Here is a 144,179-nt window from a genome sequence, read left to right on the forward strand (position 1 = left end):
TCACTGTGCATTAATATATCGAACTTCACTGATAAAAGTACTTGGGTGGATACAAGAACCATTCCACCGATATTTAATAAACTTCATGAAAGATTTCAACACGTTTTTTTTATGTGTGACGCGCCCCTCTTCGTATCATATTATGCCTAGGGCCAGTCTCGCAAATAAAAAAGTAGTTTTTTTATTTTACTGAAAACGAGAGTTGTTCAGATGTTCTCTTTGTGTTCAACGACAGTAGCCCCTTCTTTGCATATATGATGTGAGTATTCTGTAAAGAAATAGCTGAAATTTGTTTTGGCGTGCTCTATTGAAAACATTTATCAAACCATTATTATCGTGATAATAAGACGAACGTCAATTGTTGTAATTCTGTGGCCAGCAGACATGCCAAGGCACTAGCATGCCGGCGGAGGTATGCTTCAATGTAGTGAAACATCCACAGTGGCACAGAAATGCTGCTGCGTTCTGCAGCGGAAATCTTAACCGTCACGCACAACTGAACCTGCACCTAGAGAATGTGGCCATGTAAGGTTCTTGCATGTCGCTGCCTGTGTAGCCGTCACTCGAATTAGACGCACAAGATTTCTGTTACGATGGACATATTATTAGCGCCCCACAAATTTACCTAACCATTATAAGGGTGGAAGAATTCTTTCCTAGAGGAAGTCATCTTATAAGACGAAAAAGAAAGCTACCTGTGAATTCACTGAATATATTAAGCTGCATCTTCTACTTCACGGCGCATGTATGTTAAGAGTATACGTTGTTGGGCTAGTTGGTTCATAATCTTCAAAATTGGCTAGCGCGAAAATGGACAAGGACTGAGACAAGGACTGTACATCAGTGTTCCTTCTCAGTCCTTGTCCATTTTCGCGCTAGCCAATTTTGAAGCGCATGTATGTATTTATAAGTTCAAAGCCGTTGTCAAACGTGCCTAGTTGCTTCTTTCAAGAATGCGGTTATCCTGTGGGCTGAAATCACTCTAAACATTTACACAAGCGGCATTGAAAGATACAAGCCTGTAGGATGAACACGTCTGTGACCGAAATTTACAACTAAAAAGAAGCTCCGGCCCCGAGCTCACTTTCCTCAAACTGATTTCTCTTTGCCCTTTCTGCCGTGCATGTTCACTGGGCGCATAGTTTATTATGCGCAAGCGAAAGCTGTCCCTCGCACTTTGATGAGGTATAACGAAAGGTTCTTTAATGCCGCCCTGCTACATCACAGGCGGGTGTCGCCGTAAGCCGCTCTTAACACTTTCGCATACATAATAAGGTAACTACAACAAATGATTGAAGCGGCATATGAGCATTCACCAGTCGTACATTTAGGTGCGACGCACCTTACCGTCTCGGGCTGTCGGCGTCTCCTGTCGTCTTAGCCCGTCACGGTAAAATAAGCGGTAAGTAAGAGGGTACTTTAGCTCAGGAGAAGCTGGCTAGAACGCACCCTCGCGCGTGAGAGACAACGCCACGTGCGCTTCAGTCGTCGGCGCGGACGGACGCTCCTTCAGCTCTCCCCGAGTTTTTCAATGTTTTTCAAGGCATCGTCTGCCTTCTCATTTATATTTATGCCTTCCGTACGCACTTTTGAGTGCAGCCCCTCCCGGGGCTCCGTAAGAGGTGACCTAACTTATTCCATCACCCTTTCACTTTTTTCTTCCCTCTATGCTTACCTTCTCGCAACAATGTTTGCTCACTCTTCTGTCTCCTTCCTTCTTCGCCTCCCCCACCACGTCGCGTGATGGACATCGCCTCAGCTGAACTAGCCTCTGGGTCAACTCTGAGCGCTAGCTCGAAGCGGTCCTGAGCCTTCGAGCTCCTCCTCAGAGAAGCAAGGAACCTCATCAGAGATGAAGAGGAGAAAAAACCACTTTCACCTCGGCGACGCCCGCGTCGAGCAAGAACAAGCCCCGCGAAGCTGCGCAAACGTACCCGTCGTGCGGCGACTACACCGAGCCCCATGAACCCTTTTCCGACTTTCCCAACATGCCCTGGTCCCTTCACATCACCGGGAGCATCAGCACAGCCTGCGGAGAATTCAGCCTCGGCCATCTTGCCTTCGCCTGACTCACAAGGCCGCCATATTTTGCTGGAGCAAAGCTCGCAAACCCACCCTGCACCTGCAGACCTTGAAGGGAAAAGGACCCACTTCTCGGAAATAGCTTCGCCAACGCACCTTCCCTGTGCTGGCGGCATTCCTGAAACGTGCACCGAACGCTCATCGCCATCGTCCACTGCAGCTTCCGAGGAAAACACCCCCTCTACCTCTACGTCGGGCTCCCCCACTGACCTCACGCCAGAACAAAAGGAGGAACCCTTGATCCCGACTGCTCCAACCGACCCCCTTCCCACTCACCCGCCTCTTTCTTCTGAGAACAAGAAAGAAGGGCTCCCCGTTGAGGAAAGGGAAAAAGACGGGTCAGCTGGTGCGCCCTAGCTGCGTACTAGGAACCGTCCCAGCTGATGGGTTCCCGGCCCTGGCTCCGATAGACCCATCGGGCGACACCCCCTTGTGCCGTCCGCTGGTTCCGACCATCTCACGGCAGCCCAAGCCCCCCAGACTGCCATCTCGTCTGCTCCTTCAGGGTGCGCAGCGTCCAAGCCTGCACAGGCAGTGCGAAACTCCGTGCCGCAATACGACACAGTTGTCTACCGCCCTGTAGGCAGACAGACCACCAAGAGGCGATCTCTCCCTTCTTGGCTACGCTTGAGGGCGTAGAGCGTGTCCGAGTGAACTTCCGCAGGAATGTTGCTGCTGTTCATGTCCCTGCTGGAGCCGCTATTGACCCCCTCCTCACAATCGCGGAAATCTGTGGTGTTGCGGTTCGTGCCCGGCAGGCTTCGAACAACACGTGCAGTGGGATAATCTACAACGTTGATCCCGCCCTCGATGAACTGGAAATCCGAAACAACATTTCGTCCAGTCAGCCAGTTCTCTAATGTTCCCGTGCGAGCCCAAACATCGTTGTGCGCTTCGCCGGCACAAAGGCACCGCTGGACGTAGAGCTATTCAAGCAACGTCGCGGCGTTCGCGCACGACGCCCGAGCCCAACCCAATGTGACCACTGTGGCCGATACGGTCACATTGGCGTCACATGCACTCATGAACCACGTTGTGTACGTTGCGGTGGTCCCCAGCCCCGTGCCAGGTGCGCAGCCGAGACTCCCAAATCTTTTTACGGCGGCGGCCCCCATCCAGCCACTGAACCACGCTGCCCCCGATGGCAAGAGGAGCGTCGACTCCTCGAGGTGCGCGCTGAGGCGGCTCTGCCCATATCGCGAAGCGAGGCGCTCGCCATTGCGCGCGGTAAGCACTCTAACTTCCGCTCACCTCCTGAGTCGTGTACTGTTCGGGAAGGCCTCTCCTATGCGGTGGCCTCTGGCGGACCCTCTGCGACACGCACTCAGCCTGCACCTGGCGTCCCTACGCCTCCCGGCATGTGCACCAGTGACAAGCAGGACTCCATCATCGCCGTCCTAGCAGCGGCACTAAAATCTGCTATGGACTTCCTGCCTACCGGCTGTCCCGTCCGCCCGCTCTGCGCTGCAGCGCTGGCCACTCACCTGGCCCTCATCGGTGATGACGAGTGTTAAACCTGAGCGAAGGCCACGCATACTGCAGTGGAACTGCTGCTCCCTGCGTCGCTGTCAAGTGTTTCGCTTTTTGACAGTTTGCGAACTTCATGCATTTCGAAGAAAAGGTCCGAGCAAGAGGCTCTTCCGATGCGCCTTTCACAGATCTATAGAGACTCGTTAGGAACGGTGTTTTGTTTCTAACATCACAGCACAAAATTGGGAGCATCGAAATAAACTCACCCAGTCGTGCATGGTTCACGGGGCAGTGCCCGCAGTAGGAACACCAGGCAACTTGATGAGGCACGCGTGGTTCCCCTGGCTGGTGCCTGTACGCGAGCAATCTGATGCACTCACACTCACATCGCACTCACACGTGCCATCATAACTGCACGCTCCTCTCTGAATGCCTTTGACGTCGGTCGAGGTGTATGTACATCCCACGCAGCAGGGCCTGATAGGCACTGCCGAAACGTTGAAGCACGCCAAGACGATCGCGGGACCGAATTCTCAACGAAAACACAGAGACCACGCAAGGAGCGGGCGGAAAAGAGACGGACACCGCTCGAATCGCATGGGAGAGAGAACTGTAGGGGAATAAGTCAGCAGCGTTAGCAGAGAGAGAACGCGATCAAAGGTGAAAACTTCCTTCGCACGTTGAGTTTGTAGACGATCGGCCAAGGTCAGGGAGGCGCTGGCTGTATCTTGAGTTACCGGCCGCATTCGGCGCCAACACAGGAAACACTACACGACGTCAACGTGGACTTCGAGCCTTGAGCACGCTCGCTCGGCGCTGTTGACATATGTTTCCCTCTCGCTTCTCGCCGCGGCGTCGATCTCAACTTCCCGCATAAAACAACCGGCCCTGTATAAGCGTTGCGTCCGCTCGAGACATTTTCGCGTCAATAAACACCGGGCTCCACATAAGCGTTGCGTCCGCTCGCGGCCGCATATAGCGGGCCCAGCCCGTCACCGCAGAATTTGTCACGCTTAATGGCGATTTAAGGGCCGCTTATATAGAGTACCTAGTGGTGGAATAAAAATGGGCCGTTTATGTGCCGGACGTTATACGGAACTTGAATAAGAGTGTAGCTGCTCATCATATATAAGACTTCGTTGGCCCGATTCGTGACACGGTAATATGTCGATGAGGAGGTCAACAAGTGCTATAGCAAGGAGGAGGAGGAATAAACTTTATTAAGAAGCATCAATGGAACAAATAAATGAATGAATATAACCTTTATTGAAATAAAAGGACGACTCTTGGTCACTGTTGGGGATAAGGTGGGAAAAGGGTAAGGGGAATAACGGGTGATGAGCATGTTCACGTCACGCCTTCGCACGAGTCAGTCGACCTCTCCTAGACCACTCGAAACAAGCCACTTTGACTACCGTATGTTGCGCTTGAAGAAATAAAGCATTTCGTGGTTCTGTTTACGTTCCCATTTACGCAAAGCTATAGATATGCTGGACACATCGAAGCGCGCGTGCACCGATAGAATGCACTGGAACAGTTCGTGCCTTCCGTTCAATCATGTGTATGTTGAGCTGTAAAAAGCAATACCGCCGTAAGTGGTGGCGAAGCTTCCATAGAAGCCCATACGTTCAGAAAATGGCTGCTCATCAGCTGCTCATGGGGCTTAGCGTCATCTGTGTGAGGAGGGAACACTTACGGCGGAAGAAAAAATAAACTGGATGTGCCGCAATATCCGGTAAAAACGTGACGTCATTTTGTTGGCACTAGCGTGAAATTTGACCTCAGAATAGTTTTACTAGGCCCCTGATCGCTAAGGACTCGGGTTACGGCGAGCCGGCAAGCCCATGGCGAGCATTGGCCCAAGCCAATGCTAGCTAAACTAATATCGACTCGTGACTAAACAGCGGTGTTTAAGTGTACCGCCGTTAATTCGCCTTGGTTTTCCCAGCAAGCCTTATACTTGGAGCTTTTATTCTGCATTCATGTCATCTTCCACAGCGTGAATAAAGTAGGAAGCAGCGTACCTCTCATGTTTGTAGCGTTGCTTATTTGCTTCGCACATGCGCTGGGGACATGCAATGCGCAAAAGCGCATTGCATGTGTGCTTCAGTTCTAACGAGAAGAAATGACGCCTGGTCACGCCAAAATTATGATATTTCAGTTTTGTTCAATGGTCACAATAGCGAAATTTTATCACACCCTACACAATGAGCAACAAATGTAATAAGTACAAGAAGTGCGTGCACAATCCGTGCACTATGTTTTGCCTTATGTTCCGATAAATTAACCTTACGTGTAACGTATCAATGCATGCGAATTGTAGCGTGACAGATTACTTAGCAATCGGCTCACCGATAACAGGAAATATAGTAGGCATCGCGTGTTCACGAAGGAAACCAGACAGTGGGAATACTGATCCTTGGAACACTACATCCTTACCGCGAGTACCTAGGAAAGCATTCGGCGTTAAATGTTGGCCGCGCCGTGCCGTTGCCCGTTGAACACCGTAACCAACACGTTAACCAACAATGAAACACACCTCGTAACTTCACGCACAGCAAAAATCAAATTCTCACCACAATAATTCGCAGAAGGCATGCAAATGCGAAACACCAGGACACATGAGGGGGCGTGTCGTCGCAGAGGAACTTACGAGCGCGCCTTTCCATGCACCGCAAGGGCTGCACTGAACAACAATGACGTGCACCTCTTTTGAGGGGGCACCAAGGAACACATTTTTCGTATTATATAAACACTGTCATACATTCTTGGCACCTACACCTACATATTATTGCATAACCTACATAACATTGCATAATATTGCATAACCTACATAACCTAACCTACAGAATATTGCATTATGTAGGTGCATAATTGCACCTACATAATACTGTTCTGAAAAAAAATGTAATTTGTAAAACATAAAAAGTGCTGTAACCTTGAATAAAACTTGGTTTCTTGCTATTAGTGTTTGTTCCCTCCAAACATAGTCGCGCTTCAATCGCAGCACCCATAACTCCCCTTGCTGGTGTTCTTGGCAATAGGTTTTGAACCGCTTGTCGCCCGAAGCCCCGCGACCTATTTGCATGGACCTTGGCAATACGATGAGAAATCTCAGACATCAGGAAAGCCGACGTCAATCATCGCTGTTGCTGCTTCGCTGCGCGCGCGCGTTCTTCTCGGACAGTGGGCTTGTTCACTTGATTAAACTGCGCACTCCTGATAACGGTGGTGATAAACAAGTGCCGCTTCGACAGTATTTATTTACCAGAGCACGCAAAGTGCCATCGTCGCAGCTTAACGGCTGAGGGGTTACACGGCTGTGTTAAAGAAAGCGGGTTGGATTCCATGGCCCCGTTGGCTGTATGCATTTCGAAGAGGCCCATTGGAAACAACAGAAAAAGAATGAAACACCCGTGAAATTAGGTTTAGATGCATGCTAAAAAAACCACATGTTCACGATTAATCTAGGGTAAGACACCATAACATGCGTAATAATCATGTTGCACACTTTGCCCCTAAAAGCTCGAAATTTTTGAAGCCTTGTCACCACATTGTGACATTTTCTGTTTTCTTCTCTACCTATAAGAGTAACTTTTGTAGTACTTTGTATTTTCCTTCCAGTCCCCAAGTCGGTTCTCCTGCGTATTGTTTACTGAATATTTTCACGCTACATTATTAGAAAATAACGTTCAAGACCAAAGTGCATCCGCCGCGATCAGGAATTGAACCCGTGTCCTTGTTTCTACCACGCAGCGCCACGCAATAACCGCAATGCCACCGCGGCGAGTCTGTAGTGAAAAAGGATGCCCCTGTTTGTTTGTTTGTTTTTTTTTCGCGAAGAGAACTCGCTTTCAAGATAACGGAAAACGGGGCGAATTTGTAAAACGAGGTGGGAGGCAGAAAACACAGGACGGGCGCTTTTCCTGGGTTTTACGGCCTTTGGCTAAGCACTGTTACTGGCGATTCTTTTTTGCTTGTTTCTTGCCTCATTCAGTTGCTTTGAGTAGAGCCTTTCCCGAGTTAGAATAAATCGTTAGGCTTACTGACACATTGCATCGTCATGTGGTCCTACAATGAAAGACACTATGCAGAAGCGTTTCAGCTCACCTAATTGCGCCAGCTCTTCTCGCCAGCGTTGTTCTTGTGCACTTCCCGCACGCCAGTCCCAGTTAGCTCACATACGCAGTCCTCCGGAATTCCGACATCTCTGTCCACCAATGCGCACGACACCTTTTTCTGCGCAATCGAATGATTTCAAGCCGTACATGCACATCGCGTGTTCCGCTGTAGTCACTTTCCCGTAAGGGATGCCAGTCGCGATGGCGGGATCAGTTCGCGTAGGCATAACGTTTTTACCTCTCGCTCTCGACCACGTGATCGTCGTCGATTCAGCGATGCGGTATAGGGGACGCTTACGTCAAGCTGAAAGAAACGCGCCTAGCCCGCGTATCCGGCTGTGATTTGCCCCTCGATCTTATGCAACCGCTTTCGAGTTGGGCAGAAAAAAAATGCCGGTCACGGCGGCCGCATTTTCATGGGCGTACCTGAAACTAGTACCTGAACCTTACTTACATCTAAGCGTATTTAGTAACTATTCCTGAGTTCCCACCCCCTCTCCAACGATGTGCATTATGACCATATCTTCAGCAAATAAAACTCGATAATTTACATTTTTTTTTGTCTTTTGTTAGGTTGGCTTTCTGGTGAGCCGATGCGTCTATCCGTTCGTCTGATTGCAGAACTTATTGTAAATGTAGGTTCCGACGAAACCTAACATTTTCCTGGGCGTTGAACAATAACTAACACTGAGGACTTCGATTTGTTCTGCCCCCGTGCAGCAAATACAGGTGGCAGGCTTCTACCGACACTCACGGTGCTCCTCAAGAGGAAGCCTTACAAAGCGGGTTTTAGTAAATCCCACTGGTTTAAGAGAACGGGGACCAGACGGCCAATGGTAATGTGTGGTGTTCTTGTGTACCGCGTTTACTGGAATTCTGCCGTGATTGCTCTGCACTAGCTAAGGTTAACTAATGCTGCCGAGGCGATGACCAATGTTCGCTTGTCTTGGCAGATGTTGAGCCAATGGTGGGTTAGAGTGTAGCATAAATGTTGCTAACCTTTGTATATGTTGTCTAAATATTACTAAATAATGGCTGTAATAGTTCACATGCTCTCATTTTGCCTATCAGTTCTTGTAACACCAACATTAAATCAGAACATTAAAAGCAAAAATTGCGTCTATCTTACTATGTGTCCGAGTGCATGTGTTCTTGCATATAATAAGGAACAGCCTGGGACAAGAACCCGTGCTCCGCGTCTGCGTTTCGTTTTATTGCTACCCACGTAGCAATAAAAATTCATCGCATCCTAACGAATTCGTTCGCAGCTTTAGACCTTGTTATATAGCCATCAATCTTACACTCGCTGGCCGCAAGAACTACCAAAATTATTCTCTTGATTTTAATTTCTTACGAATACACGAATATCTGCGGTACTTCTCATTTCTCATTTCAGCTATTGCCTTATAATATTGAATAAAAATATTCGAGTATTCCTCTAAGCCCAAACAGGAACTACAATATCAGTGCGTCCTTAAGTCAACTAGAGTAATTAACGGAATGAATAATGAGCGAACTAAATCGACGGCGAAGACATCCACGGCTAGTTTCCCCAGCAGGTATGTTTAGAATTTCTTCTCTCTCTTCACCCTATTGTAAGTTTGTTTTCAGAAAATACACTCAGTATGTGCAGGTTGTACTTTGAACGGCAAGGGACGTCCGTGGAATGAAAAATGTTTCTTATGACCGGCATTCTTGACGGCCTTCTGCAGACAATCCCACCGTGATTTATTGTTCATCTTGAAGTCAGAGCCCCATATATCACCGCAGAATCAATAGCACAGTTCATTACTTTCGCATTCCAACTATGCCACTGTTTGTCCAGTGGATTCCGCATCCACTCCATTTGACGACAAATTCGCCCCATGGCCAAATCACTTCGAGGACCAAGTTCCATTTATATCATGATTTTTTAGAGGTAGCGTGCGCTGTACGCTATATTAATAGTCCCATATTGCACTCTGAACACATTATAGAGATATGAAGCTTCAAGAAGGCACCATGATGGCGTCCTCTTTGTGGATGTCCCTCTGCTTCTTGCTGTTTCTTTCAACTCTGTGCAACAGCGTTAAGTTCGACGTCTGTGAAGAAAAAACAGGTGAGAATACGCCACGAGCCCCATTTGAGCGGCCTTTTCTGCTGCCGCATCCGACCAATAAACTAGGAGACCCTTTTGTCATTGGTGGTCAAGCTGTAGTTTATCATATGAAATTTGTACCAGTCCTTTATCGTGTGCGCCAATCTACGACTAGAAGTATTTCATGCCTGATACGGCTTCTCGAACAGCACACTTCAAGTTACTTCGCCCAATCCAAACAATGTGCTAAATGCACATGCGAAATGAGGCTAGTGTACGTAGATGTAGAATAATACTAGTTGTTTTACGTCCGAAAATAATGATATCACTGAGAGGCGTCGTAGTGAAGGGTTCCGAAAATTTCGACCACCTGGGGTTACTTAACGTGCACCTAAATCTAAGCACACGGGCCTGGAGCTTTTTGTTTCCATTGAAATGCGGCCCCCGTTGCCAGGTTTGGATCCCGCGACCTTCGGATCATCAGTCAAGCACTATAACCGCAAGGCCACAGCGATGGTTAAACGTGTCAGCACACACACGACAAGTGCGGTTACGGCGTTCGGCTGCCGACACGAAATTCGAGGGTTCGGTCCCGAACGCGGCGACCGCCTTTCAATGGAGGTAACATGCTAGAGGCAGTGTAGTTAGGTTTAACTGCATGTTAAAGAACCCCAGGCGATCGGAAATTTCCGGATCTCTCCACTACGGCGTCTCTCCTAATCATGTCGTGGCTTTGGGAAGTAAAACCCCATGAATTATTCTGAGCACGAGAAGTGAGCGGTAGCTTGTGCTAAACAAGATTGTATTTGTTCTTGGGCTGTCTTGCATTGCTTGCACAAAGCGAGGCACCAGGCTGAGCCACAGTTTTCGGCTCAGCGACCGATGTAATGCTTGCAAAAAATGCATATCAGTAAAACTCGAGGCATGGCATGAAGTGTACGGCTGCCTCAAAAGGTTTGGCAACACAACACGCAGTGGAGCACGGGAAAAGCGTACCATGACACATGCCTGAAAAGTGGGGCTTGATATGCACGGTTCATGCGTTTTTACCTCACCGTATCTGTCGTGCCTGTGGATGTACGGATACAGAGCTGCTTCGAAGGCTGCGAAACTTTAGGTTTTTATGGCCATAATGGACAACAAAACAGTGGTTTACGGGTTCCCACTCGGGGCTGCAGCATTCTCCAGCTCTCCAGGAAGGAAGGAGGAAAAGGAAGGAAAGCCAGGAAGGTCAACGAGACGCGTGTCTGATTTGCTACTCTATGCTGGGGGAAGGGTGATTGAGGGAGGGAAAGAAATAGATAAAGAGATAGTGAAAAGGGAAAACAATACACGCGAGCTTAAAGAACACAGCTGCGTTCCATAGTACTCGACCCGGGAGCTCAGGCATATACGTTCCACTGTAGATATTCGTGTCATGGTGCCTACTGAAGGCTTGCAAGTACTGGACATAGAACATCCAGTACCTGTTGTACGGACTGAGCGTAAGGAGATTTCAGCTTGTCGACGAACACGCGCAGTGTGTCCAACAGTGACTGAAGAACTATATTGGTTGGTTTGTCTTCTTTAGGCAACTGGTTAGTCGGTAATTCAGTGCGTGTTGTTGCCGATGTGCAGTGTGAATCTGCATGTCGTTGCGACTTCGGGAAAGTAGGCCAAGCTGCATCAGTCGTGTCCATGCCTTCCTTGTTGTCCTGGCTTGCACCGGCCGTCGCCAATCCGTGTGACCGTGGCTTCAGCAATGGAGACCAAGTGGAATCCCCAGCAACCATGCGTTTTAATGCTGTTCGTTTCGTACTGGCCGCGAAGGGTCCGGGTGACAAGGGAGTTGGTGAAGCAGGGCGTTCAAGGGGCGCTGCAGATGCGCGAGCAATGGTTTTCTTGGATGAACTTCGGCGCCAATTTCGCCGCTTTCTGACGGTTTCGGCAGCCCCGCGATGCGATGTATGGTTCCTTGTCATTTGTTTCAATACAACAATTTCCCTTTTCAATTTTGGGCACTCTTTTGAGGAAGCTTCGTGAGGTTCATTACAATTTGAACTCTTGAGAACATTGGCTACACAAGCGTCCGCAGAATGGGTTTCAGCGCAGCGAGAACATACTCGCTCAGTTGTGCATACGCCTCTAACGTGACCTAGTTTCATGCAGTTGTGGCATTGCTGTGGCTTCGGCACAAAAGGCCTTACAGGATGTCGGAAGTGGCCCACCTTTACATAAGAAGGTAAAGAATTGCCTTTAATACTTATTTTCACGCAGCGTGAGGTACCTAAACGAGCAGCCTTTGCGATAACGCTAGCTTCATTAGCTGGCTTGACAAGGGTGTACAAGTCGGAGCTGGGAATGACAGCGTCCATGTCGTAGATGACGCCGGTGATGACGTTGGATCCCACAGGGATGTAGGAGCGGACGTTGATTCCATCCAGCTCTGTGACGTTGCGTAGTACGTTCAGGGCGGCAGCTCTCCAGCCCTCCCAAAGTATCTTAGAGGGTGCCTAGTATGCCCCATAGGATTGTTCAGTCTGACCCTGTAACTTCATTGTTTAAAGTACCGGGCTAGGCTCATGCAGGTCTTTGACAATCTTGACGACTGAAGACCCATGATGTTGCATTCCAAGAACAGTTTACTCCCCTCATTTACCACAGGAAAGCCGGGGACCAAAGGCAGGCTCTTGTGAGGCGCACGTCATCGCTTAATTATCATTTTTCCTTCATTTCGAACCTTTCTTCGGACTAACGGCGGGAGAAGGGAGAGCACTGAGGTAAAACTCCCCCCCTCCCCTTATGAATCACCCTGCGCACGCCCACGCCTGTGGCACCGTGACGCCGTGTTGTTAAGTGTAATTAGCAATCGGGTGTATGCTCTAACTCGCACTGCCGACAAAATCGTGCATTTTACTTCCTGCAGCTTCAGAACATGCTGTTATCACTGCTGCAATGTCTATCCTATCAGGCGAAACTGCGTCGTTTTGTTTTTTTTTTGTTTTTTTAGACGATTATCAAGCATTGTATGAATAAGTACGCTTATGAGTTTTGCTTTGTATTTCTTTTCTTTCTTACAGGCATAGTGCAGAAGGCGAAGGCAACGCAACTCGCTGCGAAGCTGGTCGACAAGTGTGCCCTTCCCATTGTTTCGAAGTATAAGTTTTCTACGAAGATGATCCAGCGGGTATGGGACACGGAGAGCCCGATTTTCCGGGTGTACAGTGTTTTATATTGTCAAACTGCCGGATTTTAGTCTTGACGTTGTGCTTACGTATTGCTCGAGAACCAACACTTTTCCACCGTCGTAACAACACATTCTTTTCACGCCACCTCCTGGCAGAGCAGGACGTGCAAACTGGGAAATGTGCAGTGTTTACTTAGGTCAGTTTTGAACAGACCTGTAAATTTCATATTATTATTTTGGTCTTCCTTTGAAGAGACAACGTAGAGATCACCACGATGTTTGCTTGGTGGCGACAGCACGCCTCTAGTAAGCTGTAGCTCGCAGGTTCGGCGACTGCATTAGAAATCAAAGCCAGCCAAAGCTAAGGGCACGTTAGAAAAGCTGTTGTGATATTGAAGGTTACGGGATATTTATCCAGCAGCAGAAATAAACTATAGTATGGCGTAGGAGTACGACACAATCCCACTTCAGCAGAGCACCGCGAACACCGAACCCAACTCGAAATGAAGCGTTGCCTATATAGAGGACACTTGAGAGATGGGCGCTAAATGAACTGCTGTTTCTTACTTCTGACGCTATGAAACACGCATGACAAACGATCGTCGCTTCTATACGACAAGATACTTCGTTATACTACAATAAATTGCATCTTCTTGCGCTGGCGTGAAACAATGATTATCTTCTCTTTACTGATCTCTTTCGCACAGGCGGCCTCCAAAATGTGCGTCGTCTTTCGATTCTGCTTTCACAAGTACATTCCGTTGAAGAAGTCTAAGGTAGGTGTGTTTTATTGCGTCAGGTGTAATGCCGAGAATTGTATTGCATACGTGCTACCTGAAGTTTGACTAAACTGACACAAACAACTGGCTTGGAGTATACAGCCTGCTCTGTAGTATCTCTAAAACCGTGCCGGAGAAAAACCGCTGTGAAACTGTATCCTCGTAATGAGGCGGTATTTAATATTATCACGGGGCCTGTGATGTCGATGAAGGCAGCAGTCGGCGTGACCAAAACGAAACTCTTTATTTGGCCGAACTTGTGGCCGGGAAACGGAAAGTGAAATTACAGCAATACACACTCTACACTGATAGCGGCGAACACAGCGTCGGCGATTGATGTAACTGATCATGGCTGAGACGCGCCGTCTTTTATACATCACACATGGAACTTTCCACTCTTATCACGGGTGGTCGTGCAAGCTCTGGAAAAATCTACCCTGTTCGCGTCCTGCGCGCAATCTTAACAGAGTGATCTACTACAATCGCGAAGCTTCTCAAACGCTGCTGCGCGGTCAACGTCGAGCGTTGCTAACCGTCCTTGCGGCCAAACCCGAATACGTCCAAAGAAAACAAGATGCGGATGTGGCAATATTGACAGCGTTACACAAGCAAGGCCACGCGTGTCATTTTCTTATCTGGGAATTTCACCCTCTCTCTGCTACTTTTTTTTACTGGGTAATAATGGCTGGTCTTTGCATAATGAGTTAGTGAAGGGGTTTAGTTTCTACAGCGCGACTGGACGCGGACGGAGAAGGAACACGCAAACACACACACAGTGCTGACTTTCAACTGGAATGTTTATTTAAGCATGAACAACCAACTAGCCCACCAACGCACTTTAGTGAAGGGGATCGTTCTTACGGTGGAGATACCAAAAATGGGTAGATCTGGAGGCAGTTGTATCCACGGCAGCATTTATCGCATAGGTACTGCGGTGAGGAATTCCAAGCTTTGCTCTTTTTCTTGGCATATATGTGATAATACATACTGCAAAGGATTTTTCGTGGACAATAATGACCGAATGACATTTAGAGGTCTACATAACCTTCATGCACACACTGTTTCTCAAGACGCAACCGTCTGGACTGGAAAAAAGATTGATCGTCATAAATCTGCAGACATAGATCAAAGAACCTCAATCAAAGAGACATAGATCAAACAGTCTAAGCAACATTGAAAAACGCTTCTGCTCGGACAAATTCCAACCAAAAAGCTAACTGCCTGCGAATGTCATCGAGATTACTACAGCTGATAACCAGTATTCCAACGGTAAAAGAAGGCCAATTATCAGAAGGTGAAGCTGATATCAGGTTCCAAAAAACTGCAAACATTGGCAGTTGTTGGTTTTAGTTCAATTAAGTTAAAGAATAGGTCTGCATGATTGATGTACTCTGTACTTGCCATTGCTTATTCAGTGGATAATCATGCTCACATGACCTGGACATTTTTATACGCACGCGCATTTATATTATTATTAATATTATTATTATTATTATTATTATTATTATTATTATTATTATTATTATTATTATTATTATTATTATTATTATACCGGTTCAAAAATATTTATGACCCGCATCAGTAAGGCAGGAGCACCTTTACAGCCGTTACATATTGCCGCGGCTTTTGTGCACACATATTCTCTACAGGGACCTGACGCCTACCGGGAGGAGGTGTACGAGTGTATCGCCAAAATGGCATCGGTATTTACTGTCGTCCTAAATCCTGTGAGTATTCATGGTAGCTTCAGTATAATTGTTGCAAACGCTTTTCAGCACTCTACTATGGCAATATTTTTACAGTTCTTGTTTCTCACGAAGTTGTAGCTATAACGTTACGTCGTAAAATGAATACGACTGCATAAGACTTCGCTCGTCCTGTCTATTTCTTCTGCTTGTGTTCCGTCCTCCGCAGAGCTCTCGTTAAACTTCAACGACTCTATGGCTTATCATGTGATCAATTTGACCAGTTTATCATGTGATCAGCTTATCATGTGTGACACAGTGACGTTAGTAAAAATCTGAACTCTGTATGATTTCCTGACTCACTTTGTTTCGCTTCTTAGGACTGGATAGACACGAAGAATCTTGAAGATCCGCGAGGCCTTTACTACGATGGCGTTGTAAGTGGAAGCGTAACGTCGCGAAAGCTGATGCAGTTTATTTGTTAACGGATGCTTGAATTTGCCCTTCCTGAAGATTACGATAAAGAATTATTACAGCTAATGAAAAAGTGTCACACAGGCTGTTCATGGACGTAATACTTATATTCACGTGCAACCGCCATAGTAAAATTATTGAACAAGGGTTGAATATTCGGAGAGTTAAGGCACTTACCTTACCATTATGAGTATTAATCATAGTACAACTCAATATTAGTGATTCTACACATTCTAAGGATGTTTATAATCCATCTGTTATAAAAACAGAGGCATTATGCGCCTCACGAGAGGGTCCCATGCCGAAAAGCCTGCGTTTCTATAAAAAGCCACTAAAGTGAAAAATTTGGAGCCATCCGCACGTCTTGGGGTTCATAGTAGAACTCCGGGGGGGGGGGGGGGGTGAACAGACCATTACTTGTGCACATCAAAGTTTTTGCATCCAGCTTACAGAGTTTGTTTGTTAAAAAGTTTTGCTTGCGCAGGTCTAGAAAGCGCTCTACGTGCTTTCAATGATATTCGTGAGACTAAATTCTTAAGATAATGGATTTCTAGGGGTTAAATAGGGCTGAGCAGAGATACTCGGAAAAGTATTCCAGAATACAGATATCGAAATACGTGGACCGGAAGCCTAAAATACAAATACTGAGATACAATCGCCTTAAACGTAACGGGATATTTCGGAGATACTTTTGCAATATGACGAAAAAAGTATTCCGGAATACAGATACAGCAATACAGATACTAGAATACTTCTTTTTTTTATTTCAAGGATGCTCGCACTCCGCAAAGGACATTTATAAGTGCAGCATAATGGTGTAAATAAAGTTGCAGTGCATTGAAACGTTCAGTTTATTTATTACAACACCCTCAGCGCCATTAAGACATCACAGAGAGGGGGGCGGCTTACGAAGTACATAAATAGTAATAATGACATAATTACACATATCAATCGCAATAAAAAAGTACAGGCATTGGGCACCGAAATCGACATGCTTGGTGACAATTAAATGAGCTATGCTGGAAATAGCATAGTTTAAGCAAATCGCTCGAGTAACTAATGAACACCAGTGAATTAAGAAAAAGTATGAATTTACTTTGCACATAAGATCTGCTTTGCTGAGTAGGTTCCTGTGTGAGCATCTCAAATAGGCTGTCTTCCAAACAGCGTCGATTCGGCCTCAGCACAAGACTCGTGAAAGAAAAAGTCTATCTAGCGCTGCAGACGGGCACGAATTCGTGTTAGAGTGAATAAATACCGCATTCATAGCCGGATAGCCCTGGAGCGCGGCGACATTTCTTCTCGGGCCATCTAGATACCGAAACACTTCCTCCCTCACGTGCGTTGTTGTGACCGCTCAGAAGTCCATGTCGGTCCCCACCTTGGGAATCCTCAGCCGTCTGGCCCGGTCGGCGCCGGATCAGATGGCTGAGGATTCCGCTGCCCATATAGGCCGGTCATAATCACATACGTGCAATGGAGCCCAATATGTCGAAATTGCACAATCCGAAAACTGGCTTCCTAAAATCACGTTCTTTGGGGTGAGAGGGTGTAAACCCTCCCAAGTCGCTCATACAAGCTCTCTACACAGACGTGCAAACAGGGACACTTGCTCAGAGCGCCACATCAGAAACTACAGCAAGCACTAGTCGCCTAGGCCGAAAGGGTCACTCTTCAATAAAGGTGTCACCACCACCGACGCCACCAGCACCCATTTAAGCAAGCCGCAACAGGCAAAGTCGCCTCCGGCAGTGGGTGAGCCTTGTTCCACAAAAGACCATTTCACGCTTGTGATCACTTAGGAAGGCAACCTGTCACGCTGGAGAGGTGGCTGAAACCGCGACCAAGATAGCCATCGTCTAGTCACTTCCACCGCGACTATGGGAACTGCTTTTAGAAGTGCCGCCGCTTTGAGAACTGAACGCACACGAAGCATTGCAAAGCCTTGTTTCAAGGCGGTATCCGCGCGGGGGGTCACGAAGTAATGGCTGGCCTCCCGAAAAAAACTAGGCGAGCTGCACTGGCCTTGAGAGACATCGACTTTCGTCGGCAGAGGCCGACAACACTGCCTCCGCGATTCTGCCGTCTGTTGCGTCTGTTGGGCCATTCGGTGCTTGAGCGGAAACCATCGCCGCCCTTTCTGTCGGCGACAGGCAGCGCGCCTTTGCTTGTCTTGGCACAAAAACAAATGAAAACACAAACCGTCATACCCCCTTGGAAACACGCGTGAACTCATTTCCGAGAAAAAGAAAATGTAACGAGATACCCCTGTCCTGCATTGTATCGCGATGCAAGTGATACATCGTAAAAGTATTTCACTACTGAGGTACAAATCTATTTTTCAAAAGTATCTCGATACAGGAAATACAGATACTCCAAAAGTATCTCTGAAATACTATCGCGATACAAGAGTATCGCGATACTCTTGTATCGCGATACTGCCCAGCCCTGGTTTAATACACCGAACCTGTATAACGTCTAAAAAGACTTGCAGTACTTGAGTGGCTCGTCTTGAAATTTGAATGACGATCTTACCAAAAATGACAATCTGCTTTTCGATGACGTCTTAATCATTCACTAAACTGGGGCAGTGACATATTGAGGCAGCAGTGCTTTCACTTAAATAGTCTACAATAAATCAACAACTATTACAATATATTGTACAACGTACTTGCATCAGAAAATTTTAATGCTGCTTCAATTTTAAGCCAATAGCTATTGACCAAAACCATCGCCATGAATTCTCAATGCATAATGAACATTGAAAAATCAATCCACAACGATTGAACCCCTTCTTATTTAACAGAATTTCGACGAAATTTCGGTCACCAATTTTCAATAAGCGTCAAGAATGAGCGCAATGATACTTCAACATAATGACAATAACTCTTCAATACAATATGTCAATATTGGGCTATGTTTCAATAATTTCTCAAGATTTTTTGCAAGGAACACGTACCACAGGTGTAGAGCGTAACCGGAGTGTAACGCGTAACCTGGGTTTCGCCAACAGAAACGGCGCTGGCCTCAGCTCAAATGATGTAGGTACAGGCGGGTTTCATTCACGTGATACATTAGGTATACTAGGATTTGCACACATTTGAGTAGTTATGTTGACGGTTTCGTTGTAGCTGCGCATTTGTGTGTTTCTGTAGACGCATAAACTGCCTTTCACTAAAGGTAAAGATAGTAAACCATGATTAGAAAACTCATAGCAATTCCTCTTTCAGAACTGCACGAGGAAGCACAGCATCTTTTCTGAAGATTCTGCCATCGCCCTCGCTGGAATAAAATGGGTCCGGGACACTTTGTTTTAGGAAAGGGTAAATAAATAAAATTATACGCCTTCATTATTATACTGGATCGTTTCTGCTCATCACACTTGATTCAAGAGTATTCCGGGCGGCATTTTGCATGCTGATTCTAAGCTGCCTGCCAGCTACAACAGTAATCTTTTAAACTTTTAGTAATGCACGCACACACACATGTGAGTGTGTGTGTGTGTGTGCCAGGGGTTTTAAAAAAGTGGTGAGCCGCAGCTGGGTGAAAGCAACGAGACATTGAGACATGGCCTCCAGTCACGTGGTAACTCTTAGAGTATTGTTATATTGCGCCTAATTAATTAACAGAGCTCAGTTCCGCAAACACCTTCTCATTAACTCTAGCACGAAGTGCGTTTTGTTACGCTGTAGAGGGAATTTAGAAACGTAAGATCGAATTTCTTATGGCAACATAAATGGTGTATCCTGAATTATTCCTGCATTTAAATAAAACTCGCGAAATATAAAATATACAGCACGTGACAGCGCTAATGCATTGTCGTATTGCAGTGCCGTCAACGGTGCCTCGAACGAAAAAACTGCGTGCGCGGACCGTCTCATAGCGTGGGGACGCGGCCCTATGCGCATCGGCTTCACAGTAAATCAGCTATTTTCCACAGCGGCACGCGGAAGAGATGAGTTGCCGTCTTTGATAAGGCGAACGCCGCGCCCGTTGTTCCTTTCCGAACCTCGACCCAGACTGTAAAAACTTATGAGCAGAAACGCATACCAGCGAAATGAAAAATACTTCTTATGACCCAGATATATTACTTTTCTCCGCAGACAATCTCACTGTACTCCTTAATCATCCAATAATCATTTATTGCGCGAGATGTCACCAAACAATCCACAGCATGGTTTCTTATTTGACTTCCCAGCGACACCTCTGTTTGTGCAGCGGCTTCACCATGCTTTTATTCGAAGGTAATGCAGGTCTAAGTGAAACCGCCCCAGTTACTTTTTTTTTATTGATGGCATGTTCCGTATGCAGTCTCCATAGTAGCTCTTACCTATCTGAACGCTTGAATAAAATTCCAATCTTCAAGAAGGGCCCTTGGCAACCTTCGCTCTGTACCGGTCCCTCTGCGTATTGCTGTTTTTTCTAGTCATGTGCAACAGCCTTCCGTTCGACGTGTATGAAGAAACAACAGGTAAGAGTAGGCCACAAGGCACTCATTGCGATGCATGCGCACTATATCACATGGACCGCCGGTTCTTGTACTTCAATCTTAAATTATCGTATCGTTATAGGTACTGTATAGCCTCTATTGATCCAGTAGCAGCACTATACTACAGTTCCTGATAAGTTTTTGAAGTGATCCCGCCAATCGTCCTTTTTTGTTTACGAAGAGAAATAAGTGCAATTAGGCGGCTACAAAGGTAAGGCAGACAAGGTCGTCTTTGTGTCCGGGTTCGTTTGCGCTAATTTTATTTAGTTAATTCCAGGACCAGCTATTCCAACAGTCTGACCTAATCAACCAATCGTCAACAATATGCGCCCTACGCAAACGCTGAATGAGAGAGAGAAGCACGACGAAACATTTCCTAGAAAGCGAGAAACAGCGTGCACCACAGGACAGTAGGACCTAGCGGGACCAAGCAACTGACTTACAACCAAGCACTGATTGGTCCGTCTCTGTCCTGTCGTCCTGTGGTACGCGCTTGTTCTCGTTTTCTAAGCACATGTACCAACTGGCCCAAATAAGCACTGTAGTACGAAACGATTGTTCTCTGCTGCTAGCATTGTTCAAAACACCAGCGTTCTTAGAGCGCGTACACGTGGAGCAGGAGTATGGCCAGAAATCTTTTTCGGACGGTTGGGCGGAGGGGTCAACCATACTTTATGTATATTCTCACGTGCGTTTGTATGTGAGCGTGCAATATACACATGCAAGATGAAAACACTGCGGGAATGGGACTACTGACCCCCCCCCCTTGGCTACGCCATTGCGGCGGAGTGGTGTTCTTGCAGAGAGGAATGGTCCGCCCACGCGGTCATCACAGTGATATATGCTTTCATTCACGGTATAAAGAAAGCGCGTCACAGTTCACCTACGTGACAGGTCAGCGCAGCAAACAACTCGCCTTGCGCGGCCCAGCATCACTTTTGTATAAGCACAATTCCACTGCTCTACGGTTCGCGCGGTAACGAACTGGGCTCCAGATGTCATCAGCGCCGGCTGCCAGATTGGTCGTGTCACTCTATATATTGCCACACCCACTTCTTGTCTTGTTTTGATGTATTCGGGTTTGACCGGCAGGGACGGTTATCAACGCTCGACGCTGTCCGCGAAGTAGTGTTCTAGAAGCGTCGCGATTTTAGTAGATCGGTTTGTTAAGATTGCGCCCCGCACGCGAATGTTCCAGCTTTGTCTAGAGATAACGCCGCCACCAGCGATATTGCTGGAAAGTTCGATAGCGCCTGTATAAAAGCCGACGCGCGTGACCGCTTGTCAGTTGATCGACGGACGACGCCCTGTTCGCCGCTATCATTGTACAGCGTGTATTGCTGTAGTTCTAGTTCTCATTTTCCCGGCCACAAGTTCGGCCCAAATAAACAGTTTCATTCTGCAAACGCCGACTGCTGTCTTCGTCGACGTCACGACCACGTGACATCTGGTGGAGGTGCTGCTTCATGATCCGGACGCCACCGCGGAGCGCTGACCCAAGCCCAAGCCGCGAAGAAGACGACTCTAAGGTCAACCCGGATCCTCGAACCAGCCGCCGGCAGAAGGGACTACAACCAGAGTACGGGCTCCTTCCCGAAAACGCCAGGCAGCCGAAGACCGTCACATCTACCGCCGAGACGATGACAGACCAACTGCCACCTACAACGGTAGTAATGCAACAGCCAAGGGAGCCACCAACTTTCCGTGGATCGTCTTTTGAAGACCCGGAGAGCTGGCTGGAGACGTACGAGCGTGTCGCCGCATTCAACCACTGGGACACTGAAGAGAAGCTGCGCCACGTCTACTTCTCCTTAGAAGACGCCGCGAAGACGTGGTTCGAGAACCATGAATCGAGCCTTCAATCCTGGGACCTCTTTCGGACGACGTTCCTCAATACCTTCGCGAGCATCGTCCGCAAGGAAAAGGCCGCTGCTTTGCTGGAGACCCGGGTGCAGCTGCCAAACGAAAACGTCACCATCTTCACGGAAGAGATGACTCGACTTTTCCGTCAGGCCGACGCTGCGATGGCGGAAGACAAAAAAGTTCGCCTGCTCATGCGGGGTGTCAAACAAGAACTTTTCGCGGGACTTGTCCGCAAACCCGCCCACGACGGTCGCCGAATTCCTCACCGAGGCTACGACTATTGAAAAGACATTGGACATGCGGACGAAACAGTACAACCGCTCTCCGCTGTCTGCAACCTATTCCGAAGTGCACTCACTAGCCACCGACGACTTGCGCGAAACCATCCGAGCGATCGTGCGGGAGGAGTTGCGCAAGCTGTTACCTTCGCCGCAGCCTCAAGTGGATTCCATCGCAGACATTGTCCGCGAGGAAATCAAAGAGTCACTGGGTGTTCCTCAGCCGGCACCGCCGCAGCTTCAAGCAATGAGTTATGCTGCTGCAGCCCGACGCAACGCGCCCCCTCCTCGCCCGCGTCATGACGCCGCGCCGCCCCAGCAGTTCCGCCGCCAGGCACCACCGCCGCCACCACCGACGCCATACCACCCGCCAACCGGCCAGCGATACACGCCGAGGAAGACCGACGTTTGGCGCGCCCCCCGACCATCGTCCACTCTGCTACCACTGCGGAGAAGCTGGCCACACCTACCGCCGCTGCCAGTATCGACGGATGGGACTGCGTGGGTTCGCCATCGACGCGCCGCGTCCACAGCAGGGTGAACGACCACGTGACATCGCCGACTATCTGGCAGGAGCGCATTGGACCCCCCGAGGACCTTCCCGATCGCCGTCGCCAGGCCGCTACGCCTCTCCCCAACGCCGCCAGTACACTGGCCCGTTCCGGGGCCGGTCGCCTAGCCCGTATCCGGAAAACAAAGGGCAGCAACCGATGGAGGTGCGGTTGCTGTACGACGAAATATCGAAGATCCTCCGCCGCCGACGACGACGCCACGACGAAACCTTGAAGACCCGACGCGAACCAGACAGAGCCCTGACGACGAAGCCTCGCGGACCGAAGTGGACCTGACAACGCAACGGGGAAGCAGCGGAACAAACCGACGTAGCCGTGACCCGACGCCACGACCTGATGCAATGCAAGACGACGAACTAGCGACCTCGACGTCCTTATCGACTGCCACAACATCACAGCTCTCGTCGACACCGGAGCCGACTATTCTGTCATCAGTGGACCGTTCGCCGCGAAGCTGAAGAAGGTTAAGACCGCTTGGGAAGGCCCCGAAATCCGCACCGCTGGAGGCCATCTGATAACGCCGCTTGGTGTCTGCACGGCGAGAGTCACCATCAATAACCGGACTTATCCTGCGAGCTTTGTAATCCTACAAAACTGCTCCAGGCATGCAATACTTGGAATGGACTTCCTAAGTGAACACGGCGCCGTCATCGACCTGAGGTCCGAGTCGATAACACTAACCTCAGATAAAGCGCTCCCGCCCCGCGTGACGCCAGGGAACCATGCATTGAATGTGATAGAAGAGCAGGTGACCATTCCGCCGCGTTCCAGCGTCCTTATTTCCGTCGGCACCGAAAACGCTGAAGACATCGAAGGTGTCATCGAGAGCGATCAGCGTTTGCTGCTAGGTCGTGACATTTGCGTCGCAAGGGGCATTGCTCGGTTGCATGAAGGAAAAGGAAGCGTGATGCTAACGAACTTCAGCCAGGAATACAGACACCTGAGCAGGGGCACGACGATTGCATACATCGAAGAAATCTCGGCCGTCAGCGATGCGTTTGCATTTTCGGATTCTGACGAAGCTACGACGACGATCCCTGAGCCACCCTTCGACGTAAACCCAAGTCGTCCCGCTCGCCAACAGCAACAGCTTCGACGCCTTCTGCAGGAATACAGGGACTGTTTCTCGTCGTCATCGCGGATCCGACAAACGCCCCTTGCTAAGCACCGCATCATAACAGAAGAAAATGCTCGACCACTCCGTCAGAGTCCCTACCGGGTTTCGACGCGGGAACGGGAGGCCGTTAAGAAACAAGTCGATGAAATGCTACACGACGACATCATCCAGCCGTTCAACAGCCCGTGGGCGTCTCCCGTGGTGTTAGTGAAGAAGAAGGATGAGACCCTACGTTTCTGCGTCGATTATCGTCGCCTGAACAAAATCACAAAGAAGGATGAGTACCCTCTCCCACGGATAGACGACACCCTGGATCGACTCCACAACGCGAATTACTTTTCGTCGATGGACCTCAAGACCGGCTACTGGCAAATTGAAGTCGACGAGAGAGACCGAGAAAAGACCGCCTTTATAACACCGGACGGCCTGTTCGAGTTAAGGTCATGCCTTTCGGTCTTTGCTCGGCACCTGCGACTTTCCAACGAGTCATGGATACTGTATTAGCTGGCTTGAAGTGGCAGACTTGCCTTGTTTACTTGGACGACGTCGTTGTGTATTCCTCGAACTTCGACGAACACCTCCAGCGACTTCAATCCGTACTTCAAGCAATCAAGAAACTCCGGGCTCACCCTGAAGCCAGAAAAGTGCCGCTTCGCGTACGAGGAGCTCTTGTTTTTGGGTCACGTGATCAGCAAGACTGGAGTGCTCCCAGACCCGCAGAAAACAGCTGCCATCGCCGCTTTCCCGCCACCCACCGACAAGAAGGCCGTGCGCCGATTTCTCGGCTTGTGCGCCTATTACAGACGCTTTGTCAAAGACTTTTCACGTATCGCCGAGCCACTAACGCAGCTCACCAAGACCGACGTCGAATTCAGGTGGCAAACAGCGCAAGTCGACGCATTTCATGAACTGAAACGACGCCTGCAGACACCTCCGATACTTGCGCATTTCGACGAATACGCCGATACGGAGATTCACACCGATGCAAGCAGCATAGGACTCGGCGCCGTCATTGTGCAGCGGACGGGCGGACTGGAAAGGGTTATCAGTTATGCTAGCCGGTCGCTGTCTAAAGCAGAGGTGAACTATTCCACAACAGAAAAGGAGTGCCTCGCCATCATCTGGGCTACGTCAAAGTTTCGCCCCTACCTCTACGGCAGGCCCTTCAAAGTTGTGAGCGACCATCACGCCTTGTGTTGGCTAGCTAACTTGAAGGACCCTTCAGGTCGCCTCGCACGGTGGAGCCTAAGACTTCAACAATTTGACGTTACTGTCGTGTACAAGTCCGGAAGGAAACACTCCGACGCCGACTGCTTGTCTCGTGCCCCCGTCGACCCACCAACGCCCGACGACCAGGATGATGACAGCTTCTTGGGAGCCATAAGTACCGAAGACTTCGCCGAACGACAGCGAGCCGACCCGGAACTGAAGGGTCTAGTGGAATACCTGGAGGGCAGGACCATCGTTGTCCCAAAAGTATTCAGGCGAGGATTGGCATCATTTTCCATGAAAAACAACGTCCTCGTAAAGAAGAACTTCACTCCGGCCCGAGCCAGCTACCTTATCGTTGTACCTTCGGGACTGCGACCAGAAATTTTGCATGCCCTGCACGACGACCCAACGGCTGGACACCTCGGATTTTCCCGAACGCTCGCACGAGTACAAGAAAAGTACTACTGGCCGCGCCTTGCCGCCGACGTCACTCGCTACGTAAGGACGTGCCGAGACTGTCAGCGACGGAAGACACCGCCCACAAGACCAGCAGGCTTCCTTCAGCCGATCGAGCCTCCTCGGCGACCATTCCAGCAGATCGGGATGGACCTCCTGGGGCCGTTCCCAACGTCGACTTGCGGAAATAAATGGATCGTCGTGGCTACCGACTACCTCACCCGCTACGCCGAAACAAAAGCCCTGCCCAAAGGCAGTGCCGCTGAGGTAGCCAAGTTCTTCGTTGAGAACATCGTCCTTCGACACGGCGCCCCAGAGGTTCTCATCACCGACAGAGGTACGGCGTTCACGGCTGACCTGACTCAGGCGATCTTGGAATACAGCCACACAAGCCACCGCCGCACCACCGCGTACCACCCACAGACCAACGGCCTCACCGAGCGTCTAAATAAGACCATCGCCGACATGCTGGCCATGTACGTCGACGTCGAACACAAGACGTGGGACGCCATCCTTCCGTACGTGACCTTCGCGTACAACACGGCCGTACAGGAAACGACGCAGATGACGCCATACAAGTTGGTCTACGGACGGAGCCCGGCAACGACGCTCGACGCCATGCTACCAAACGTGACCGACGAGGAAAACATCGACGTGACCACGTACCTACAGCGCGCCGAAGAAGCACGACAGCTCGCCCGCCTACGGATCAAGAACCAGCAGACGACTGACAGCCGCCGCTACAACCTTCGCCGACGCCACATGGAATACCAACCCGGTGACCGTGTATGGGTATGGACGCCAATACGCCGACGAGGACTTAGTGAGAAGCTTCCTCGACGATACTTCGGACCGTACAGGGTACTTCGACGCCTCGGCGCACTCGACTATGAGGTTGTCCCTGACGGCATTACGAACTCTCAGCGGCGCCGTGCGCGACCTGAAGTCGTCCATGTCGTGCGCCTTAAGCCGTTTTTTGCGCGTTAGCGAGCCTGGGGACTCTACTTTTTTTTCCTTTGTTATTGTAATTTATTTGTGTATGCACTTGTTTTTTTTTTCTCTTCTATGTTCTTTCACAAGCATCGGGACGATGCTATTCAGAGGGGGGCAATGCCACGCCCACTTCTTGTCTTGTTTTGATGTATTCGGGTTTGACCGGCAGGGACGGTTATCAACGCTCGACGCTGTCCGCGAAGTAGTGTTCTAGAAGCGTAGCGATTGTAGTAGATCGGTTTGTTAAGATTGCGCCCCGCACGCGAATGTTCCAGCTTTGTCTAGAGATAACGCCGCCACCAGCGATATTGCTGGAAAGTTCGATAGCGCCTGTATAAAAGCCGACGCGCGTGACCGCTTGTCAGTTGATCGACGGACGACGCCCTGTTCGCCGCTATCATTGTACAGCGTGTATTGCTGTAGTTCTAGTTCTCATTTTCCCGGCCACAAGTTCGGCCCAAATAAACAGTTTCATTCTGCAAACGCCGACTGCTGTCTTCGTCGACGTCACGACCACGTGACAATATTCTCGATGAGAAGCGCCTGCCGTAACAACTACCAGCGTGCACATTTAATCCAGTCCAGGGTAAAGTGCTGGCGACAGCAAAAAAAAGTAGACGGAATAAAAACTCACAAGGTCGCTGATGCATTCGGGTAAGACGACTCGAAGGCGAATGCCATCTCTTTTTTTTCTTCTCAATCTCCCCCTTCCGAAAGCTTTCTGCACCTAACGTGGTTTTGCAGGGCCTCCAGGATCGGAGGCATTGCAAGTTTCTGCACCTCACATGGTTGTGCCCTGCTTCCTGGATCGGCTTACCTTTGAAAAAGCGACGATGTCATGAGATGACGTCGTCATGTGACATCACGGTGACATCACGAACGTTCTCGATCTGTGACGCCATGATGACGTTACATGATGATGTCATCACGCGATGATGATTTTTTGCTTCACTCGTGTTGATGGTCCATTTTCGCGTCTGATGAGGCATCTAGGGTTAAAAAGTGAGGAGCCACTCCATTCTTTGAGGTTGGATGATCACCGTACCTCTTTAGCAGACGACACAGAGACGACAAAGAATTTCCAACAATGCTATGAACACATTTATAATTCTGCTAGAAATTGTATGAACAATCCAGGCGCATTTTCGCAAATTGATACCATCACCCCGCGCGTAACACGTTCCATGTGCGAGCGAAACCTGGCGAAAGCTCAGGTCGCGATGAAATGTGCCGGCCAGCTCCGTCGCGTGAAGGAGCGTGAAAGGGTACCGGTAGGGTGGCTGCGTCACTCGGGCAGAAACCCCGAACTTTGATCAAAAGGGCGCGCTCGCGTGAAGTATCTCGACTGAGACATGTAGACGCAACATAGATTTGCATGCGCTGGGCCCTTAACGCTTACTTCGCGTTTAAGCGACAGATCTAGGTCGATGGACAGACAGCATAAAGCCGTTTCGCTCCTGGAGCGGCCGTACTGGCTTATTCCAGCATTTTGTATAGTTACGCTAGATCGAATACTAGTGCAGTTAGCCGCTAGACTTGTTTCGTATACCATTCCAAATGGTTGTTATCGCATTCATTGATTCGCCCTTGTAGAGAAACTTACTTTTTTGTTTCGCTCGGCTTTGGACGATGCGGAGACGGTGTGTTCTTTCTAACGTTCGTCAGTTTCTTGACCGGCACCCGAAAAGGCGCATCGCGCGACCACCAAAATGCATCTTTGGTATCAAATTTTCGCAAAGCTGGCATTTTCCCGAAGTGTGCAATTCAAAATGTCGCCTTTACGTCTTCCCCTGCACACGGCTTTCACTCTACCACCATGAAAGTCATGAAGCCTTCACGGAAGGCGCTCCCTTTTACACATTTTTTTGCACCACCGGTATAACGCATTCATATGGTTCATATTGATATTTACTTTCTGCAAGTAGGCCTTAGTATCCAGTGTAGACGACTGTTTAAACTCGCATAGCGTGGGGCCCTGGTTCAAATCAAAATCTAGCTTGAAAATTTATTTTCTTTCACTAATGGGACTTACGGTTTGGCGCACAAGAAAAATATATGGAAACCTAGACATATGCAGCTTAACAGTAAAGGATCTAGCTTCCAGACTATAGCATGTACTTTACACAGGGCATCACTAATAGTACATACGTGACTGAGATGGTCACGTGGGTTGAGCGGTTCCCTCTGCAAGATCAGACCTGCATACGTGGCCATCAAAAGAGATTAATGAATGTTGGCCTGCGTTAATTGACGATATGCTTGTACATTTCACCTGTAATGGAATGCACGCTTTGATTGATATAGCAGATAAGTCGGCTCAATTTAGATAGTGCATATTAGAGTGCCTAGTACTCTAAGTTGTCTATTTTTTTTCTAAACGCACCCTTTTAATCGCAATATGCTGATAATTACAGTGCAATAACATTCGGGGCATGTTACTGCTGTCCTAGAGTAGCGTTCACAGCGCTCTCAATCGTCCACAGTTTCTCTAAACACACAACACCTTGGCGTCGACATTAACTTAGCCTTTCCGATGATACTGAGCTTTTCATTCAAAAACAATCATATTACTTGTTGAATAATTCTAATCACTATAATTATATCCTAACTTTCTTACAGGAGTAGTACAGAAGGCAAAGGCTGCTCAGCTTGCTGCGAAGCTGGTGGAGAAATGCGCTCTTTCTATCGCATCGAAATACAAGTTTTCTGCGAAGTTGGTGCACCGGGTGTTGTACTCTCAGGGCGTATTTAAGTTGGCCCACACACGCATTTATGTAGCAATATTCCTTAGGAAAAATGGCTTGACTCGCCCTTTTAAGTAGCCACATCTCTTTTCAAAACCAAGCAAATGTACTCTGGCAGTTCGAAAGTGGTCCAGCGGGCATCGCGTGCTGAGGGCAATGTTTCATGTCACCAGCGCATTAACATCGCAAGAATATAAAACTGACGGACACTTTATAAATTCCAAAGTGTGTTCGGCGAAAGCCTGTGGCCATTCGACTGACTATGCCTTGGTATCGGGGGAATCATCATTCTTGGCTGTTGCGCGTTCACGGACGGACGCCGCTGCCGCGTCGCGGAACAATTGCGCAACGCGCGTTGGAATTCCAACGCGCGTTGCTCCAACAATTCAACAATTCCAACGCGCTCCTTAAGGAGCAACGTACAGGCACGGCCGCTACATAAAAAAGCGGCCGTGGTACAGCTGTTGCTATGCGCCGCTGTGCCATCAGGTGACTGCTGAGAGTTTGAGGAGGAGAGGCCACAGCTGGCATAATTCCAGGGCACGAACGGACGGATGGACGGACGAACGGACGCCGCGAGTATGAGACTTTAAAGGATTTCGCCTTAAAAATTACACCATTTCCCGCTAAAGGCAACCATGCGGCAATGCGAAGCCGGAGCACTTGCACAATCGCGTTCCGTTGACGTTCGTTGGGCATGCTACCGACCTCGCGTCGTGGAACGCGAAGAGGAACGCTACGCGCGTCTTGTCTTCCCTCTAGCCTGGCCGGTAATTCACACAGGGCGAGCGGGGAACGTGGTCGACAGGCGTGCGTGAGGGGGGCAGCGTAGGAGAGGAGAGAGAGGGGGGGGACGCGCATGCGCTAGCGCTCATCGCGGCGTTGCGCAGGAGAGAATTTCGGCATGTCTATACTCGCGGACAACTTTTCTTGGCAATGAAGGGAAGGCTAGAGAGCCGAGCTACGCGTGTGTTACCGCTGAAGATTATAGTCCCACACTTGCGTCCGTGTTTTCTGCGTGAGAATAAAAAAAGACAGCATTACTTCATTTTCTACGAGGCACTGTTTGAAAAGAGGGTTAGCGCGCACCAAGGAGATATTTATATTTGTTTTGCGTTAAGCGGTGTCATTTCGCGTTTTTGCACCTGTGAAAACGTCACACCTTTTAAGTGCACCTCACAGTCAAAATGGCGTTTTCGTCTTTAGGTGGGCGCTCGTCACCCTCCTGCTTTTCCGACGACACGCCGTGGGAGCTTGTGACGCATTTCACTAACAAATGGCTGTGTAAGCCTGTGACGGCCGCTCGAATAATCAAATGGCCGTCAAAGGAGGTACGGAAGGTTCACAAACCAAAAATAAATTCGAAACGCCGCCGAACTGGACTACTTCGCGGAGCGCTACATGTGCAGTAGCTCCGCCCCCGTAGCCTTTCCTTCATTGCCAAGAAAAATTGTCCGCGAGTGTAGCCCGCGCTCTTGGTTCAGACTAAAAGCGCATATTCGAAACTTTCTGCCGTATTTCTGATAACAAGATGGCTTTCTCGCCTTCACAAATGTTGTAAGGTACAATCGTGCTCAGTATGAGCTATACCGCGGGAGAGCATGGCCAAACGCACTGCAAGGTTGTACAGTGGCGCCCATCGTGAAATGTTTTCGCGTTATCAGGGGAGGTACTGGCTGTTCCTGCGAGTGCGCATCGCCTCCACTTGCTTTCACGCTCGCCCGCGTTATGCCCTGGCTTATTATCAGGTTCGAAAATGATAAGTGCCGCCGTGGCTTGACGCCCAAACTTCGAACTTTTTCTTCAATAAAGCAAAATAACTGGAAAGAAGTTCCTTCAAATAAAAGAGGGCGAAAGCAAACAAGTGGGAGCGATGCGTCCTTGTAGGAACAGCCAAACTCTCTACCGATAACTGGAAAATACCGCATGATCGCGCCACTGTACAACCTTGCAGTAGGCTTGGCCACGCGCTCGTATGGTGTAGCTCACACTGAGCTGGATAGTACGTCGTTAGACGTTTGCAAGACTCTTCAAAGAGCAATGAAGGAAAGAATATGACTTTTAAGGGCTCGTTTTTCTTTGTTAGGCACATTAATAATGAGAACTAATAGACAATAATGCCAAGGAAAATATAGGGGATGTTATTTGTAGTAATTAGGATATAAATGTGAAGAAAGTAAAGTGAACCAAAAGATAACTTGCCGCCGGCAGGGACCGAACGTGCGACCTTCGAATAACGCGTCCGATGCTCTACCACTCAGCTACGGCGGCGGTCATCCCTCCGTCCACTTTAGGTTTAAATGCACATATATACCCCATAAATGTGGACGGGGGGATGACCGCCGCCGTAGCTCAGTGGTAGAGCATCGGACTCGTTATTCGAAGGTAGCAGGTTCGGTTCCTGCCGGCAGCAAGTTACCTTTTTGTCCACTTTACTTTCTTCACATTTCTATCCTAATTACTACAAATAACATCCCCTATACTTTCCTTGGCAATATTGTCTGTTAGTTTACAAAGAGCAATATATTATGTCATGCATCGGTAACGAGACTCCTTTGTGGTGTCCCTGTTAGCAGCAGGTGCAGTTTACTATAACTAGGAGAAATAAGAAAGCAGACCTTCCAACACGTTTAGAGCAAGCAACGCCGCTATTATTAAAAATATTTAGGATACCAAAGGTTCAATATTGCCACGTGCGTGCTACGAGAAAGACGACAGCGCAAAGGCGCATACGCTTTATACAGGAGACAGAAAGAAGAACTCGCTGGCGCGCGGTATTAAAAAGACCGACCCGCTGCTCTTCTCTCGATGTGTGCTTTACGACCTCTGTCTTCACGTCGCGACACTATATTGATAGCTTTGTCTCGGTAACCACCTGCATTGCAGTTCTCATCTCGGCTTCATCAACTGCAATGCAACTTTAATTTTTGCCCGTAAGAATATCTACGGCCGCAGAGCTTCTTGTTCTGCGACATTCTACACAAGACGTCCTGCAAGAGCAATCGCGCAGACAAGTTTTATTATGCAAGTCAAAGATCGCCATCCAGAGTTCGCAGGTTGCCCAACGCAACAGTAGTCATGAAGAAACTATGCTGTAGAGGACAAATAATTACCATCAATATTGTACTAAAGGACAACCTCTAAGATTTCAGTCGCTGCTGGAACTTACCGCTCTCACTGGTTTTCCCGATCCCCCATAAAATTTTTCCGAATTGTTTGACCACAGTTTCAAGAAGTGACACTGCACGAGTGCCTCCTTTCATGGCTCATAAGTCAACAGACAGCTGTAAATAATTTCCTAATTCTCTAGCGTCCCGCCTAGCTAAATTCGAACCTTATGTGCTGTTGCAATTACGATCCCAAATGTTCCGCTCTAATGGACCGTAAATATTATTTTTGGGCGGGGTTTTCACTCGCAAACTATTTGCGCTTCGCAATGTTTCTTCGGGAATTGAAGGAACCAGAGAAGAAGTTCTGTGCAGATGTTCTCGTTATGACATACAGCATCATCATCTCACGGCGGCATCACACCCACTTAATAAAGACCGTTTTGGGAAGCCATGATTATGGTAACATTCTGCGATTCTGCGTCTTTGACGCAAAAGCAATGCAGGCGTTTCAAGTGTATAAGTAGTAGACAAGTTTCTGTGACCACGTCCAGACCTAATGTGCACCTTGAAATGCGGGTTGAACTATACCTCTCGATGTATCTCTTATATTTCTTTTTCAGTAGCCTCATCACTTCGCCTCATTGTAGAGTAACAGATCACATGGTACTGCTTAATCGCCCTGGATTTTCTTCTCTCTCTGTTGAGACAAAACTGGTAAATGTTTGATGCACAACTTCATCTGTGTATATTCATTGTTGCCGGATATGGGGGAAAAAATCATCAAGCCGTGCACGACAGGATAACAGGCAAAACATATAACCGTCGTTGTAGAGGTATAGGTGACAACTGCCACTGCATTGGTTGTTGCCTGTTTGGAGCCGTCTACAGGGAAGGGCACTACATGTAATAATTTTTTTCTGATCAGGTGCGACAAAGTAGGCTTCGCAATAGTGCAGTACATTACGAAAAGAAAACGCTTTTTCAATCAATCTTTTCAACATAGGTAGCCTGCAAAGAGCGCACCACATTCCGTTTCTGCTTTCACATGTACGGGCCCCTAAAGGAGTCTCAGGTACGTAAATATAATATTAATGTCTGGGGTTTAACGTCCCAAAACCACGATATGATTATGAGAGACGCCGTAGTGGAGGGCTTCGAAATTTTCGACCACCCGGGGTTCCTTAACGTGCACTTAAATCTAAGTACACGGGCCTCAAACATTTTCGCCTCCATCGAAAATGCAGCCGCCGCGGCCGGGATTCGATCCCGCGACCTTCGGGTCAGCAGTCGAGTGCCATTACCACTAGACCACCGTGGCGGGTCAGGTACGTAAATGACCTTCCATTAAGTGAATTACTGAGAGGAGCAATGAAACCTAGTGCACAGAATTATGAGCTCACATGATCTCAACTGATCATCGAGACATGTGATACATTAATTTTACCCGCAAATTCCTTCGAGAGCCTACGTACCACTTCAGTATTTCCATATTACTCGACATCTGATGAACTTAGCAACAAATGTAGAAATCGCGCGTGCTCGAACTGCAGGTACGTGGGCCTTCAGCGCTCTATCCGTTTGCTTCCTTCTGTTGTGTCATCCGTACGCTGTTTGTAAAATTTAGCTATGTACCAATTCGCGTAAGCATACACTTTGGCTAACTATCAGAGTAGAAATAATTCTTTTAGTAGAATAATTTTTTGTAGCAATAGTTCTTGGTCTTTTCTGCATAAACCGTCAGCCAATATCACATGCAAATGTCTTACAGGCAGTGCCCTTATTATAATCTTTTTTCTACTATAGCGCAAGTTATCAAACACCACTATTTAAATCAGGACATTTAACACAGCTTCTGTGCAACCATATGTTCTACAGGGCTCGGACGCCTACTGTAAGGCGGTGTATCATTGCCTAGCCCAAATGACGCCATTGTCCACTGCAGGCCTGAACCCTGTAAGTATTTGTAGTAGTCATAACCCAATTACCGAAGAATAACATCTACCTCAGGTTTCTGGTTTCTCGGAAACTGATGGCCAATCATGCCGTCGTAATATAGGTTGATGTACTACACCATGCCGCCTGTTTTTTTTTTTTTTTCGATGCGATCAGGCCTTTACAAAACAGGACTTTCATTAAGTGCCTGTGTTGCTTCGTTTACCTTTGCAGCAGTGGATGGATACGAAGAACAGTGAAGATCCTAAAGGCTTCTTTTACGATAGCGTGGTAAGTCGAAAGCCTGTTTCTAAAAAGTTCCCTCAATACGTATACCCAGAAAATGACGAAGTGACTTTTTTTTTAGATAGATACTATGAACTGTGAATTACTGAAAAGTTTCGAGCAAATATTTTACTGCACTTTCATATTTAAACAGGCCGCATATCTTACACGCGGTGATATTTGCGGTACCATTTCATTTGTCTCAGTTTCAGACGTCGCTGAAATACACTATTCACTACGCTTATCTTATGATTTACCTGTGTCTTAGGCGTTTACGTTTCACTGAGCCACAAGTTTGGTAATCGAAAAAGCTGTAACGATATGCTTCGTCCAATAAAATGTCAGGTTCTTCTCTGTCTTCTGTACCTCTGTCTGGTTCACAGAGGTAGCATTTCTCTGTGACGTTACATCTTGGTTATCGCGATAGCGACAACCCTTAGCTAGCATCACAGAACTGTATTCTGCATAAAGGAACCTTCACTGCGGTTAGCCAAATCGATATACAATTTGCCCTATTTATAAGTTATAATGTGACATTATTCGAGCATTCCATAACACCCGCCAGACTTCACAGCGTAGAAACATGCAAAAAGAAAGCAACGAATATTTACCTTCCACACACTTTGCTCCCGTCCTTTGGTCGTCGGCAACGATAAATTCGCTAGAACTTATGCGTGATAAAGAAGGGAATTCGTTCCTGGAAACGTAGCCGGAGGAGTAGCGTACCCAAGAAGGTTCTAACGCCTTACTAAGCTTATTGCTAAGTCCTAACGTATTTAATTGCACAGTACACAATACAGGACGAAAGAAGAGGAGGCACACACGGACAGCGCTGAAAGGTCTCCCCTGTACTAGTAATTACAGACAACAGAACTGACAGTACAATTCAATACGTTATGAATCAAGAACATTTAGCCCGGCTGTCAGTTCTGTTGTCTGCAATTTTCAGTACGTGCGGGTGGCGGGCACCTTTCAGCGCTGTGCATGTGTGTTTCCTCGTCTTTCTTCCTGTATTGTGGGCTCTACAATTCAATACGTCATTAATCAAGACTAACTCGCCCGGCTGTCAGTTCTGTTATTGCCGAGCGTTCTTGTTTTTTTTTTGCCCATAGTGCCTCATTATCACTAGTGTTACTTTATATTTCAGAAATGCGCGAGCACGCACAACATTTTTACCGAAGATCCCTGCAGTCGCCCTGTATGTAATAAAGTGGGTGCGGGACAGGTTGTTCTAGACACGGTCTTCTAGAATTTGCGAGCCCTTCCATTCGGTGAAGATGGGCCACCAGCGAAGCTGTTCAGCGCACGACACAGAGATGATGCAGAGTTTCGACCATAGTCGGTCACACAGCCCGCCACTAAATGAGAAATTTATTTCCAGAAAGTCGCTTCTGAATTGAGCTTATGGTAATTTAAAGTTTTCCATTTCAGCAGCATGGTACTTGAGCCTTTTTGTGGCAATCTCCTTTTCGCGACACACGCCAGGTTGCCGGGCTTACCCCAGGAGCTTGGCGTTTTGTACACGACCTTAATAGGGTCGTTTATCAAGTTACGGTAATATCCTTAGGGTAATAGGGTAGGCTATTACCGTGCCACGCCTATTTTATCGCTCGCCGTGCCTTTGCCCCTTTTAAATCTATTGAAGGAACACCAACACCACAAATGTCTTTTCTTTTTCAAAATTACTATGGAGTTGTCACGCCTCGTTGTTTCCCTTCAGCCTGCGCAGGGGAAACAACGCCTAAAGCAAGCAAAGCGAGGGAGAAGGGGATAACGGTACGGTAATAACGGTACGGTACGTGTGGAAGCCGAAACGTTATTTTATTATATTTTTGACACCTCCTTGGTCGGCGTCATGCCTTTTTCTTTCTACAATCCCGTAGCTTTCCCTTCATGGTCAAGGAAAGTGGCTCGCGAGTATAGGAAACGTGCATTGAGCCGGTGGTGCCGCGGTTCGGGAGTGAAAGAAAGCGACTCGCATGCTCCGTCCAGCAGCCGACCTATCAGCGACGCCGTGTCAATTTGCTACCGGTGCTTTGCACTGTGGCTTATGAATGGCTGTGCTGTAATAACTACCCACCTGTGTCCTGTGTCCTTTCTGAGTCTTCGTATATTTTGCGCTTGTTTCATCATGAACTACCCACCTGGAACAAAGTTTTCTTTTTCTCAGTTTTCCGTCATGCTTCAGAGACCAGCAAAAACGATGTGTTCACAGCGTACCCTGGGTGAAGCCACGAATTCCGGCCATGTTCATTAAGTACTGTCGGCCGCAAAAGATCGCGGGATCTGCAGCGCGTGGCGAAGCGACGGAAAACTGCAATGCTGCGTCACCAACCGTGACGCGGCGGGTGTTGAGGCTTGAGACAATGTGCCTTTGCCGGATCTGATCGTGGAGGCCGCGGCTTATAGCCTGAACACCAGCCGCGTCACGGTATGTGACGCAGCAATGCAGTTCTCCGTCACTCCGCCACGCGCTGCAGATCCCGCAAACTTTTACGGCCGACAGTACATGTTGTAGCTAGTTCAGGTGAGTTGACGCTCCAGGGAAATTAACTGATATTTTAACACCGAAGCTGTTTTAGCTATCGGTAACTTGTGCTCCGTTCTCAAAATCTCCACAGGAAGGTATGCGCCACAGGAACTGGGCAAGCCCGACTACCGAGTACAGCAGCTGCGAGCGTTAAACAAAAAACTCTGCTAGGGCAAGTGAAATAAGTGAAAGAGAGAGATAGAAAGAAAGACAAAGAGGAAATAGAGAGATGAAATGAGACAGAAAGAAAGGGGTAGAAAGAAAGAGAATAACAGAGAGAAACATAGAAAATAAAGACGTAAAAAGACAGAAAGACAAATAAAGACAGAGAAAGAAAGACAGACATAGAAAGAAACACACACGAAAAACAGGTAGAAGAAACAAATAGCAAGAAAAAAAGAGAAAAGAAGAGAGAAATAAGAGAAATAAATAGATAGAAGGAACAAGGAAGTGCACTCAATCTGCGCTCTTCCTTCAGGCTACGCACCACTAGCGCGAAGCTGAGATAATTTTTTTTACTGCGCTGACGTGACCGAGTGGCGGCCGGCAAATTGATCTCGAGTCGTCACTCTACATTTTGTTAGCGAAAAGCCATCTACGGATCCAGCGATTCTCCCTCGTACGATACTGCTGTCCTTTCACCGCATCGCCGTTCGTCGAGTGGCGGGAACAGTAAAGATGAAACCCCGGATGAGTGGCCAAATGGGTCGGGGACCACGATAATTTTAACATTTATTCGCCCTGTAAAAGCCTTTTCCCATTAATAGCACTGCGCGTGCAGGCGAAGCCGCGCCACGCCATTCTATTGTGCTAAGTGACGGCTAAGACATCGCGTGCAAAGCTGACGCGTTCAAGCACTGGCAACGTCCGGAAACGGAGCTCAACTACAGCGGAGAAAATTTCGTGCACCTGCTACGGCATTACTAATTGCTATATGTATGGTTCGGCGATTGTACGTTTTACTTGCGTCCGTCGCAATGGGTTGCGTAAGACTTTTAGGATCACACTACAGTAGACTTCGGGCAAAAATGTCAACCTTTACTCAGCAATAAGCAGGCACCGCGACAAGAAAGGATGCATGCAAGCATTGATGGTGACGGCGTATGCTTCCAGGTTTACGCTTGCCTGCCCCGCGAATCACCCTTTCAAAACGCTCTGTCGTAAGTAATTGCTTTCTGTCGCATCAGAAAAATGATCGATTCTGTATAATTGATATCCTCTCTCTTCGTCTGAGACCCTACGAGAATCCTGATTCGTTAAATTTTATCAAACCTGCCACCTTCGTGCACACGCACTTACATACAACGCGGGCGTAGCAGACGGAGAGACAATTCGTAGCACGCGGCTGGAAACCGAAGTGGCCGTTCGTGGCATTCGCGACACGCAGGCGCTAGAGTCATTGGAAACCAATGACTCTAGCTGACGCAGTGGACTGTTGCGCCAACTATATAGGTGCGCCCCGCCACGGTCGTCTAGTGGTTATGGCACTCGACTGCTGATTCGAAGGCTGCGGGATCGAATTCCGGCCGCGGCGGCTGCATTTTCGATGGAGGCGAAAAGGTTTGAGGCCCGTGCACTTAGATTTAGGTGCACCTTAAAGAACCCCAGGTGGCAGAAATTTCCGGAGCCCTCCACTACGGCGTCTCTCATAATCATATCGTGGTTTTGCGACGTTAAACCCCAGATATTATTATTATTAGCTATATAGGTGCGGCACGTTTTCTGTTGTTTGGGTAACTTTCACTGCCATATATTCGCGAATGCAAAAAGAAGTCGAATGCAATTGCGAGTTGTAGTAGTGCGCACGTTGTGTCCGCAATGGCGCTGCGTACCCAAGAAAGCCTTACTTCGCCCAGTGCGCATGAGCAGAAGTTTCGCGCATGCGCTGTGTGCAGGACGTGGCGTTCCTACGCGCGTAACGTACGCAGGACTAAAACTCCCTGAGAAAGCGCCCCGCTTCAACGCACATCGCCGAGAACGGTCGTACATCCACGAAAACCTGTCTATGCTCTCCTCGACCAAGCAGACGCACAAAAAAAGAGGACACTTGTACAGGTATTGTGCATTTGACGAAGTATAGTCTTTGCAGCTACAATATTCCAATGCCCTTTGCGGTGTTATTGCGTGATTTGGAAGAGAATACAATAATTAACCTGCGCTTCTGATGAGTTTCTTGTTTATATTGTCATCTACATGAGTTTCTTGCTGTTCGAAGGGCTAATGTTTAAAGGGCCCCTCACCAGGTTTGACAATTTTGAGCTAACGAGCGCAATGCATACACTGGGCGTTCACGATCACGTCTGCCAAAATTTGCAACGCTACGCGCCGCGGAAATGGGTCAAATTTCAAGGTGAACGCTGCTTGCCCTTCCTCTCGCGGGCGCGCGCTTTAGAGAATGAGGGGATGACGTACATGAGAAAATGGCCCTACGTAGATGGTAGTGCTGAGACGTCGCTCCTCTACGTAGACGACTGTGCTCTGACGTCGCCAACAGTAGCACGTGACACTGCGATAATTATTTGACGCGACATGTGTAGTTTGTGTAATTTGTTGCTTGAATAGATTAATAAAACTTGAGAGAAATAATGAGACACACAAAGGGAATGTGTGCGTCTCTTTCTTTTTTTTTTCGTGAATTGCAGCGAGATGCGGGGCTAGTGTGCCTCCCTTTTCCATGCGTTCGTGTCCCCGTGGTTAGCGCATCGCGCAGACGCCAGCCCTGGAAACGAAAGTAATGTTCTGGCGCGTTCGAGCACTCATTATGCTCATTTATTCCACCGCGTCCAAGTAAACGTTAATGCGGCACGGGCTCATGATACCGCCACTCTCGTGCCCGTACAAATGTCTCAACTTTCATGCCCGTCCCACAGAAACAGGCAGTACACCACAGAGAACGCCGACAAAACGCCCACGGCCGCTACATAAAAAAAAAAGGTAGCGGCCGTGCAACGCCGCTCGCGTGCTCGGGCTGGCTCGGCACGTCATGCGCACGTGACCATGCATGCGCATGACGTGTTCATGCGTATGTGTCAAGTGAAGATGGCAGGGAAGGGATTTGGCTTGCTAAGGCTACACGGGGCGAGTGGCAAGGGTTTGAAACTCGCCTCCTCTCATCATGGTTTCGTGCCGCTACATATTATTGTTTTTCTCAGCTCGTAATGAACCGATTTGAAAAATTCTTGCGGTGTACTGCTCCTCATTTGGCATGCAACAACTTCCAGCGTCTAACTAAAATTTGCTACGTGGCCTGGTGAGGGGCCCTTTAAGCAGTGCCAACTTCTTGAGTAGTACACTGTCATGTATATTATAGCAATGACGTGTTCATTACACGATAGTGATGTTTGACGTGGCACAAAACTGTGCCGATGTGTATGCAACCATGATTACCGAAATGTCATCGGGTTCTAGTATATGGACATAGCGTAAATAAACATTTTCCAAACAGTACACTCGAGCTCAAAATTCTGACGCTGGAACCGCATTACATAACCGAGGTATCCACGATTTCCAACAGCTGTACTATACCTCATACTTCACTACGCATGAACCCCTCGTCACCTCGATCACGACCGAATCCAATAACAAGTCATGACCAGCTGCTGGTGCTCACTGACCACGGTGATGATGACCTTGTTCAAGAACTGTCAAGAACTTCTTCCACACATGCACACGGGTTCGTGAAACGTGCGTGGGTTCTCCATCATAAGGGACAAGTATAAATAATACATATCAGCTTACCGCTTCTGGTGTTGGTAATACCCACGTTGCCGTTGGCAGCGTTACCCAACTGTAAGCTGGTTATATATATATATATATATATATATATATATATATATATATATATATATATATATATATATATATATGTATATATATGTGCGTATAAAATTTATACAAATCTTTATTTTCATTTTATAACGTTTCTCTCAGTAAAAAAAATGTCGCCCGCGTCTTCCCACGGGGGGAACTCGAGTAAATGCGTCGCAGAGTGGTGGGGGTATCGCGTGAATGTTGCGTAATTGGGTTTCGCAGAAGCGTCGCGCTGCCCGAGTGACGGATCCGCTGCTCGACTTTCACGAACGGTTGCTGCTTCTCGAGCACGACGTTCAGGATACACAGCCCGTCGTTGAGTTTTCGCAGCTGCTTCTCGTTCCCCGAGTGCAGGATCCGCAGCCCGTCGTTGCCGTCTCACAGCAGCTTCTCGTGCACGAAGTTCCGGGTCCGCAGCTCGCTTCAAACGCTTGCGTTCAGCGTCGTATGCTCGTCTTTTTGCAGCCTTGTCTTCTGCGGTGCTTGCTGTTGTTGACGCCGACGACGGTGAGGGTGGTGTAACGTTGCCTTCAACGAGTGGTGGGACGCTGATTGAAGGTACCGTTGCTTCCATCGCATCTACTCGAGTCAAGCAAAGCGTCAAGTCAAGCGAAAGCCAAGTAAAGACGCCCGACAGAATTCCGAACGCGCGCTCCGCCGCTTATATACACACCGCCCGCGTTCGATCGAGAGGAGGAAGGCACGGAGAGGAGGGAGGGAGGGAGGAAGGGAGGGAAAGGAGAGGCCTGCTGCCGGTACGAGACGAGCCGAGCATGCGAGGGAGGGAGAGGAGAGGCTTGCTGCCGGCACGAGACGAGCCGAGCATGCGCATTGAGGTGTGGACGGCGGCCGACGCCGCAGGTGCGACTAAGAAATGCTGCTCATTTAAAAAAAATTACGCCACAGTCACCTTCCTGCCTCATGCTTCGCATAACATCGACTCCCACGGTACGTGGGGTCTGCCGAATTTTTCTGCCACGCAATATTAGATGCGTTAAAGCGCCCCTAACCACCTCACGTTCAAAGACGAGAGAATGCTTTCTTTCTCGCCTTCGCTACCCTTCCTACAGGCGATATCTCCTCCTCACAACCTATTTCTTAAAAGCACGGGTACAATGGCAGCACTAAGCGTAGAGCCTATCGGGAATTCGCGCTTCTCGGCTAGACACTGTTACCTCCGCTTGCGCAGTCGAAAACAAACATCAAGGGAAATCAGTTGATCGCCCATGGCAGTCATGCGAGACAAGGAAAGACAACTGGGTCACTGCATCGCAAAGCAGGGTAGGAGACAACTTAGAACTGATATTTCGCGTATATATACCAATCGAGAGTAGTTACCGTAGTCACGTCACGTGAATCACCGTTCTTGCGTCACTAAGTGCGCCAGAAAGATGAGAAACGCCAGAAGAGAATAATCCGCTCATTTTTGTGCATTCAGAGACTGGTGAAGGACCCTTAAAGGGGACTTCTCCCAGTACATGACATTCTTATAGCGTTTTTTACTAAGCACTTTCAAGCACTGGCGTGGCTCCGCGGTAGAACACTTGCTTGCCACGCAGAAGGCCTGGGCTCGATTGTCAGTCTCGCCGAAGATTTTCAATCTGCATCTGTCTCAAATTTTTGCTCACAACCAAAGACGCCGACACCGGCATTTGTGCGAAACGAACTCTTTAGCGTTATCGCGTTGATGCATCGTCTTAGAAGAAAGAAGGATGGTTTTCGCCGTCCAGTTGTCTTACGCAATTGCATAAGGGAGCCTGTGAGTGTTTGCGGCCGTGGCTGCTGCCTCGCCAAACAGATCCATGTTGGAAGTAATGTTTACCATGTGTGCCCAATCGAAAATTCTCACCAGCACCATTCAACACAGCAGTCACATTCTTAACCATTTGGCAACCACCGCACGCATACTGATTTCCTGCCTATGCCAGATATATTTGCTTTCACGAAGCTTTTCATCACATTCGTGGGAAGGGCTGTGCCATCAAGTAGTCGTGCATCGAAGTGGTCGCTCAGGCATGCCAAGGATCGAGAGCTGACAGTCGCCGCTAGAGCGCAAAATGCGGAGCTGAAATGCACATGGGTGTCGAGAAGGCATTGCGATGGGCGAATGTGAGCATTGGGTGAAAGACGAAAAAGCTGTTCCCTTTCTGCAGATTTTCATAGGGCGTGAATAATCGCTGGCACTTACACTTACTTCAGTTGAGTTTCCAAAGCACGAAAAGTAGACCTTTTCATCATTTCTCCTTCAACACCGAACCTTCATTTGTTCATCATAACGATGGCTCATTCTCATTCTTCGAACAAGTTTTCTGTCCCAGCGCATACGCAGCGGCTACCAAAGCAGCAATAGTGCAAGAATCTGTAGTCTAATGGAAGCAATGAATATTTTGCCAATAGGGTATGCGCTGAAAGCATCCTCTGCAAGCTTCGTCAGGAGCTCTTTGTCGAGATTAATATTATTAAACATTTCTTAGCGAACTTCTGCAACTTTGAACGTATCTATCTATCTATCTATCTATCTATCTATCTATCTATCTATCTATCTATCTATCTATCTATCTATCTATCTATCTATCTATCTATCTATCTATCTATCTATCTATCTATCTATCCGTCCGTCCGTCCGTCTGTCTGTCTGTCTGTCTAGCCGCCTACGACTTTGAGCTCTCCTGGCCGTTTCGATAATGGGATGTATACCAAAATTGGTATGACATAACATGACCATACGACGAACCTAACTGACAGGTCATAACATGAAAATCGTGACATGCATGTCATGAACAGCCTGATTTACGTTCCACGGTTTTGGGGCTGTTGCGGCCATTTAGTTAATTTGATATATACCAAAATTGGTATGGCAATAGTGTAGACGAACTCAAGTCACAGGTCGTAATGTGCATATCAGAAACGCATGTCACCTACAGCATGATTTACATTACATGGTCTCGGGGCGCTCGTGGCCATTTAAATGAATGGATACACACCAAAACTGGTATGATGAGACATTTTTGTATGGCGAACATAACTGACGCATGGTGACATGAAAATCGTGACCTGCATGTCATATACGACATGATTTAACATGCTACGCTCATGGTGCCCTCGCCCCCATTTCGCTCGCTTGATACGCACAAAAATTGGTGTTACGCGACGAAACTATATGGTGAAATTAAATCAGAGGTGGTAACGTGAAAATCATGACATCCAAGTTGTGTACGACATGATTTACATGCTACACTCACGGTTCCCTCGCGGCTCTTTCGCTTGTTTGATATACACCAGAATTGGTATTGCGCGAAGAGACTCCACGGTGAAGGTAAATGAGAGGTGGTAACATGAAAATCATGACATGCATGTCATGTACGACATGCTTACATGCCACACTTATGGCGCCCTCGCGGCCATTTTGCTCGCTTGATATGCACCAAAATTGGTCTTGCGCGACGAGACTGTATGATGAAGGTAAATCAGAGGTGGTAACGGGAAAATCATGACATGCAAGTTGTGTACGACATGATTTATATGCCACGCTCATGGCGCACTCGCGGCCGTTTAGCTCGCTTTATATATACCGGTATTGCGTGACGAGACTGCATGATGAACGTAAATGAGAGGTGGTAACGGGAAAATCATGGTATGCAAGTCGTGTACGACATGATTTACATGCCACACTTATGGTTCCCTCGCGGCCATTTTGCTTGATATACACCAAAACTGGTGTTGCGTGACGAGACTGTATGATAAAGGTGAATCAGGAGTGGTAACGGGAAAATCATGACATGCAAGTCGTGTACGACATAATTTATATACTACGCTCATTGTGCCCTCGCGGCCATTTCGCTCTTTGATATGTACCAAAATTGGTATTGCGTGACGAGACTGTATGCTGAAGGTAAATAAGAGGTGGTAACTTGAAAAACATGACATGCATGTCATGTACGACATGATTTACATGCCCACTCATGGCACACTCGCGGCCGTTTAGCTGGCTTTACATACACCAAAATTGGCATTGCGCGACTGCACGACGAACGTAAATGAGAGGGCGCTACACGAAGACCATGACTTCCATGTCATGTATGGCATGATTTATACGTCACCCTCATGGTGCACTCGTGGCGTTTCACCTTCTTGATATACACCAAAACTGGTATTGTGCGATGTGACTGTGTGACGAACATAAATGACAGGTGGCAAGTTCAAAATCATGACACCCATGTCATGTACAACATCAATTATATGACAGGCTCATGGTGCACTCGCGGCCGTTTAGCTAGCTTGATAAACACCAATATTAGTATTGCGCAATGCGAGTGTATGGCGAACATAAATAAGAGGCGGTAACATGAATATCATGACATGGATGTCATGTCCGACATGATATACAAAAATTATACATGACTCTGTCACTGTGAGCTTCCGGCCGTTTTGTTAACTAGATATATAACAATACTGGTATGGCATGACACTACTTGCGTGATGAACATAACTGAAACGTCATGCATTGTATATTCCAGGATACACGTTTCATTAGCATGGCATATACTGGATTGCACATGCATGCATGCATGTCAAACATGCGATATATATTGAACTAGAGGACATCGCATGAATGACTTCACTTGTCTCAAAGACAAACAAGGGGATGTAGCAGCTCCTGCCGGCTGCGTCGCATTCCATCGATTCCCACAGTGCGTGGGATCTGCCGTATATTTTTTCCTAGTATATGCTTATTTCCAATGAGTTCATTCGAAAAGTGAAGGCCTCTGCAATATACGAAACAAATATCTTGAAATGACAAATGCTCCTTATGACCCAAAATTTTGATGATTCTCCGCGAGCAATCGTGTCCTGTTCATTCATCATCCTAGGGTCATTACTAGCCTGAAATGACAAAGAAAATGTACGGCTGTTTCTTCATATTTTTATCAGCTGCCCTATTTGTCCAGCGGCTTCAGAGCCCGCTTTATTGCGAAACGTGCGTCTCATGGTCGACTGACTTTATACCTCGTTTTCAAGATAGCTGTTTCTATACTGCGTATTAACAGTTGTGTTGATCTTCGATATCCGAATGCATTGTTGCACTTCCAAGCTTCTCTAAAACGCCTGATGTCCCTCTACCTTGCGCTGTCTACTGATGTCCCTCTACGATGCGCTGTCTCTTGAAATACTGGGCAACAGCGTCAAACTCGACGTGTGTGAGGGGAAAAAATGCTACATCTTCCCGAAGGGAACCCTGAGGTGATGCGAAGCATCGGGTGGGGGGTCCGTTGTTTTAATTGCGTAGACGAAGGTGAAACGGTTAACGAAGGTCTTTATTGAGCAGTGTCTAGTATTTGAGTTGTGCACTTTGCTTTGAAGAGGATGGCTTTGTGGTCACTGAAGTGAACCATGAGGGGATCTTGGTGCCGTGGGTGGATCTTGAAATTGGTGAAGACGTGACCAATGCACGTGCCGTGAATGGTAGTTGGCTGTTGATTTCGGTCGTTATGTGATACGTGTTGCAGTGAGTGGTGTGATGACATGTACTCAACTATCCAATCGCTCTACATAACGTTGGCAATAAAGTCGCCAATGAGCATGAAAGGATGTGCGTCTGCGTATGGCTTTTGGTAGTCACCATGGGCTCGTCAATGTACGTCTGATGCTGACGCTTGCTTGCGCCAACCCACTAACTGACGGGACTGTTGCTTCCATCACACTTCATCGGACCATCACACTTCATCGGAAGCATCAACGGAGTCAAGCGGAGTGAACCGAAGCAAGCGCTGAACTGAACGCGCGCAGTGCTCAGTCAACACCTCCTAGAACTTTTCAGGCCTGCGCACAATAATTTGATGTCACAAGCCATCGGCCGACCAACCCGTCCGACGAGTTCTTTTACCTTGCATTCCAATCCTCTGTCTCCCCAATGACCCTGCCTGAAGCGCGTGTGTCCGCGTCGTTGCAGAGGGCACGTTTCATGTATTTTTGCATTCGCTGGAGAGGAGAGGAGACTAGAGGAGGAAAGTAGCGCATGCGCCGCGAGAGCAGAAGCGAGACCGCAGGAGAAGCGCAAGCAGGTGGTACGAGAGAAGTGGAGAGTTAGTGCGGAATGATTGCGGAGTGTGGAGAGTGCGCAGTTTGAGTGCGGACGCCGAGCACGCGGCACATGCCGCCGCTAAGAAGTGCTTCGCATTTAAAAGCAGGTGAGTAGAGGCCACGAGCTTGTTATATTAACATTCTTAAACTTCCGCAGACCTCTGCACAAGGGGTACCTCGGGTCCTTGCATTTCTAGCTTGTGTTGCCTTTGGATTTCATTTTTCTGCTTGTCTATGTCTTCTATTGTGAAGCTCCGCCAAGTGGTTCCATGGTAATTGTGTTTATTATTTTGATTCTTGATTTTTGGTACTGTATATTCTTGTTTTGTATATAACATGGGCGTATTGTAATCAGCTCGTTTTGTTCAAGCACAGCAAAGGTTCCCTGTACACAGGGTGCTACGTACTCCCAAAGATGGGGCTTTCGGCGTCTTGCCCTGTCGTTCTGGCAACCTTCTCGCACAATACGTTCATTTTAACTCTATTTGATTCAATTTGCTGTTAGTGCAGGTACTATATCTTCCACGTCCTTGAATCAGCAGCCCCACAGTTCTTGATACGCTTCTGGAACAGTGCACTTACACTAATATTGGCCCCTCCTCACGATGTAGACGCGAAAACATTCGTAACTTGAATAAGACTGGGGCACGTTCAAGTACATCTAATCTAAGAAAACTGGAAGTCTCTAACTAGTAATATATTATTTGCTTCACGTGCTTTGATTTCCTTTCACAAAGCTGTAGGAAAAACGGCCCACAGTGTCCGTGTGTGTCAGCATTTTCACCTGCTATTAATCCATAGCAATTGAGCTAATGAGCAATTAAGGTAATGTGGACCTTGGGAACCTGACAGAGCGAAGAGTTTGCCAACAACACCTACAACGCAACACCGGGCAACCTATCTGCTAAAGTTGCTCTAAGGTGGCACTTCACACGGGCAGACCAAGACGCGGTAAGAATTGCCACATCATGACCACATGAGGCTTATATTTCGAAAAGAAGTGTGGCTCATTAGTGTTCATAGTAGCTCATGCAAACGACTACGTTTTACAACGAAGTTTTTTTTGGTGAACCCTGAGGGGTTTTCGTGGCTGTGTCAGCTGCGACTGCTGTCCTCCCTAAAATGTAACGCTTAAGATTAAAGTGGGACGTTGGTGTCCAATCGAAGAATGGCACATTTTTGATACAACACAGCAGCTCAATGCTGTAACCATTCGGCCATCTCATTTCACGTATTTTTTCGGCACAATGACATCCTTATTTCATTCCTCTATTCGTTGCCTTGCTAGAGATGGTGGGGCTATCTAGGACCAGTGCCGCGATGCACATCAACAACTCGAGCATGACCTCCATGATTTGGCGCCGGGATGTTTTTGCTCCCGTCACGCTCAAATCTGACAGGCCTTGACTCGGTGTTCGCAAATCCGTCGGAACGTGTGGTAGCACGAAATATTTGCCATGTTTGAGTAATTCGAGATGGCTAGTCACTACATCTGCACCATAATCCCTCACGCCTGCATTTCGTGGACACATGATCTCACGATTCCCAGACACGTTGAAGGAGGCACGTAGCACGAAGGACATGCTGAGCGCTTCCAGTAGCATTTTTTTGCATTTGGCCATCGTTTGTACATGGTGTACTTGATAACATCAAGCCAGTCCTGTTCATACGTGTCTGCGTGCCACTGACCCGTGCAAGTCAATTTAGTAATTGATTGTGCACTGCGACATCGACAACCAGTTAAATAACGAACATCACTTTGTTCTACCGCTTCGCTAAAAGGGATTTCGCATTTCTTACAAGAGTGATACAGAGAGCAAAGACCCAACAGATCGCAGCAAGGCTAATCGAAAACTGCGCTCTAAACGAAGCGGCAAAGTACAAATTAACTACGAAGATGGTCCAGCAGGTAATGTACACCGGAAGCTTCTTTCGCAAAAGTATTGCGGAGAAGTATTCCGCGAAAGCTTCGCGGAGAAGTACTGTTCCCTCGGGACATTACTTCTCATTCCAGAGAAGTATCAACTTTTACAGCGTCTTCATTTCATTCGTAACGAGACCTGGACGAACTGATGTTCGTCCAGTTCAACTATCAACCTTTCCTCTCCCTTCTAACTATCCCTTCCTCCTTAAAATATCTTATTTAGTTAATGCCGTTTTTTCCTCTATACAAGGATCTTTGTTTGGTATAGCTATAAACCTAAGCTGTGCACAACAGGAAGAGAGCTCTGGTCCTACAGAACATACTCCGTATGTGTAAGGCTACGCTAGCTGACAAACAGGATGCGATAAAAAGTAACTTAGAGCGATTTCAGCTACATGTATGGTGTGGCCTCTTTGCGGCAGTCCAGAATGAACAGCACATGTGCTGGTTTTCCTAATAGTTTGCACGATAATAGACTTCCTAATTTTACACACCACTGTATTTTTGTCATGGTGAAGTAAAGCACAATAAGTGACACTTTAATTCACCTTATTTCCGCAGGAAACCTCCCCAGTGTGCTTCGTATTTCGTTTCTGTCTTTGAAAGTACGAGACCCTCAAAAAGGCACAGGTAGAGATTTTTTTAAATGTTAGCTGCTTAAACATTAGTTAAGGACACTGTGCCCCTTGATAACTATACAAGGCCTTAGGAAGTCTGAGAACGGAAACCTGGGTGAGTGTGTAAGAATTCATCATAGAACAGGTAGCGAAAAAATACGGTTACACAAGCCAGGAACATAAACACGAGACGTGTTTATGTTCCTGTTCCTGTAGGCCAGTGTTCCTGGCCTGTGTCCCAGTATTTTTTGCGCTACCTGCTCTTTGATGAGTCAATGAGAGGCAGAACACAGTGGGCCTACAGTTGGACCCACGCGCCTCCTGGATATTTGAAAACTTGTTAAGAGACAACGAAGCGAGAATCTTACCAGTTGCATGCACCAGTTGAGACGTGTTCTCTGCCATCGCGATACGATACAAGATGCTCGTGCAAGAAGTATTTGAAATAAAGATGCCAGATATTTCCGCAATTACTGTATCCGTTACCATACTCCCAAACGGCATCTTTAGATACTTCGATACATGTGTAAATTTGTCACTATACGTCTATATAATGAAGCAACAAATGCCTACTTACAAATATGCTTGGTTGTAATTTTCCTAAATGCGACCAACTTTCCTTAAATGTATGGAATTATATGTTGGTATCCCAACAGTTCTTTGCTTTAAAGTATATTAGTTTCATTAAAAAAAACTGATTGAGGTTGCTCCGACTGCTCAACATGAAACTTTTCATACGCTGTGCTGTAGTGGTTATGGCTCGTCACTTTCGTAACTGATCGGAGTTTCTACTCTCCTTGACGACCTAGTGTTCCTCGATGAGTGCGCCCTCCTTTAAAGCGTGGAAAGCTAGCGGGTTGCCATCTACTCACAAGAACGTCAATAAGAAGCCTTCGCACGATGGCGCAAATACCGCTGTGCAGTCTTAACTTGTCCGTAAATGTATTAGCGGTTTCGCGATACCACATCACCTGACAGGTGTACAGCAACAACAAAGCTGGTAGCAATTTTTTGTGTCGTATCTGTATAAATTGAGGATATAAACTGTAATGACTTTTCACATTCTCTCTCGGTACAAAGCCCCGGCGTAAAGCGTTCGCTGTAGGTACTTCGAGCAAAACAACTGGAGCACGGACCGAGAGACTACAGCTTCTCATGGACGATGGCGTTTCCTTGACGTGTCCACGACCGGACAGGAAAAATTAGCGGCCCTTTAAGCTTCGCCTTTAAGAGTTGAATGCGATAGCGAAATACGGCCCCTAGTGCGCACTTCCACCAAGTGCATACTTAATAATGTGTATTGTTACACACACGCACACAGACACACACACACGCGCGCGCGCGCGCGATCTATCTATAGTAATGGTACAGGTTTTCAATCTAAAGCACTTCCCTGTGCAAGAGTCGAGACATATTTCTCACAATGCCTCAAAGATGGCAGCACATTACCTAACGTTTGCTGTTTGCTTGATCAATGCCTCCTCTAGAAAGCAGGCGTTGGCTTGATATGTTTTCCGCTAGATGGACATAGTTGTCCATTTTTGGAGCTGCTTGAAAGTTCGTGTGTGTTTTTAGCGGCGATAGCTGCAATATCCCGGCTTTTTTCGAAGCATGGCGTCGCGCAAAAAACGTAGTTTGATGGCCTCGCCAATGCGCCTACAAACCGCCGAATGGGCTCATTTTCATCGTGACACCTGCCGAACAAAGTGCGTTAAGGAGACTCCTTCCACTACATGGCATTTATGTAGTGTTTTTTCCGACGCAGTTGCAAGTAACATCGTGGCTTTGGGGTAGGACATCTGCTCGCCACGGAAACGGCCCGGGTTCAATCCTCAATGGGACCGAAGATTTTTATTGTTTTATTTTAGTTGCATATTTCTCGATTTTTCGGTCACGGACGATTTTTCGCTCACAATCAATGACGCTGTCACCGACACCGTCACCGACACCGGAATTTCTGCGACAAGAGCTCTGTAACGCTATCGCGTTAAAACCGAGCGGGCGTTCCTCGCGCCTTTCCTGTGCGGCCATGACATGGTATTGGCGGACGGGAAAGGCGCGCCGGTTTTCCTACGCCAGAGTACCTCCCGAGTCCAGGCATGGCCATGTGCGCCCGTCAAAATACGGACAGTGAAGCCGATGCAAAAATCTACGGTCTGTTATTTCGCAAGGCTCCACGCGCCGGTGCTTTCGCTCGGAACTTGTTTGAGAGCTCTGCAATGCCGTAGCGCACGAGAGCAATCATGTGGTGATATTTCGCAGGCTTCTTTATAGATGGAAAAAAAATCACCCCTTGGCACGTGCGTTGCCACAAAAAAAAATTGGATCGGTCGTTTTCGAATGACCTCCACAACCTAAACGAAAACCAGCAGGTAATCAAGCTAAGGAATGTATGGGGGACAGTAATTGTACTCGCTGGTCCGGCAGGGACCGAACCTGCGACATTCGGGACCGAAAGTCGCAGGTTCGGTCCCTGTCGGTGGCAAGTTGTCTTTTCTTGCACTTTACTTTCTTCACATATATATCACAGTTGTTACATACACTAAAAACAGTGCAATTGACGTCCCCTAAACCTTACTTGGCTTGATTATGTGCTGGTTTTCAATAAGGCTGTGTCAAACAAAGAAGCGACCTCTCAAAAATTCTCTTCCTTCTTTCATTCTCTACTGCCTAACGTAACACACTTGCCACTATAGTGAATCTTAAAAATGTGACGTCTTAGCTAATCTTAGCTAATCTTAGATCTTAGCTAATCAACCAATCAAAATATAAAAAATACCCCAACGAGCGCCACATGCGAAAAACCAGTCACTGGCTTCATTCAGTGGAGGCTAACTACTTTTTGTAAATATTTGGTTTTAGTGACGTGAAACACTGTATATACACGATACAGGTGGCTCCAAAAAGTTGTGACAATTGAGCATAAAATGGCTCGTGGGGACGTTCGTGAGAAATATGGAGTACTTGGTTTTATAATGTTTCTCGAATTGTTTTAGAATAGCGTACGCAAAGCTTTGCGTTGGCTTTTCGCGCAACTGCGCATGCGTCGTACGCTAACCGCTTGAGGGCTCCCGTTAAGTGACGGAAATAGCGGGCCGCAAACGCTAACGCTAACTTAGCGTACGCTATTCTAAAACTGCCTATCACATCCTAACAACTTTAAGATGTGTTCCTATAATTTCCATTAATAGAATGCTCACTCAATTTCGCTATGTTACAAAGTCTAAAGCAGAATTTTTGTTACTGTAATCTTCAGGCACGGGGAGATTATTTTACCCTTATCCTCAACATCGCATTGACATAACCGGGAACTGAAATTGAATGTAGATACGTAAATAGCAGCAATGACGCAGACAGTGAAAAAAATACGGAGAAAGCGGACAACGAATCACAACAGCAAGTAACAAAAGACATATTGCCGTAAAGAGGCGGCAAAAACTGTACAGATGCCTAGGTAATATATGGGATCCAAACGGAGGATAGGAAAGGAAGCACTTGTGCCAACAATACCATTATGATTGAAACAACTCCTTGAATAATGTAGCAGGAAGAACAAAGATTAAGTACGACAAGTTTCTCCTGTTACGTAAATACTTGTTTTGTTGCATCTAGCATCGGCACCGGTGGGGCGACGGTTGCATATAGCTCAGTCGCACCGTATGTAAGTCGAAGTTCAACCTACGAGATCTTTCAAATCGCTTCTGTGTGAAAGCGAGGCGTAAAGCAACCCAATGCTTGCATTTTTCAGACTTCGTGACGAAGCATCACACAAGAAAACTTCAATAACGATAGTATAAGGGTTCCATAATTTGCGCGAAAGACGCCACACCCCTTGGAGTATGCAGCACACTACAGCGGCTACGAGGAAGTGACATGGTACCGACAAAACTTAAAAGTAAGAACATATTGACGTAAATGAAGGTCGCCTGCGCGTAGACGTTCGCACGCTCCTTTTTGTCGAGATGGTGCGAGAGCACCTACGTAGCAATGCTCCATCAATAGGAAAGCGTAGCCCTCATCACCTGTAAAGCAACTTGGTAAACCATTTCAAAATTATTCGAGTGCAAACACACGGCACATTCAATAAAAACACACCCACACATGTATACGTGTTGCACGTGTTGGGTGCCTGAATGTGTGCGTGTGGGAATATGCCGTGTGTCTGCGCTCAAATAATTTTGAAATGGCGCATCACCTGCCCTGGCTGGAGCACACTGGTGGTAAGATAAAAATAATGTCACTGTCCGGTTTTATTCAGGTGGCCGAGTGGCAGCAGTATCAGTATGAGAAGCGGAGTTCAGCCAAGGCTTATATTTCGCAGAGTTGTTTTCTATAGCAGTATCTTGTACACTGAGATACACGATACATGCAGATACTCGTCTTGGTAGACGTGTCGCGTACAGATACAAGATACCCAAAGAGTATCTATCTACAGTGTCTAAGATACATATATCTTCGATACTACCCAGCACTGCTTTATGCAGTGTCGTTCAGTCAAGGGGCGTAGCCAGCGTTTTAATTTGAGAGTTCGACAAACCCTCCACCCCCCCCCACCCAAGTTTATGTATGTATGTGTGTGTATGGGCGCGTATATATGTGCATGCAACCTCGAAAAGTATAAAAAGGTTTGAACCGCCCTCTGAATATGCCATCCAGTCGTACTCATGACATAAAAGGAAGCGTATTCGAGACCCATCGATTTAAGGCTTTCGCCTCTATTAAGGCGAAAGCCTTAATAGAGGCGAAACACATTGACTGAGATGAAAAATAAAAAGATGGTGTTCGCCGTCGAGTCGTCTTAAGCGAATGCATAACGCATACTGCGAGTTTTTAGTCGTAATTTACCCATTTACATTTCTTTTATTGAAAATGAGACCAAGTTCACACCTGCTGCCTCAGCGAGTGGTGTAGCCTCACCTGTGGCCCACTACGGCTCCTGGACGTGTGCCGGAGGCTGATTCTCATCAAAATAGCTAACGAGGCTAGACAGGAAGCAGTCTGAAGATGTTTGCAGCGTACCATATATCCGCATTCTTGTGGATTCAGTTTCTTTATAAAAGAAACATTTTTGGATAGCTTCTTTCATTCTTATTTCTGACAGTCTGTTCGGTTTGTTTCCAATGAAAAGGGTTGCCAGTAGAAAGGAGCTATTGAGGATGATAATACACGTAGCATGACACCGATCATGCCGGTCAGGTGGTAGGAAATTCGGCGTCACGTTGTTTTTTCTTTTTTCCGGCTGCCGCGTTGTCTCTCGCATTGCGAAACATTATTTTAGAAGATCCACAGCTCACTGGCAACAACAGTTAATTACCCTCCACACAAAAGCTTTTAGGATCACACAGCTTCGGAAATATCCGTTACGTCTGCATAAGCTCCATGACTAAGAATTTGTTGAGAAGGGGAAGATCTGCGAAGACACAGGCGATCTTTCCCCACATGATGTCACACGATGACGTTATCATGCGACATCGTCAAAGGTGCGCCGATCTCGGAGGCTGTGCGAACCCAGGTGAGGTACACAAAGGTTTCGGAAAAGGACAGGGGAGGATCAGCACATCAACTGACAAGAAAAAGAAGAACGAGATTGCTTTTGTCTTAAGCGAATGCATAAAGCACTCTGGGAGTTTTTTCTTCTTTTTATGAAATACGCTACGCTCAGGTCACCATCACAGTTGTTGCTATCGCACAAAGCACGAAGAACTGCCTATTACGTGATAAACGTTTAGGTTTTTTATGTTTAAGGTATAAAAGTAATTTTTGTTTAACTTAATTAGTTGTACCGCGCCAGACATTATCTGTTGAGCACGTTCTGCATTTTTTACACCAACTTGATGCAATAGCTTATAGTTTAATCGACAAAGAAGATTAGGAAGGTTACTAAAACGTGTCGGAACGATGGGCGTTTCTGTTACGTAAGCCCGTGAAACACGACAATCTTTGGCCTGTTCAGACGCAGGTGTATGCTTTCTCCGCAAGACACACACTCACTTCTATTTTCCTAACAGTACAAAAATAATTTGTCTAATTGAGTTGAATACTGCTCAGAGGAGCAAACAGTGATGGAGAAGTCTGTAGTTAACGTACACTTCCGCCTTTTTATGTCCTTGCGCTTAAGTTGTATAAACATGATGAATAGGTGTAAATTTCCAACGAAGATGTTGTATGGCTAGCTCACACGCACTAAACTTGAATATTGTTCCGCAAACCACTGCCCTTTGTACGCCGGTGACATTTCTTTGTCGAGTCTTGCGTAGTCGTCGTCGCAGTGTTCTTCTTTCCGTTCCAACATGGTAGCGTCGTGTTTGGTTTCTTCGTCTTCCAACTGCCATAATAAAAACACCAAAGTGCACTTGAGTCTCTATGCTAGCTTACCCTTAGTACATACGCATTTCCAACAAAGGCTGCTGCTGCCTACCTTCCAGGCGCATCATAAGCTCGCCCGATGATTTGCGTGATTTGCCAAAGGACTAGGTACGCGCGAAAATTTGGTCCTTGCCGGCAGTTATGAATGCAATGAAAACAGTGAATTGAAAACTTTGTGCTCAAATTTCTTGCTCGTTTCTATAGTAAATTAAGATAAAAGGTTAAACATACATATTTCTTTCTTACATATTCTTCTTAAGGGCGTTAGTTGTAGTGCTCACGTGCTCTATTTTCTTTCCGTACCTGTTGAAGCTGATTTGGCTTCCCCTCTCGCTAATATATCAAACAATGTCTCGAAGGCAATGCTCTCTGAATAACCTTGATGAGAAAGCATCTGCTATCCGGACGAGGATAAGATCATTTTTTTACACAGGATGGAGTTGATCCGCTCTTCTTCTTCGAGGTCTTACCCTTTAAGACCTCATCAGAAGTACACGTTGGTGTTACCTACATATACTAGGACCAGAGTCTATGATGTTTACTTAAAATTGATGGCACGAAGGTTCGTTATTGCTTACCAGGAATGTCCGACGTATCAATTCGAACCGCTTCCAAAAGTCTAGAAACGCAGGACTAGTCAAACGCAGGTTCCTCTTTGCATCACGACGTCCACCTGAAACATTGCAGGTTCTGGTCATTCGACCTGTTTGTTGCCGACATACCTTTAATTGCATTTCCTGTTTTCTATATATGTCTATCAACTGGATGACAAAATAAATATTCTCTAAGATGAGTGTGAGGACTAGTCCTGCATTTGTGGTTAATTTCATAAGCAGTCCTTAAACACCAGATGTAGCACAGTAGTTCAAGTTTGTTTCTACTCTTGCTTAATCGACTACATATTAGTCTCTCCGTAAAGTAATGAGATTGGGTCTAGTAAAAAAGCATGGCTGATCCCTCCGTCATAGAAATCGGTATAACACGAAAGTGAAACGTGTCTTCACAGAATTAGCGCTTATCGTGCAGTCATATATGAGAGCCTACACAATGTGAATTGGTCTCTGGCAGCTGTAGCACCGTTTGACGTGGATGCACCCATGCCCAGAACCACGGTTTCACCGTTGCGGTAGCTGAAGTGTTTAACATATACCTGGACACAGCTTATCGCGAATCCCGCGCAAATATGACATCAACAAGCACAAAACAAACGAACACTGGTACTCGGTATGCACTTCTTCAAAGCGAGGGAAACAGCACGGTCTGCGCTACCTAGTAATTGGGTACCACACTGCGCTTCAGCAAGACGGGAGCAAGAGGTTCGCAGCTCGAGCCGCGAACGCGCGCAGGCATTCCACGTCGTGCTGACCTCTGTCTCGCTCCACCAACGCACGGCATTCGCCCGTCGGCATCGCTGCCTTCCTGCAACGCTTACTGCAACAGTTTTATTTTTTTTTATTTGCGACATAGACTTGCCCTTAAGGCATAATATTTGTTATGTATATTTGTGTTCAATGTGCGCCGTTAGGCCGGTGTTGTGTATTAAGTGAAGAAGTGTCTTGTGGAATGTCTTGTCATGTATCCATCGGTCATAACTGTTTGTGTCACTGTAGCGAAGACCAGCTTATAGTCGGTGCTATCGCACTCGAAGCAGTTGGCGGCGAAACACCGTTGGTGCATGTGGAAGCTGGACTACTCCGACAACGAGCCGCCACACGCTAACACGAAGCCACAGGCTTCTCTCAGAGACCTCTTTCAGGAACCTTTCAGGAACCTCTCTCAGAGGCTTTGTGGCTGCCCGTTGAGTGGCTGGAATATCGCCGAAACGGTGAGGTCTCTGGCTTCTCGTGAGCTTTGGAACCAGGAAGAAGTCTGCCGGTTTCACATCAGCGCTGTTGCTGCCCTGATACAGCCCAGGTGCGAGCCCGTAAGGCTTTTTTCTTTTCGCAAAGCTCACGAGCAGCTAGAAAACGCACTATTTCGATGGTGTTCCAGCCATCCAACGGGCTGCCACAGAGTCTCTGAGAGAGGTCACGGCAGCTGACTTTCAGGGACCTTTACAGCATGGAAATCGCGTTGTAATCGGTGCATCGACGTCCAAGGAAACTATTTTTAAGAACTTAAATAATGCATAGCGATTGGATCAATATGTTGTTTTCTTTTTACCAGAAGCATTGTCTTTACGGGGAGAGCTGTATACTGATGCTCTACATAATAAAAGATTCACGGTACTCACCAGTTAGGAGACTGAAAGCTGTTCCCAAGACTATCGTCAATAGGAAACCGATGAAGGATATCCAGTAGAAGGACACCATGTACAGCGGGAACGTAGATGAACTGCATTTTGAGACATGTATGTTATATATGATTTGTATCCTTAACATGGCACGATTAATCTAAAACACGCTTAAACTTTTTGCTGAATTTTCCAGACTTTAATTTGACATCAGTCTGCCTCCATCAGAATCAGAATTTTATTTATACAAATACAGGAATATTACATGCGTTTAGTATACATATTCGCTGAATGAAAATATTGCCATCCAGAACGCGACGTAATCTACAATACTGCCATTTAGAATCATTTTGTGCACGTAAGGTACAAGTAACTCTTTATTGACTTGCTGGTAAGGAATGCACTGAGAGGGAATCGGACCCATAAGTTAGATGCCGAAGCCAGACACTGCGATTACTTACAGGCTAACAACAAACCCTTTGGTGCTTTTTGTATTCGGAAGTAACAATATTGTATTTTCGGAAGTTTTGTTATACCTATTTTGCAAATACGTTGCTACGGCCCTGAAAAACATGCGAAAACACCACAGCTGATCGTAATCTGCAAAAAAACGCCGTGTTTCTTTCTCATTTACATGTTATCCGCTTATTCTGATTTTACCATAGCAGCAAGGTAGCCTGTAAACCTCACAATGGGTATTGCAAAGTACGGGCCATTCCAGATTTTTTACTCTGTCGACGTAGAGAAACAGTCTCTAGCATAAAATATATCAAAAATAAAAACGAGTAACTCTTAAGAGATACATTTTCTATCACCAAGTGCCTTCACTTCATCAAATATTTCGCGCCAGATGGCATCTTTAATATTGCATCGTGGTACGCTCAATACAATTAAAGCCTGCCATTATTATATTTGTAACAACCAGACATTTTATAACGTAAGCACCACTGTAGGAGTAATACGAAGGTGCGCTTCGGTGGGGCTTTATATTTGAGCTATAATTTTAGAACTGGATTCCAGGCGGCATGAGCTTCGCAATGAATAGCTTTTTGGCGCTGTGTACCGACATTCTAGTGCCATTTTTACGTCCACTCATGGAGCCCTTTTCCTTGTATGGGTAAATGTACGTTTATCTTACACGCAGAATAGTTACCGTTCAAAATTTCTCATTGTTAGTACACCGTTTTAGTATAACACTGGGAGCATTAAACCTAGTAGTGGGCCACAAATGTTCCCTGGTACAAAGCGTCTGAATCATAGCGTAGGCAGCGATCGAAAAAAAAGCGGACCTTGTGACTGGTTGGACGTCTATTCCAGCTGATGGGTCTTCAGTCCAGCCACTGATGTTCAGTGATAATGGGCAGCGGTCAAGCGTCTTTGGAAGCAATGGTGGAGGTGCTACATCCGAAAGGCTCCTTCCGATCGCATGCCATACCAGAAACGCGCAGACCAGAAGTGTAGCGTTGCCCACTCCCTGGAAAATGTAGATGTGTTCATTGTGCATCATTTCAATAAACTATAATGTACAAAGCCGACGTGCACTCAGTTTGTCACGGTAAATTAGTCTTGCGAAATTTCGCAAAGTGATGCGATGGCTATGGCCATTGCAAATGCAAAAGGCATATGTCAAACCACATTGCCGATTGCGCGCATCTTCATGCACCTATATTCCGCATTGCGGAAAGCGCTTCTGGGAAGTTCTGGCATGTTATCGTGATTATTTAATATAAAATCTGGGGTTTCAAGCACCTAAGCCAGGGTATGATTATGAAGCACGCCGTAGTTAGAGACTTGGGAATACTATTGCCTGCCTGGAGTCCTTTAACGTGGACTTTAAGCTAAGTACACGGATATTTTCACGTTGAGCTCTTACAGAAAGACAGTCACCATGGTGTGAACGCAACACGTTGACCGTTATGCTACCGCTGCAGGATATTGTCCTGAAGTCGTTTCCTTTCACTGTATATCTTAATTGGCTGAGCCACGATGGGAATCACTGTTTTCTTTTTCGAGTGAAGCTGTACGTCGGAACGTACATATTTATAGGCATTTAGAAAACGCGGAAATAATGGCTTGCCTTTGCGTTGACCCACGGCGACGACAAAGCCAGCAAAAAGAGCCCAGCGAATGGTCCCGCCGCAGAGCAGTAGAATGACATGTACAGCTGTTCATGGAAAAAACATGGTTGATCCCTCCGTCATAGGAATCGGAATAACACGAAAGTAAAGCGTGCCCTTACAGAAGTAACTGAATGTTTACTGTACATTGGTATAAGAGAGTTTGCACAATGTATATTGATGTCTGGCAGCTATAGCACCGTTTAACGTGGATGTGCCCACTTTGATCATTGGTGGTACATCTCCATTCCGACAACTAACGTCCCTGCTAAACGATTAAACGAACCCTTGTGGTCCCAGGCAGCACGCCGGCATTGGACCAATCTCGGAACAATGTTGGTAAACATTGGCAGAAATATTGGTCCTGCGTTGGCTTTTGGGGGTTTGCTACACCTAAATGTGCATTGGTCCAATATTGGATGCCAATGATTTTCCAATAATGGCAAGGATGGCTGTAGCCACCATTGTCCGTCCAACATATCGCCAATAATGGCAAGGATGGCTGTAGCCAACATTGTTCGTCGTACGTATCGCCAACATTGTATAAATATTGGCAGCTCCAATATTTTTTGCCAGCCTTTATCGTTGGCTGCACCATCGTTCTTTCATTTCCAGCGTTTAACGCTGGAAATGAAAACATTTTCCACTGAATGTGTAGTTTAACGTGAGGTGGATTTTTGTGCACGTAAATAAATGCATGTTGCCCACGCTTTTGCTTTTAGGCAAGCAGCAGGGATAATCAGCGTACAAAAGCTGAGAGTACACACAAGTTTATTCTGCATGTATACATATTGCAAAGATACTGCAAGTTTTGAAAATAATTTCGCATTTCGCGCTTTGTTCTGCTGACCGCTTGCTGGCAGATAACAGCTGTACAGAACCTACACTAATTACCTTCAATAACGTCCTTATATTAGAAATCGGGGAAACGGGACCACTCACAAACACACACAGCCTCCCTAGGTGCTAGCGCTTATTTGATTTGTCAGTTCACCGAAGGTTCAAAAGGAAGTCAGTGAAAAGCGAAGCGTGATACAAAATGAAATAAATGAACATGTACACGTGAACAGACATTCGATACAGCCGAGATCCATAACCACCTTGAACTACCAGAAAGTTCATCGCCTATTTAATAATTAAAAGGTGACTGCGGCAAGAACTTGAAAGTCTGCGACAACTTCACAACTAATAAAAATTTGTGTGTTACAAATCCATCATTTCTTTGCGCGAATCCAGCGGCGAAGGGCAAATGAAAAAAGGGTGTTAAGCTGGCGCACTACAACGCGAGAAAAGAACAAAATAGCACACGCAAATGCTGACAACATCGCTGAGGGTGAGAACTTAACCAACCTACTTCGAAGCGCACAATAAAGCCCCCCACATCGGTATTCACAAACTAGCAAATTTAAAAAAAAAAACTTACGCGGTAATGTAGACAATAATAAACGCAACACACATTTCACTTACGAACAACACGGAAAGTAACATGCGACGAAGGAGAAAAACGACTTACTGAACGCGATACGAACACAAAAATCCGGCGGAAAGTTTGTGAGTTGTCAGAACACATCGGCGCTCATCTGCGGATCGCTCTTCAAAAGTCAAAACAGTCAGGTCCGATGAAGAACAGGGCAGCTGCCTTCTCACTGTGGCGTCGCCGTCGAATCTCGGTATCCGTAGAATCGTGGCATCCTGTCTCGGTATCCGACTCCGTTTTTTTCCCGATGACTCTCGACTGAATACTGAGGGGCGCGCGCCCGCCGATGCTGGGAGCCCGAACGAGGGAAAGTAACCGCCACTGACTGACGAAGAATAGCCGCCGGCCAGAAGGCGCCGAAACGCGTACGCATCTTCCGAGGTGCCGTCGTCTCCCGCCATCTCCCTCAACCCCCCCCCCCCCTCGTTTTCACAGGCATTGAAAGCGAACCGTCGTGGGCGGAGCAGCCGTCAAGTGACAAGTGTTTTATGACCAGCGACCACCGCGCTGCCCCACTGCCGCGAGGAGAGGACGTGCAATTCCGGAGCAAAACATGGCGCCGCGCTGCTTCTCCGGCCTCCCGATCACCGAGAACATTTATTCAAAGTGAACACGTCTGATTGTGTGAAGCGTTGAAAGTGCAAACATAACTCATCGATCATTTAAAGATTCCGCGGGCGATACCGTAGTCTTGGACAGCACGTCGCTGTAGCGCGCACACAAAGAAGTTATAATCCTGTAATTCAACCAGTCGTGTAGCAAACACGAAAATACACAGCGTGGTTGAAGTCACATGAAATGTTTTGATTGTTTGCCGCTAATAAAGCCGTGAGAATAATTTCGGTGCGTGTGCGGTGCGCAGAAGGCGCACCAGCGCAGAGGCCCATTGCGAAGCAGATGACTTCTATTCTACTCCATTAACTCGTCAACGCTATGTACAGCTTCAATCAATGTAAAAGTAGGGTTTTTTGGTTGTTTTTATACAGTTGCGATGTATACGCTGGCTGTATCACACAATTAACGTTAACTTTCAACAAGCATTGCAAAGTGAGATTTTGTTTTGTGTTTCCTTTCTCATAGATGTATTTCCAACAGCGCGCTGTTGGCTGAAAACGATGGACTGTTTTTGCCATCTTTATACAGTAAAAGCTCGTTAATTCCACACTTATTAATTCGGAAAGTCGGATAATTAGGACGCGTTCTCTGGTCCCCGCAAGCATGTTTATTTTAACGGCATCACACTCTCGTTAATTCGGCCATACCTGTCCGCAACTCGGTTAATTGGGACGAACCTCTTAGTAGGGTGGGGGACGCTGCGACGAACCTTTGCCCCCCCCCCCTATTGGGGAACCCTGCGCACGCCTATGGTGATAAGTAACCAGAAATCTTCTTTTTTGAGGTGCGCTGGATGCCGGACAAAGTGATTTTCATAATAGCGTGCATGCAGGTGGTGGCTCGATTCGGGCTAACCTTCCCTCAGTGATGGTAAAAGGGGAAAAAAACATTCTTGCCGATTAATCATGCATATGCTTGCCAGTGTTTAAGACATTGGAGCGACAACGTGTAAGTCTGGACAATATTGTCCGGCGCGTAGCATTGGCCGTCCAATATTGTTTAACCAGTCAGATTGACTGGACAATATATCCAATCTACTGCCATTACTTAACCAATATTGTTTTACCAACGGATAAGCTGGCCCAATATTGCCATCCATACGGCCTGGTTCTGCCAATATCGTATTTACATCGGGAACCATGGGCCGTTGTTGCCAACCTCAAAGAATAGCACGAAGAATATTGTATGTTGGCTGGCAAAGATGGACCATTATTGGCATCCTTGTAGGCTGGCTTGCCAACATTGGTTTTATAGTGGTTTGTATGGGCCATCATTGGGCCATCGTTTGCCAACGTATAAACAATATTGGACCAATGTGCTGTGCTGCCTGGGGTAGCTGTAGTAGTTAACGGTGAAAGTGTAATCAGAGAACTAGTGATAGCCAGAAGAACGTCGCATATTGAACGCAGAACTTGTTCGCCATCACGCGGCATGTTAAAATGTCATTGAACACCATGGCCGGACTAGAGGGAAACGCAAAGCGAGTCGCACCGCCCCAGTAGCCCGGCCGCGATTTTTCTCGGGGCGAGCGCGTGAGCGGGGAACGCGGTGTTACAGCCAGGTGAGGCAGGCGCGCGTCGCAGAGCTATGAGCGAGGCCGACGCTTTTACGACGCTTCGCTAAGGTCGCCACCTCGCGGTGTGTTAAGGCATTGACAAAATTGAACTTCTATTGAAAACGCGCCGAATGGAAGGGACGTGTAAGGCGTTGCAGGTGCTAACCGCGGAGGCCACAGTAATGACGAATTACTTTACTGCTCCCAGAGGGCAACACCACCCCGCTGACCGGGAAAGTAGTAGATATAAAAGGCGCGTTTGTAAAGGCTCGGGAGTCTGTGACCGTGGCGTAGTGGATAGCGTGCCCGGCATGTGTTGCTGCGGACCGAGCGGGCGTGGGTTCGATGCCCGTTTGACGGAACCTTTTTTCTTTGCCGTCTGATCGTGTATATTTTTACGACGTCATTTCCGTGACGGAAATACGTCACTGAAGTCTTGGTGGACCCCGGCATAAAACACTTTCGTGTTAAAAGAAGGGCAGAAATACTGAGAAAAAGAAACCGTAATTTTTTGCCCAGTAGAAGATACGGAACCGATGTTTCCAAGGATAAGGAATGATGTTGCATGCTAGTGTGCTCTACAAATGTTTATTTTTATGCACGCTTTTGAGCACATTCTAAGAAAATGAATAAATATGATTGTCAGTCTAATGAAAGTGAGTTTCACTGCGATCGCGATTAAATTAACACTCTCGTTGGGTTTTCACCATCGGTGTCGACGCCGGATTGAGGTTCAGTATGAAGTCAGAATCGATAACATGGCTCCGAACCTACAATGTACTATGTAGCAGTTAAAGCCTGCGACGGCTGCCGTAAATCACTGCTTAAGCAGAGAGGAAACGCCCCGCCCAACCTAGGTGGCGAGAAAAGTGCATGGAGATAGGTGCCGGAGGAGGAAGGGACTGCGCGCCTCGGGGGGGGGGGGGGGGGACACGTACTTTGAATTGCAGGCCTTGTAGCCCGCGGTGGCATGCGTATCTCTATATATGACATAGAGGAGATGGCTCGTACACTTTAACATGTATGTTTTCATCTGGTTAACCTCCCTGTTTTTGCTCTACCTTTCTCTCTCTCTCTCGTATTCTCATCAAGTTTGCGTTGAGCCCATAGACAGCATGAAGTTTGCTTCAGCCGCTGCAGCGGCCACGTTTTCTAAACGAGGAGCTGCTAGACTTTCTTCGTACAACATTGCGATTGATTGCTTTCGCATTCATTCCTTCCCCTTTGCTGCCAAACTGACTATTTTCATCCACTGTCCTACGGCGGCTGCCGTCTTTCACATTTATTTGTTTATTTATTTAGAGATAACGCCAATCCTTACACAGGGTTATTACAGAAGTAGAAAAGAAATACATACAAACATTCCGGAAACAAGACATAATTCTCTTGCGTTATGAAAACTAACAGAAGAAGGGACAAAATGAATTGCACCAAGATATTTAAGCAGATAATAGAATTAAACGCACGAGATCACATACGGGCAAACAAACTATGCTTGTTAGAAATAAGAATATGAGCTCTGTTTTTTAAGCGTAAATTAAGGGATGAGCGTGACGCTGCTCCTTCCGAAAAAAAAATCCATTCACTGATAGCTCTTTGGAAGAAGCTATACCTAAAAACAATGAATGTGAACAGCAGGAGCCCGAATAAACATTAAATGGCGGTGTCTAGAAGTATCAATGCAAAGAATATCCAAATAGTTTGCGTATCATATGTGAACATGATTATTAATGATTAGGCAAGCATATTTAGGTATTTCGTATTAGTCCTCGCGTGTAATGTGGGTAGTTCTACTAGTACACACAATTGAAGAGAGTCCGTCCAACAATATCAAACAGCGTATACGCGATGTCACACAATGTGAAGTATTTTGAATGTCAGTGGTTTCAGTGAAAGATGGCCTCTCGCTCATTCACTTTACGTGTTCAAGCACCACTCACTGCAACAACCCCTCCCCACTCTTCCACTTCATAAGCAAATGCCATCTATCTCCTCCTTCGCTTTTACCCCCTTCCCCTAGTGACGCGGTTGTGGTGTCCTCGACTAAGACACAGGTACTGTGCCACTCCCCCACCTCTCTATTTTCAATTTTCCATCAAGAGCCTCTTCTCGCTCGCGCAGTCTATGTCGGGATTCCAACAGTATAAGCTGCTGGTTTGGTCAGTTTACCTATAAGATTGTTCGAAGATTGTATCGTACGCTAATTCGAAGTACTCTATTTGTGCTGATTCGATGTCTGCACTTACCCGTGCTGCGGTGCCGAGGTAAGGTACAGCAATGGCGCACAAGGTCATTATGGTGCCGCTCGCAAAAGCTGCAACAGGAATTTTCGCGTACGTGAGGCGTCAGAGCAAGATTTCATGCATGATTGTGGCACTGGCAAAGGTCAATTGATAGCCAAGCATTGGTACGTACGATATGCGGATTCTGCATAGTTTGTAATAAACTGAATACTCTGGCAACTGTGAGTCTATATTTTGTGCCTCCCTGCTATTCAGTGGTGCGCGGGAATTAGGCACGTCTTTTATTCTGCCATCTGCAGCACTTCATTGCAATAGGGCGTATTCAGAAAATTGAAATTTCATCCATCGCAAGAGACCAGCGAAGAGTTAAAGAAGCACATAGGCAACAGAGCTGTCTGAAAAGCTGTTATAAATTCCAAGTATGTCGTATAAATTTGCCCAGGCATTCACTTTAACAGTACTGAAAAAATTGTGCTTATAGAAGGGCCGAGTTTTTGCGAAGTTCAGCTCGCAACGTTGAAAAAGAATTTCTTTACAGTAAATTAGGAAGGGCAATTGTAAGGGCTCGTTTTTCTTTGCTAGATGCCACAACAATTGGAACTAACAGACAAGAAAGTCAAGGGAAGTATAAGGGATGTTACTTTCTACTAATTATGATGTACGGGTCAAGAAAGTAATGTGGACGAAAAGATAGCTTCCCGCTGGCCGGGACCGAACCCGCGACCTTCGAATAACGAATCCGATGCTCTACCAACTGAGCTACAGCGGCCGTCATCCTCCTCCCCATTTCACTTTATGGGGTATATATGTGCATATTTAAACTTGAGAGTTAGTCAGCGCCGCTAGCAGCCATGACGGCAAATGTGGAACACTCTTTTTCTGCCTGCTGGCGTCACAAAGAACGTGATCTTTTTACGAGCTGGCAGCTGACTAATAATTCCTCATATACTACCTTAAGGCATTAAGTCTGTCAGAATGAGACACTCGCTATGAATGAACGAAAGAAGGACAATTTTAAGGGCTCATTTATTTTCCTAGACCTAAAATTACTTTCTTGGCTGTTACTTATAATTAATTTACAGTAACCCCATCACTTATAGCTCCAAGTCGCAATTTCTATGCGGCGTTAAACCAGTTGCTTGTGAAGGGCAAGGAAACAGCTAATGCATGTAAAGCTACAAAATGTCTTCTCGAGAATTCATGCTAAAGCTTGAGGCTTATTGAAATTTGGGGATGTTTCGATATATAAGTTTAGTTATGAATTATGATGAAGCCGTGTATTTCGGCGAAGTGGATCGAATGGCAGGAAAGGCAGGGCACAAAGTTCCAGAACAGGCTTTCATTTCAAAGTCATACTTGCTGTAAAATCACGCAGCTCGCCTGCGTGATCACTCACACCTCTGACGAGCTTGAAGAATTAATATCACGCTCCATTCCTCATAGAATCGTTGTGAATACACATATTTCACACTGGTGTTTGAATCCATGGACTCTAATGATGCACCCAAGGTGTTCAAATGAATAACTTGAGTGGCATGCAGAGTGATGCCGCCATTCACGCATGCTTTTCATACAGCCAAAGTAATATATAGATACAGTTTAACTTCAGGAAAACATCTCACGTTGTTCAAAAATGATTGCCTAATTTACGAGAAACAGTACAGACATATTTCAAAGAAATACTCAAAACATTGTACACATACCAAGAAGACGCATTACGACGAGAGCCTTTCTGTCACTTATCTTGGTGTATGGGGTGACAACGTCAATGTAAAATATTGCGGCGTGGGAGTTCACAATAGAAGAAATCGTGCTGAGAGAAGGAAGGAAAAAAAGACATGTGTTAGTACATTCTAGTGAGTGGTATTTTTTATTATAACATAGTAGTGCTTTATCATAGACTGTTTTTGTGAGCAGACCTCGATAAAAGCATTTTCATAACCCTATAAGGCATAATTACGCATGGTGTATCATCCGCGCATTTTTTGCACAATTCCTAAACATTTCCAACATCAAAAAAGTTTATTAGTAATGTCGCTAGCATTACCCATCTTTACTCGACCTCATTAAATCGTATTCGTCTTGGCCATTTCATTGTCTTAGGAAGAGCTGTCTCAATACGAAAGTTGGGATTGCCTTCGAGCCCGAAAGCCTCCTCTCAATGTGACACAGCGTCTTTTTCATGGAACGATCTCGTATAAGAAAACAAAGAATTACGCTTTCATGGTAACTATGTCTCAGAATCGTTCTTTTCTGTCGATAAGGCTAAGGTTTTCACGAATGGGTGCGAAAAGTAGTCCGAATACACTGCTAAGACTTGTCATTTTGACAAAACAGCTCGACAAGATAACTACGGCTGTACTGCCCTCTGAATGCATCTCGAGCATATTGTTAGTAAGACTTCCACAATTTTTGCATAGTTACTGCGAGTGAAGGGTCTCACCTTGTAGATGCCCCGACGAGTCCCGCCAAGAACAAGCCCCTCAGCATGGGTACATCAACGAGCCTCGTCATCATATAGTGCGGAACAATCTGCCAGGAGGCATATGTGTACATCAGTTGAAACAGGCTTGCACCGATTTTATGCTGTTTGTGGCTACAATGTGTACTAAACAGGATATTGTAGTCACACGGTAGTCCAGTGGTGTACCAACTCGTTCGCGAGTGGGGGGGCTGGCGTCGCTCACTCAGTCTGCCGGATATATATATATATATATATATATATATATATATATATATATATATATATATATATATATATATATATATATATATATATATATATATATGATTTCAGGCGATTTTTACATTCAAAGAGCTGATCAGATGACTTGCTTTTCAAAACTGTTTCTTTTAAGTCAAGGACGAATCTGCACAAACAAATTGTGCAGGCTGGGCCGCCCTATACTGCGACAACACAGCAGTGTTTAGTAACATTTTGGAAATATTACCGTGAAGTTTAAAAAGTAGACCCACATTTAACCTGATCATCTGAGCATTCCATCAGCAAACTTCGCAGTCTTACTTTGGCGTTGTAGATACGATGAATATGAAGAACCTGTTATGACTTTAAGTCAAGAAGGGAGCCAACAGATGGATACACAGAGTGGGTTAGAATGTGAAACAGGAGAAAGTGCTGAACACTAACCCTTTAAAACTAACACGCCAAAGATGACAAGGCGCCTTTGACAAAGATAGGTCCTCCTATCGAAACGTCGGCCAGCCTGTCTGAGGCACTTTCTCCTGTTTGGCATCCTATCCCACTCCTGCTATGACTGTAGTACCTTAAATTCTCACTTAATAAACAAGACATGTGGCTGATAAAGCAAGGTACTTCGCAGAAGGCTTCAGGATAAGCCGAGTGCCAATTTCTTCACTGTTGGAGCCCTCTAATATAAATTATTTCTTAAGAAGAATACGAAGTTCAGTCGAATAATACTTAAGCAAACCACATTGAGCCGGTTGTGTATAGTTACAAGATTATAAATCACTAGCAATTTATATACAATAGTGTCGTTCCTTGCACTCCTGCTTTTCCCAGCTTGGGTGGAGAGTGGACGGAAAAGCGGTGAAGTGGCCCTTTACTCCTCCCCTCCGGTTCCTCCAATAGCCTACGTAAACTGTGTAAGCTCAAATGTTCCTTGAAAAAAAGATGTGGGCGATCATAACGTTAAACTACCCCGCATTGTTTCCTTACGTATAGTTCGTTAGCTGTTAATGAATGGTCAAAATTTTCTGGGTCATGTTCACAGCACCTGCTCGTAAAACGACGCTACAAATGACGCGTGATTCATCGTGTAATTACCACGTATGCATGACTGCCTAAAAATAATAATAATGAACTAGTTTCAATACGACGTATTGATTCTCATTCGTTCTTCGCTACTCGTCAAAAATTTTCAATGTGCCATAAAATCGCCTCCACTTGTTACGCGACGTCACAAGTCTCCGAAAACTCGCGGCGTTAAAATGACGTGTGCACAATAAGCAGCACATTACTGTGCTGAACAATAACTCATTGTTTTCGTAATAGCCAGACAGTGTCTTCTTCTGAACGTAATTTAAGAAGGCTGCCCGCCAATCACAATGGCAGCGGCTGCTTATAGCAGTGGGCGAGATGGATTCATATCTGTATGATAGATACTTTCAGTTGTAGTATAGCGATGCGGAGCTGTTTTTGCGCGTGTACAACTCTCTGTGAACTCATCGTTGCTGACAAAGAGGTAGAGAGAGAAACAAACATTATTAGGAACAGACGCAATCCTTTGCAGGTAGGCAGCCTTCTTAGTACAGAAAACCGTGGACGCTGATCATTGTGAGGTAGATCAAGTAACGGGGCAAACTTGAAAGCTGGGCTTCTCAATGTACTCGAGTCCACTGCCTTGTTACAAGCCGCCACGATCGCTGCAGGCTACCATATAAGCAAAGCGAAGCAGGCTAATCGGAGACTAAAGTGGGAGTCTATTTTAGCTGTCCTGGCTAGGCACAACTAAAATACTGGACACTTCTGCACACTCATCAACTCACACCAGCTTGAATATGGAGCAGTGACGATGCTATTCGTTTTAAAAGAAACTGAATTTTCTGAAAAAGGAGAGCGTTTGATCGGGCTATAAAACGTTTACTGGTTCCCGCCCATATTCCGCCCAGGCAGGACAAAATAAAATCATGACAGATTGCTGTAATGTTATAAAGCCCCTGTTCAGTGACAGCCTCCTCTGCAATGCTCGAGCGCAAGACGCACAAGCGTGGAATAGGCAGCCCGCACCGCACGTAGTCTACAGTGCGTGGTCATGACACAAGGAGGACAGCCGTCACAGCAGAATCGTAGGACAAATTTTATTGCAAAATTACGCTATTCAAGTAAAACTTTCCCTGGCTTGTTAGTTTTCTTGTCTGCAGTCGGCAATAACCACTGTCGAAAGTGGGGGGCGGGCTCCGCCCCCCTAACAATTCTCAGTGTAGGGGCTGGCGCCCCCCTTGCCCGCCCGGTAGATACGCTATGCGGTAGGCTACTAGACTCATGGTTAAAGATCAAGTCCTTCATGCTCCCTTCACTGTTTGTTAAATTTCACATAAATGCACAAGCTGTTTCAATGGCCAGCATGTTAGGTGTTAAGGGTAAACACATCAGCTGCAGTTCAAGGACATACAGTTGCACAGGTGTGTTTGCTGCTAGCAACATCAGCGTTATGCATTAAGGGTCACAATCTTCCCGCTTTGTTAAAGTGGTATTGAGCAGGTTATTGATACACTATATATATTCAACAATGACGGTGTTTCTGCAGAAGAATTGACATTTCGTCTAGTTGGCCATCGATTTCCGCGATACGTGGGATCTGCCGGATTATCTGTGATAAACTTAGTTGAGAGACGGCGCTTTGCGGCGTGTATTACTTCTTGTATTGTGTTCGTTTTCGCGCTGATCTTTTCAAAAATGCATGATGGGGTTTCTATTTTTTTTTTGTGAATAATTTGCGTGAACAAAACAGTTACCTCATCATAACTGTGGATGGCACCACGCATGACTGGGTCACAGTCCCTGAACCAGTACATAATGGCCACGGCTGTGCATTCGCCGAGGAAGAAGAAAAACAGCACTAAAAGTGGACCCGCGATGGCTATCCTGAAAAAGAAGTAAGAAGCGTGCCAAACAAATGCATGTCATTTTGCAGGCAAATATGATACATTTATGCATGACACCTACGCCTGATACTTTTCAAAGCAAGCATTCTTCTGTATACCTCTTAACACTAGAAGAGACACTGGGGCTAGATGGTGGAAATTCAATATGTGATAACAACAGCGCTAAAGAAAGACAAGGACCAGGAAAGACAGCGCCTGTGTCGTGATTTTCCTGGTCTTTTTCTTTTCCAGACATCTTGACAGAAAAACCTGTGATGAAAAATAACGTGCAAGAACTTGAATCCATTCCCCTCTATGAATCTGGGCGACCAGCGGAGTTGACGGGCGCTCTCCCGTCTCTCCTCCCGTCGGTGTTCTTCATAAGCGCGCTGCTCCTCTGGCATTCCCACAATGTGTGCAAGAGATTATGCTGGCCATACCGCGCCAATGCAGCGACTACACTCTATAGACGTGGCAAAACACGTGCGAGACGCGTACAGCTCCACTGTAGCTCTCTGCACCTCACGTGGTTTTGCACTGCCTCCGGGACCGGCCCATCTTTGACCGAGCGACGACGCCTATTGATGACGCTGTTATGCGACATCATGTAGTGACGTAACGAAGTTTGTTGATTTCTGATGTGGGGAGGACTTCATTGTGAGGAGGAGGTCACGCGGGCTTTCTTGTACGCGACCACGTGGAAGGATGCCGCAAAAACAAGCCGGTGCGCCATTTACAGCTCGATTGCAAAACGGCAGGCATTAAAATTTGCATCACTTCGTTGCGTTCGACAGATGAGTACGATCGTCCTGTGGCAATATTATCACTTGCGCTGTGTAATATTATGGTTACTACCGATTGGCATGTCATAATGTGTGAACCACCACCATACAAAACGAAGCGATTTCCGACTGTTTACAGCATTTTTAATAGTGATAATTAAGACGAGAGATGCTGAAGGAGATAGCGAAAGAGCAATATTGAAAAAAAAATTAAGTGTAGCGATGTTAACAAGTTTCTCTCTTTTGCTAGCCTTTACATAAATGGAAGATAACAGAATGAAAAGAACGGCAGAGTATATATACACGCGAATTACCTCGACAAGATCGGACGGTCGACAAGGCCCATATAACTCAACATAACTGCTTCTTCGCAGTTCCTTTCCACTATAACAGTGGTTCGAAACACAGTCAGTCCTCACTGAAATCTTTATAAAATCCAGCCCATTCAGGGCTTTCCGCGTAGGCAATCGTTTAAGGTAACATTCAGGGCAAATCTACGATAGGCCGAAGGCTGCTTCCAGCCACTCATGTAACTGCGACATGAATACCGGCCATTCAAATATAAGGAGAGCAATATTTCCAATGGTGTCCGGCAAACAGACGATACACGAAGGTTGCATAGGGAACAAGAAAAGATAGCTCTTAGATTTTCAGCCAGAACAAATGATCACTTTACTCAGCGGAGAACTTATTACATTTCTTTACTTCTTTATTCAGGTAATAAAAATTTTTCTTTTGTTTACCGCTTTCGCCAAACTGGGAGCATCTGGGTGTGCCCGGGTGCTCAGATCAATCAGCATCCCTACAGTACTTTTTTATCCCTGAATTCAATATTGATCAGAGAACTCGGAAAGTATTTCGCTTTATTGCGACAGGAAATATACGAACACCCTACGTGTGCCCGTAGCGTCACCTTTGGTTTTGTTTCAACATTTTCGCGCTTTGACGGAGACGTTGATGCAGACTGTGCGCCTTTTGTCAAATGTCATCTGACCCACTGCTGATGTAATGACGTCAGCAAGTTACCGCAGGGTTTAGGGCGAGAAGCTGGGTCCATTCGTAGATAAGCGCGTTAATACGTAATGGCCCGCCCACGCTAGCAGAAAGCCTGCCGTAAGGGTGCCCCTGCCACCGGTACCGTGGAACGTCGCACACCCGAGAGAGGTCCAAAGTACACGGCGAGCGGCAATCTTCGCCGGTGCAGCGATCACTTGACACGTTCTCTAATGGCCCAGTCACAGCATACGGTGTGATCGCTCGCGCTCAAAATGGGCGAGCGTGTTGATAAAACATAAGAGAAACATAACCTCCGAGCTTACACAGAACCATGGAAACCAGACGGCGCGAAACTTCGATGTATCCGTGGTACCCACCCCAACATCGCTGATTGGGCACGTCACTCTGCGGCTACCGGAGGACTTCGCGAAAATGGGTCTCGAGCCTATTTGCCGAACTGCAGTGAATGGCAATATAAACTAGACATGCGTGGGCAAAAGCCGCAAGCGCACGGCAGCCTGACTGCAGTAAACGATTCACAGCGAGCTTCCGTGCTGCCAGCGTGGCCGGGCCAGTGTGGACACTGAGCTCGACAACGTAAAGGGCTGCAGAAAATAGCTTCTCTTGGAAGAAAAGTAAAGCGCACAAACATGGGCACGAAAGAAGAGAGACACAGCCCATTCCATACTTTTATGTACGATGTGTCTCTACCAAATATCTATAGCTGAGATGTGTGTCCTAGATCGTGTTCTCGGTTCACTGGTTAATTGCGGTAGGAATTTTGCACAGTAAGAGGTGGGCGTTCTTTACACACACGAGCTTTACTCACTGAGCATGTATCGAAAAGCGACGGAGCCGAATGGTAGACATGGCCCGCTAAATTAGCTCGACAACGTTGCTTTCCATTGTTGATACGTTCTCCGCGAGCAAGTGCAACAGCATTCCTATTTTGCAGTCATCGTCAATTTGCTTGTCTGAGACGAACGGGGAGTAGACATTGTGACTACAATTTTCGTTAGTCACAGGCAAGCGACAGTTGTTACAAGCGCCCTAGGGTGTTCAAGGCTTTTCAAGCTGTCCCATATAGCACTTTTTCTCCAACACTTCAAGAAACATTAAACAAAGTGTTGTTTGATCGTTTATGGTCAACATCCTCTACTGCTGGATCCACTGTCGACCCCTCCAGCATCTCTGGCGGCATTGCACGAGACTGCAAAATGAACCCCTCTGTGTGGTGCCGGGCCGGTGAGCCTGCTGCTCAACAGCAGTTTCGCATACTGCGTAGTACAAATGTGCCGACACGTGTGCCACTATAGCGCCATTGCAGAACATCGGCCGCAGCCGTAAACCCTTGACATCAGGTGAAGGCTTCGCGCGAAGCATTGACACCAATAGCAATTGCCAGTTTCGGCTTTCTACGCTATGGGACAACATTTCTAATATTAGAACAACAGCTTTGTAACAAAAAAAAAAGCAGATTGAAGTTTCCGAATGCTTGCTATCTGAAAAACAAAGCCTGACCCATTTCTACGTCCGTGCACGCGTTATAGTCTGCAGTGGCGTTTACATCCGTTAGCTTTTTTTCGGCATGGGTCAAGTTATAAATAAAGCGCTAGTAAAGAATTACCCATTTTTCTAGAATGACGATAGCCGCTTCTCGGATTTTCGCAAGTCAGTGGGGCCTCCTAATGTCTGGTACATGAATATGCACAAGCAGCGTGGTTATGCTCATTCATCATAACCTTATCATACGCGTCTACTCTACTTCGGGACAAAGTCTTTCTAACTGGTCTTGAATAGGCCGCAGAGCTCCAGCTTACACTTTCCCGTGTCAGATTATGTGTATTACCTTGGCCACAATGTCCGATGTACTGCAGTAGACAAAAAACGCCAGGCCGGCGCGGAGCGCGCAGCACAGTCACAGCGAAAGCTGAAAGAGCGGCCTTTCTAGAGCCCTTTCTAAACTCTCTTGGGGGAAACTAATACTAGTTTACATGCAAGGTATCCACTACACCACAAATCATAATTTTTGTGAAGTCTAGAGTTGGACGGAAACGCTTCTGGTCAGGAAGAGACATGAAGATAATTAAAGCAAGATTAAAACAAATTAAAACGTCCTTGCTTTTTCCTTTTATCGTGGTCAGCGTCTTGTTTTACTTGTCCTCATTTTTGGATCTACCGAAGCACCAACTATGTTGTTAAAAGGACTGAGTGTTGGGCGAGTTGGTACTCCATTACTACGAAAAACTGCGCAAAATAAACAGGGACAAGTGAGACACACGCACAAGCGCAGACTAGCAACTGGAAGTTTATTGAAGGAAGCACAAAAATATAAGTAACAAGAAAAACCACGTGAACGATTAGAGGTTGGCGGTTAGATAGTCTATCTCTAGTTTGTGTAACGTAAGCGAAGGCCTTGCAACGCACATGCTGCCATACTTGTGGATGTAGAATGCCTCAGCCACTTCTCGCGCTGTCCTATCTTTATGCCTTGACAACACCTTTGTTTCCTGCAACAACGGGTGACATTTGCAAACTGTGCAATGCAAGCACAAATTTGATGAAGGCTGAGCTTTCAGCGAAGCCCTGTGATCCATTAAACGATTGTTCACACACCTCCCGGTTTGCCCGATATAGCATTTTCCGCAAGACAAGGGGATGTGATAGACAACACCCTTGCCGCATGCAACTAACGCCTCCCGATGATTAACTTCACATTCATTCCACTTCTTTCCTTTGCCTTCGGCTTTCCTATCCACTGCTGCGCAGACTCGGCTCAACTTGTTCCTAGAAGAAAAAACCACCTTAACACCATACCGGTTTCCCACCTTTTTCATACGGTGGGAGAAAGCATGAAGATACGGGATGCAGGCGATGGGCATAGCTTTATCAGTGGCCACCCTGTCGCCACCGCCCTTTCCTTCCTGTTTGAATTTATTCAATAATCTTTCACTTATACAGGCTAAGTCTCCTTCAGGAAAGTTTGATAACTTAAGTCTTTTGATCTGGTTATCGAAAGCCACCGACATTTGATGCGGGCACGACTTGCCCAATGCAGATTCTAAGCACGATGCGGCTATACCGTTCTTTACTAACTTGGAGTGGGAAGAACGGAAATCGAGGATGGGCTTAATCGAACAGGAAGGAAAGGCCGGTGGCGACAGGGTGGCCACTGATAAAGATATGCCTATCGCCTGCATCCCGTATCTTTATGCTTTCTCCCACCTTATGAAAAAGGTGGGAAACCGGTATGGTGTTAAGGTGGTTTTTTCTTCTAGGAACAAGTTGGGCCGAGTCTGCGCAGCAGTGGATAGGAAAGTCGAAGGCAAAGGAAAGAAGTGAGACACACGCACAAGCGCAGACTAGCAACTGGAAGTTTATTGAAGGAAGCACAAAAATATAAGTAACAAGAAAAACCACGTGAACGATTAGAGGTTGGCGGTTAGATAGTATGGCAGCATGTATGGCAGTATGGCAGCATGTGCGTTGCAAGGCCTTCGCTTACGTTACACAAACTAGAGATAGACTATCTAACCGCCAACCTCTAATCGTTCACGTGGTTTTTCTTGTTACTTATATTTTTGTGCTTCCTTCAATAAACTTCCAGTTGCTAGTCTGCGCTTGTGCATGTGTCTCACTTGTCCCTGTTTATTTTGCGCAGTTTTTCGTAGTAACTATGTTGTTATTCGTCCTTCTGCGGATAAGCGAGGTACCGGCGACACATATTTTAGGCACTATGTGCACTTTGTTGATGTTGCATGTGGCTGATGACGATGAAGGTAATGGTTGAGCAGATTGTAGTGGGTGAGAAGCTTTAAACCGCGCACTTGTTGCGCATTTAATGCTTTGTGATGCCTGATTGTTATCTTACCTTATTCCACGCTATATTACACATGTTGACGTGATTCCTTGCCCGACATGACGCCTGTATAGGGCCTTTTCGCGAAGTAGTCTCAAGGATCAGCGTGGCTATGTGGTGGAATACTCAACTGCCACGCAGAGTGCCAGAGTTAAAATCTCATCCGATTCTGTTTATTATTTATTTATTTCATTTTTTTCTTATTTTGCGCGATAGTTGTCACGGAAACCGGCGGTGGCGGCCAACATCCCCACCGCCGTTGTGATCTGATGACGGCTTTCGCTGTGGAAAGAAGTCCTTATTCACCGATAAACATACTTAACGACAACTTACTAGTAGGCAAAAAGATAGCTTCTGGCCATTAGCAGAGTGAGAAACCTTTGACCAACATATTGCTTACACTGCTAAGGCGAAAACATTCAACCTTTCAGAACAGGTAGTTTTATGGCCGACATGCGTTTATGAAATTGGTGAGCTCTGTCGGTACCAAAACACCTGCCTATGGTTTCCCCTTTAATGTTCATTGAAGTCAACATTGATCGCGTGGGCCAGGAAGGCGAGAGGATGTAATGCCGGATGCAAAGACGCAGTGCCTGAAGCCACGTGCGGATTCACAGGATGTCCACATGTTCCGACACCTACACCCCCCCTTTCTTAGTTTTCGAGTGTATCGGCTTCCGATGAGAGTTGACGCCCCATGCACCGATTTCTTTGTCAGACTTGATATATGACTCTCCCTTCGGGAAAATCCTGTATCCGCCCCTGCCTGAAACACCTGCAGCAAGTCTTAGTCAATGGCAAATCCTGCTTTTCAGCAGAACAATTGTAACACCTGCACAATCTAAAGAAAAGCCTGTTGAAATATAGTAGCTCAACGTTCAGCTGGAGTTCAGGGCGTACAGTTCCACAGAACGATAACTTATATTAAATTGGAGTGCGCTTTTTTAGCGAAGCATTGTTAAAAATTCATGATAGATGGCGGGTATTAAGAAACTTTTCTGGCAGACAGAACAACTTTGGTATTTATCCAAAGCGAGTATTTTTCCACACAAGCCATATCTGAGACAGATGCAATGAAAACCGTATGGGCAACTTGTGCTTAAAGTTCAGAATAAGTCTTCGGTTAACCGGAATAGAACATGTTGTTATATGCGCATGAAAGGCACTTGTGTTATCCCATGCATTCGTAATGCAGAAAGATTAGCCACGAATGTATTCAAGGGCCTTCTTGATGTTTTGTGAGGTCACATTCATTTAAAAAAAAAGTAGCCCACTGACAAACTCTGCCAATACAACCCATTAAAGAGTCTATATGAAAGCACCTTCGCATGCAGCATAATAAGCGTTAGTAAAATCCCCGCACTCATGCGACACCAAATTACAAAGAATATTTGTAGCGTTTTTTTTCTTTAAAGACCAAAATTCAGAAAGCGAGACTGGGCCATATTTCACGGCAGCGTAAATCTTGCCTAATGATCTTTCACTTTTAAAATAATTGCAATCAAAATGGGGCAATTCCTTACTGTAACGCGAACAAAAAGGCAGTTTCGAATTAAAAATGTACCAAATCCTGCATCTGAATCAAACTGTGTCAGATCCATTAAACCAGCGCTTCGTCTACAATCGTGACCAAAACAACCAACATGGCCGCGTCCAACCTGTTTCGTTTGTGTCCTAGTTGCTTCGATATCGCGCTTTCGTTCCACAATTAGTTTTTCTAGGGCGAGTTAACACTATCTGAAGGACATGATGTTGTAGAGCAAAACTCAAATAGAAAAAGTAAAAGGCCGCCTTTCCTGCTTCTTTCTGATGTTAGTGTTTGTTTTCGAATTTTGAACTTCAGTATCATGTCACTGTTTCGCTCCAAGGCGGTGTAGACCTCGTCCGCTGCACTTTCAAATCGGACATGCAGCACCACTGCGGCGGCTACTGGCAAAATGTCCCTGTTCCCTCCGCACAGCCGCGCTTGGCCGCAGCAGGTTGGCAATGGCCGCTAGCAGCGCAAGCGTGTGTACGCGGCGAAAAAAGTCGACTTCTCTATTCTCATGCGAGTTCGCATGCCATAACAGCTACAATAATACGGCCCGGAAACTGCCGAAGGTGCAGTTGTATCATTTTTCATGGAATTCCCACGAGGCTGATCGGCGAAAACGTTATAACGCGGCCGTTCGGCGCGCCCGATAAGCAAACGCGTCCTGCCTTCGCACGGTTTCTTTCGCTTTCCATTCAAGTCTCTGGCGTAACGAGAGAGGTCAAACCCATGCCCCCCGCCCTCGTTTTTTCTTTAATTTTGCCTTTACACGCACTCATAAAAACGCACGGACGGACATACACGAAGTATGGTTGAACCCCCACCGAAAAAAAACGGCAGATCCCACGCAGTGTGGGAATCGATGTAATGCGAAGCAGCCAGCAAAGCCCTGCATACATTGTCTTCTTTGCCATTGAGGCTAATGAACTCATTCATGTCGTGACATCTAGTTTGCCATATATCGCGAGATTGTCATACATGCATGCGTGTACGATCTGGATATGTCATGCTAATGAAACATATAATCTGCTACATATATAGGCCCTGCTATTTATATTCGGCAGTCCTGTCATGCCATACCAATTTAGGTATATATCAAGTTAACAAAATGGCCGCGAGTGCACCATGACCGTGGCGTCTAAATCATACCAACATGAGATGCATGTCATGATTTTCGTGTTAGCATCTGTTATTTATGTTCGCCACACAGACGTCGAGCAATACCAATTTTGGTCTTTATCAAGCTAGCGAAACGGTCCTCAGCGCACCACGAGCGTGGCACGTAAGTCATGCTGTGCATGACATGCGTGTCATGTTTTTCATGTTACCACCTGTTACTTGTGTTCGTCACACAGTCACGTCGCGCGATACCAATTTTGGTATATATGAAGATAGCGAAACGGCCGCGAGCGCACCATGAGCGTGGCATGTAAATCATGCTGTACATGATATGCGTGTCATGATTTTCATATTAACTCCTGTTATTCGTGTTTGTCACACAGTCACGTCGCGAGACACCAATTTTGGTGTATATCAAGCTGGCGAAACGGCCGGCAGCGCACCATGAGCGTGGCACGTAAGTCATGGTGTGCTTGACATGCGTGTCATAGTTTTCATGTTACCACCTGTTATTTGTGTTCGTCACACAGTCACGTCGCGCGATACGAATTTTGGTGTATATCAAGCTAGCGAAACGACCGCCAGCGCACCATGGGCGTGGCACGTAAGTCATGATGTACATGACATGCGTGTCATGACTCATATTAATTCCTGTTATTTATGTTCTTCACACAGTTATGTCGCGAGATACCTGTTTTGGTGTATATCAGGCTAGCGAAACGGCCGGCAGCGCACCATGAGCGCGGCACGTAAGCCATGCTGTGCATGACATGCGTGTCAGGATTTTCATGTTACCACCTGTCATTGATGTTCGTCATCAAGTCATGTTTCGCCATACCAATTTTGGTGTAAATCCAATTAACGAAACGGCCAGGAGAGCCCAAAGTCGTAGGCGGCTAGATAGATAGATAGATAGATAGATAGATAGATAGATAGATAGATAGATAGATAGATAGATAGATAGATAGATAGATAGATAGATAGATAGATAGATAGATAGATAGATAGATAGATAGATAGATAGATAGATAGATAGATAGATAGATGATAGATAGATAGATAGATAGATAGATAGATAGATAGATAGATAGATAGATAGATAGATAGATAGATAGATAGATAGATAGATAGATAGATAGATAGATAGATAGATAGATAGATAGATAGATAGATAGATAGATAGATAGATAGATAGATAGATAGATAGATAGATAGATAGATAGATAGATAGATAGATAGATACGCTCGAAGTCGCAGGAGTTCGCTAAAAAATGCTTCGCATTTAAAAAAAAAATTTGGCAGATCCCACGTTCCGTGGGAATCAATGTTATGCGAAGCATGCGCAGGATGGTGACTGTAGCGTAATTTTTCACATTGAGCGAAACGTTACGGAATGACGCTAGAGAAATATGGAAGTGGTATACGCGCACTCGTATGTTGAAGAGTCGCATATCTATTATATAATCAGTTGTTTACAGTTGCATAACGATGGCAACATCAACATGTAGCGCCTTTCGCCTGGAAGGACCACTAGCTCTATAAGTCTAGTCAATGCCATTACTCCCATACAATAAAGGACGGCGCCAACGGAAGCACAAGGATAGTGTTTATTTTGTCGCAAAATATTGGTAGACAATTCTTTGTACACACCGAGCTCTATCACTACCATGGACAATGCCATATTTGAATTAACTATATGCGGAACAACTGAGCGCTTGAAACGTCAGAAGTTCACGGTAAGATCGAAGCATGAAGAGAAGAAAAATCCTTGCACACGGGGTGACGCTGAAACCGACATTTCGACAAGGGGTCTAGCTGCTGCCTTGACGAATACAGCACCATTTGTTGAAACAAGGGCCCCAGTACCGCTTACCGCATAAAAGTACACGCAGGGTGTACAATACATTTTCATTTACTGCCAATAGATTTCTGATTATGGGTTTTTTTGTTCATGCTAAGCACCATTGCTCCTAATCCCATCTTAAGTCTTCTAAACCTGCGCTGAATATTGCTTTCCGTTTATATATCTGCACTGGCACCCAAATAACAAGCAGTAATGCCAAGGGAGCTCAGCTACAGGAGTACTATATACATCCCGCGTTCCCTATGCAATGTATAGGCAGTTTTCTGAACGAGAGAAGACGAGTAAAGGAATCAGGACTAGGATTAATAACCAGATCTTATGTCTGTTAAACGTACGTAGAGATGAAATTAAGAAAACCAACGGAAAAAAAAGTCACACAGAAGTTCAGATAAATCCCGTGCACTCCACAAGACCAAGTGCGCCTACGTTCGGGCAGAGAAATATGTTGATATCCTGCAAAATCTCGTGGGACTTTCAGGGCTAACGAATTCTGAGACGCGACTACGATAACTGCAGCTTCTGTAAAAATCATATGGTATAGCATGCTACAGGTATGCAGACACCGAAGACATGAGCACTGTTTGTAAAATCGGGGGTCATAAATAGTGACGGATAAAATTACCGAGAGCCTCTTCGGACTCAAATGCGATAGCTACGCATATAAGAATGTAGGGAACACTATGGCGACGCAGAGCAGACGAGGCAGTGTTTCAAAAGACAGGAAATATAAGAAGACAAATTTCGGCGCCTAGACATCCTTTTGTACGACAGGGATCCTAAATCAAACATAGTGCCGGCGAACTTGAATAACAACTAATTTATCAGACAAGATTTAAATATAACAGACTGAGTGGTGTATAAGGTATACCATTCATTAACATCGGCCTCCTGTAACCAGACATATATGCGTACGTCCAATACACTCCTGTAATAAAATCGTAATAAAATTAAAATTTCAGCCAATTGGCAGAGGTTTATCTTTGAGTTTCTGCAGCGCTTAAACAGACGAGGACAATGTTAAGGAAGGAGCAAGCCGCTGCGTCATCTAGTTTTTCCTGATGTTGTACTGCGAATGGTTTTACAAAGAAAACGATGGCCGCGAGTCAGCGCATGTGCCATCGATTACTCAACTTTGTCCTCATCTTTGTGAGGGCTACAAGAACTAAAATATTAGTAGACTTGATAGCATTTTCCTTCCAAAAAACCTAATTGCTGGTCTTGAATAAGTTGCTGCAAATAACAAAAACGCGCAGGGTCCCTTACGCATTCGCCCGAGACGACTCTAGGGCAAAAGTCACCTACTTCGTTTCCTAGTCAGCCGATGTATTGATCACCCCGTGTCCCTTTGAGCGTGCATGCTCCACCTCTCTCACCTTCTCTCTACCTGTATCTTTCAAAATCCCTCCATCCCTCTGCCCAGTGTAGGCTAGCATACCAGTTTTTTCTAGGCTGGTGAACGTCGCTGCCTTTCCTTTCTGTCCTGTTTCTTCCTTTTTGCGCATAACGTGGTTTCGCACTGCCTCGGTCATCGGCCCACCTTTCACCATGCGACGATGTCAAGTGATGACGTCCATATGTCACGTCATGTTATTTGACGTCATAGTTACGTCGTGATTATTTCACCCATTTTGGCTACCTGTGGTATGATGATGGCGTCGTATAATGACGTCATCGCGTCATGATCTTTTGCGCCACTCATGTTGATGCATACGACAGTGGACGCCGATGGTCAATTGTCGCGTTCGTTGAGGCATCTAATGCTTTCGCCTAATCAAACTGGACAAGGCACAAGCTGCAAGGGACGAGGACAAGCTCTCACCCTCCTTCGCTTTTTGTGTATTGTTCACTTTCTTGGCGCTTATATCATCGCAGGTATGCTTTCCCACTCTGGAACTCACTCTGCTCGTTTCAAAACAAAAAAAAAACTTCGCACAGTGACCTTTTTGCATCCCGTAGTGTCCTAGCCGCCATAAATCGCTGCACTGCCATCTGGTCGAGTCCTGTCCGTACCAGGCTGAACGGCAGCGCTCCTGCCAATCCGCTCCACAAGTTTTCGTCGGTCGTAATGTCCCAATTCACCCTTAAGAGGATAGTGGAAAAACGTCATGAGAGTAACAAAACAAAAATAAAAATAATAAATGGTTTGCTGATCGGCTTGTCAAATTAGAAAGGCATTTTACTTATGTCCAACAGATTTGTTCATATTTGATTATAAAACTTTCAAGTGTGCTTATATTTTCTGTATGGAAACAACATCTCCTGCGTTATCTTTTGTTGTATTTAACGCTTCCAGAATACGGTGAAAAGCAGTAATGTTCTGCTGCTTCTAGTGTTATACATTCTTCTCTGGTATCGTTTTATTTGATTCCCAGTGGTATGTCATCAAAACGCTAATTTCATTATAAATTCTCTGTCGGCCAGTGTAATCTTTCCATCGCCTCGATTTCGTAAAGCAGGTGAGGAAGACGATCATAACTCGATAAAGTTATTTACGTTTCTTTTCCATGAAGAGAATTCAGTGAAAATTATACTCCAAGGCGTTGAGAGAGTCTATTCATCATGTAGGTGTTCGCTCGGTTCCGGCCGATGGGAACCGGAAGAATAGCAAGAGTTACATGACAAGTTATTATGCTGAAATGGGTTCCTATAAACCCACTTTCGAATACGCGCATAGGCCCACTACGTACCTGAACCTTGACACAGTACACATTCTAGAAACGAGCACCTACGTCTGGCTAACATTAAAAGCTTCGCAAGCATTTTGCCCAATGAGGTGGCAGTTGTCAACCTAATTCTCTTTATGTTTGAGCTGTGGATACAGCCAAACTTGTACGTCACTTAAAACACGAGATCTCGGAAATGTTTCGTAATTAGAGTCCACTTCGCTGTAAAGGTCGCGGTCTGTAGCGCTAGCAATATCGCCGTCACCTGGAAAATATTTCGTTGTACGAGACATTATGTTGCAGAGCCATTAGTTATTGATATGGTGGACTATATTTATTATCGTATAATTAATAACTATATTATTAATATAGTTTGGAAAATCATCATTTTACTCACCGGAAAGCAAAATCTGTGATATTTGCGTTGCTCATAGGACGTAGTGGTGGCGTTACGCTACTGGAATCGTAGAGCACTTTTGCAATAATTACTACGGGTGACAAAAACATGACAAAAGCTTGCGCGCAGTCGGCCCACACAACTCCACGAAGTCCTCCCTATAATAGCAGAGAAATTAAACGAAGAAAATAGTATTAGCATTCAAGCGCGTGGTTGCCTAGGCCTACTATTTACCAGAACAAGCTGACTTAATGTTACAAACTGCCGTTCCTAAAAATTACTTCATATTAGGAACAACGACCTATTCCGTGCGTTCTGCTTATTCTGAAAACTGGATACGCTGACAAAACGCATAGAGTTGCGTAATTGGAGTGACTTTTGATGCACCTTTACACATCGCAACTTTTCGCACAAGCACTTTTAGTTTTGAATCCCGCCATGATTTTTATAGTGACTATGCGCGAAAACTTATGGACTAGCTCCGAGTTGAGCACGTGTCGTTTTGTTCTAAACAAGCGAAATACTTCAAACATATTTTTAACACAGCGTCTCCGAAATTAGGATTTTCTATTAGTGCCTGTGCCAGTCATGCTGTCGAATTTCTAAGCGAAACTATCAGAACCACTGCAAACATTGGAAAATGTTTCACGCGTTATCGTCGCAGAGCTAAGTGTTTCGTAACAACCGAAGTGGTTTAGTCAATCTTAATAACGTGGGACAGGCAGAGAAGTGGTGGGCTTGTGACGCCTCCTACACTAGGAAAGTTGAAATTCTTTGTGTGGCCTAATTAGTGTTGGGTAAAAATTCCTGCGACATCGCGTTCTTCCCGTTTCAGAACAATCTAGAGTGACTTCACGAGAGAGCGAAATCTGACGATGCGTTTTAACGTGTTTAAACGCTTTCGCACTCATTTTTTAGTATTTTATGTTGTCGGATTATTAATTTCCAACTTGAGCAATGTGAAAACAAATAAATGGCAGAAGCTTCCTATAATGAGATGACTCGATAATACTTAAGCATCATTTCAAATTATTTATGCGGCCTATACCTTGCTTCTTGACACTGTTTTCCCCCTATATCACGTAATCTTTCTTTTTTCAGGCGCGGAGCGAATATTTACTTTGTCCTTTGTTTTCTTAATTTTATTGTTTATTGGTTTATTGACTAGGCTTTTTTATTTTAGTTTACATATGTGGCGACAGAACAGTGCTGAAAAACATTTCTGTGTGTACTGCATGGTCCAGTTAGTTGCTAGAGCAGCTGCTCCAACCTGCTTTTCTCTTGCACGTCTTGCATATTTCACTTATTTGCAGAAAAAAACTGTTGTGGTGTATCCCTTTACCACTGAGTGTTAGGCTTGCCGCGGCAATTGTACGCTCCTGCTTTGATTTTCACGTTACCGCTGCGGAGAATGCCTGAAGTTTTGTACCTAACTGTAATAACTGTAGCTTTGACCACCACCCGCAACATGCTTGCTTGATAGTGTTTAATGCTTGTTCTATTTGTATTGTTAACAAGTCAAGATAATTTTGAGAATATTTTCAGCTATATAAATGGACACAGAAAACTTACTAGCGCAGTATAAACTGTTCCCGCAAGGCCGATGACGATGTTCGAGTACAACACAGGAATGGGAAACACTGAAATGCAGAGACGATAGTGTTACACAAAATATGAGTATATTTCATAGGCTTCTCGGAAGTTTTTTTTAATTTTGTTGGATAGTCTTCAGGAGGTTTTGGCACTTTTGTATATGGTAAGATTGTAGTATGCGGTGAAGTCACAGCAACGAAAAGACAAAAAATACATAAAAGATTAGCTAGGCAGAGTTCATATATAGTCTATTCACATGAAAAGAGAAAAAAAACACGCACACACAAGACACAGTCTCGTCACATAACAGTATAGTTCACATAAAATGTAATCACAGGAACACTGCGTATGTTGTAAATAACACGAAACGTCCAGCCACATAACAGCACAGAAATTCGCAAATTCCATTCATATGGATGCAAAATGAATTCGCACATGAAGCTATACATGCGACACAGTCGGGTTAAAATGTATGCATGAAATCAACTTTTCAAAGTTTTTTTTTCAATAATTTCCAAGTATGTCACTTCTTTCTAGGAACATTTTGGCTGCTAATAGTGCACGTTTTCGCAGTGTATGCTGTGGTCATGGACCTAGGACTTTTCGTAGGCTGCAGGGCTTACGATCCAGTGCAATCGAATCTCTTACTAGTTGTTGCGTTTCGTCCTGATCTAGTGGTCATTCAATAAAATGTTTTGTGTATCTTCATCCACGTGTCCGCATACGCATTCTCGACACTTTTCTCATGAAATTTTACGTAAAAAGTGTTCTGTGTACGCGGTACCCAGCCGCATATGGTGCACCAGTGTTTCAAAGGCCCTACTAGCGTTTATTGTTAAAGGGAGCCGGAGTTGAAGAGTCTGGTCAATGCAAAATAGGTCTCAATATCTAGAATCTCCATCAAATCATGTCGCGCTGCAAAGTCGAGCTGACATCTGCGGCAGTGTGTCTTTTAATTCGTTTTTTGTTATAGGTATCCCCCATATATTACTTTTGTTACGTGCTTGTCCCGCTGCTTCAACCACCACAACATTGCCTGGGATATTGCAGTGGCCAAGTATCCACCGGAATAGTATGGTGTGGCTTTGTTCACTTTCTTTTGTACGTTCCTTTATTGCTTCGTAAATTCAAGCCGAGTTTTTCGAATTGATGTCATTTTAGTGATGATAAGGCTACCTGTGAATCGCACATGATGACCCAAATATTTGCTTGTGTTAATGAGTTGATGTATCGTAACACAGCCAATATTGCGAGTAATTCTGCCGCAGTTGATGATGTCGCGTAACACAATTTAAATGTCTTGATATGGTCCCATTCTGGAATAACAAGAGCAGCCGTAGATGAATTGGTTTGGCAAGTACCGTTCGAACAAGGTTCTATAACCAGGATACCTGAATGTTACCTGGTATAATGCCATTTAGTGTGCTGCTGGTATAAACATGTCTCGCTTGCGAATGATTCCTTCAATAGAAACTTCGATATTAGCGGATACAAGTCGCCATGGTGGATAAGACACATCTTAGCTCCAAAGTTCATGTCTTGGTAAGAGGTTTTTCTACTCCTCAACTATCGTATTTATGCTAGCTTGATTTCTCTTAGTTAGTGCCACTGTTGTATGGTGTACTGAGACACAGAAATAGTGTCGGCAGAATTCTACTGCTCTCATCACAGGAAACGGGGGGTGTCATGCTTCCGCAATTACCAAGGCGCTCGAGGTTGCTCGAGGAACTCCTAAGCATAGTCTCAGACTTCTGGCTAGTAATTGCTGAAGCCGCTATTCAGATGAACGAGAAAACCCATGCATAACTGGGGAAGAATATGCGGTCTTTCGTTTGATCAGCACATTATGTACTGTCACTAGTGACGACACTGTCCCACCCTATGCTGCGCCTGCAACAAGCCGAAGAACAAAAATTATTGCGTTGACTTGTTCTTCAAGGAATTATATATGACCATTCCAAGAGAGGTGTATGTCGAGAGTAATACCCAGAAACTTGTGTTAGCTTTACTATAGTCAGAGGCTGTCCCTCATGATACACCTTTAAAGTCCTTTAGTTGTTTTCTGGTGAAAGGTAGTACAGCCGTGTTAGCGTGAGGCAGTTCTATTCCTCTTTCCTTAATCAATTTATCTACAATGTCTCTATTCCTTCCTGCGAAATTTTTTAACACGAGAGTGTTTTATGCCGGGGTCCACCAAGACTTCAGTGACGTATTTCCGTCACGGAAATGACGTCCAAAAAATTTATACCATCAGATAGCAAAGTATTAAAAGTTCGGTCAACGGGACATCGAACCCACGACCGCTCGGTCCACAGTAACAGATGTCGGGCGCGCTATCCACTGCGCCACGGTCACAGACTTTAGAGGCTTTACAAATGCGCCTTTTATATCTACCACTCTCCCGATCGGCGGGGTAGCGTTGCCCTCTGGGAGCGATAAAGCAAAGTAATTTGTCATTACTGTGGCCTCTGCGATTAGCACCCGCAACGCGTTACACGTCCGTCCCATTCGGCGCGTTTTCAGTAGAAGTTCAATTTTTGTCAATGCCTTAACACACCGCGAGGTGGCGACCTAAGCCCCAAGCGTCGTAAAAGCGTCGGCTTCGCTCATAGCATTATGCTAATCCACACCAAAAATAGCTCTGCGGCGCGCGCCTGCCTCGCCCTGGTGTAACACTGCGTTCCCCGCTCACGCGCTCGCCCCGAGAAAAATTGCGGCCGCGCTACCGCAATACCCTCTACCGGCGCGGCGCGACGCGTTTTGCGTTTCCCTCTAATTCTGGCTAGCGACCATTGTCAACGCATAGTGTTGCCATAGTCTGGCCCTGGTGTTTAATCATATTTTCACATGCCGCAGGATGGCGACCAAGTTCTGCGTCCAATATGCGACGCTCTTCTTCACACCTCGTTCTCTGATTGCGCTTTCACCGTTAACTACTACAGCTACCACAAGGGTTTCTTTATTCATTTAACATGAACGTTAATCGTCGGGATGAAGATGTACCACCAATCATCAAAGTGGGCGCATCCACGTTAAACGGTGCTATAGCTGCCAGACATCAATATACATTGTGCAAACTCTTCTATATCTTATACAGTAAACATTCAGTTACTTCTGTAAGGGAACGCTTTACTTTCGTGTTATTCCGATTCCTATGACGGAGGGATCAACCATGTTTTTAACATGTCTGGTGCATGAACCGGAGGCCCAAATACAGACAACATCTGGATATAGTGAGTAATGAATTCCTGGTGGCAATCTGCGTTGTAAATCCGCCATGACACAATTAATCAAAAATGGACCTAATACACTGCCTTGAGGGACTACTTGACTGAGACAATGAGGAGAACTCTTTCCTTGGCTTGTTTCAATAAATACTGTTCTGTCTTTCAGAAAATCAGCCAAAGTGCGTTGGCCGGCTAGTTGGTTTATCATGCTGAGTTTGAACAGTGCGATTGAACGCGGACAGAGTATAAAGCGCGCACACGCACACACACACAGCGCTGACTTTCAACTGGAGATGTTTATTTTCATATGCACGTGGCGCATATATATACATATGCGAGCAGGTGAAAACAAAGCAAGAAAGATACAGAACAAGGACCAAAAGCGCATGTTATAGAGCAATCACAACCTTTTGCAACCGAACTAGGGTGACGGATCAAGAAATGTCATTTCCTTGTCGGACACTTATACAGATGACATGCTGATATACTAATAATTTCTTTTTTCTATTTCACAGGCTTCAATAATCTTGCCCTACGCTCAGGTATCGTATGTATCTAATATAATTCCTCATTTGATTCCAGAACTTTAGATTTATTACCAGTTTTATTTTATAAAGCACATTTTCGGAATATTTGGAAAATCGGAAGTAAGTGCTCGAGAGGAAGTGCTTGGAAGAGGAACAAAACTAATACTCGTTGCTCGAGCTACAATAAACGGCAACGACTCCAGCCACTACACATTTTTCTCTAGAATAGTGACAAGCTGTTCCGTAAAAAAACACCAATGATGGCATGCAACGTAAACTTTGGCACCGGATTTGAAATGAAAACGCATTTGGGCTAAGCCGTTTGTCGAAGCTAATATGCTTGCGTTCACAGTACAGCATTTCCCTTGTTCTACATTTCGTCGGCAAAAACAATCTATAAAGCACTCGTATGAGCATATATAATCCAAGAGAACTGTTTATTGAAGAAATTTTCGCCTAGTCAGAACTGTGATATCACATTGCTTTAATTTATACTTAGTGTGGATATAAAGGAACCTGATGTTTCTTTAACATTTTTTTAAATTATGTTGACTTGATTTGAAAGAAAATGTACGCACTTGTGGACACAGCAATAGCAGAGCTGAAAATTCCCACTGCGCCCACACTTTGCTGTAATAAAAAAAACAGTTAAATCATATATTTACTTTCTCAGCCAATACAGAAGTACAGCGCCATTTGACCTATTGAAACGGCCTGCATTAAAAAGCACACCCGCATACCAAAGGCACTTTGAATCATCATCATCATCATCAGCCTGTCTACGCCCACTGCAGGGCAAAGGCCTCTCCCATGTTCCGCCAATCAACCCGGTCCTGTGCTTTCTGCTGCCACGTTATACCTACAAACTTCTTAATCTCATCTACCCACCTAATTTTCTGTCTTCCCCTCACGCGTTTGCCCTCTCTTGGAGTCTAGTCAGTTACCCCAGTGAGTTACTTTGGATATGGCTCATCAAAGACAGTTATTGTCTCTTTATGAAATATTTTCAAGGCACAAACATCAATTGGAAATTTAAAATTAGCTAATGTAAACCATTTGACATAACCATGGGACAAAACTCATGTCCGTTTTGAAGAAGTTTCCCAAATTTGTTGCTTATAATGCCAAAGAATCTTCCCCTAATTTTAATTATATCTCGATTCATATCTAACATGCAAGTAATGATATCCAACTATATAACATCTGCAATATCCATGATATGTAACTATTTTTGATGAGAATATGTTTACCCGCCCCTTATGTAACGCCCCTGTAGAGCTTTTAAGGTAACAAAATGACAAAAAAACTTGCATTGACTCTCGTCTTTTGGGTTATTAGCTAAGTATAACACTTGAGCTATGCACTCACACTGAGCACGAAGTAGACGACGCAGGCTGTGATGCCGACCTTGTTGTCGAATCGCATCCGAAGGTACTGTTTTTTTTTTTCAGGAAAACAGAGAGATCAGCAAATCAGTGGTAAAGCTTTGTTTCCATCAGAACACAGGGTTAGGTGATCGCAAATAAATTGTCTTTGTCGTTTAGTAATATTCTTACATGAAATGCATTCCCTCGCCTAGTCTACGTATAAGACAGTCTTGTCCAACACTGTTTTTTTTTCAAGAGCTTTCTCCGGACAAGCTATCATCGGTACAAGCTGAATTCTGTAAATTTTAGTTCAAACGTTTTGTGCTTAAGGGTCAAGGACTGGTTCACTAACTGCTGCATTATCTCTGATGTCATGTGCAGAAGCTTGTTCCGTCACTTCGTCATTTTTTGGAACACCCAGAGTCCTGAATTGCAATCCGATTAGTTCAAGAGCTCCCTGTAAAATGTTTATATCTCTTGGATGGAGTGTATTAAACTTCTCAATAATATAAGACTATATTTTCTGTCTCTCGGGGACAGGAAGTAAATCAGTCCGATATGGTTGTTGCAGAGCGAAAAGCGGCGATTCTTAAAGATTTTATTTGAGGATGTCTTACCGTTCTGATTGTCGTGAAATTATCAATGTTAGTTGCTGCTCCCTTGTCACATGCGTGGCAGAGGCGTGTTTTTTATCACCTGTAAGATGGCGCGAAGGGTCTTCCCGTCTTTCGCATTAGTGGGGCTTCCCGACTTCGGCTTTGTATTTGACCTACAGGGTGTGGTCGCCTGCGCTCGCACGCCTATCTCTTTAACCTCACTGTCTGCGGTGAAGCCGTAGACCGCCCGAAGGTCACTTCGCTTGCTGCAGGGGTAGTGCCTGCGAAAGGAATGAGCTGCTAGACTTTCTTCGTATGATATTCCAACTTGTTGCTTTTGCATTCAATGCTTCGCCCTTGCGGCGAAACTGACTTTTGCCACCTGCTCAACTCTCCATCTCTCCTGATCTTCAGCCATCATAACGTCACATGACTCATAACAACAGGAATGGTTACGAATTCCTGGCCCAACCTCTATTTATTCTGTCCATCACTGCACCACGACTACAGCTGCTTTTTCTACTATGTAATGACAAATTCGTCGTTATGCAAGCGCAAATAATTTTCACTAGTTCTTGTTATTTTCTTAAGAGAGACGCTCAGCGGAAACTGGAAGCTTCAAGAGATGAAAAACACAAGGCCTGCGGGGAGCACGCAGCACAGTGCCAGCGCAAGCTGAAAGAGCGGCATTTCTAGAGCCCGTTCTAAACACTCTTGGGGAAACTAATACAAATACACATAATACAAATACACATGCAGTGTATCAATGGCGCGCTGCGTAGCTGATCGAGGAAGCTACGCGTCGACTTGAAGCAAAGCTGGCTTCTAAAAAGCATGGACCGGACCAATTTGTCACCAGTGGATTCGGCACAGCTGTGGCGGGGCTACAGGCGATAAACTGCCCAGCCTAGCCTTGCGCTATCGTTATTAATAAATGTCCCGTAGCAAAATGCAAACAACATTCTAGCATATGCAAAGGCCACAGCCTGTACTATTGCTGCCCATTCATCACTCCTAGTTCACATGTGCTCAACAGTCCCAGCGTAAGTTCCCAATTTAATAATAGACGCCGCGCATCATGGTTCAGCCTGCACAGCAGGCAAACTTTTCAAACAAGCGCGAAGCGTCACGCAATTTGACGGATAGCTTAACGTTTATGCTCGAAGTGTACTCTCACGGCGCTGCAATGCATACTTATTTTTGCTTTTAACGGAAATGCTCTCGTTAAGAAAGTGGAATAATTTTACCTTGCAGGTGACATAAAATATTCCTTCTAGCTTTTTTATGACAGCACTTATGCACGAATAGCAATATTTTACGTTCTGTAACACTTTCTGTATCAATCATATGTCACGTGTAAGTACCTATCTGTCTTTATATTCACATGCTTTTGAACAAACATCTCTTTTGTTCTGTTTCCTCTGAAGCTGCGCGTGTCACAAAGAGTATTTAAATATGACTGAGAGCATTTATTACCTGTCACTGGGTCATGTGTGCAATGTCAAGGTGACTATATAAAAAAGCACGAATTGCTCCTTTAATTATAAGTGTTACAAACTTGTTCCAAATGCACAACAGAAGCCTTGATATTGCTATTTCTTTAAATTGACAGGAATGTATACTTGTTGGTTTCACGCCTCCAATTTCATGATGTGCTCATGGATTCTCAGCTTGAATATTTGATTCATGAAGCAGCCAAGACAATTCGCTTATAATCGACAAACATCTGTATTCGGTTTCATAGAGTATATAAAGCAGAAAACAGAAGGGACGCTTAGTGAAGTTGCTTATTTAGGGACCAGGGCATATAACGCGTAACTATAATCCATAACTATAACCATAGAGCACAACCAGTCGGGGCCAGAGCATATAATGAGTGAGAATCTTTCAGCTAAGTCGAAGTAAAAACAAAAAAATGAGCCATTTCACTCAATGAATGTGGACGAGCAGAGAAGTTGTGTAGCACTCAGCCCAGAGGTGACCGGGAATTTCAAGTCTAAGCCGGTCACACACCTTGCAACTATATTCAAAATGTCAGTCCAGAAAGACCCCTTTGATTTTCGGCAACAAAATCCGACATGTATGACCGGGGAGTCCCTTTGAACTTAGCGTATGCTCCCTTAAAAAAAATCATTTCAGAAGCGTGCTTCTTTTTGCCGCGATATGCGACGTCTGCTGTGGCTTGCCGCATGCGCTTGGCGTTCCGTGTACGATCCTAATTCGTGGTTACAACCCATGTGTTCCCTTCTTTTTAGGAGCTAGCTCTCCAGGTTCTTAAGCTGGTCAATGTCCCTCGTCGTAAGTGTAACCTTAGTGCCATAGGCGACCCCTACAGGCACAGCTCGCGCGAAAGAGAAGTCTTCTTCCGCTTGCTCTTCGAGCGCCTTGATGATGATATTAACGCAGGCAAAACCACGTATAGCATAGCCAACTGTACCATGCGCACGCTCGCGCGAAAAAAAAGTCTTGTTCCTCTTGTTTTTCGAGCGCCTTGATGATGACATTAACGCAGGCAAAACCAAATTTCCTCCATTCCTCGACCACACGTTCGGCCACAGCTGCAAGGTCTGCGACCGCTTGTGGTTCGACAACAACCTGACCACAATCGCTACTATAAGAACGTGTTACGTCTTTTTATGACAATAGAGGAATTGTATGGAGCATTCATGGTTTACCCGATTATCTCCAAACCAGTTCCTCAATCATCATTCACTTCGTGGATATGGCGTGATTTTTTTGTGTGGACCAGTGGTGCATAGTTGTGTTTGCCGAATTTCCGCGGAACATTCGTTTTTTTCTTCATTGCTGCCGGACGACGGGCGTGCCCTAGCCATATGCACTTTCGCTGTAAAATCGATGACATGTCAGCAGACATCAAGGATCTTCGATTATCAGATATTCTTGCGCACACGTCTACGGCAATCTTCTTGTTCTGACGGCCGGCGCTAACAAGACATAGGACTAGAAGAGTGCACATGACACAAGCTCTGATGCGATGCATTCTTCTATTCATCTGTCCCATTCGCTCTGGTCATCATGAGTATATTCTAACTCGCCCAATTTGCTACCTTATATCAAATCTTGTTGTTCTTATTGTCCTTATTTAAGTGACCCTCAAGGTTACCAACGATGGCTGGACTATGGTTCTGTCTTCTGAGAGAATATACATATATCTCTCTGTTTATCCTAAACGTATCAACACCTCAGTCAACAACCCATCGTACGGTAAGTCTCACTACACTTCATTACTGTCATCATCAGCCTGACTACGTCCACAGCATGCAGAGCAACAACGTCTCATATATCTCGCCTATCTGATCCTCTACTTGTGGCGGCCACGTTATTCCCGCAAGATTCTTAATCTCGTCTGCCCACCTAACTTTCTCCGCCTCACGCGCTTTCATTCTCTTGTGATCCAGCCTGTCAATTTTAATGACCACTGGATATCTTGCCTTCGCGCTACATGCGCTGCCCATGCCCATGTCTTCTTGGTTTCGGCTTAGATATCCTTAACAATTGTTTGTCCCCTGACCCACTCAGCTCTCTGCTTGTCTGTTGAGGTTACAACTTGTCCCAACATACTAATGTCGTCTTCAAGTTGTACGCCTTACTGTACGGTGGTGGTGGTGGTATTACAACAGGCGGAGTTAGCCAGGTATAAAAAGCCGGCAAATGTTTCGTCGAAGCCTGACGTCTTTTGATAGTATTGCTCTGTCAGAGAAAAAGCACCATCCTTCGCACGTCTAGCGAAAAGCCTGCGAGATGGACAACGTGCCCATCACATGACCTACCACGCTTTCAGAATCATTTTCCAATGTTTCATAACCATGCGCTATACGTGTATTTACTTACGCGACAACCACTTCTAGCTTAATGCTCCGTAACGGCGTTTTCAATGTATTAGAGTACAATAAAGCATCGCGCTATGTGCTCTTGCAAAAAAGAAATAAACACAAGAAAAAACACGCAATAAACACAATTCTGTAAATCTAATACATGGCGCATTCTGGCGAAAAAAGAAAAAGTGCATCCATTTAGTTCGGTTGTGTGGGAAGCAAAAACTGGTCTCCAACATCCGCACATAGGTCGTCGGTTGGACGTGAAAAGTAAACGCATGTCTCATGCAAATTCTCACGCCATATTTCCCGCTGTAATGCAGTCACAAGAACGTCGGCCTTAAATCAAATACTATTGTTTTTTGTCGTTATTGTTGTTTTAGAATTCCTTTTCGCGAGTACCCGTTTTCATGAATCACATTTTACGTTGCTTTGGAGTCATGTACTGCGGCTGATACTCCCGTTTACACTAGGCAACTAATAATACAGTCATATATAAACGGGGACTGACACACATGGGTCTGGTTTTCGTTATATTGACAATCATGGTGCTTTTGCTTGATAATGTTTCGAGATGGTCACACATGACGTCATCGTACATCGCGTTTTGATTAATGAGGTTACATGACGTACGTCGTGCCATCGCGACAAAAGCCTGTAATACAGCGGTTACGATAGTACAGCTGTCACGCTATTGGCGCGTCTGGGTTGCGGACCCGAAATATGCGGGTTCGATTTGAATGGAGATGAAATGCCAGAGGACTGCCTAAAGTGCGATGTGAAAGAATCCCAGGCGGTCAAACTTTTACGAAGCTTTTCCTTACAGCGTCTCTCATGGCCGCGTTCGTACGTTTACGCTGCAGGCTATAAGCCACCAAGTGTTTGTGGGCCCTGTTCTATAGCAAGTCATTTTACAGTGAAGCATTATATGGCTAAGGCATGCCCGTCATCCGCGGGAAAAAACGTACGTGCCAGAGAAATAGGGCAAAACCTACTACCCACAACTGGTCCAGTAAACACGTAGAAGGCAACACACGGGCGTACAACACATATTTAGATGGTGCACAAGCCGCCAAACTCATGCGGTAAGCTAGACAAGACGGCGCATGTCGCAGCAGAAAGTCGCACACTGCTCAAATATAAATATTCCAGGAGAGAAGAGAGAGAAAAGGTTTATTATGGCAGAAAAGCTGAGAGGTCTGCCTGAATCAATGTTCTGGCCTGCTACTCAGCAGTAGGAAAGGGGAGAGTGGTGAAATATTCCAGGAGCATACGCTAAACTAACCTGAAAACCAACTATAGCTGGAAATACGTTTCAGATTTCGCTGCAGAGAGTGTAATCGGCTATGGTTTGAAATTCTGAGTCACCTCAGTGTCTTTCGTCAAAACAGGTTCGCTGGTCATCCACATTCATAGAGTCCAAAACCTCTTCAATTTTTTGTCATAATTGAGTTCTTGTCATTATTTCTGCAGTAACAGAGGAAGTTTGTTTTCTCGTTTGCTTAGGCATGCGCAGGGTTCTCCATTGGGGGGGGGGGGGGGGGGGGGGGGGGTTACATAGGTTACCGCGATTGCTATATCGATGCTTAACGAAATAGCAGAGCTAGCCGAATGCGTTTCGCTGTACTCTTTTCGGCTTATGGAAAGATTCCGAGTAAAATCCTCACGTACGAATTGCCCAAATGTTAAGAATTACCCTACCCTCTGTTTCATACGTTTTACCACAAGTGACGTTTATATTGACGTGTGTTGTAGGTCTGGGGTTCAAGCGTTCTTCTCACGAGTTTTTCTCATCTGCAATTTCAAACGCGGAGTGGCCTAATGAAATAATGTGACTGCTTATTTTGTTTCAACTCTTCATGACTCAGCGCATATAATTATAGTTTTCATTTTGTATTTTGTTTTTTTTTTGTTTTTCCACAAAATGCGTGTACTGGCACTGCTTGACGCTGAATTGCTACAGGCTGGGAATCCTAGTCAAGCTCTCCTGAGCTTTTTATTTTCTTCCCATGCCCTCTTGTAAAGTGGTCAATAAAATAAACGAAATAAAAAGAATTTATCCTCGAACGGCATGACGGCCGGGCGTTTACCTGAAAAACGGACGTCACTCGCAGATCGTAGAGCAGTGGAACCACAATGAGAGAAACGATGGCCGCCGACACTGGAATGCCGGCCAATGCCCAATCAAGATGGAAGCCGTACGCATAGTAGTGGCCCACGAAGCTCACCACGCCGACGGCGGTGGCCACGGAAGCCAGAACGGACACGGCCAGTGCCGCTGCCGGAATACTTCGACCCCCGAGGAAGGCCTCGAGCACAGCCGAAGTGCCCCTGGTGTCATCGGGTGAAATCTGCAGTCAAGCACAGTGTATCCTTAGAATAATGGCACAATTTCGACCGGTTACAAGAAAGCAACAAGACAAGATAGAAGTCTGAAATCTTCACTAAGGAAAAGTAAAACTCGCGAGGTTTCCTAAGCAGGATTAACTGAGAAATTGATCCACAGTGGCCGGATTGCTGGAAGGAGCTCAGCCCTCTAGAACATATGCTCTGGCAGTGTTCTGCCTTAAGGGATACGTCACTCACCAGCAAACAGGACTGGGAGGAGGCCATCTCAACTACCGCACAAGAGATCCGGTCAACGGCTGTCCGGAATGCCCGTGAGAGAGCGTTGAGACATGGCTTCCTGATTCTAATATGGGAGTAGCCGGCAGTGAGCCAGGTGCCCCAGCGGGTCCTCCCCGGCTAGTCCCGCAGGACTTCAATACAGTCCTTTGTCTGTCTGTCTGTCTGTCTGTCTGTCTGTCTGTCTGTCTGTCTGTCTGTCTGTCTGTCTGTCTGTCTGTCTGTCTGTCTGTCTGTCTGTCTGTCTGTCTGTTTGTTTCCGTACTATGATGTGCAAGTGCGTGCGCCCGCAGGTGATGAGGCAGCACCACGAACTGCACAGCAGCGGATCAGCCCAAGCTCATACCAGCGGCATGTGTTTTCTGTGGCTTGCTAATTTCAAATCTGACCAAAGTGAAACGCGTATGTCATCGTGTGTGCAACGAAGAACAACCACATAGGAATAACGTTATTCTGTAGGATAAGCAGTAGAAGGATACCTGCATTTTTGTTGGACAAACGCCGTTCTGGTAGGCCACCGGTAAGTGGCTAGTCCGTAGAGGCTATACCCGAGAGCTAAGATATATATTGGACAACAAATGGAGTCCATATCGAACTGCACTGAGCAATTATGAAATAAAGTTTTCCTTTTATTGGTAAATATTTAACATTTCTATCTTGTTTCGTTGATTTCCTTTGACCGGTAAACCGGACGATGTCTAAGTGACCAATTAAGAGAGAAAGGTAACAATGTAAAATTCGCCAGATCCCAAGCCTTCTGGGAATCGGTTTCATGCGAAGTAATCGCAAGCAGTTGTATGCTGCAGTTTATTCCGATAGCAATTATATCGACAGTCGGGGCTGATTTTTGCCGTCGGCGCCGTCATGCACCGTATATGTATATGTGTATATATATGGGTCATTCCATGCCAAGTGTCCCAGACGTGGCGCTCGCACATCACCGATTTTGCTGATAAAATTTGTACCTTTTTCCTGTGCCACATGGAGTATTGTCGCAAAACATTTTTGCTCGAAAAAAAATTTGGACGACCATGGTGCCCTCTCGAAGTTCCCTTGTATTTGTTAAACTGTGCCTAATAGAAAAATGTGTAAAAAATCCAATTTTGTGTGTTGAGCTTCTAAACCGGGCTTGCGCTATCGCAGAGGTTCTGTTTAGTTGTCCTATTCATTAATTCCGAAATTTTTATGTTTCGCTACCAGTTACGTATCTTCAAATACTACAAAAATATTCAATGTTCGTGATTTTTTTCTGAGCTATCCGAAACCCTCCCTAACCAATCTTAATAATAGTATGATTTTCACGAAAGTGTACTTCATTACAAAAATGTTTAGGAGTAAAATAGACTTCAAATAACCCACAAAAAATTGTTAAATTATAGCATATATGCGATTTGTCGCATGTTAGACCGTATTTTTCATACTGATGCGGTCCAAGTAAAACTCCTCGTCATGCGGCGTTTGATAGAAGACTTCATCGATAAGTAATGCAGAAAGTCTAATCAAATCATTTTTTGTTTTAAGGAAGAAAATTATTTTTGAATTTCGCCCTCCGAACGCGCCCTGCATTTCATTTTGTTGCCACTTCGCCGCAAAGCATGTGGTCGCCCTTACAGCTACACTCGTCACAGGCAGCGGCAAGATGCGAGATGTATGTCAGTGGCTCGTGAGGGGTCGAAAGTCTTGTCGCGTAGATGTCAGGGCGACGAGTAATGAACTCGCGTTACAGTGTGAGCTTGCTGGCGGACCCAATGGGAATTATGGACGCCAGAAAGCAGCATATGGCGTCGTTGGCAAAATGTGCTAGAGGGCCGTCTGTACAACTCGTATACCCAGAGAAACAAGTGTATAGATGGGCATTATTTCTTTCAGTATGTGTGTGCTAGTTGTGCACCAGACAGTCATATCTCTTTCCGTCCCGAATTTTTCGTACCCTGGTAGAACAAAATTTTTCAGTGCTCCTTTCTAGCTAAGAGGCTATTGAAAAGCATGCAAAAAATAAAGGAGACTCTAGGTACAATAGCTTTCACGGGAGAATCATGTCCAGTATGCTGGACACTAGGATTCATTTGTTCCACTTATGGGTACGCACATTCTGCTTTCTTCTTTGAAAAAATGTTGCTGTTCTTCCTGTCAGAGAGTTAATTGTCTTTTAAAACACAAAAATGGTTTGTTTTGACTTAAAAAGAAAAAAAAATTCTATTTCTAACTGTCGCGCATAGCGTTGAGCACCACAAAGGGGTAAAAAGCTAGGAGGGAACGCGCTGAGCGTCCACAAGCCAACTTCCTCCGACGCCGCTGCCTCCTCGTGCTCCAGGCTCTTGGTAGAATTCCCAGCGTGCTCCTGGTTCAATTTTTATGACTGGGTTTCAAGATTTTCACGTGACGTCTTTCCTAGTTTCTTTTCTCTCCTCCATGTTTAGCACAATGCGCGCCAATTGCATCCCGGTGTCCAGTGCACTGGACATGAATACAATCTCGCATGGCGAGCAAACATGCAATTACAAAAGCTACCTTTTTGGAACATTGTTTCAAGAGGCCATAAATCAGCTCGCACGATTTAAGTTATTTGAATTGCGCGAAGATAACTCCCCAAATAATTTTGTATGCTTCAGCACACCATGCGAGCGCGTTTCCTCTTGATTGACGCCATTACTCTGACGCACCCCCATAAGAAAATGGGGCTGAAGGAGGAACTACATTCAAAAAGATATTTCTCGCCTCTTACACAAGCTGTCAAAGTGGTTTCGGCTTCGATTGTGGCTTTGCTTGCTTTTCTGCTCCGCTTTTTTTGTTGTGTCCAGTACACTGGTCACGGGATCGGAAATGGTTATACGTGAAATCATCATACACTCCCATGTCAGTTTTGGTCTATACCAAGTTAAGGAGGCGATCGCGAGAGTACCCAGACCTAGGCGGCTGGCTGGATGGATAGATAGATAGATAGATAGATAGATAGATAGATAGATAGATAGATAGATAGATAGATAGATAGATAGATAGATAGATAGATAGATAGATAGATAGATAGATAGATAGATAGATAGATAGATAGATAGATAGATAGATAGATAGATAGATAGATAGATAGATAGATAGATAGATAGATAGATAGATAGATAGATAGATAGATAGATAGATAGATAGATAGATAGATAGATAGATAGATAGATAGATAGATAGAAGCGCTCGAAGTGCCTTGGATTTGCTAAGAAATGCTTTGCATTTGATGATAACTTCTGCAGGTTATTTGCAGATGACTGCACCCTGTACAAAGAAATCAACCTTCACGATGATTATATCGCCTTAAATTGGGCCTTAGAAGCAGTTTCCGCTTGGTGCAGTGATTGGCAAATGCACGTCAACGAAAAAAGTCCACGCTCTAATCCATAATTAGAATAAAGCATTCATCCCAATTTTTTTACGTCATTAATTCAGCTATTCCTTTCAAAGTCACCAACTATAAGTATCAAGAGGTCATTCTGTCACATGACCTACAATGGGACGTTCATATTCATTATATCACATCATCTGCGCTACAAAGACTTATTTATAAAAAGGCAGTTGCCGCAAGCATCACAAGACACAATCTTACTGGCTTTAAATAAACTTATCCGACCCATCCTGGAGTAGGCAAACTCTGCCTCCGTACACAAAAAAACTTACCAGCAAGCTCGAAGATGCGCTAACCAGATGCGCCTACGGCAATGTGAGGACAGCGTCCTCTCATGGCTACAGAGAGTGACCATTGCAGAAAAAGAGCTTTTCCCGAGTGAAAGCGCTGTCTTATTTATCACTCGGAGGAGCGCACGTGGCGTTGTCTCTCGTGGGCTAGCGCGCATTCTTGTGAGCTGTTCCTATAGGAACAGCTCACAACAGCACACGACAGCACACAGCGTGACAGGCTACAACGACCGGAGGCGCCGACAGCCAGAGCGCATAAGGTGCTTCGCATCTAAAGCTACCAAAATTTCTGCCACTGGCAACAGCCTTTCTTGCACATACTCTGATTTCTGAATTCTCGGAGGTTAGTTTGTAAAGTATATTCGTTTGATGTTACCTCAGGCTGACCTGCAGTTTCGATATATGCGCTCCGAACATTTCCTTTTGAGCTTCTTTCATCACTACAATAAACAAAGTGGCCTCTTGTTCGAAAATTATGTTAGCTAAAGTTGTACGTTAAGAACCAGTGTGACGGTGTTTAATGCAAATATACAGCGGTGTAGTATGAACATTCATCCAAGTAAATGTGCCTTGCCGAAGCATTTACATAAATTGGTGACTTTCAATGTACGCCCTAAGCATTTATTGAAATATAATTGCTGCGACGTTGTTCGTATGCAAATCAGGCGCTTTGTTTTGTTCAGCAGGTAATGTCAGCCTCTTCAAGGGACCAGGCTAAGAAATGGAGTAGTGCTGATCCTCGATACAGACAAAAAAACTGGGTTCTATTAAGAAAGCATCAACTGAAACATAAAACACCCTCCTCTAGGACAGGCGCACTCGAAAATAAAAAGTTAAGCATGTCTAATACAACAACATATTCTGGCACCACTGCTGATCAGCCTACTGAGAGAATGATAGTAGAGGCTTAGAAATTTCAGCTTTGTAATTCGTTAAGAAGCATGTTACACGTTATTCCCAAGGAAAGGAAACGCATACTTCATTCCGAGCTAGAAATCCACGCTTCTGGGTAATCTTTCAATTCTTCAAAGGAAGGTTCGCAATTCCTGCCATCATTGAAATGCAGACCGATCTTAATGCGAAACTGTCTGCCTCGGTGTTACAGTGGTTACGATGCGCGACTGCTGACCCGAAGGTCGTGGGTTCGATACCTGGCTGCGGCGGTCTCATTTCAATGGAGGCGAAATGCTAGGTGCCGCTGTACTGTGCGATGTCAGTGCACGTTAAAGAACACCAGATGGTCGAAATTTCCGCAGCCCTCTACTACGGCGTGCCTCCTAATCATCACGGTTTGGACACGTAAAATCCCGGAAGATAAAATCACTTAATGCAAAACCGTGGAGTTCAAATTGAAAAGACTGACACTCAGAAAAACACCCTTATCATTATCGATAGGCTGTAACAGCTGCGAGCGGTATATGCGCAGTTTTTTTTTTTACTTTATTCGAAGTGCGCAACATTTATCCGTTATTTTAACGTAAGAGCTGTTCGTGCTGTCACTGGTTGTTCAGTTTAACAGCCAGCATTTTTTCAATATACGTTTAAATTCATTTCACGCTAATTCAAAGGCCTTCCAAAGCGTAATCGCGGCCTTTGGAGAGGCATCGTCGCAAGTAGGGGTAATACGGATAGTAATATGTTTATTTATATACACAAAAATCTCGAATCATTTTATTTTATTCTAAGCGTCTAAACGCATCTTTGAGACTGTATTTCTTCCGAACTCATATTTCAATATTTCTGGCCATTTCATCACTTTTGCCAACACTTGGTTCGAATGAAAAGTTCAATATAAATTTTTAACGGAAAAACAGCGCTATAACAGGACGAAGACGAGAGGACACAAACACGGCGCTGACTAACAACCATATTTTATGGCGTTTGCACGTCAAATATACATGTATCAATGAGAGGTTATGTGAACATGCGTACTCGCTAAAAGCGTCCGTGAGCAGTCATCTGTTAGATCACTGTAGGAAATGTGAATGCGAACCAGTTTTTAAAGATTGTGAAGTACTAGGCACCTATACAAAGCAACGCCAACGTGGGATCTTTGAGACTTTTAGATGCGAAGCAGCTCTTTGACTAGCCTGTGTAACGCTGTCCCTCCGTGCGTCCGTACGAACGCGCCGCAACGCGCTCCCCTAGCCGCAGGTGTTGGAGCGGTGCCAAGTAGGTCACGCCGCAGCTGCGCGTTGACGTCACGCTCCCCTCGCAGTGCGCGCTGACGTCACTCTCTCCCTCGCCTGCTGCGCGCTCGCCGCAGCGCCCGCAGCTGTTGCCTCGTCCGTTCGCCCGCAACACCTGCCGCTACCACTACTCGCTTCGCTACCGCGACCGCCGCTCGCTACACCACCGAAATCGTCAGTTCACGCGCAAAAAATTAACACCATCTTCCCAAAGCGAACCCTGATGGGATGCGAAGCAGCAGCGTTGCGCACGGGTGGCGTCACGGGTTGAACGGCGCTAACGCGTCAGCTCCGGTCCACTGCCCGTGTCCACCCTGAAGAAACGACAAGACCTACGCCAACCATCGCTTCAAACAAATCTTCCAGCGCTCACCGCAGCAACCGCGTTAGCGCCGTTCAACCCGTGACGCCACCCGTGCGCAACGCTGCTGCTTCGCATCCCATCAGGGTTCCCTTTGGGAAGATGGTGTTATTTTTTTTTGCATCCAGATAAGCGGAGAATGTTGTGTTAGCGTAGATTCGCTATCGCTGCCGAAAAATGAAATGTTGTACCTTCCAAAACGCTGATTTGCCAGCGTTACAGTGACATCTTGTTCCCCGATGCATATACTGATTGTGTTTCCCCTGTATATACTGACGTGCAAACGTAATAAAATATGATTGTTAGCACCGTGTCTGTGTCCTCTCGTCTTCGTCCTGTTCTAGCGCTGTTTCTCCGTTCAAAAAGCAGTATGTACCAACCAGCCCAATTCGAGACATTTATATCAAATTTTAAATTGTCGAGCGATTCTATGAAGCTAAACCTTGTTGCTAACGGAGTGGCCTAATAGGCTTCCAAAGCAACGTCGAGCGGCGCCACGGCTCTTATCGCAAGGGGGGCATCCACGGCCACAACACTGCCGCCCCCGCTTCCGAGCAAGCGCAGAGCTCTCGGATTGCATACGTGGTGCGTCACAATATAACTATTGCTGACAAGTAGGGCACTGGGCCGAATGAGGAGCGCATGCGCGCATGTGTCCTTGCAGCCGCCGCTCGAAAATCCAGCGACCAAGCGCCTTCGTGGGCAGCGTCTGCCCCCAGTAACGCAAAGCTCAGCCGCGCGAGCGTCGCGCCCAAAGTTGAGCTTGGGTTCCCTGTACAGGAGACGCATCTTGACGTTCAAACAGAATATATAAATGTATATGTATAAATTAAAAGTGAAGCCGAGCTCTGAAATTTGGCAACGGATTCGACTTTACACGGGTAAGAATAGCATTTTCTGCAGTTTAAAATACTCCCATTTATGTTGTGACTGTAGTGTCGGTCAACATGCTACTAGAGGACGTGCACAGTGGCAGCATAATAACAATTATTGCGGCTTAACATCCCAAAAACCACGAGATGATTAGGAGGGATGCCGTAGTAGAGGGCTCAGGAAATTTCGACAGCCTGGAGTTCTGTAACGCCCACCTAAATCTAAGCATACTGGCTTTTAGCTGTTTACCTCCATCGATATGCAGCCGCGGCAGCTGGGATCGATTCCCCCCTGATAAGTTACCTATAAACAGCATTTGTATTCGTAAAACTACGTATCCTCTTTATAGGCAAGTGATCACCCGGTGACTTTCATTGGCCGTGGTCTCTTCCTTAGGGCAAAGGTACAAAATATTTTATGACGTCATTTCTTAGTTCAGCAGTAAAAATAGGCTGGGGTGTCAGGTTTTATGAACGCTGAATCCCGAGTTTTCGAAAAGGAACTAGAAATATTGTCCCTGATCCCGTTAATCGGGTTCGGCAATCGCCGGGCGGATTCTAAGGGCTGGCGTCAAGGCCCTCCGAAAACGCACCACGAAAGCGCGGACAATTTAGAGTTGGTCCTTTGGTGCGCCAGCGAACGCCGGTTGTGGCCCAAAGACCGAGTCAGAGCCGAGAGTCGATAACACAAACGAAAACGAAATATATTCTCAGTTCAGGCAATACAAATACCACAAACACGTGCACACTCGGCTGGTACCAGTTACAACTTCTCAATATAATTCAGATGGTGTTTACACAACGGGAGCTAAACAAACAGATCACACGCAACCAATGCAATCACATGCATTAAACTATTCGATGACCGTTAAAGTCCTGAATAGATAGTGGCGTATCCAGTCCACAATACTTGGACGGTAAACGAATGCTTCTCTTCAAGGAAACACTCACGCCAGCTCCAGCGTTGATCGTCGTAGCTCAACCGTCGTCGTGACTTGTCACGGCTCACACGGTGTCGTCATCGGATTCTTCCAAATCGACGCTCGACTGACCGCACACCATCATAAACACGTCTTCTTTGGCTAACGGAGCCACACTTCGCATAACTTCACCATCACCGGGCCGACTGACTCACTCCTGTCTCGATTCTCTCACTGACTACTCTGCCCTTCACTGACCGACTGGCCTCGTCGTTTGCACGCTTTTATCCCTTCTTCCCCGGTTTCTAGAAGCGTCGGGATGTTTCTTCTGCGTGCAGTACAGCTAAGCCTGGGGAAAGGGCGAGAGCTTTCTCGTATGTTCGAATCGTGACGGCATCGCTCGCGGACGCGTCACCCTCTCCTTCTAGAAAGATCCAGGCTTTGCCAGGCGTTCGATCGTGGTTACGGCGTCTGGTCGAGCGGGTGAGGAGGATGCGGCGCGCCGGCGTCTTTTGATGCTTGTTTTTTCGTCTTTTGCGCTTCTTGGGCGCGCGATTCGCGCCGTTCTGTCTCGTAGCAGTTTGAAAGCGGCCTCGCGCGCGCTTTATAACGCGATCGTTTGTGACAAATATGTACAGACACGCAGGCATCGCGCGTCAATGACACGCCACACGTGTTGGCCTGTGAACGCTGGCGATGTTTCGTCGTTAATGGCTAATAAAAACTGAGTTAGATTGGCAGCTGGAAAGCACTTGTTAAAAATATGGCGTGAGAAATGTAGAGAAATTTGAGTATCGAGCATTGTTCAGAAGCTCAGCCTTCACTAGAAAAATCGTGAAAGGAACATGCCTCAAATATACGGATCCGAACACCCAGGCCAATAGAACTACTGAAATTCCTGCGCACGCATGGTGTTGGTATTTCGCGTGTTCTTTTTTGTTTCAATGAACTTCAGTTGTTAGACAGAGCTCGTACTTAGTCCTTCTCGTCATCTGTATCCGTCGTGTTCGCGCTGATTTTCCAAGTATGCGTCTTTTCCAACTCGCCCACCTCTCTACCTCACCTAAATTTGACTACGCTGGCCACTAGCATTCTGCTTCCATTGAAATGTGACTGCCTCGGTCGGGATCGAACCCGCGACCTTAAGGCCAGCAGCCGAGCATCGTAACTACTGTACCACCGCAGCGCCTTATGGAGGCTCCGAGAGGATGCCATTGGATACGCTGTTAAAAGTAATAATAATAATAATAATAATATCTGGGGTTTAACGTCCCAAAACCACCATATGATTATGAGAGACGCCGTAGTGGAGGGCTCCGGAAATTTCGACCACCTGGGGTTCTTTAACGTGCACCTAAATCTAAGTACACGGGCCTCAAGCATTTTCGCCTCCATCGAAAATGCAGCCGCCGCGGCCGGGATTCGATCCCGCGACCTTCGGGTCAGCAGTCGAGCGCCATAACCACTAGACCACCGTGGCGGGGCTAAAAGTAATAGTCAGCCTGCATTAAGAGGCAAATACGTTAATGTACATGTCCGTAAAGAGCACCTAATATAATCATTTATACATACCCTTGCACGTACAACACTTGCGTTTCGAATATTGCACCATATTTAACCAACAGTCAACGGCATAAACGAAACGGTTCCTTCCCACTGACAGTGGCCCGGGCTACAGATATTATTTCGCTGTGAAGTCGCACGTACCTCACGTCGCCTTCCTTTGAAGGAAAAGTAGAGCCCCACGAAGTATCCCGCAGCCGTCAGAACACAGAAAACCAAGATGTCCGCAATTCCGAGCCCTTCTTCGGAAAGCATGTCCGTCGCTGATTGCGTCACGGCGACTAATGTGCAGATGCTGTCCGGCAGAAATAAGTTGATCTGTTTCCTCCCAAATAACAATCTGCAATGATCGTTAACTGACACGTGCTCCAGTATGGCGAGGTTCACTTATGTATGAACGTTCCAGTCAATGCCAGACTGCTATAATACATCACGTGGGCGTCGGTGGCGCCTCCGCGCGGAAAAGCCATCAGACCACGTGTGAACGGAGCGTCTAATCCAATTAAACCTGTCCTTCCTGCGGCTCGCACCTGTACCGTATGTTGCCCCTATGAAAGAGGGGATGTATGCGAAACGACAGATTCCGACCGTCAGTGCACTATAGCGAAGTTCAGTAACGGTGGACGCATACAGGTGTCGGCTGCCGGAATGAAGCACGCCATCGATTGCGAGACGTTCCTTTGGGCTTTGTGAAGGCGAGACTCCGGCTCTTGATTTGAACTAATGAACACCCTGCCCTACGGATGTGTGCCATATGTGAATACTTGGCTTTTCGAGCCAACTGCGTACACGGCGGTGACTCAAGTTGGGGCTTTTTGTGATAAATTTTGAAACAAGTGTTAGAGCAGATCTGACATTGACTCGTGGCACGTTCGTCTAAGTCGCTGAGTGGAAAAACAGGACATTATGTAAGGAGTGAAGCTTTCTGCGCGTTCGTAGTAATGAAATGGCAACAAAAAAAAACAAGAACGTTGTGATTCGAATGCTAAAATTCCCCTGAAGGCGAATCCAAGCGCTTCGTGCAGATACTCATTTTTCATGACGCTCACCATTTTGTGACTGTAAATTTTTACGAAATAAAATAAGAAAGGCAGGTAACATCTGGTTGAAGAAATGCTTGGCTTGTGTCGCTGGTTCCCTTTTTCAGCAGGTGCGGTATTTTATATCCTTGTTTGTACATTTTCTTCGAACTAGGCCAAGGACGCTGGTTCGCTGCATCATGCGCAGCTGGGCGGTTTGCCTCGGGCCACGATATTCCGGATACGAAAATGTGAGTTTCGGGTAACTGCTACACACCGTGGACATAAAATAGACAAGGAAAGTAGGCGGCATACGCAGTAGCTTCAAGCAAGGCTACCCAAAACCGTTCGGCTCACTGAATAACGACCGTAAACAGGATACGTAGTTTCTCTTTGCATTCAGATAGCGCGTACATTGTCGTTCTACCTTTAAACCTTGATTCCCTGCCCTTCAAAGCTTTAGCTCTTGCTCATGTTCTTAAGCCTCTCGATGCGGTCGTTCTTCATCCTTTTAACATTCAGTAATGCAACACTGCCCGAACTGTAACATTCTCAGAAAATGTGCGGCATAGTGACATTGAAGCGACAGATAGCAGATCTTTCTCCTGCTGAGAATGCCACCACTGTCCTCAATAATTGCCCCTCGTACTGGAGGGTCATGAATGATATCGTGGCCAATAACGATGAGAGAAACTAAATGTAGAGAGAGAGGGAGAAAATAAGATTTCAGTTGTCTCGAACAATGCGAAAGAGCGGTTTTTTTTTCTTCTCTCAAGGCCATTCACTTCGTCAGTTCATGTGACTATAGGCGTAAGTGGCTTAGTCTGTCTTGGCTCAATACACGTAGCTCCATACACGCGACATAATGCCGTAATACTGCGCATATTGCCTTCTCAACAAAGTTTATTGTGCATTTGCCGCTAACGTCTTTTATACGCGTACTAGATTGATGTACACGGCAACAAGCAAGGCTGAGAAAAACAAGTCACGCGACAGGGCACCTGAAAGATTAGAAAGCAACAACGACTGAAGTTTGAATCCAGTCGGGATGCATTATATGGATATCAGCACGTGTGCAACTTTCAAATTCTCTCCCTTAAATACGTGCTGCCTGTCACAAGAAACGTATCTGCGATTTTCCACGTTTAATGCCTTGACCCCACTATTGTTTGTAGGGGTCTGCGAATAGCGTATTTTAGAACGCAGTCGAATACCAGTTGAGTAGTAATAACACTGAAAACGAGTAAGAATCGTATAATATTCGAATAGATTTCCAATAGTAAGCCAACCATATATAGAAGAGCCCTAGGATTCCACATCATTTTACTTGAAACAACCATTCATAAACTTTAGCAAACGAAGATTACGATTGCTTTTAGTCAACAAAAAATTACTACAGTTGTGTAAATGGATGTAAGCTCGTATAAAGCAGCGAACAGAGCCTTTGCGATATTAAGGCGAAAGCCTTGAATGCCTCATCAAAATCGAGTAATGCAAAAAATCAACATAACGTGATGATGTGACAGCCAGGCATTCTACCACAGAGTCACGCCAGGTTCAGAAATTGCTTTGGAAAAACACTATCCAGGCGTAATGTTTGTGCAACGTCAATTGTAGTTGTGGTGCTCGCTATCTAATTTTACAAGAAAGCAATAAACACTACATATGTATTCCTGCGATAGAGGCGTCACGTCAGGTTAACGTCTGTTGTTGCAGTGTTAGCTTCGCTTTATAGCAATCTAAGAAACATTACCTTTGTATTCCTATGATTCAGCAAGCTATATCCAAGCGTTGCCCGACCCCAGAGGAATGCGCTAATGAAAGTTACATATGATATTCACATCATCGCACCGTAAAGTGCACTTCATTTCTTTAATACTGACGTATGTGCTCGAACGTGAGTGCTGGCGTTACGTCAGACCACAAGTTACCCTTTAAACGCCAGGGCTGTCGACAAGCCTGGGAAGCACACGATGGGCACATGACTGCTAGTCTGCTACACTTACAAAAACACGTCCATCCACCTCGTAACGCTTGGCTCAAAGCCAAAAAGAGCAGCATAGAACTACTCGCTGATTGCTTCGCGTGAAACCAATTTACACGAGACGTGGGATCTTACGAATTTTTTTTGTAACTGTGAGTTGAAATAGAACAGAGACTATAGTATCCAGGCTGTTGCTTTGTCCAGAGCTTCCAAATCAAACTAATACATAAAAATTGAACCATATTGAACCGGCCACCGCACATCCGTACAGATATGTAACTGACCAAATAGGCAACTTATCACATCGTGGTCCGGCACTGTAGCTAACGAGAGCGCCAGTGATAACGTTGGAATGTAATCTGCCCTTAGTCGAGGCAGAGGTAATCAGTCTTCAGTCTCTTCGACGGAGGCAAAAGAAAATATTTGTTTGTCTGAATAAACTGAAATAAATTGAATGTTCGAGCCGACGATCTGTTAACCGACGATTGTGCTCGACGCTATCATCGCACTGTGAGCGTTAATTCTTTTTCTGGGCATTGGTAATAATATTTGTTGCTGTTTTACGTCCCAAAACCAATAATTATCAGAGACACCGTAGTGAAGGGCTCCGGAAATTTCGACCACGTCGGGTTCTGTAACCTGACCTAAATCTAAGCACGTAGGCCCATAGCATTTCGCTTCCATAGAATATCGGCCGCCACGGAAGTGATTTGATCCTGCGACGTTCGGGTCAACAATCGAGCACCATAGCCATTAGACCACCCGGGTGGTCTAATGTGGTCTAAGACCACCGGGGTGGGTTCTGGGCAATGGTTCGCCCAGAAAAGTGTTTCGTCTTCACCTGCTATTCTTCCCCGTCACAGCGATGTGGCATCTGGAGGAGGTGCTTGTCCGCTCGTGTCATGGACACCCCCAGGAAGCCGTGAACAAAGCCCATGCAGTGAAGAGGGATGTCTTAAAGCCATCCCGGACAGCCGTGCTATATAGCCGCTGCCAACAATGACTGGCCAGTATAGGGGCCCGTTCCCGGCAAGATCAGAAAGCCGAAGACATTGACTACGAAAGAAGCGGCGTCAACGACCACGCGACATTGCGGACTACCTCACAGGAGCGCAGTGGGCACCCCAATGTGCTTCCTGTTTGCTATTGTCACCACCAGGGGAAGTGCCGAACGTTAGCTCCAGAATCTTATGAGAACAGTCCAAAAAATATCGTGAAGTTTATAACTCTAGCGGCGTGGCCTGCACCGAGCTGTGACAACAGTTTCTTTTGGTCAATCCAGACCACGAAATAATAAAGAACTAAGTGGCTGTCCAAATACATTCGATAGGCAAAGGTAAAGAAGTCCTTACCAGTACCAGTGTTTATTAAGGCAGCGTGTTTGTTTTAGGTCGGCCCCTGTGTCTCTATTCACGTTGTAATTAGGGTAACGATAATCTGTAAACAAGATCTTTCAAATGGCCTTCACATAGAAATCTACTGAGCTGTTAAGAATTATTGAGATGCCAATTTTGCTCAAAGCACACCTATTACACGCTCTGACTATTATAACGTCGATAAGGTAATAAGAATAATACATGGGATTTTATGGGCTGAATCCACGATATTATTTCGCAGTACGCTGCAGTGGAGGGCTTCGGAAGTTTGTACATCTGGTGCTCTTTAATGTGCACTGAAATCGGACAGTGCATGGGCCTCTAGCCTTCCGCCTCTATCGAAATGCCACCGACGCGGCCGGAATCGAACCCTGGGTCAGCAGGGGAGCACCCTAACCACTGTACCAAAGTGGCGGACATTTTATAAGGTACTCCTAACTACAAAGGTAATGTTCATAATCATACGTCGGAGTAGGGGCAACATAGCAGTACGTTATGTTGGGCTAGTTGGTGCATCGTTACTTGAAATACGTGGCGCTAGGTTGCAACTGAGAAGAAACAAGAAGAGACAGAACGAACGCCAACCAATAAACCTGGCACGGCAGGAAGCAGAAGCGATCAAGCGCACGTAGTGCTGAGCCTGAGTAGGTACAACAAACTGGAAAGGGTCCCTTGTAGAAGAAATGAAGCTTAGCAGTACGGTTATGTTGGGCTAGTTGGTGCATTGTTACTTGAAATACGTGGCGCTAGGTTGCAACTGAGAAGAAACAAGAAGAGACAGATAGAGCGCCATGGGCGTTCTTTCTGTCTCTGCCGTGTTTACTAGGTCCTGCCACGTCTCATTCAGTCCAGTTCTCTTTCACATAGAGGGTGGCCTCAGTGGCTCAGCGGGTATGGTTATCAGCTGCTGACCAGAAAGACGTGGGTTGTATCCCGACCGCTGCAGCCGCATTTCGACGGACGTGAAATGCTAGAGTCCTGTGTACTGCGCGTTGTAGGGGCACGTTCAAGAGCCCCAGGTGGTCAAATTGATCCGGAGCCCTCCCATATGGCGTCTCTCATATACTGTGTCACCTTGGGACGTTAAACCCCATAGACCAACCGCTCAATCCCTCACGTAGATGCAAAACGGCGCTTTAAAACAGATTGTGGACAGCGTATACATCTTCTATTGACACTCGTACGTTGCAGGCACAGTTACATCAAGAGCGCTCGATGGCTGGCGATGAGATCCGCCTTTGCACAGTGACAGCTACTCTTAGAGTGAACACGGCTCAGCCAGGGGGATGAAACTTCGCTGTTTTTCTGTGCCGTGACTGCAGCGATCCTAATGGTTGGGGGCTGTACTACCTACGAGCATAAATGAACGTTGTTGTTTGATTTTATATTTATTACCAGGTTACTTATTAACTCCCGATTTTTTAATACTCAAGTGAACCTAAAGGTTGCAGTTCGAGGTTGCGAAAATACGACCGCCACCCGGAGTGGAAATCGGGAACTGCGCCGTCCTATCTCTCACGGCGAAAAAGGGGCGTTTCTTGTCGCGCGCCTATGTATGCTACGGCCTGCGGTGTCCCAAACGAGGCTTTTACCACCCTAACGTTTGTTCAAGCGAAACTGGCGCAACGTTTGCAAGGTTCAGCGAAACAGACGCATCAATGGATTCGCGCTGTTATCCCAAATCGTGCTGTGCTGAGTGGTGTCGAAATTCCTCACGCCACACGGGCATAAATTCTTTCGGATCCCGGCGGACGAAAGGTACGATCTGCATGATGCTCGTTTTGTTTTTCTACGCTTGCACGGCATATCAGCATGCGGTTGCAGCAGTAGCTGTGTAATTTAATTGAGCATACACGTGCATGATTTATTTATTACATTCTGATTGTCTGCTCTGTGGCTTGAATTATACTGTATGCTTGAATTTACTGTATGAATGGTACGTTTAGGCAATAAAACATTCAAACAAACTCTGCTCTTTATTCTTGTCTAATTTATGTGTACATGTAAACAAAAACAAAGTCTTATAATAAGTGGTGCCGTTTTATCATGTGGCGGGTTGCGCAACAGGAAGAAGGTCGCGCGCTCGCCATCTGAATATCTTCCACTCGCTCAATTTGGTTTGCTGGCGCATCCCAATTGAATTTTGCGCTAAATCCACCCCCCCCCCCACCACTCGGATCCTCAGTCCTCATCAAGATGGCGTCCCCGAGTGCGTGTCTGCAATGCGCCGCCATGTTTTAGTACCGCCCCCAAACACCAGGCGTCCGTCCGGCGCTGCGAGCGAATATCGTGTTCCATGGATGGTACAGGAAGTTTCACTGCCCTGGCTCAGCGTCGTTGTGACACGTATTGTTGGCGGGCCAATAAGGGATGTTCAAAATATACAGCGCCACCTGTCGAAAAATCCATAAGCTCGATCCGCCATCATTTGTTGAGCGCGAAAACGAAACAAGTCGCATATCGCAGCCTTTCAGATGCAAGCTGCTGGTTTTTTACCTTTCCTTCTGCGATGAGGTCCCAATGCTTCGTGTGCTTTTCAGGCAACCAGGGAGCCCTGACAATGCCGGGGACGAGGTAAGATAATTTTAATCGAATTTATCATTTACCTGAATGAAGAAAAAGAATGTATCGACGCGAACTTGTTTCGTCAACAAGATTGGCACTGTGCTTTGGTTCAAAAATGACCAGCGCGCGCAAAGGCGCTCTTCAACCTTAGTTCTTATTTCCCAGTGCAGTTCAGTCACCCGCATGCAACATAAGCTAGACTTGCGCAACAATATTACGATATACGCATTTTAAAACAGACGGCCGACGTCGCACAAGCACGAGAGAGCATAATTGATCAACACTAGCTTATCGGTGTTGCAGATCGACGAAAGCAGTGGTTTACGTATGTGTCACGGACTGCGATTTTTGCGACCCGGCGTCACGGCGAATTAACGGGCGCCGCTCTTCCCCGCTGACCGGCGGGAACCGCGTACTCCTGAAAAGAACCGGGAAGTGCTGAATGGGGTGTCCTTCTTCGAACGTCGCCGCGGACGATTGATCCTTTGTACCTACGACGGCGGCGGCAGGATCTTGCAAAGGCCGCGAGGTACTCCGAACAAGCTTTTGACTTCAAGACGCTCCGGCTGAGAGCCAAGCAAACTGACCTTTCCCACGGGAAAAAACTTCTGGTGGACAAGCCGTATGGCAGCACCCCAACAGATTGTCACCCTCGCTCAGTTGAGGACCCTCTCCTAATTAAAAGGGGGTGTGGTCAGTGTAATTTTAGGGCGGAGTTTCGAACGATGAAACGCGCATGATTGGACCCAGGTAGAGGTCCCTTGTTCCCCCAGGAAAAGGATGAGGGGACACGAGGATGATTTAAGCGCAGGATTTGGCCCTGCTAAGCAGTCTAGTCGCTTACCAACATGGTGTAGAAGCAGATCAACAAGTATCCCTTCTGGAAATTTTTAGTGTGGCTCTGTATCGGCTGGCCACCTAAACTTAGCCGTTCGTTTAGTTGTGACGAGAAATTAACGTCCGCATCGTAGACATCGGAGCTTCCTCTCGGGTTAGCTCAACCTGCCCGAGATCGCCTTCAAGCACTAGCCTCCCGGAAACACCAGCGTTGCAACACCACCGACATCGCAGTCGTGCCAGAACTCTCTTCGACTTCTCGCTTCCGATCGTCGTGGACTCAACGCTGCCGGTCATCACACGTATGCCCTCACATGTTTATATCTTCGAACTTTCGCATCAATAGTTTTAGTGTTTGTTAGTTCGTGTGTAGTTCGTAATCCTTCTCTCTTGTAAGCTGATTTATTGATTTCATATGTATTTTGTTAATCGTATGTATTAAGTGTTGATGTATTTTGTTAGTTCTAATAAGTGTTCTGCTACCGTTCCTTGTGCTGCAATATCACTAGAGTAAAGTTGTTTTGTTTTGTTTCCCACGTCTCTGACCTCTTCACTGTCTCTGCTTACGTACGGAACGAACTAACCTGCTGTCATTCCCGTCGCCGACTTCGCGCCGGGGACGCTGGTGGCAGCTTGTAACAGTATGTAAACGTTTGTAAGGGGTGGCATAGGCTCTGCTGCCCGCGTTCGCCGAAAATCAGTGCCGCCACACGAGACTCGATCGGCGCAAAGATCCCAACACGCATCTCTTTGTAAGCTACGCAAGGCAGTGTACGCCGAAGTACATAGTCCTTGCATAGTCCGCATGCCTAGTTTGCCCTTGGCTTTACGCCCCCTTATCCCTCCCCTTTCATTTTTCTCTTCCTTTCTTCGGTAAGCGTGCGCCGCGAACACGGGGCCAGGGGGGTGAAACTTCGCTGTTTTTCTGTGCCGTGACTGCAGCGATCCTAATGTTTGGGGGCTGTACTACCTACGAGCATAAATGAACGTTGTTGTTTGATTTTATATTTATTACCAGGTTACTTATTAACTCCCGATTTTTTAATACTCAAGTGAACCTAAAGGTTGCAGTTCGAGGTTGCGAAAATACGAGCGCCACCCGGAGTGTAAATCGGGAACTGCGCCGTCCTATCTCTCACGGCGAAAAAGGGGCGTTTCTTGTCGCGCGCCTATGTATGCTACGGCCTGCGGTGTCCCAAACGCCGCTTTTACCACCCTAACGTTTGTTCAAGCGAAACTGGCGAAACGTTTGCAAGGTTCAGCGAAACAGACGCATCAATGGATTCGCGCTGTTATCACAAATCGTGCTGTGCTGAGTGGTGTCGAAATTCCTCACGCCACACGGGCATAAATTCTTTCGGATCCCGGCGGACGAAAGGTACGATCTGCATGATGCTCGTTTTGTTTTTCTACGCTTGCACGGCATATCAGCATGCGGTTGCAGCAGTAGCTGTGTAATTTAATTGAGCATACACGTGCATGATTTATTTATTACATTCTGATTGTCTGCTCTGCGGCTTGAATTATACTGTATGCTTGAATTTACTGTATGAATGGTACGTTTAGGCAATAAAACATTCAAACAAACTCTGCTCTTTATTCTTGTCTAATTTATGTGTACATGTAAACAAAAACAAAGTCTTATAATAAGTGGTGCCGTTTTATCATGTGGCGGGTTGCGCAACAGGAAGAAGGTCGCGCGCTCGCCATCTGAATATCTTCCACTCGCTCAACTTGGTTTGCTGGTGCATCCCAATTGAATTTGGCGCTAAATCCACCCCCCCCCCCCCACCACTCGGATCCTCAGTCCTCATCAAGATGGCGTCCCCCAGTGCGTGTCTGCAATGCGCCGCCATGTTTTAGTACCGCCCCCAAACACCAGGCGTCCGTCCGGCGCTGCGAGCGACTATCGTGTTCCATGGATGGTATAGGAAGTTTCACTGCCCTGACGGGGCTAACAGAGCCGTACAGCCGATCTTTGTCTTTTAGATCATCGCACTCATCTTTCTGATTATCGTGGACCCAAGCCGCCGTGAGATGCGAACGGAAATGGCGTAATATTTTAAAAAGATACGTTGATTAACGCACACGTATAGCGTTAAAAAAAAGCTGAACGACGATAGCGAATCCGCACGATATATTTCGACCACAAGGCATCATAAACAACCAGCGTGCAGTAAACGAGCATTACTCGGGCCGTTCTTTTAGGGGCGAAGCTCTTTAAAGGGATACTGAACAAAAATTTGAAAAATCTACGAAAACACTTACATTCGACTCGGATGACACGACTGTTCCTATAAACAGCATTTATTTCACGTAATTTCGAGCAGTTGGCCGTATTTTTAGTGGATTGTGAGAGCGCGGCGGCTGCACGCCAGTGCGCTTGTCGACGGCCGTGACGTCGAATGCTCCAGCAAGAAGGAGCAACCGGCACGCTCTCTCCTGCCCTGCCACTTCCCTTTCTCCACCTCACAAGAACCGAGGGTGGCTCGGGGAGGCTGGTGTGGCGCTGAGCCTTGTCCTTTCCCCACATGGGAGACAAAATAACGCTTCTTCCCCAAAATCCACTACAACTACCGAGCGTGTCGTGAGCGCGCAAAGATGCAAAGTGCGAGTGACAGTAGTTCCACGAGCGGTGATTGCGACCCCGAGTTCGACAGGCCTCCAAAACGGATGCGCCAAATACAACCATATGTGTGTGACCCTTCTGCTTCGTCAAGCGACAGCGAGGACGACGAGCCAGATGAGCCGCCATAGCCCAACGTGGGTCGGCAGCCGGGACCAGCAATTTATACAGTCACTATCCTCGAAGTGTTCGGAGCACAAAAAGTCACGCTTTGAAGGCACCCATGTTGGCTGCGATGGGCGCGCAGCGCGAATCCATACCCTTCGAAGCTTCGGCTCTGTCGGAAAGGTATGACAGGGCTTGTCGCTCCCGACGCTGCTTCTCGCACACCCTAGCGCAGAACAGCGTTGAGGCATTCTGCGTTGTGCCAGGTGCTTCACCGTTACCATTACTAAGCAGCACACAACACAAACGGCAAATTCGTACACGCGGGCGCAAGCTCAGCTTGCGAAAAAAAAATATACGGCCGATAGCGCGGCAATGGCGTCGTTGGCTGCCGGTTGAGCACACGCACGGAGAACCTTCGGTCCTTCGGAGAACACCTTCCCGACCGTGAAAACACGTTTTGAGAGAGACGCGCGGCAGTAGGTGGCGGCTTGCGATGCCGATTGGTAAGCGATTTTGCAGCGAGCACGGCTGGCGAGTCAGTATCCGCCGTGCTTCGCGTCACTTCCTCTCTAGTTCGTGGCGCGGCCGCTAGACGCGCCAATTTGCGAAAAATGCATGAAATTCATTATTTTCTGCTAGTCTCTGGCTGAAATGAAGGTTGTTTCAACAAATTTCAGCACCCAATCTTTCAATTGGGCCATTTATCTCGGCGGCGAAAATTTTGTTCAGTATCCCTTTAAAGCGGCACCCGTTTGTCCCCGTCGTAGTGCGTAACCAGTCTTAACGCTAGTACCAGATCTTGACCTCCAAGGTGGTGCCGGTGGGAGATTTCCCCTGTGCGTTGTTGAACAATAAAAAATTCGCAGCGTGCGCGTTAACTAAAAGCCGACTTCTTCTGTCTCTCATTCCCAATTAGCAGCCATTGGCATGTTCCAGTAGGAAACGTTAGTGGAAGTAGAAGTGTAAGTGTTAGCTAAAAGCCGACTTCTTCTGTCTCTCATTCCCCATTAGCAGCCATTGTTTACCTCCAAGGTAGTGCCTGGTGAGATTTCTCCTGTGCGTGATTAAACAATAAAAATTCACAGCGTACATGTAAAATTAAAGTGAGCTGCAAGTCGCCATGACTCTCATCGACCCTTTTGTATAAACCGACCCGATCTCACGTCGTTGATGATGTACTGGGGCGTGAAGCTGCGCGACGCCGCCGCCAAGATCCTGCCGTACGAGAGCTTCGCCCCACTCATCATCATTCAGCCCGTGGATATGCTGTGGAAATTTTTTTGTATACAGTCGAAACGCGCGACCAGTATGTTTGTCTGGTTTCCGGCGCACCGCTCATTCTCATGTCCGTGTTTTGTTTATTTCGTAGAAACTACGCACGCGCTACTTTAGAGGCTGCAGAGGTACTTGTGGCTGAAGAAATGATCCGAGAAAAGCAGCACAGCGTTGCACAGGCCGCGCAACACGGTATGGATATCGGACAAGTGTTTAGGACGCCCGTATATTATTGGAGTGGGGAATACAATGGTCCAGTGTGTCCGTGTTTGCACGCCCCGTCTTTTTAGAATGAATCCGATATTGCCTTCTCGTTGATTTGTGGCAGCACAGTGAGATCTTCGGGCCATTCGGCTCTAGGTGTCAATGAAAACGACCGTACTTTTGTGGCCCGAAAACTCCGCCAACGACTGCTGCTGTACATCTCCATGTCCTTTCCTTGTGGGGCCGCTAGCACACGATTCCGCGACGGCGCCCAACAAAAAATGGCGGAAGCGCCCAATGTTGCCGGAGCACCAACCATTATGCATATCCCCTATTGGTACATACTGAACGTGACTGAGCATGTAAAACAGCGCGCCAAGAAAAGTGGAGCTCTGCGGAGCGCCAGTGCATCCGGCGCGGCCGGGCATCGAAGCTTAGTGGCGCATGCGCACAGGCACTGCGCTCCGTATACGCCATGGCCGTGGCGCCGCTCCTGCTTAGCTGACGTACAGAAAGAGCGGCGTGCTCGTGTGCGCCTGCGCCGCTTTGATTCGAGGCGCGGCCGCACCGGATGCAAAATAGTGGCGTGACGCCTCCTAATACAATGTGAATTTCGGGCGCCTGCAATGGCGCAGCACGTATACAGCCGCTTCCCGCAGCCACCGATGGATGGCGAGAGCTTTTTACGCCCTCTCGAAACGAATCCGCAGGTGGAAAGCTGGTTTTCCGTGTTTCAGAAGCGGGACATATTGAGGAACAGACCACCTGTTTTAGCACTTCTACCACACACACACGCACGCACGCACGCGGGCGCACACACGCATGCACGCGCACATACATACATACATACATACATACATACATACATACATACATACATACATACATACATACATACATACATACATACATACATACATACATACATACATACATACATACATACATACATACATACATACATACATGCAGCATACATACATAAGCTCATCGCTTTTTGACTAGCTTGTTCGTTTGTTGTAACGGCACTACACCGCGAACAGATAACGCGAGTTGCGGAAGAAGTTGTACGTTGCTAGCGGCTATGAAAAGCATCAAGAGTCATTCTTTTAAGTTTCCGCCAACAAGCCTTCACATTATCGTGCACTAATGTCACAGCCAGAGTGGTCGACGTACCCTGTAGGACTAGCTGAGGAGCACACCGAGGCAAGCAACAGTAAGGATTCTCACCTTGCAGTAGTGAACTGCAGCAGTCTACACCACATTTCCGTGTTCAAGAGCGCCACTGTCACACAAATCGCTCAATACAGGCACTTTTTCCGAGCGAACGAGAAATTTAGGCCACTGACATACACACAAGCCGACGGTTCTCCTCTGAGAGCGGGTAGGGCTTCACACGGTCACGGCGCAGGCGAATGAAGTCGCAATTTGTTCGTTCACAAATGTTCAACTTCTCTTATCAGTAAATGTATTTGTGTTAAGCGAAAATAAATTTAGAGGTAACAGTCTTTAAGATCATGTTATCCTCTTCCTCGCGTTTTCTGCTTGCGCCATCTACATTTCGGGTTGAAGTGTTTGCGATTCTATCTACATGTTCGGCTCAGCAGCCACGGTGGTCTAGTGTTACGGTGCTCGACTGCTGACCCGCAGGGCGAGGGGTGGAATACCGGCCGCGTCGGCCGCATTTTCGGTGGAGGCGAAAATGCTCGAGGCTGGCGTCCTTCGATTTAGGTGCACGTTAAAAAACCGCAGGTGGTCGGTATTTCCGGAGCCGTCCACTACAGCGTCTCTCATAATCATATCGTGATTTTGGGTCGGTAAACCTCAACAATTGGTATATATTACACATTTTCGGTTTGAGGCGTAAGGGTGAAATTTCGCCTCTTCCTCTTATCGCAAAGTCACCGTTGTCGTTCTTCTTGTCTTTCTATATGGTCTAAGCTTGCAATGAACAAACCTTATAAGCTCGCAGCTGACTACCAGAGTCACTGAAAGGTGACTTGAAGAACACAAATTGCGAATTACTGCCCAAGAAACTGCACAAGATGGTTGTTGCTTAGACGATTTAGCTACCCGCAAGGTATTTCTTGTAGAATATAAATGAATTGCTACAGTTTCGCGTTTTGGGTACACCGAAGCACGTTGCATTGGTGCGTCATCTGTAATTAAGGTGAGTTTAACTTATTCTGCAACATTTCACATTTGTTACCGCACAAACCTCCACACGCCGTGTTTGGCTTTCACGATCACTGCGCCAGAATGGTCATATAAGCTCTCTTGGGAGTTGTGCAGAGATATATACGTACATTTCGTCGGACAGATTACCGCTACTACCTGTGTTATTCACGTGTTGTGTTATTCTTCGTTGGCTAAGTTGGCAAAAGCGCGCCCGTAAGGCGTCCGCAATAGCCGCGTCCGGACCGCACGTGACGTTTTCCACCGGAACTGACGTCGGCACCAACAGCTCCCTCAGCAACCTCATGCAGCCGCGGAGCCGGAGAGAGGAATTCCCGCAGCACAGGGGAAGTCCCGATTGAAAGGGGAGAAGGAAAGCGCATGCGAATCGTCGGCGCACTTTGTAAGCCCACCAACGTTCGCAACACGTGGTCACCGCCGTAGCATCTACAACGGAAGCGCGCCCTTGTCCGCCGTTGCAGATTGCCTTCAGCTTCTGTGGAGGCAGTGTCGCAGCAGTACGCATACTGCTTTCGCAACGCCAAAATGAAAATTGTCGTGTCCCTTGCCCATGAGAACGTGCATATGAATTCTCGGGAACTCTTTTATCTACGAGTACACTGAGTGCTGTCATTTTATTTATTTATTTATTTATTTATTTATTTATTTATTTATTTATTTATTATTTATTTATTTATTTATTTATTTATTTATATGAGCAATACACACACACCATTTGGGGCGCACGAGGCGATCCATGATGGCTGATTGAACGCGTATGGAATGGTAGGCTGCGCATTCGTAACGTAATCCATCGGGTTTTTTTCTCATTCTTCTTGCAGCACGCCGGAATGTCTTCTTATTTTTCCTAGTTTATTCTCAAATGCCGTGAAATTCCGCTGCCTTTTACAAAGCAGCTACCTCTTGGCAACATCTACGAAATCAAGGATCCGCGGTCTAATCGAAGGGGCAGAAAGCTGGTCGCGCCACCTAACCTCCTAAGCGGGGCACGCAAAGTGTGCCGCATATTTTTATTCAGTTCGACCTGTCCCGTCCTTATGTAAGGAGCAGGGTTACGGACACGCAGGTTCAGGCGATAATGGCGGCCGGAGTCCCCTCATGTCGAATCTGAAGAACTGTTCACTTCCCATATATACTCCCGGAAAGACAGGGACCAAAGTTGGGCCAAAGGAGAAGCACTTCATCACTTCATTTTCATTTTTTTTTTTGTCGTGAATATGATGCTTGAGCTTGTTGTATTTTGGACTCGACCAGCGGAGGGCGGAAGGGAGGGCGCTGCTATGAAACATTTCCCCCTCCCCTCCTAATGCGGCAGCCTGAGCATGCCTATGTGTATATGAATGATTTAAAATAAAGTGAGCACGCGATCTCTAAGAACGTCTTCATACACACGTTTCGATCTTGGACGGCGCGTAAAGCAAATGAAGGGCGTAAAGTCCGCAGGGCTGTGCCGCTGCCGTAGCTGCAAAGGCCAGCAAAGCTAATTCGTAACTTGCTTTATCGAGCTTTCTTCAACGAGGAGACTAGCAAGCGAGGGCAGATTCTATAGCTTCGATGAACTACGTAAAGCTCGTGGGGAGCGATGCGAATGTTCTTGCCAATTGCCCGCTTTTACGTGCAGAGCACGTTAGGGGGCCGGGCTGTCGTATGCTGTCAGCGTATGGTGTCGTGGCATGGCGTTTGTATACTAAACACATGTAACATTCTTGTATTTGTATCAACAAAAAATCTGAATCTGAAATCTGAATCTGATCGCCGGCAACACCACGAATAGCATAGCCCTCTGTAGCATATTGAGCGCGCGCTCGCACGAAAGAAAAGTCTTTTTAGTGAAACACACAGCGCGAAACAACGAAGGGGACACAGAAAGGAAACACACACAGCGCTGACTTACAACAGTTTATTAGATGATTTTCCTTAGCATATATACAGAAAACAGCCATACCAATGCGCATGTCAAAACAGATACGCTCCCCATCATCTTGGAAAACGCGATCGAAGAAATGCTAACTCTTTATTTGGTAACATGACTGACGGTGAACTGACACATTCATCACCCAACCTATGAATCATCTCAGCTTCGATAATCTCACGTACAAGCTTCTTACTATGTTTGCTTACGACATCAGCTTCAGTAAAAATTGGCGAACACGTGCAGTCCTTACAGTGCAAAGCAATAAGACCCCCCTGACCTTTCGTTACATTGCTAGCAAGCTCTCTGAATCTCTCATTTATACATCGACCAGTTTGGCCGATGTACTGCTTGCTACTGCTATGCTACGCTTGCTACTGCTATGCTACACCAGCATGTCCAAATTCGCTCTATTGCAAAAGTCTTCTTCCCAATATTATTCGAGCGCCTTGACGATGATAACTGTGGTGCACTTTAGGAGCCCTGGAAAACCACGTATAACAACAGAAAACAAGAGGAAGCAAGCGAGAAAGAGAGAGAAAGAATATGAAGAAATGTAGAAATAAATGAAGTAAAGAGAAAAAAAACACAGAAAAAAAACAATAAAGGGAAAAGGAAATACAGAGAGAAGGAAAGAAAGAGTAAACCGAAGAGAAATAAAGGAGGCTGTCCAGCGCCGCACTTCCTTCAGGTTTTGCACCCCTAGCATGAAGCTGACTCACTTTGTTTCTGAACAGGCTACGCGGGCAGGCGAGTACACCGAAATTGCCAACAAGTGGCGTAGGTTAGAGCTGCAGCTTCCCTGCAAATTATGCACCTTAAGGGGACAGGTTAAACAAAAATATCAAAAAAAAAATATTTTTTTCTTTTTGCTCAATTCGAAATCTGCGGCCTTTTCTGAACCAGAATCAGTCATTTGTTTGTCTTAGTGCTACATCTTTTTGTCTAAAAATGACATGTTTCAAAACTTGTGCGGCGGCCCGCCATGCCTCCATTCCTTACGTAGTAAGGAATTCCTTGCAGTTCATGCATCAAAGTCACATGGAGAGCTAACAGTTGACAAGCTGGAGTGCATTGGGCATGTTAAGAAAAAGAATGGGCACAAGACTGCGAAAATTAAAGAAAGCAGAGGCATCAAGCTTTCTGACGGGAAATGTATATCTAGCCGGGGACGTCTTAGTAATGCCATTATTGACAAACTCCAAAACTGTTATAGTTTGGCCATTATAAGAAATATAGCCAGCTTGGAGGACATGCGAAAAACTGTCTGGGCCAAGTATTTTCACATGGCACCAACGGATACCAATCCATCCCACGGCATTTGCCCGAAAGACGCCGACACCTGTTCCAAATTTAACAAAACCCATTTGAATGGCGAACCACATGGTCATAAGAAACACTTTGCAGCATCTGTTCTTCAGGTTCTGAAGCTTATTTATCAGCAGCTAGCTAATCCAAAATTACTTGCTAAATGCCTCTATGGGAAAACTCAAAACCCCAACAAGTCGTTCAATCATGTCGTGTGGAAGCGCGCTCAAATAACGTTGTCTTGGAACACCAAACATCGAAGATATGCACTGTTGATGCAGTGCTAACTTTTAATGATGACAGTATAGCCCGGGTCAATGTAGGGAACTTATTTGGAATTTCACCAGGGCGCTACACAGTGCAGGGCCTACGCGTCCTTGACCTGCGTCGACAGTACCTCGCTAATAGGGCTCCACAGCAGGCGACAAAGGAGGCTGGCCAGGCAAGACGTGTCATAAGAAAAAGATAACGTGATATTGGTGACGAGTGTATGGCTGGTGCCTACTGAAAGGGTCCATCAATTTGCCGCTATTTCGTTGTACTTTTAAAATAAAGCACATTTTCTACTTTAAACGCGATTATCTCAAAACATTTTTTTTGTACTTTTGTTCCTTTTTCTCCGCAACCGCAGTATCTAGGAACATAGGTTTCGGTCAGTATTTAGATAACGTATTAGGGAATATACTGAAGCAGAATTATTATTGTGTGCGAAAGTGCTTTTGTTCAAGACGACATCTAATACCTATTACTAAGTGATAATTAGGTACGTGCAGTAAAAAATATACAAAAAGTTACGATTACAATTTTCAGCAATACATCTGCTTCAGTAAAAAGAAGAAAGGCTTCTGATCACAACGATAGTAAAAGAATTACTGTAACTCTTACGGTTAGAAAAAGATACATAAACATCGCCTAAAATACATGGCGGGTATAGGGCCTACCCTGTTCCCTTAAGTAATAGGCGCTCGTCGCTATTCGACATCACAGCCCCCACGGCGCTAGCTTCCCTTGAAGATCGGAAGAAGTTCAGCGTCGAGGTTAGGGTCCTTCTCATTTTCGTCTTCTCGCTCTTTGGGCTGTAGTAGGGTAGGTCCATTCTTGATTTCGTCTCCTTGAAGCTGTGGGGGAGGGGGGGGGAAGAAGGCCGAGACATCTGTAGCATTTCTTATACGTAAGACTGTGACTGCATCATAGCATTTGTTATGTAGACAAACCAGTGGTCATATGCGTAGGAAGGCATTGTCCACAGCTTAAGGTGAATAACGAGAGAAAAAAAATGGCCGCGTATCTGCGTGCTTCGCTGCAAATGTCGTAGAAAGTCGATAGTATTCTTCCATTTATGTTTTGCCTTGCCTCAGACAGCGCCTCCTCTATGTTAATTCGGCCGCATCTGGCTGGCATTGATAAAATAGAGTCGCTGCGTGAGATATAGAAGCCATCTGGCAGTGGCGTCGGGAAACATGAACTTGTGCAGAACCCAGGGCCACTGCCAAGTGGCAGCACGATATCGTCGGCAGAGGGCATTTTTATGCATAGCGTCGCATTTTCAGCGCAGTCTAAGAAAACACTGGGGTCTTTAGAATTACGTATCTATGTATTTTGTAGTAAAGGAACACACACCACCTAATACTTACGTATTTATGCTGCGCCTCAGATATGCATAATACTTGGTTTTTGATCGACAATGTTCGCAAGTATGAACGCAGCTACCAGTTCAAGATGGCTGGGCGTTCAGCAAGTGCTTAAATTTTGACCGGGTGGCTGAATCGTGTGACAAACAGACAGACAGAAAGAGAGACAGATCAAAATGTCTGCGTTCAAGTATCCCAAGAAAGACTATCGTCTTTTAAAATTCTATAAGCCCTAGATTGCAAACTGTATACAAAGCACTAGATTACTAGATTTACACTCAGGTTACAAATGCAGCAGAAGAATGGGAACCGAGAGGCCCAACGTTTGTTAGGTATTATTCATCTGAAGTTCACGAAAGCATTGGAAAAAGTGCTAATAGTTAAAGTGTAGTACGCATAAGCTGAAAGAAAACGAAAAGAGATGAAGGCACAGCGTTTCAGTGGTCCAAGCTTCATGCAAAGCCTCCGCGTTAAGCATGCTTTTCATTATTAATTCAGCTGCCGCGGTTGCTCTATCTCTGTCTCTATTGCGGGGTATTTACGCATGTCAACTGGATTGGGATCGCACTCGCAATACCTCAGCGACATCCTAACTGCACTGGCATCAATTAGCTTTCTCGTTAGCTTGAATGAAATCACTATATTGCGGGATATATTATGAGTGTAAAAATAAAATTACCCACTACAAGCACATTGACTCCCACATCATGGCGTGGCTTGTGCGGGGATCGTGTTGTTTATTACTGAGCTTCGCAATTTATACAATTTATACATACTTCAAGCGTTCCACCACCACACACTCTTTCGCGCAGAACGTGAAGCAGATGCAGGGACGATGTTGCACTTTTTCTTGCAGCTTTTTTCTTGCAACCTCAACAGCTTACATGTTCATATTGTAGTAACGAATAATAATCAGGGGCCTAAAAACAGAGTGTGTTTGTGAATAAACATATCGATCTAGAATCATGTGTATTTTAGCGTTGAATGAATGGTCTTTTATACATATGACTAACGGTAAAAGTCGCCGTTAAATTCGTAGGACTAGTTGTCGCCGCGGGTTTTTACTATTTTTTATTGCAATATCGACTAGCCAGCAGGAATAATACTTTCTGTGTGTGTATTAGATGTGTACTGTAAGACTGGGTTGTGTACGAAACGAAGCAGTGTCTTGTGGAATCTGTCGTCATGTATCCTGCGGTCATAGCTGGTCGTGTCGCTGTATCGAAGGCCGACTCACAGCAGTAGACAGGAGCGTTCCGACTGCAACCAGCTGCCATCTTAACATGAGTCTATTCACGTTTACCGCTAGGTGCTACATGTCCATACTGCTTTGTTCCATTGATGGAAGCTGATGCCTACCATCTTATATGGACAAGTCAAGGGCGTTGTTACACACGGTGCGCCAATAGTGATTTCAGAGACCGAATCGAACACGAATCGAATAGTGCCAGAGGCGAATCGCACATCGAGTACTTTTCGCATAGTTCTTGAATATATTGTGGGATGCGCAGTCGGTGAAAAACGGATCCCAACATAAAACAAAACGATGTTTATTAACGTAGTAGCAGCAGCAGGGCAAGCATGCCGATGCTGCGCTTCGGAAGGTTAGAGAAACAGACATGAAATCCAGCTTGGTAGCTTGGGTTATATAGCCAGCAGTGGTGACGTAAGCCTCCGACGAAACTGCGTGGCGCTGTCGTTTATCGGAAGCGTGTTGCAGCAAGTAGCTGTGTCACGCCGGGCTAATCAGTGTCGAGACGGAGGCTGCGTAGGTCTGTGCGCAGTGGTCGCCACATCATATATATATATATGCCAGCAAATAAAAAGATGACGTACTACGTGACGCCACCAGGCAAAAAAAACAGAGTATTCCACACTCACCGCCATGGCTGCGATTGGCGCTGACTAACACTCCTACGTTTAAATCAACATATATGCCCCAAAAAGTGGACGGGAGGATGACCGCCGCTGTAGCTCAGTGGTAGAGCATCGGACGCGTTATTCGAAGGTCGCAGGGTCGGTCCCTGCCGGCGGCAAGTCATCTTTTCGTCCACTTTACTTTCTTCACATTTATGTTCTAAATACTACAGATAACACCCCCTATACTTTCCTTGGCGTTATTGTATGTTAGTTCTCATAATTATTGTGTCTAACAAAGATAAACGAGCCCTTAGAAAATCATCTCCTTTCCTTCAATTATATATATATATATATATATATATATATATATATATATATATATATATATATATATATATATATATATAGTAGGCATCGATTATGCACTTCTTCCTCATCTCTATATTATTGTAATCATCATCACGCGTTTGCCTTTCATCATCATCGTATTCGGGTGTGTGCTCTTGATCATCGTGGCCGTGGCGCTTGTTCACTCTCGACATCGCGACCAAATAAACCTCGTTACGACTGAGACGTCATAATATATATATATATATATATATATATATATATATATATATATATATATATATATGTATTTATATATATATATATATATATATATATATATATATATATATATATATATATATATATATATATATATATATATATATGCTCACTTCCTAGTGTTCATAATTTTTGTACTAAAGAAGAAGTATGGTATCGGGAGTAATTCAGCAGTATCTCGCCATGCCCGGACACTTTAGACATTGCGAATTATTGTTGCACAGCCGGTAAATTCTGACTACCAGAGCTGAATACCGAAATAGCCTGCTGCAGTATTATGGCAATAGGAAGCATCAGAGTTTATTTAGTTAATTATGATGTTCTACGTAATATCTCGTGTTTTAAGCTGCGGCTTGAAATTTACGATGATCTTGCACCAATTGTGCATATGTTCTTGCACAGTTGACGTAGTGCAACATTCTTAAGCAATTTAAAATAGACGCTTTCAAATTGGCTACCCAATTAGGTACTACTTCAATTCCTATAACTATTTTTTTAATGCACACAACAATAGATGTTATCTTTGGGTATGAGTTTGTTTACACATCAGCGCAATTTCCGTCAAACCATCGTTTTGTGTGCTCGCATCACAGAAAACGCGAAAATTTTCTATATTATTCTTAGATGGGGCTTTGGCACCTTCTGAAGTGCGACCAAAAATACAAAAATACGTATAATTTTTTGAGGCGCATAATACGATGAGACAGATCAAGACACCTAGAGAACAAGAACCTCTGTGTTTCGCCCTTTGTCCTCTGTTGTAGTATTTGTGTTTCCTCACGGTGCGCGCCGGGAAAAACTATGTTCCGTGATGAAACAAACAGTTTACATGCGTAAATAACATACATAACGTACCTACATAACTAGCCGACTCGCCCTATTATTCTAATTCCGAACGAGAAATGCCAGCTTCAGACATAAGATTTTATGCGCTGACAGTACTTATGCCCACTCTTCACAATAATGTCTCTGCCTTTAGGTAGATAAACGTTTCTTCAGACTTCACTTACCGTGACTGTCCGGCGCAAAAATCGAAACCTTTTCCAGATGTTCAAAAACACTGGGCTTGTTAAACGCACATTTCTCGTTGCAGTTTTGTGACCGCCTGAAAAAAAAAACAGATTAAGGTAGTTGGTTGCTGCTTCCGCGAACGCCATACTTACATATCAAATCAAAATTAGTGCAAAAACAAGCAGTGATCATTCCACTTGATAGGAACAGTTGGGTGGTACTCAGTAGGAAGTTGACTAAAATTCACAAATCTTGCGTTATATTCACAAAAAATAGGTATTGCTATTCGTTAGCGTTTTACGAATCTTTCACTTCTCCATGTCGCTGTTTCTAATATTTTCAGAGGTTTGTGGCGTCGTGTGCCTTATCAATAATACACTGCGTGGCAGTAGGGATGATGAAGAAATAACAGCGCTTAAGACGGTACGGGATGCAGAGACACGGCGCTGCCTGTCTCTTAATCTCGTCCAGTTTTTATTCTTCATCTACAATGCACCAACCAGCCCATTCAAACACACTTCTCAAATACAGATAGTGAAGATAAGCTGCCTACATCCCGTCTTGCTTTCTTTTTACTAAGAGGCCTTTGGACTAAATTGCGGAAACATGCAGAAGAAAAATTTAGGAGCCCTTCCCCTATTCAGGAAATGGGAACAAGCGAAGCTTGGGATGGGCGTGCATCACCTGTTCTTTCTTTCTTTCTTTCTTTCTTTCTTTCTTTCTTTCTTTCTTTCTTTCTTTCTTTCTTTCTTTCTTTCTTTCTTTCTTTCTTTCTTTCTTTCTTTCGCAATGCGGAATGCTGGCTCCTAACCTTAGCGTTCAGCTTTATTACTGGTAGCGGACGTCCGCGGAACGCCGTTTTCGGGCTGAATCGACATGGCGTCTTTGCTGTTCAGGAGCCCTTCCGTGAATTTCCGCGGGGAAGTGCTCCCAATTTTTTATTTGCTATGCTTTGTTACCACGCACAGTAAATCCCGCATATGAGTGAGACTTCAGATCATGCTGTCAAACGTGAGATTGCGCTCAATACTGGGTTTCAAGTGTGACTACAAACAGGGCTACGCCACTGAGTGCTCAGCGCAGTGGAAGTATATTTTTTTCTCATAATCTTGCTTTGTTCCCTGGCACGAGCTGTAACGGTTCATTGTTCTTCTGAAGTCAAGAATCCCAGGGTAATAACTATCAAATACGATATACGAGAAGCAGCTCAATGGTGAACATGAATGTGATCGAGCCTCAAACGCAGCGTTAGCTAATCGTCAACCACGAATGAAATTCGGGATGCCATATAATATCTTCGTTACTACTGTACGGTGAATATCAGTACACGTCCACAACTTACCTGTCAAAAGGCTCAGAGCAGTTCCCAAGAATATCGTCAGCAGGGCGCCGATAAAGGATATCCAGTAAAAGGATACCAAGTACAGCGGGAACACATCGGAGCTGCATTTTCAAAAATGGTACATGAGGAAATTACAAAAATTGAGCCTTAATACTGAGAAAAAAGAGCATGTATTAAGGCGATTTCTTTGCGAATTCAATCACATTGTTATATAAATATTTACTTCAAAGCAGCATTCAATGAAATTATTGTTTCATTTTGCTTTCACTCGTCATCATCATATTGGGAAAAAATTCGTCTAAATAATAAAAAAACACTGTGCTTGGGTTATTTTTTTGTTCGCATACATTCTTGCTATGGAATATCAAAACTCTTTGGAAAGCAAGATTTGTGTATGCGTTGCACCATTTTCTACTAGGCATTTCCTTCCAGTCTGATGCGGACGCTTCATATTTCAGCAATATACCCCGAATGTATCCTTGACTATTGACTCAACGTGGTTTATTGCTAATTAATACTCGTTATTTGACGAAACACCTTTCCCTGGCATTGCAACATTTGATTCTACTTGCTGTACCTAGCTACTTTTATTGAAATGGCAAGTAGTGTGCGATCATATTGACATATCTATACAAGAGCCCACGAGTACACCGTGGGACTTTAGCTCTGCAGGGAGCCGCTGGTCATACTGAACGTGCAAACAGCAATTCCCCGTAGATATGCGTGAAAGAAACAAACCTCGCAATATCTGCCATGTCTGTAGCAGTTGTAGGGTAGTCATTCAATCCACTGGCGTTTGACTGTACTGGGCAGCGATCGAGCGATTTGGGTAGAACCGGAACTGGTGGTATTTCAGAAAGACCCCTTCCGACAGCGTGCCACAGGAGGAAGATGCAGACGAGGAGTGTTGCACATCCCGCGCCCTGGAAAATGATGCAGTATTGGTGCTCATACCTTTACTTCCGTAGAAGTGGCACAGAAGTATTGGCCTATAAAAATGAATCTACTGTTGCGTGTTCGCTTCAAAGGTCACAATAAAAAAGAATCATATCAACTGAAAACGATGGGAGTAGACCCACAGATAGAAGTCAAAGAGGCCCTGCAACACTTTTGAGCGTGGCCAGAAAACGCTGCTGTTCGGTAATCGAGGCTCCCGAGTGCACGCGAGCCGAACATTACAGCGCAGCACGAGGCCCGGAATTTACAATCACTTCTCAATCAATTAACAATCAATCAATTTACAATCAATTAACGCCGGTGTGTGTGTCGTTCTTCCTTTTCGTCCTCGTCTTTTTGCGCCCACATCCAAGAACCAACAAGCCCGCATCGCCAGCCCTCGTCAAATTCAATTCTCAAAGTCAGCTAGAAATTGCTCGCTCTTCTCTCAACAAATGATGTCATAAACCCAAATAGCCAAGCCATAAACCCAAAGTCCACGGCCATTGGCCTATTTCAGTATCGCGAGCTGCAGAGTTACCGTCGCCGCCACGTCCCCGCGCTCGCTCGCGATCCCACTGAAAGTAAACCGCGCGATTCGAAGAAAAACAAAAAGAAAGAAAAGTGGCCAAGGTCATGACGCGCGCTCACGCAAGAGACACATCTTTACCCTTGCGAAGCTTACAGCGCACTCGCTGATACGAAAGGAGAGAGAAAGCGCGTGAAGCATTCGACAAATCCCTGCAATTCCACTCGTAGTTGACGGATTCCAAAAATTTTTGTGGCAGTGGATTTGTGAAGCAATAAGGACTTTTAATAAGGCCATTCTATATTTACTTGAAAATGTGTTGCAGGACCCCTTTATGGTAATAAAACTGACAGACAAATAAATGTTGACATGCGCCAAAGTGAAGCACGAAACTGCACCATTATATTACAACGTAGGCATGAATTCGAGATGTTCCAAAGTGCGCACCGGCCTAGTAGATGCCGTTCATTTTATGTAAAATAAAAGCGTATTGAAAACATCAGCAATGTTGTGCAACTATACGACAAGTTTAATCAAACGGAAAGCTGACCCCGGTATTGTAAACCGTTCTAGAGTACTCATCCGCGGTAGATTTCTGCATAACGTGATGTCTAATAAGAAACTCTAGATTATCATCCACCGTTGTATTTGGCATAACGTTAGGTCTGAAAAAAGTCTCTAGAATTCAAAAATAATTGGGAAAGGACTACGAAGAAGCATACCGTGTCGCCATGCTTGAATGTTCTAAATTAGGCTCACAAAATCGGCGTTGTTATGCATGTTGGCACTGCTTCCTTTTACTGAGGTTAAAAAACTGTGGCTGTACTGTATTATGTATTTAGCACCTGATAATGTTACAAATAAATAAAAAAAGATTCTTTTTATCTCAGATATGTGTCATTGTTGCGCGCCAGAGTGTGCCAATTACAGCGGCGTTTGCTTCGTGTAGAATGCATATTCTCCTTTTATTCAATTGCACGGTTGCCCCCCCGTGTCCGTCCTTTTTGCTGTCCTATGATATTCGCGGCCAACACTTACTTCGTAGTTTCGTTAGTGAGCTGTCTCGCGCTGCAGGATGACTCGGAAATCTGCCATCATTCACGACATCACTACAATCACTCATGCTTACACTGACCCTTTTTTACAAACATCGGCATATTCGGTATATTGTAGGCATAAATGTCGGAGAAGCATATACTGTAGAAGCGTAGACATTTGGGCGAGTCGGTGTGCTTCCATTTTGGTGAGTATGACAGCGCAACGCTAACAGAACCGCTTGTCCTTGTGTGTTCTTTATTCGTCTTTGTTAGTGTTGCTCTACCAAATTCATCAAAAAAGAAGATAAGCATTTATCAGTGTTTCGAAAGGGACATAAGATTAAGTACACACCTTTGCGTTCACCCACGGCGACGAAAGGGCGAGTAGAAAGAGGCCAGAAAATGGTCCAGCCGCGGAAGAATAAAACGACATGAATAGCTTAGAAAAGGAAAAAAAGAAGGAATGAAAAAGAAAATGGATTACAAAAGTATCACAAGCGCCAGAAGCACTTTTGGGTGCCACTCTACACATTGCACAATTTCGGCAAAAAATAATAATAATTGTTACCGTTTTATATCCCAAAACCACGATATCGTTGTGAGAACGCCGTTTCTTGGTTACGCTGCGTCATTATCTTAATGTGGAAGCTTGGGCTCCAGTGGCATTCATTGTTCAATGAATTCGCATTATTTAATTTCGTTTCATTTCATTCTGACACACAGTGCCTGGTCTGAAAGGAATAAACCGAGATTAACTCTGCCTGACTGAGATACCCATACTTTAGCAAGGTGCATGTTTGGACTACTTGGTACTCCATTTGAACAGCTAAATAGCGCGAACTTCAGGAACGAAAGACAGGAGAATGCGACACACACAAGCGCTAACTTCCAACTGAATTTTATTAAAGAAAACGCATGAATATATAGGGTAGCACCACGCCTGCGCAGCTTCACATCCACATAACCACATTCACTCCTAAGTGATAAGATTAATCTCTCTAAAGGCACGACACCAGTTACATAAAACAAATAAAAGTTAATAAATGACATGTCACTACCTTGCAATACGCCCAAAAAACATAGTTCCTTTGCTGACAGAGCAATGGAAGGCACGCTGATACAATGCCTAACATCCTTGGCCATCTCTGCTGCTTCTACTATCTCTCGCGTTTTTTGGTCATCATGAGCGAACAGCACTGCACATTTTTCAAATTCCGGCGAACACCCACAGCTTCGGCAATGCGTCGCCACGTGACCCATTTGTTTTCTTCTGGTGTAGAAGCATTTTTCGTGACGTTTAATTTCACCAAGAGTCTTCAGGAAATCGGATAGACATTGCGGTGAGAATCTAAGGCAGTAGAGCAGGCGATACTCAAACATAACATGTGCACGTACAATCGTATACTGCTCAAATAAATTTGCAGTGTGGGCAGCGTAAAGAACACCAGCGATCAATCTAATCGCTTTCTTCTGGGGACCGAGTGTTATGTTTAAGTTTGTTTTGGATGTTGTAACTGTATCGTAGTAACTGTATGCTCCATTCATAAAGCCATGGTATGCTTGGATTTCACCTAATGTTAAAAGGTTGTGTCAGCTGGTTTCTAATCGAAACTCAAGTAGTTCCACTCTGTCTGTGTAAATATTAGGCGTATTAGGAATAAAAGTTCATCGCTTCTGTCAAAAGTATGTCGTTTGGCTGAGTACTGATCTCAGGAAGTCCAATGAAATTTTCCGCAGCGTTCACGTTGGCGACCCGAAACCAGCTACGCCAAAGTAACTGGAATATGTTTTGCACGCAAAAGTTCTTGACGTCACGAAAATCAGCAAAAACGTAACATTGGCAATTGTTGACTTGACTCCCTTTTGAATTCAGCCAAGGGAGTGCGTACCACTCTCCCATAATAGAGTACATAGTACTCAAATTCATTTATATTAACAAGCTGTTCATAGTCGACCCTTTGCGTGCATGGCATAGATTTGCTCGCGCGGCGTTGAGTTGAGGATGAGGCTCAGCGACCAGGGTGAGCCGACGGGAGGTGCACCTGAAGTGGCAAGGGTGAGGCTTGCGGAAATTAGAAAACAGCTGCCTGCTAATGGTAGGCTCACCTACCATTACCAGACAGCGTTGCAGCAGCGCTTGCAACGCTGTTTGCGTTCCAGGGCAGCCGGATAGTAATGTGCGTCTTGTGCGAGCTGAAGGGCATAATTGGCCACGACCGCACTGGCACGCTACCGTATCCCTCCAGCACGGCTGTGAAAGTGCGTATTGTCGCCCCATAGCTTAAATTAGCATAGGGTGAGAAAAACTTGCAGTTGTTCCGTGTACGAATACAACCGATGAGCGAAGGTCCTCAGAAATGGCACTCAAACGACTATGCGGCTGATGTCCCTGCTGGCTTTCTGAAGGCGGTAGGGTGGGCAGCGGGTGGGGAGAGCGTCTGCGGCGCTCGGTGGCGGGAACGATTGAGCAATTGAGCGCGGCGCGCGCATCGCAGGGAGAGGGAGACAGGTAGAAGAGGGGTGCGAGCGATGATGAGGCGGGGACCTTCGACGGCGACGACGGAACGCTGCGCGAAGCGTTCGGCGCGCGCAGCGCTTCATTGTCTTTGTGCACCGGCGCCGGCTGGGGAGACCGTCTGCTACTACCTTCGACAAAGCGGCCGTAGTGCACTCGAATGATGGTCGTCATTTCACAATCCACGATAAAGGGGGTGAAAGCGAAGACGACCATTATAACCAGTTGTGCACAGGTTATTTATTTTAACCTGGAATTTCTGGTGCACTAGAACCAAACAGCTCAAGGCCTAAACATTTCCTCTTAAATCACCGGCCACTGCAACTTAAAGCGATGCTTAAGAGAAGGGAGCTTCGACGGCGCGGAGGAGTGCGGGCCTAAGGAGCTTCGCTCCAAAAAAAGAGCAATGACGCAACACAGAAGTACATAAAAAGCACTTTCAAAACGTAGAACTACTTAAGGCTCGTTCATACCTGCGACTAACATTGGTCGCATGGTCGAATTAGTCGCAAAGCGACTGGTCGCAAATGGCCGCTTTTGTCGCGAAGCAACTGCTTTGGCTCAGTCGCTCACTGCCCGATTCTTCAGTCGCGTGACTGCATTCGCAAACGTCAGTATCCATCACATGCTCAGGAAGAGGAAGTCAGCCGATTTTACGGGGCAGTGGCAACGCGAGCCATACGCAGGTGTGAACGTCGGTCGCCTTGAGCCGCTTTTTTGTCGCCAGTCGCAAATGGTCGTGCGACCGGTGCAAGCCGCAGGTGTGAATGATTCTTCAGAAAGACTTGCAAAAAAACAAACAAAGAAAAGCAGTAGGTGACGAAGCGGGACATCTTCTTCGTTGTTCTGACGGCTTTCACATAGTGGAGCTGGCTGGATTTTTATGTTCTAAACACAGAGCCAAGAGAGTGTAGCACTCGGTGCAACGCCTCTTCGGCATCCGTGCTCTCCGCGTGGCAAAAGAACAGTTTCTGTTTGCACAGCTGCACAACACATCCCCGTCGCGTACGGTTGGGTGCACCGCCGATGCTTAGTAGAAGCGCGTCACCAGCCTCAACGAGCCGCTTACACCGCACTCGAGAGAGTGTATCTCAGTGCGTGTAATAACCTCAAACGGCACCTGGAGAAACACGGGGGAAAAGCTCTTTTGTCAACGCTGGCACAAGCGTTTCTATAAACTAAGCAAGGGACGGCTGGGCTCCTCAGCAGTTCTGTACTAACAGGCCTCCAACGTTTGTGTTTTTATATAAGCTACAATATTCGGTATGTGAACAGTTTGGTAAACTTTTTAGTGCATTTTTACTTCATTTGCTCATAAATAAACGGCAATAAAGCAATGACTTAGTGCCTATCTGCGACATAAACATACAGTATTTGTTTCTTAGGCTTGTTTTTCATATTCTTTGCGACTGTCCGCAGTACTGTTCGCAGAGACAGTCGCTTTGCAACGCGCTGGATAAATTGGACGATCGAACTCTTTCGGAAGAAAGAATCATGCGCCACCGACAGAAGAAGGGTGTGCACGCGCTATTGCGCTTTCTGCGTTCAGCCAGTCTAGCAGAACGGCTCTGATAGAAACGTCCTGCATGTGTGTGAATGTGCGCATTTTTCGTTTTGTTTTTAATTTATCTCACTCTGTCTACGTCCTCATTCCGACCCCTATTTTCCCAACCCTGTGCAGGATATCAAACCTGTTTTTACTAACAGGTTAACCATATTACCTCTTCCTTTTCATCTATTTCTCTTCCTCTCGTTCTCTACTTATCTTCAAAGTGGAAGTGCACTAAAACCTCGCCATATCTATGGATGATTAATGCAAATTCCCTCTGGGTGTCATAGCAATGGCTGTGGGTAAAGCTTATATTTTTTATTAGTTTGTAACCGACTTTAGTAATCAGTCTCCGTTCTGACTAACACAAGCGCAAGCCGACAAGTCCACGTTATCGGAAGAGAAGACGAACACTAACTGGTGGAAAATGGACTCAGATGGACTCAAGGATCACTCCTGCGTTTTAAAGCGAAGAGGAACACACCGCCAGCTAGAAAATCACTTTTCTGCCCAAAAGGTTAATAATCATAATCGCAGCTTCATATGCTGAGTGGCCACTGAAAGTGCAGAGTAATCTACATTGTTAAAGTTGTTACCTTTACAAACATAGGTGCCATCAAAAGTGGTGAAATGGAAAAGTGCGCATGCGCCGCGTACTGATTGCACAAGGAGCAAGCTTAGATGAACAAGTATATTGCGGAATTCTAGCACACGAAATCCAGGAATTTTTTTTTTAAACTCACTACTCGTCTAATACTTGTGCATGTGCTCCCGTCCCCTTTCGTGAGCGCTCCACAAATATGCTTTTCATTCGGAGCATATTTCTGACAAAATGAACACGGCGATATACGTAAGGGGTAAATGACATACCCAAGCGAAGGGCCTAAATGACTCCTCATTCTTTTTTTTCGAGGCGGTAATCTAATGGAGGGCCACTAAAATGGTTTCACTTATTTTTATGGGTTTACTTGGGTTTACTTCTCTTATACTTTTGTTGAAATATTGTTTTACTTTCACTCAGCAAACTCTGCAAGCCACCTATCAATATGGTGAATGTGGGAATGCGCTTGAAAGAAGGAGAGGAAAAGTGAAATTGGAAGGCCTTCCCGTTTTGTCCCCAATCTTTAGGCGCATTCCCCGTTGATTATGCTAACCTATCGCGACAAGCTAGGCGTTTTCACCAATAGCTAGCGCAGATAGTCAACGGTACAGAAGTGTAGGCTACCAATTCATGCCCCAATCGCCACCCCAGTTAGCTGGGATAGTTAGTATGAATCTATCGCTAGAAACAGCACAAAAATTGAGTGAGCTTTAACTCCTCTGAACCTACTTATCAAAGGCTAAAAGCACGTTTGGCTTGGTTTTGCAAAGACTACACACACATTGTTTCATTAGAGTTGAGCTTTATTGCAAATCTGATGCTGTGTCTCTTTGTTTCTTGTATGTTGACGCAGGCGTACTGATGGTAAGCGAAGTAGTTATAAATGGTGGTAACTTTCACGTCTCTATGACGTACTAATCTGACCTGTCTTTGCTCCGGTGATTCAGCAGGCAACTTTGCTTGAAATTTCGTAACCTGCCGTCTAGCTATATCTACTGCATGACTAGATTCAGCCTGTCGCCTGCGCTGAAGCGCACACACAGAAGGTCAAGCCGGCGAGCCATCCATGGCGATATTGAGCGACCAAGCGCTGGCGAAGCAGCTGTTGAACCTTTACCTAGTCACGTGGTACCGCCGCGGCGAGGCTCAGAGCAACCACAGCTGTGACGACTCTCCACAGCGGATCACGTGACGTGACGTCACTTGCGCTCCAGTAGCTCAAGGTCATTGCGACGCTATGAATGACCTTGCGAAACATGGCGTAGTAGTGATTTCGCTCTAAAACGAGGCGGCGGGGGTGGGCAAAATATTTAGTTGAAACCAATGATCATGGTTTCTTCGGTTGTGGTTGGAGACGGCGGTTAGTCGGCCCGGACCCCCTGCTCCTTGGCGGCTGCATCGCCCGCGCAGTCATCCAGACATACATGTTTGGGTCGGAGCTAAGCAGTATGGCCTGCCACTGCTGCGTCGGAATAATTTGCAAGCCCTCTGCGCTACCTCTGATGGGCATACTAAGACAGCCCCATAGTTAAGGACAGGGGTGGGCAACCTTTTGAGGCGGAGGGCCGAGTTATATCAAGCTGGCGTGGGCCGCAAGGCAAATAATATCTGGGTTTTAACGTCCCAAAAGCACGATCGGCAAATAGGGAGATGGGGGGGGGGGCGGCTTCGCGGGCAAACAGAAAAAATTCGGCTAATTGACAATAGCGTACAAAACTGTAATAGAAATCATGTTTATTTTTTTTCTTGACTAAAGCCATTTCAGGTCAAAACTACCATGTCGGCCTTCAGATAGGAAGTGACAAGGAGAGGGGAGAGGGGGTTGTGACTTCGTTCCGGGGACCGCATAGTACTGCCACGCGGGCTGCAGTTTGCCTGCCCCTGGTCTAGGAAACAGGTTAGTTCGTGGGGCTCGGCACAGCTTGTGCTGAGGAGTAAAGGCAGTGGCGAGGTACACATAAATGAATGATAAGAACACCACTGGTTATCAATGATATACATTCACACACTGATCTAAACAATAGCAGCTATGAATGTGATAAGCGACATTCTTACAATTTGCGCAAGCGCGTTCCGTAACGGAGCTTCAGCGTTCACGCTGACTATGGAGTATAGACACTGCATAGATACCGCATTCAGCAATTTCAGACCTAGGCGCTGAGAACAGTCGTACTTACCCGTGCCGCGGTGCCGAGGTAAGGCACTGCTATGGCGCCCAAGGTCATAATGGTGCCGCTTGCGAATGCTGCAGCAAGAATATTGATAGCCAAGTGAATGCCAACAGACAGTTGTACATCTCGGTTATAACAAAAGGAGAGGATGAGAATGTGACACAGTAATCACCGTGGTAGCCTAGCGGCTGAGGCGTCGCGCTGTTAAGCTCTAGCACGCGGGTTCATTTCCCGACCACTTTCGGTGGCCGCTGGCGAAATGCAAAAAGGCTCGCGCATTTAGTTTAGGTAGTAAAATAAATGCTTGGCGTAGATTGCACTAGTGGCGCAACGCTAGAGACATGAGCGGAAGCTGATCGGCAGATAGCTGGTCCTGGCGTTTCGAGGTTTTGCAAAGTTTTTGCTAAGTTTTGTGCGGTTACGTTAGGTTTTTCTAAGTTTTGCGAGGCTATGGTAAGTTTTGCTAAGTATTACGACGTTATGCTAAATGTTGCCAGGCATTGCTATGTTTTTGCCAAGATTTTCCTATGAATTGCTTGGCATTGCGAGGTTTTACTAGGCATTGCTAACTTGGTAAGTGTAGCGAGGTTATGCTAAGTGTTATTAAGTTTTGCTAGGTATAGCAAAGTTTTTGCTAAGTGTTGCCAAGTATTGCGAGCCGATGCCCAGACTCGCCCAATCCCACAATGTCACTCTAAGCTAGTCTTCAGTCTCGGTAGGTTCCGTCTGCGAGCGTTCAGGCTAGACGCGTCTATAGTGGGCACTTGTCGAGTGACTCGGTACACGCGCAAAATGCAGCGCACGACTGAGCAGCGGTAGGGCATCAAATTTCGTGTTGGCCTGACGATACCTGACTACCTGACAATAAACGACACCGCGACAATTCCCGTACCTCATAACAGCCCCAACTTGACATCAGCAGACTCTTTCCAGTTCCCGAAAATGAATTCCTCCCTCAAAGAACATCACCATGCGACCCCAGGTGTTGCGAAATAAGCTTGTACATGTGCCCTTAAAGGCATTCCAGAATTTGCCTACCGGGAAGCCTTCGAGTCGTGGAGAAACCGTTGGCAAAATTGTGTGGACGCTCGAGGGATCTACTTTGAAGACATCTGAGGCATTGCGATGCTTAACGCGTCAATCTCTAATAAATCTATTTTTCCTAAACTTTACACCAGGTAAAAATGTTTACCTGGGGCAGAGACAGTACCCTCCACCACACAGAATATTAAGCACACCACAGGCTCTGACACTCGGGCTACTTCAGGTCGCGGCGTACCCTAACCCCGCGCTATGGCACAACATTTATCCAGAAATACAGCCAACTAATTCATGTTCATTATGCGCGGATATAGCGAATCTGAAGCATATGCTCTGGCGATGCCCCACGTTACGTGGCGGCGCAGTCATCACGCCGTCAAAATGGGAGGCTGCTATTACCAGCTCCGGGCTCGAAGAGTAGCTATGGGCAGTCCAACGGGCCCGCGACGCAGCAGAGAGACTTGGTCTTTCTTTTCCGACGTTGGAGCGGCCCGCAACGTGCTAGGGCGCGTTCCGAGGGACCAAAATAAAGTTTATTCATCCATCCATCCTAAACTTTACCCGATACTTATTATGCTTACCCTTTATTTCAAGAAAAGGAAAGAAAAATGGTTGCTCACTTTCACTGTGAACATCGCGAAATACTACAGCGAAATCTCATTTTAGTAAATCTTTTCATAGTAAGTAACTATTCAAACACTAGGATGTTGCACTGCCTTCAACTGGAGACTCGCTCCAACGCAGCTAAAATGCTTATCAAGCGTTCGGGATCTTTTTCAGGTTGAATTACGATTTCTGATACATTGAAATTAGTGCAGCGAGAATGACGCGTTAAGTATCACAGTGGTTTTTAATTAATAAAGCAATTACGAAATGTGAACTAATGAAATAATATACAATCAAATGTTTACCCACGTACTCCTCCCCTATGCATACTCAAGAAACGGCGCTCTGCATCACTCCCCAATCCCGTAAGTGAAACGCATATAAGCATTCTATACATGCTATAAATGATTGGATTCGCACAAACCTAGGAGGCGCATTACTACGACGGCCTTTTTCTCGGTCAACTTGACGTAGGGTGTGACGACATCGACGTAAAATATTGCCGCGTGAGAGTTGACAATCGATGAAACAGTGCTGAAAGTGAAGAAAAAACAACGAAATATTCGATTTGGTACTCTGTTATTCAATGCAGTACATTCATAGCTTGGTAAAAAACTGCATCACAAGTTTTGTACAGCATCTTGGCATTTTGAAAAACAGCTGCC

At 45.9% G+C, this 144,179-nt stretch overlaps 3 protein-coding genes across 3 annotated transcripts in view; 1 reads left to right on the top strand and 2 right to left on the bottom strand.

Moving 5' to 3' along the window:
- Positions 1-9,646: 9,646 nt before the first annotated feature.
- LOC119403294 (uncharacterized) lies at positions 9,647-19,171 on the top strand. The gene is made up of 6 exons (XM_037670239.1): positions 9,647-9,771; positions 12,810-12,916; positions 13,624-13,692; positions 15,345-15,422; positions 15,761-15,817; positions 19,085-19,171. The coding sequence occupies exons 1-6, from the start codon at positions 9,654-9,656 to the stop codon at positions 19,169-19,171; spliced, it is 516 nt and encodes a 171-aa protein (XP_037526167.1). The 5' UTR covers positions 9,647-9,653.
- Positions 19,172-55,806: 36,635 nt separating this feature from the next.
- On the bottom strand, positions 55,807-109,041 carry LOC119402048 (putative sodium-dependent multivitamin transporter). Its single transcript, XM_037669129.2, has 16 exons — positions 108,811-109,041; positions 98,546-98,806; positions 92,025-92,090; positions 91,235-91,286; positions 86,882-86,949; positions 85,310-85,467; positions 84,189-84,329; positions 71,970-72,099; positions 68,917-69,005; positions 68,177-68,286; positions 66,477-66,544; positions 60,544-60,630; positions 59,756-59,940; positions 58,467-58,567; positions 56,812-56,906; positions 55,807-56,192 (listed from the first exon to the last, which is right to left on the bottom strand). The coding sequence occupies exons 1-16, from the start codon at positions 108,919-108,921 to the stop codon at positions 56,037-56,039; spliced, it is 1,878 nt and encodes a 625-aa protein (XP_037525057.1). The 5' UTR covers positions 108,922-109,041; the 3' UTR covers positions 55,807-56,036.
- Positions 109,042-126,932: 17,891 nt separating this feature from the next.
- The window catches only part of LOC119402049 (sodium-coupled monocarboxylate transporter 2), a 24,912-nt gene continuing 7,665 nt past the window's right edge, over positions 126,933-144,179 (bottom strand). The window contains exons 5-11 of the mRNA XM_037669131.2: positions 143,939-144,048; positions 141,874-141,941; positions 135,384-135,470; positions 133,268-133,452; positions 132,530-132,630; positions 131,187-131,281; positions 126,933-127,194 (exon numbers count right to left, since the gene is read on the bottom strand). Of these exons, the coding sequence (XP_037525059.1) occupies positions 127,075-127,194; positions 131,187-131,281; positions 132,530-132,630; positions 133,268-133,452; positions 135,384-135,470; positions 141,874-141,941; positions 143,939-144,048 (766 nt within the window). The 3' untranslated portion in view covers positions 126,933-127,074. The remainder of the gene's footprint in view (positions 127,195-131,186; positions 131,282-132,529; positions 132,631-133,267; positions 133,453-135,383; positions 135,471-141,873; positions 141,942-143,938; positions 144,049-144,179) is intronic.

This window comes from Rhipicephalus sanguineus, chromosome 8, assembly GCF_013339695.2.
Source record: "Rhipicephalus sanguineus isolate Rsan-2018 chromosome 8, BIME_Rsan_1.4, whole genome shotgun sequence".
NCBI lineage: Eukaryota > Metazoa > Arthropoda > Arachnida > Ixodida > Ixodidae > Rhipicephalus > Rhipicephalus sanguineus.

What these genes read in the sequence shown, in the direction of transcription:
- LOC119402048 (XM_037669129.2), bottom strand. Translation starts at nt 108,921, where the DNA reads ATGCTTTCCGAAGAAGGGCTCGGAATTGCGGACATCTTGGTTTTCTGT. An exon ending in TGCTATTGCTGTGTCCACAA is followed by an intron (nt 86,950 to 91,234) that starts GTGCGTACATTT and finishes TCTGCATTTCAG; the next exon opens with TGTTTCCCATTCCTGTGTTG. An exon ending in CGTCGTAATGCGTCTTCTTG is followed by an intron (nt 66,545 to 68,176) that starts GTATGTGTACAA and finishes TTCCTGTTGCAG; the next exon opens with CTTTTGCGAGCGGCACCATA.
- LOC119403294 (XM_037670239.1), top strand. Translation starts at nt 9,654, where the DNA reads ATGAAGCTTCAAGAAGGCACCATGATGGCGTCCTCTTTGTGGATGTCC. An exon ending in TTCCGTTGAAGAAGTCTAAG is followed by an intron (nt 13,693 to 15,344) that starts GTAGGTGTGTTT and finishes TATTCTCTACAG; the next exon opens with GGACCTGACGCCTACCGGGA. An exon ending in GCCTTTACTACGATGGCGTT is followed by an intron (nt 15,818 to 19,084) that starts GTAAGTGGAAGC and finishes TTCCTCTTTCAG; the next exon opens with AACTGCACGAGGAAGCACAG.